Source organism: Triplophysa rosa, linkage group LG18 (assembly GCF_024868665.1).
Source record: "Triplophysa rosa linkage group LG18, Trosa_1v2, whole genome shotgun sequence".
Lineage (NCBI taxonomy): Eukaryota > Metazoa > Chordata > Actinopteri > Cypriniformes > Nemacheilidae > Triplophysa > Triplophysa rosa.
The window spans coordinates 21,238,461-21,382,639 of record NC_079907.1 but is presented as its reverse complement, the minus strand read 5'-3'; the positions used below and the strand labels follow the sequence as shown (position 1 = coordinate 21,382,639).

Below are 144,179 nucleotides of genomic sequence, written 5' to 3'. Positions count from 1 at the left end.
TAAGGGGCGGTCATATTATAAGAAGATCCTGTTTTTACGTCACAACAGGAGCGAAATCTGAACAGCTCGATTTCTCAGATGCTTGCAGGGAAAGGCTCATCAAAACAAACTTACTGGGATCTTGTTTTTCACGTTTTTATGAAAAAAAGACCCGATTATAGCACTTAAACACAGAAAATTTGGATTTTCATCCGATGAGTTTCTTTGGCAGCTGAGAAAAAGGACAAAACATGAAAAAGTGAGAAGAAATGTGTTGCATTGCATGACAATTTCCATATTTCTTTTAAGGTTTATCCTTTTTTTTGTGTGTTTAACTTTTGTTTATCTTTGTTTGGTTTTCTTGTACAGCTGCTTTGATGCAATGCAAATTGTACAAGCGCTATAAAATAAAATTACATTGAATTGAATGACAGTGAGTTAATAAGACAACACATTAGATTGTGCAGGGTTCATGTTTGTACCCGATCCTATTAGAGACACGCTAACATCTCCAAGACAGCGCAGAAATGCCATAGCGCCAAAAATGGAAGAAATCACTATATTAACATATTTAGCAACTGGAGAAATGCAGCAGAGATGATTTGGTTCTGTCACAACCTTCTATGGTGATCACACAAACAATTACAGCACTTACAGAAACTTATTGACTGTTAATTTTCTATCAAATACGTTGACATTAACAGCATGGTAAATAAAATAATAAATAAAGAATATATACATATACATACAGTATATAGTGCGTGTGTGTGTGCGTGAGTACGGTAAAACAGGAAAAAATAGGTGTGCAATTTCAAACTAATGACCAATTGATACTTAAAAGCGGTCTTTTTTCCTTCTTGGCCAACCAACCAATCACAGTCTTTAAAAGACTGTGTCATACGGGCTCAGCCCCACCTCCTCACTAAGATGCAAGTTTTTGTCTTTTCCTTGCTCAAATTTGCTCTCAGATTGGTCCTGAATCATTTTAAGATAAGACTCATTAGCTAATTTTAAAATAAACCTAAATTAGGCCCTGAACACCATGCAAGGATTAAAATAAAATAAAGATTATTACTTTGGACAACCTACCAAACATTCTACTGTTTGTCACTTTGTAAAAATATATGCAAGAACTGGATTTGTTGATCAAGGTATTCTTTTATTAATTTTCATTCAAGAGCCACAATACTTTAGAACACATGCAAAAGAAAATAGCTCTACTACATTTTCTCTTGAAAGACAATGACAAAAGCAGAAAAAGAAAATCAGAGCCTAAATACTCTTGTTTGTTGTGTATGATACAACTATGAAAAGGTCAAAATATACATTATCCAAAGCCATTTCTATCTGGATTTTTATTCAAGAATACTGTGAAATACTTTGGTATGGAATAATGCAATAATGGCTCAGTGTTCATCAAGTAAACGTAAAAATGTTAAGCTGGTCTTGAGCAGCAATGATTGGTTTAATTTCTACTGCATTATAAAGTGTAATAAGCATCTTTCAAGGAAATCAAATTAATTATTACTTATGGCACAAAAAATGTATAACAAGACTATTAGGATTTTAGAATATTAGCATGACTGGAAAGAAATGACTGATAAAGTAGAAAGAAATGAAAGACATTTCAATATAGAAATTTGCTTTCTGCAGAGTGGAGCTAAGTTACTGTCAAATGTGTGCAATATTTTAATCAAATTGAGGAATGTACATTTGCAGTTCACTTGTTTTTACACGGCTATGGAATGGTTCAAATTTTCACTGGCCCCACCACAAATAAAGCCGTAAATAAATAATATTGTCTAGTTATTCGTTTATGTATTTTTACCTATGCAATCTTAATAAATAAGGTTAAGATACCATAAAGCTAGTAACCCGACTCATAGAAATGTCAACTATTGTCAAAGACAACTAATCAGTCAGTAATAAAATAAGAACAAACAATCTCATTACAAACAATTGCACAGATATATGTAATAAAGCAAACATACAAATTAAATAATGTGTTTCAGGTTGGTCTAGCAGGTAGTTATCAGGTACAAAAACTTAAGAAAGTAATCAAATGTACAGTAAAATAACATTTCATACTAGTCTTCACTGTATAAATTAAATTGATATTAAACCTTATTAAAGTTATAAAAGTTAATCAGGCATGGCCAGTGAGTGTTTTCGTCTTCATCCTTTGTTGTTTCAGAAACATTAAAAACATGTTCATAATGCTTCTGTCCCTTTAAGACTTTATATCGTTACACATTTGTTTTGTTTCCCAACTGTTTATGTTTACTTAGGGTAACATAATGGACTACTTTTACAAGGATACTTGCTAGTATGGGCATTCCGACATCATTTTGTGTGGATATGTCTGTTCAAGAGCAAGGTGACGCAAAAGCGAACTTAATTCAATATTCTGAGGTGCGACTCGCAAACAGCCCGGGAGAACAGAGTTCTCTTTTGCGTCGCCTTGCAGTATCTCGCAAGGCTTAAAAACGTGCATATTCTAAACGTTCATTATGATACAGCACTGGCCCGATTACGCAAGTGACAATTTTGTCACTTCAGTTCTGTCTCACATGCTTGCCCCAGGACATTATTGTCGAGCCCTGTTTTACATCAAGTTAAAGACACACATAAAATGTACAGAAAGACATTATACTTAGTTTATGAATATAGAATGTCCAAAGTATCTTTGTAACAGCAAATACATTGCTTTTTCAATGTCCGAAAAACACATACAATCATAAAAGCAATTCAAATGACTATAGTGGATTATAAATATCTCATGAAAACAACAGAGGTGTCTAAGATAACATTTAAGATTTTAAGGCCCGGTTTCATAGACAAGGCTTAGCCTAATCCAGTTTAATTTAGGCTATTTAAGTCGCTTTTATAAAAAAAAATTTGGTGTGCATCTTGAGACAAAACAATGGCACTGCCATATTTTAAGATATGACAGGGCAAGTTATTTTCAGTTAAGACAGCTCAAAACTCATTTTAGTCTGGGACTAGTCTTAAGCCTTGTCTGTGAAACCGGGGCTAAATGTATTTGGAAAAACTAAATAAATCATTGCCACTCAAATCAAATATGGCAGGATTTTAATGTAACAAAGAGGTAAACAAAACGGATGGCCTAAGGGTGAGTATATCATTACAACTTTAAAAGGAGAACTATTCCTTTATAATTTGAATTGGTAATTATGTATGACACGACTTAGTAATTCCATGAGCTTTCAAAGAAGACAATAGAAAAGAAAATTAGAACAGTAAGATCTAGATTAGGTGCATGTATTTATGAGAAATGACACAAAGAAATACAAATGACTACAACCATATTGCATTCCTGGTACAATAAATAAATAATAATAATATTTAATAATAAAAATTAATGGAGCACAATTTGAGTCCAATAACTTAAAGGAAAGGTTAAGAAAATAAGCAAGAGGTTTAACTGTGCTGATTTACAAGTGCTAATTTGTTGCTTTGTTTAAAGGTATAGTTCACCCGAAAATGAAAATTCTGGTCATCAGATACTCGCCCTCAACTTTCTTTTCTTGTTCTGTTAAACACTAAAGGTGATATTTGGAAGAATGTGGGAAACCAAACAGTTCTGGGGCACCAAGTTTGGAACAACTTGAGGGCTAGTAAATTATGATCGATAAGAGTCAATTCATTTTGGGGTGAACTATCCCTTAAATGGTGATTGCCCGCCACTCTAACAAAAAATAATAAAATACAACACAAAATCAGCCAACACAACAGTTATCAAACTGAATGATGACTAAATTACTGCTGTTCAGCAGCTGCAGCATATTATTGTCAAGGCAAATTCATGCAAGGTCATAAAACAACATTTTAAGTGTAAATGTAAAATGTAAGATTTCCTCTAATTATACGATTCCATTAAACAAACATTAAAATATTCTCTTTACCATCTTTAACAATTTTATACATCTTTGTCTGTTTCCCAACAGACAAATGAAACAAAACACTCAAATGAAACAAGAACAGGATCAAGGGAATGCTTTTGACACAATGTTCTCTGAATTTCAGCAGCAGTTTGTCTATTGCTCCTCCCTAGTGGGGCTTTAATGATATTCAGCATTCAATTTGTGATTGCAGCTGTCTCCGTAGAGTTAATGTGCGTCGATGTAACTGCTGCATTTGTTGCATGCGGTCCCGCTGCCGTGCCAAGTTCTGAGGCATTGGGTAGCGCTGGCAGCCATAAAGAAAGCGGTAGGGGATGCGCACATGGCATGCTGTTGCACGACAGCGCGGCTGGGGCATGGGTGGCAGAAGCATCCAGCGCTTGCGCTCAGCACAATAACGATATGCCTCTTTGCGATACTGTTTGTCCACATCATCACTGTTCCTCCAGCCACCAATCACAAACACATCATCGCCAAGAAAACAGATAGCAGCACCCTCGACACTGGTAACCTCTGGGGGAAGACTCTCAAGAATATCATCTGAGATCCTTGCGCTAATCTTCTGCCGTGCAACCTCGTCACGTATGTTGGTGTAGCTCTTGGGACAGCAGGAAGCAGTGTGGTAAAAGTTGGTGGATGCTACAGCCATTTGAAACAAGCAGTAGTTATCAATTAGTGGAAGAGAGTCAACCTCTTGCCATTGCCGACTGACAGTGTCGTAACGAGTAGTAACTGTTTTCAACCCATCATCGCTGTCAGTATCTACAGGTGTTCGTGCTGTAACATAAACATATCGATCTTCAACACTTATGGCCTTGACATCTCTCAAAATCTTGGGGGCCGACTCAAGGTTGTGCCACTTATCCTGGTCGGGCTCATAAACACTCACATCTTTGAAGCCAGGGCTGAAGTTGCCATGACCGCCAATGCTATATAGAATATTTTTGATGCAGGTGAGGCCAAAGGAATGCTTACGTGTGGTGAGGTTGCTCACCTGTTCCCAGGTGTTGCGATTTGGATTGTAGCGTTCCATGGTCTTTGCAAATCCTGGTTCCATGGACCCTGCCACATATACATGTGTATCAGTGGTAGCAATAGCATGACCATCTAGGTGGTTGTGAATGTGTGGTAAATTAATCCACCGATCCTCATACACAAAATACCCTACGCACTCACTCAGGTAGTCACCTCCCTCAGACACACCACCAACCACCATTATAACATCCATGTTCTGGCCAAACCTTGGTTGGAAGGTGGCCATGTATGAAGCCCAGAACTCCGTATCAGCAGATTTAAGGTTCTCAAAGCGAATTGCATGACCTTCCACAGCCTCTGAAACAAGCTGGAGACAGGCTGCATTTTGCACCACCAACGGCTCGTTTTTTACAACTCTTGTTAGATAGGTTGGCTTTATCTGTGGTAAGCGGAGAAGACGAAAGAGCTCCTCAAAATACTCCTCACGCTCTTCTGAGTTCTTCTGAACCCACTTGATGACAGCATCAAACAGAACCTCTTCAGAGTCCACTGTAATTTCAGCATCAGAGAGCCAGTCCCTGACCAGATGGAATGGTAAAGTGTAAAACTCCTCATCTTGGATTACTTTGTGGAAGTTGCGGCGTATCATATCAGCAGCACGCAAGGCCAGCTGATCCAAAGTATACATGTGTGCCAAGCTATGGACGGCCACACAGTTACCAAGGCTAAGTTTCCTCTTGAGAAACTCTCCACAAAAGTCTTTTAACTGCACCAGCAAAAACCTAAAGGAATGGAAAACAATTTCTCTTAGCATGGAGTTGCAAAAACAGACATTAACAGGTACAGTACATAACTCTCTGCATGGCATTGTAAAGATTATGGGCAAAACTTCTTAGGAAAACGATCATCCTGTTTTCAAGTTCACAAATCTATTAATGTCAGTTCACAAATCTATTAATGTCAGTACAATCTGCATTTAAATGTTTTAATAGATCTATGTCATTAAGCAGGCCTGGGATCAATTACAATAATTAACATCAGACTTTTTGTCATCATGTCAGTTGCTTTTGATTAATATGTGTGTGGGAGAGACAGTTCAGAAACGGCATGTTCGACTTCATTCTGCGGCATCTGATATCAAACTTCCACGAGTGTTTTGAAAGTTAAGTTGGGGTGACAAAAGTGCGCATGCGCAGTAACGTTTGTTTATGTTGTTATGATGAAACCCTCGATAGTTATAATATATGAAAAACACAGCAACATTTAGTTTAGTTAAAAGTCTTTATTTAAACATTCGTTAGATTTTAATGTCATTTCTTTCTTGTTTCAATGCACCCATTGTGCTTTCACAGCGACAGTGCGCATCCTACTGCTGCCCGTTTACAATCAATACAAATATGCGAGTTTGTATGTTTTTTTAATACATTTATGAGCGTTTGACAGCGCAGATTATATCATTTCTTTTTGAACCCGCAATAAATCGAAGAACATATCGCAATGTAGTTTTAAGGCTATATCGCCCATCCCTAATGTATGTAGAGATGAAGTTTGGTAGCATATGCAACCTTTGCGCTTTTCTGAGAGACATTTTATTTTCCAACTACTCCACGTTTGCAACCTACAATTTTGGATTTTCCATTGTTAATCATGCTAGAGTGCCTGTAAATGCAGCGCAACACATTCACATCCACTATTTAACAACAAATATCTCTTTAGCAGACTGTGTAGTTTTCGTCATAACGAAAGTTTCAAATTTTCATGCATTTTAAAGTCGTGCCCGTTTAAAGGGGTCATATGGCAGAAGTACGTGTTTTTCTGTGTTTTTGGTGTGTTATAAGTTGCCCATGCATGTATTAGACATGTAAAATTGCAGAAATGAAAGTGTGGGAACAAAAGATGCATTCTATCTAAAAGCGAATGCTCAACCAGACTTGCCTGAAACGCCTCGTGTAACCACACCCCGGCGAATCTACGTAACTTCGTAACATGATTTGACTGACTAAGACCGCCCAAATCTACACGTAGTTAAGTTGGGCGTAATTGTAAATCTCATTGTATCGCCTTGTCAGTACAATTGCTTTGGAACCTCATGTTCCAAATATGGTAAGAGGCGTTACATTTCCGTGAAATGCTTGCAGTATTCGACCAATCACTACGCACTGGTGAACTGGCCAATCATAGCACACCTCGCTTTTCAGAGCGATGAGCTTTGTAAAAAATCAGAGCGTTTCAGAGAGGCGGGGCAAAGAGCAGATACAAACATGCACGGTATGTGGAAAAAACAATGTTTTTTAAAGTTTAAATGGTGTATACACATTGCATTACATCTAAAACAAACAATAATATTCGTTTTAGCCGTGTCACATGACTCCTTTAAACAGTCAAGCGAGTAGACTCACAGATGTTTCTTCTGACATGAGCATATCTTGCACATCCGAAGATTATGTGAAAAACACTCAAGGTTCACTTGAATAAAAAGTGGATGTGTATAGGGTTGGGTATCGTTAAGATTTTAACGTTATTACTACTCTTATCGATCCTTTACTTTAATGGTATTCTTATTGGTACTTTTTGAAAGAAACAAACTGGGACCAAAATCAACACTGCTTTATTTGAATTAACATAATTAACATTTCTTAATCCTAGATAAATAAAATAAACAAAAATAAACAATATACAACAACAGAAACAGAAATATTTTTAATAATAATTTTATGTATATTTCTCGAAAAAATATATACATCAAAGAACAGAATTAACATTGCTTGATCTGCATTAACATAATTATGACTTCTTTATGCATAATAAATAAAAGAAACATTATTAACAAAAAGAAAGAGCAATGTTTTTAACAAATGACTACTAGAAACAGCAACACAGGTCTTCTGCAGAAATATTAACATGTCGGCCTTCTCTGGCAGAAGCCTGGGCCTCTCCTGGCTTATCTTGCACCTCCCTCTCCTCCTCCTCTGAGAACAGCTCTTCCTAAGCATTTCATTGGCCTCAACAACTGCCTTCCCTCAGCCTATCCAGGTGAAGTTACTCACTGGCCTCCCTTTAAATCTGGGGACCATTATTGTGGTCTCATGCAGAAAGGCTTGAATGTTCTCATCCCGGTAGCGCTCAGAGAGGCTCTCCCACACCTTCTCTTTGATGGCTGACACAAACATGGTATCTTCATCCTTCACTGTAAAATGCTCTTCTAGTTCATGGAGGATAGGAATTATCTGTCCGCTGATGGGATTACTTTCACATGACACACACAGTGTCGATGTATAAAGGATTTTCATAAGGATAAATTCCGCTCCAGGTTGACTTTTGTCATCACTTTTCGCAGCCGTGGGTCCAAGGCTGCTGCTTGGATTGCTGGATACTGCTCCAAGAATCTCTCTACCATTAGATATAAATTCCATCTGGTTTTCACATCAAGGATGAGTGAATGTTGTGGGAGTCCTGAAACAACAACAAAAACATATTGAATTAAATTGTTAAATGTAGTAATTGCAAACTAATAATTTAATAGGTTGAAATGGCTTCTTACCAAGGAGCTGCTGCTTTTCAGTCAACACTGTTCTTATCCTGGCTGTCCATTTATCAATGGAACTTTTGTTTCAATCTGCCTTGGCGTGTGTAGTGCACCGTCACGGTTAAAGAGTGGTCCTGACAGAGGCTGGTCCACCCATCTGATGTATGGTGATCTGATGATCTGGCTTTTTGTATCCCATATACCAGGTAAGAATGAATGTGTCAATGAGATAAACCCCTGGAGGGTGGGGTATATTTGGGGTTGTGTACCTCGCACATCTCCCTACAGCAAAAAATATATATATTTGTGTGATTTGTTTAGAATCATTGTCTTTTCTCAGTATATGACACACTGTTATGGTTACCTAAAGCTCTAGGACTCCACTGTTGAGAATGGGTGTAGGCTTTTCACTACAAACTTGGTCACAGCTAGGTGGCACTCATGCACACTTTCCTCATTCATTTTCCCACTGGCTGCCAGAGTAAAGGGGTTGTCTTGCGGATGGACCAGCACTATCAGGAGTGGTTTGGTTACTTACGCCCCTTTCAGACCACCAGCGACAGTGACTGTTGGCAACAGGAAGTGGGCATGTCTAGCGACTCGACAAAGTTGAGATTTGCTCAACTTTATGCAAATGATGAGCGACTTTCAGGAGCGACTACCTCACATCATCCATCTCCTGTCAGTTTCTGCAGGGTTTGTTTATAAATGTTTCTAGGACACACCTTCTAGCCAGGAACACCTTCTAACAACCTGCAATACTGCACTGAATTATTTCAGTTTTCAGTGCAATAAATGATTACAAATAAAGGCTGATTTTTTTTCAGGTAATTAAGTAGTAGAAAATGGATTAAATGTGTAACTTCATTTCACCCATGCCACGTGGAATTAGCATAGTTTTACCGTAAGGGTATGGAAACTAGTTAGATCGAATTTACAGTTGTTTAAAATAGGGTGAATGGCCAGTGGCAGCTGGTGCACAATTTTTTGGAGGGGGCGCAACAAGCGATTTGACATGTGATGTAAACATATCATCACTGCTTAGTTCAACAAAACATTTAACTATCAAAGCATAAAATGGTGTGTATTAACAGTAATAAAGTGCCAGTCCAATATCCAGTCAGTATACTTGATTACTTATTATAGTAAGCTGTAGTAAAATTCCTAGATGCTACAGTGTTATTGAACTGTACCATAGTAAATATTAAGGTATAATCCAGGGTCATTCCGTGTCATCTCAACCAGAGGTCCCCGGCTCAATGTAGCATCTAGTACCAGATTTTTGAAAAATGACCCACATTTGGTTCTTGATGACTAAAAATGTGTACATTTGAAAAGTTCTCATGATGCCACAGTTAGATCCCTTTATCTCTCAGACTGAACCATATAGGGCCTTAAAAATGTAGTTCCCAAAAGAAAGGTTGGTCAAGTACAAGAATCTAAAAGGCCATTAATGTATCTCTAACGTTTCTGGAGTTACAGGCATGCAAATTTTGAAAAAAGAACACAAAAAATGCCCTTTCTTCATTTTTGAGCGGTCACCACTGGCATAAAATGCATCAAGGATTGCTAAAATTGACAGATTTTACTAACAGATATACCAATATCTGTGTAAAAATACTGACAGGTAGTAATTGCACAAAAAATATGCTTTGTTTTCTTAACAGGCGTCACTTTTAGTAAAGAGCTGTAGTTGATTTCTCTATATGCATTTGCATAGTGCTCGTGGGAGATCCGCCGATCCACGTGGGAGGGTGCGCAGCTCAGCATGCAGTCAAACACATCCATTGTCCATGCAACATCCCACTCAGCCGCCACGTCTGCATCAATTTGCTGGCACAAATTGAGAACTACGGCTTAAAATAAGTTGTTCATATTGGCAGTATTAGGGTTTAAAACTAAATGGAAATGCTGAACCATCGTTAATCTGCTTTGGAAGGAAAGTAAAAGTTAAAGACGCACCACTCTGCAGCCGTGACAATCCTAAAATACACTGCTCAAAAAAATTAAAGGAACACTTTTTAATCAGATTATAGCATCAAGTCAATTAAACTCCTGGGATATTAATCTGGTCTGTTAAGTAGCAGGGGGGGTTGTTAATCAGTTTCAGCTGCTTTGGTGTTAATGACATTAACAACAGGTGCACTAGATGGGCAACACTGAGATGACCCCAAAACAAGAATGGTTTTACAGGTGGAGGCCATTGACATTTCTTTCCCTACTCATCTTTTCAGACTGTTTTTCACAAGTTTTGCATTTGGCTAGGGTCAGTGTCACTACTAATAGCATGAGGCGATACCTGGACCCTACAGACGTTGCATAGGCAGTCCAACTCCTCCAGGATGGCACATCAATACGTGCCATTGCCAGAAGGTTTGCAGTGTCTCCCAGCACAGTCCCAAGGGCATGGAGGAGATTCCAGGAGACAGGCAGTTACTCTAAGAGAGCTGGACAGGGCCGTAGAAGGTCCTTAACCCATCAGCAGAACCGGTATCTGCTCCTTTGTGCAAGGAGGAACAGGATGAGCACTGCCAGAGCCCTACAAAATAACCTCCTGCAGGCCACTGGTGTGGATGTCTCTGACCAAACAATCCGAAACAGACTTCATGAGGGTGGCCTGAGGGCCCGACGTCCTCTAGTGGGCCCTGTGCTCACTGCCCGGCACGGTGGGGCTCGATTGGCAATTGCCATAGAACACCAAAATTTGCAGGTCCGCCACTGGCGCCGTGCTTTTCACATATGAGAGCAGGTTCACCCTGAGCACATGTGATAGACGTGAAAGGGTCTGCAGACACCGTAAAAGAAAGCTATGCTGCTTGTTACATTGTTCAGCATTACCGATTTTGGTGGTGGTCAGTGATGGTCTGGGAGGCATATCCATGGAGGGACGCACAGACCTTTACAGGCTATACAATGGCACTCTGACTGCCATTAGGTATCGGGATGAAATCATTAGACCCATTGTCAGACCCTACGCTGGTGCAGTGGGTCCTGGTGCACGACAATGCCCGGCCTCATGTGGTGAGAGTATGCAGGCAGTTCCTGGAGGACGGAGGAATTGACACGATTGAATGGCCCCCAAGCTTGCCAGACCTAAAGCCAATAGAACACCTCTAGGACATTATGTTTCGGTCCATTTGAACCTGCCAGGTTGCACCTCTGCCCAGGAGCTCAGTGCCGCCTTGGTCCAGATCTGGGAGGAAAAAGCCCAGGACACCAGCCATCGTCTCATAAGTAGCATGCCCCGACGTTGTCAGGCATGCATACAAGCCCGTGGGGGCCATACATACTACTGAGTACCATTTTGATTTGCTGCAATGAAATTTCAGCAAAATGGACTGCTGCATCATTTTTTTACTTTCATTTTTCGGGGTGTCTTTCAATTCAGCCCGCTGTAGGTTGATCATTTTCATTTCCATTAAACGATGTGGCATCCTTTCGTTCCTAACACATTACCCAGTCCATATCAGTATATGCAGGTGCTGGTCATATAATTAGAATATCATCAAAAAGTTGATTTATTTCACTAATTCCATTCAAAAAGTGAAACCTGTATATTATATGCATTCATTACACACAGACTGATATATTTCAAATGTTTATTTCTTTTAATTTGATGATTATAACTGACAACTAATGAAAATCCCAAATTCAGTATCTCAGAAAATTAGAATATTACTTAAGACCAATACAAAGAAAGGATTTTTAGAAATCTTGGCCAACTGAAAAGTATGAACATGAAAAGTATGAGCATGTACAGCACTCAATACTTAGTTGGGGCTCCTTTTGCCTGAATTACTGCAGCAATGCGGCGTGGCATGGAGTCGATCAGTCTGTGGCACTGCTCAGGTGTTATGAGAGCCCAGGTTGCTCTGATAGTGGCCTTCAGCTCTTCTGCATTGTTGGGTCTGGCATATCGCATCTTCCTCTTCACAATACCCCATAGATTTTCTATGGGGTTAAGGTCAGGCGAGTTTGCTGGCCAATTAAGAACAGGGATACCATGGTCCTTAAACCAGGTACTGGTAGCTTTGGCACTGTGTGCAGGTGCCAAGTCCTGTTGGAAAATGAAATCTGCATCTCCATAAAGTTGGTCAGCAGCAGGAAGCATCAGAAGCGTCTCGCCTGGGCTAAAGACAAAAAGGACTGGACTGCTGCTGAGTGGTCCAAAGTTATGTTCTCTGATGAAAGTAAATTTTGCATTTCCTTTGGAAATCAGGGTCCCAGAGTCTGGAGGAAGAGAGGAGAGGCACAGAATCCACGTTGCTTGAGGTCCAGTGTAAAGTTTCCACAGTCAGTGATGGTTTGGGGTGCCATGTCATCTGCTGGTGTTGGTCCACTGTGTTTTCTGAGGTCCAAGGTCAACGCAGCCGTATACCAGGAAGTTTTAGAGCACTTCATGCTTCCTGCTGCTGACCAACTTTATGGAGATGCAGATTTCATTTTCCAACAGGACTTGGCACCTGCACACAGTGCCAAAGCTACCAGTACCTGGTTTAAGGACCATGGTATCCCTGTTCTTAATTGGCCAGCAAACTCGCCTGACCTTAACCCCATAGAAAATCTATGGGGTATTGTGAAGAGGAAGATGCGATATGCCAGACCCAACAATGCAGAAGAGCTGAAGGCCACTATCAGAGCAACCTGGGCTCTCATAACACCTGAGCAGTGCCACAGACTGATCCACTCCATGCCACGCCGCATTGCTGCAGTAATTCAGGCAAAAGGAGCCCCAACTAAGTATTGAGTGCTGTACATGCTCATACTTTTCATGTTCATACTTTTCAGCTGGCCAAGATTTCTAAAAATCCTTTCTTTGTATTGGTCTTAAGTAATATTCTAATTTTCTGAGATACTGAATTTGGGATTTTCATTAGTTGTCAGTTATAATCATCAAATTAAAAGAAATAAACATTTGAAATATATCAGTCTGTGTGTAATGAATGAATATAATATACAAGTTTCACTTTTTGAATGGAATTAGTGAAATAAATCAACTTTTTGATGATATTCTAATTATATGACCAGCACCTGTACATCCAGCATGATATTTTCCCCATTGAGATTATGAAGTGTTTTCAAAGTGTTTTATTTTTATTTTTTTTGAGCAGTGTATATCAGTGCGATTGTTTTGTCTCGAGATCCACACTAGTAATGTTTTTATAGGGTATGTTCTTTTAAAACGACTTAAATATCCTAATTTAACTAAGGCCTAGTCCTGGTTTAAACTAATCTAATCTAATCATACTGTATTGGGTTCTTATTGCCGCGACGTGGAAAACGAGTACGGAAGCACGGAATGCAGGCATAAAACGAAAAAGTAGATAATGAAATAATCTAAAGCTACATAGTTATGTTAACAATTACTTAATAATAAATATTAATATTTAAAATGCATGAAAGCCGGATTGACGTTATTTGATGGCAGAATGAGCTGTACATGCAACTTGAGCACACTCAATAAAACTGAGATGAGAATGTCTCAGCTTCTAGATTCACAGAACTTTTAGATTTCTTTGATTATAATGTTTATCACAAAAAAGCGCTTGAATAAACGTGATCGCTTAGCACTGTTATCTGTGTGTCCTTGCAGAGTTTGCGCAGATTCCTCAGATGAAGTTATTGTTCCCAAACATTGAGCCGACTTTCATCAGAGCATACTGCTTGCTTTTCCTCAACAAGAACATGTAAAATAATATTAACATCATAATCACATGCAGACTCAAGTGTTCTTTTTTTGTTTACACACATTGCTTTCATTTTTAAAAATAAAAACATGATATGATGTAGATATTTATTTGTTGATAGGCTATAGGCCCACCCCATGTTTTTTCATTCAACATCATTTAAACAAACAAATAATAAAACATTCGTTTTAAGCTTTTAATTATTTGTTGTTAAATATTTTAAGTTTCATGATTTCAGTGTAATAGACACTTTTACTAAAATTTCATATAATTTGATCACTAAAATTTGATTCGCACTGTCCAACACATTGCACACTTGCACATAGCATCTGGAAACTGTACATTGTGAGAAACAATAGGTTAAACCTGTAAATAACACATCTGTACACTCTCTTAAAAAATTATATATTGTTTTTTGTCTATATAGTTTCACTTTTTGTATATAGTGCATTATTGTTTTTATTTAATTCTCATTTTTCTATCTTAATGTATATTTGCACTAGGGCTGCACGATATTGTGAAAATATGCGATTTTGTTGTTGAATATTGCGATAACGATATTTCTTGCGATATAACATTTCCTAGAGAAATGCTATTTTTTTATTATTTATATATATGTAATTATCATACTGAAATAAACAGGTAATATATATTCTTCTGATGTAATTAAATCTAATTCAGGCTAAAAAAAAATATTGAGGAAGAGGAAAACATTTAGACTTAACACTACAGTGTGTGTTCAATTCAACAGGACTTTTATTTTGATGGGTTTTCTGGGAAGGCTCAAGTTTTTGTGTGTTTGCCAATAGCTTCACTCAAACAGTAAAACGCTCATAAAATAAACTCTCAGAACAACTCTGGAGATGAAGTTCATGTGTTCATATCCTCATACAGTGCAGAGTAGACGCAGATAAATCCTCGACCATCACTCGTGTTGAATGTTAAACTGTGCACATAATTCACTCAGACAAGCAGAACAGCCAGATGACATTGAAATAACAGGATTCCGCGTTCGTATCTAGTTAACGTACGTTACATGGACTCAGTGCACTGCACTATTGATTATTGTTACACACAAACAAGCTCAACCACGACAAACGCACTTCACACATACACGCAGCTCTGTCTAATGCACATATTCGTATTATTCTACTGTACATATATGTCGCACTGTTATTAATTTTTTTTCAAGATACTTGTCCGGTCGGGCAAGTAAAATTCTCTCTCACTTGCCAATACAAAACATTCACTTCTCCCGGACAAGCGTTAATGTCGAGCCCTGCAAAATATTGCCATATTTCAGACGTAACGTACCGTTCTTTTTCGGCACAAGTTCGTCACTGTCATTTTCCTCGCTCGTCTCTTTTCCTGCCATATTTATTTTCTGCTCTCTGCTTTGAGCCGCTAGGTTCACCTTTGGGCCCGCAATCTAGCCAATAGTATAATAGCACCTACTTGGCGGGTATAAAGATAGTAATGCCCCTTCTGATTGGTCCAATTTGGACAATCTAAGCATGCAACACACAAATGATTGACACATGAAACAAATTAAATTTATCGCATCTTTCTGCGATATGGATATCGCATATACTATTATCGAGATAGCGATATTTTTTCGATATATCGTGCAGCCCTAATTTGCACTATGTTTGCACCATATGTACACTTTCTTCTGCACTAAACTCCTGTCGTCAAGTCAAATTCCTTGTGTGTGTAAACTAGGGATGGGAATCGCAGGGTACCTCCCGATACGATTCGATACACGATACAGGGCTCACGATACCGATAATATCACAATGCGCCGATTCTGTGATAATCGATATATCGCTTGGCAATTCTATAAAAATACATCACGACATCTGTAAATGAAGGGAAAAAGGATCTATTAGATGAGCATTTTTAGTGTGTTGCGACTCTCTGTCTTTAGGTTTATTTATTCTTGCGCTTGTCTTTGGACTGCGAGTCTCTGGTGACTCCACACGCGTCTCCTAAAACAGGGGTTTGCGGCGCGTCACATCAAAGCGCTCACGCTATGAGGATCATCGTGCATTTCAACACAAGTTTCGCCTCGGCTCGCCTAAAGTTGAACTTTATAGAAACTATTAAAGCTTTACAAAACAATCTGACTTCTGAAATACGTGAGAATGGGCTTTTTTAATATGCACGCGCAGATACCTGCACCCCTGCACGAGCACTGCGGGTGAGAGATAAAGCGCCGGACTGGAGTGAATCACAAAACTACAGACTGAAAGAAGGTCAAAAGAGTATTCCCAACTTGCAGAGTGCCGAGTTAACCACGTCTACTTATTTACATTCACTACGAAATCCAAAGTGCGCCCAAACTTTTGATTTAGAAGACGCTGGCGCATCTCTAATTTGTTGTTGGTCCGCCATTATGCTCGTATTTCTTCTCCGCTGTGAATTACAATTTCCGTTCATCTGACCATCCGTAATCTGGGAGCGTCACCACAAGAAATATGTGGGTACTGCTGTTCTGGTAAGCACAGTGTAGGTATGAATTTAGATCTTTTGTGTTTGAAAAAAAAATCGATACTTTGTGCCAGAGTATCGATAACGTCTCGCGGGCTGAAATGTCGAGATAAATCGCCGTATCGATTTTTTTCCCACCCCTAGTGTAAACATACTTGGTAATAAAGCTCCTTCTGATTCAGACTTGAGCGGGCGGTCCGAAGCCCCGCCAGTCCCGACATCGCACAATGGTAGCGTGCACACTGTACTAGTTCCCTGTACTAAACAACTTGGAATGTCAAGCTATGTCTGTGCATCCCTAGTACAACATCTGAGAGAACAGTCCGTTTTTGTGGGCGGAGTTTCGAGAGACGTGAACTGAAATGGTTGTCCGTCAGCCTCAGAATCCATTGCTTGAATGGATGTTTTTTCTTTAAATCATTTAATTAATCCAAAAGATTTTGTTTAAATGCATTTTTAGCTTATGTTGAATGAGATTTTTTAATGAACTATTTTGTTCTAGGCATACAGAGTACAATACATTCTTTCAGCAGTCAGCATTCTTTAATGTTAGGCCATTGAATAAGGGAGAGGGCAATTTTTTTTATTTTATTTACTTGTTTTGCTCAATTTTATTTTAAGCTGCATTGTAAAACATTGAAATGCAAGACAAAATATAAAAAAACACATTTTGACCATACAGTTTATGAAATAAAAAATTGGCTAAATAAATAGAAGAAATGCAAAAAATCATGTTCGGTATTCGATATTTGGCCTTCGGCCAAGTGTTTCTTTCTTATTTGGCTTCGGCCAAGAATTTTCATATTGGTGCATCCCTACAGATCACACTTTGGTCTAGGGCTGTGCGATTTGGGGAAAATATCTAATTGTGATTTTTTTGACAGACATTGCGATTGCGATTTGATTTGCGATTTTAACTTTTCTAATTCAAGCTTCAGCTCAATATTGTTGTGTGGAGTACAGTATGGGTATAATTACCCTGCTGAAAGAAAACAACAAAAAAACATTACAGAAATTCTAATTGTTTCCATTAAAACCATTACAAAATTCATTTTTGTAGTGTGTTTTGGGCATTATTCAAATCGGGCTTACTGTTGTTCAATTGGTTCCCAGCTTCAAGATTACATCACACCAATAGAATCCAAATACCAGTGTACACTATTATAGTTTCCATTAAAACAAATACAACTCCCATTGTAACCCTTAAATCCATAACATTTTCTATTGTGTTAGTGAATTATTAAAATAGTTCATAGGTTACATAGGCTGATTTATTATTTTTTAAGTATGTGGGATTTTTTAAAACAAGTAGAAAATGTGCTGAATGTTTAATTTCATCCAAGTGAAATTAGCAAAACAGTTAGATAGAATTTACATTTGTTTGAAACGCGGAGCTAGGCGTGAGTTTACACAGGGTGCGCGCGTGCGTCAAGGCAACAGGCTGTGTGTGCGCATCAAGTTTAAACGGCTCGTCCGCGAGACGCGCAACGCGGGGAAGAGTCGCGCGAGTATGAAACAGGCTATGTGTGCGCATCAAGTTTAAACGGCTCGTCCGCTAGACGCGCAACACGGGGAAGAGTCGCGCAAGTATGAAACAGGCTATGTGTGTGCATCAAGTTTAAACGGCTCGTCCGCGAGACGAGCGAGTATGAAACGGGCTATGTGTGCGTGTCAAGTTTAAATGGCTCGTCCGCGAGACGCGGGGAAGAGAGCGAGTATAACACAGGCTGTGTGTGCGGTCTTCTGAATTGGATGGTTCTTTAGTATTTATTTGCCTAATATGATCGATCTGACTCTGCAGATGCCATAATAACACACTCTCTCTCTCTCTCCCGCTTTCTGTTTTTTTTCTTTTTTTTTTTTGATTAGGCATAACGGAGGTGCGCTCACTCTGTTGGTTAGCAAGAATGCCACTCAAAGCGGGCTTGGAACAGACGCGTTTCCTATATTTCACATTGTTTCCACATCGCAGCCTCTTGCGATTAGCAAATTGCAACGTCTCACATCACGATTGCGATTCGATTTCGATTAATCGTTCAGCCCTACTTTGGTCTGTCCCATTTGGGGCCCGATGTGGGCTGGCCGCTGCCCAAATGACCGGGCCCAAAGGGGCATGTTTGCTGGGGTATAGATATTTGTGGGTTTTGCACTTTCGAGACGCTCCCTAACTTGGCTAGCACTTTGAGACTGCAGCTTTTAGTTTTTCCACTTCGACGCGTATAATTACATTATCCAACCATTTATTTTAAAATGATGCTTTACGTGCACGTTCTGAAAAAAGATACAGTGTGACTCTCCACTATTTTGTGAATACAATTCCATTGATGTTGAAGAAAATATCGAATCTCTAACAATATCCAATATAAAACAGCTGCATCATAAAAGCGTCAAAACGTCAATTTTGATCGAACTGGACCTTCTAGAATAGGCTGCAAAGTTGCAATTATTTTACGTTTTGCATATTAACGTTGCAACGTCCCCATATGACAGAACAAAAGTAACTCATGACAGGCCAATGATTCTGCAATGTCTGAAACCGCTACTAATGTGTATTTTATACGACACACACAAATGTACTGACGTCAGTTAACACCAATAATGCCCAACAACGCCGCCAACATATAACGCGCTTATGACGCTGAAAAAGTGGATTAGCCTCCCGCAAATCACATAGACCGTAATTACCAAAATTGTACCTACGCTCTCTATAACATCCTCTCACCTGTCCGCTAGCTCCAAAACCTCGTGCACATTCGCGGTGCTCACTCGGATTTCGCCAGTGTACATGAACTGGATGACGCTCTCCACCGTTTCTTGGTCGAGGCCTGCCTGGTTGCTCCATTCCTTCATTTCCACCCGCCGCGACACTGACTCCGAAAACTGACCCCCGAGTAGCGGTGTAAAGTAATCCGTTGCCGCGGCCAGGACGGAGCGGTGCGCGGTGTACTCGAAGCTACTGGATGCGCTACTAAACGCCAGTGTCACGTCGCAGAAGAGCCCGAGCTTCCGCTGCTCGTTTTGCCGGCGGGAGAGCTCCGAGCAGTGCGTTGCGGACGCGAAGTCCTCAGCTTCTTCAGATTCCCCGTCCCCCGCTAGAGCGCTGGCCGTGCTCGGACTGCCGCTATTTCGGCCTGCGTCCTCTGGGTTTGGGACGGCTGCCGCCATCTCGACATCCGCAACGTCGATTCGCAAAGTGCGCAATATATTTAGACGGTAGAGTACACACCAACACGCACACTCCAACATACACACTAGATAACGTAAACAGTGCTGCGCGCACGCGCACCCTCGTCACACAACACAGGAGTGACGTTATGAGAAAAAGAAAATGGTGTATCTGTTTGATAGTTGTGGATAGAAGGGATACAGCGACGGCCGGAAGTGATGCAAAATCTTGCCATAAAATTACAAAAAATAACATAATGCCTACCCCAAACCTAAACCTAACCTTACAATAATAAAAAAAAAATGTAATTAACTGTTGTCAGCGTGAGCAAAAATTATGCGGTATTGAAGTGCGCATGCCCATTGGATGTAGCTGTATCCCTTCTAGCCAAAACCCTGTTGGATCCAAGTGGTACTCGCTGCAGAGCCAAGGGGGTGGAGCAAAGCTCAAGCTCCCCCTCGCTGGACCTAGTGGGCGGAGTTTGAGCTATCCACGCGTAGGTACAGTCTGATCTGAACTCATACAGTTTGTTTCGCATGGCAAGAAAAGTGTATATTAAAGATAAACTGAACTTTGAGACATGTATAAAATCTTTCCATAGACTTAAACCGCTGTCTCGACCTAAATGCTAATATTTGTTGTTATTTGTGACTCCCTAACATTTGTCATGATGATTTTTTTCTGTGACAAACGGCATTACGTGAACACCTAATAAAGATATTTAATGCCCAAATAAAACTATGTATGTTTTCTTACAACTGTTGAAACTTTGTATCCATCTCAGAAAATGATATGTCATAATATTTTCTTCTTAATATGATGAATCCTTTCGTTATTTTACTTTTTTTTTTATAAAAGCATACTTTATGATGTAAATTACTACACTTAGTAGGCAATGTGAAAGCTTACTATCTGTGCACTCTTTACTTCTTTTTTCCATCACATTAACATGTGGTTTAGATGTGAATTAAAATAATCGGATTAATTAGTGTAATAAATAGTTTGGCCTAGGTTACCTTATCTGTCCTTTGTTTTTTTATTTGTATATATGAATGCACATACTCCAAAAATCTTGTAAATATAATAATTTAAATTGAATTATATTAGGCCTACTGTAATTGAGGATAGACTCAGCCTTCACGTGGTAGGCTATGCATTATGCTATTTCAATATGTAACCAGTCTAGTGCCCGGTTTCACAGAGGCTTAAGGCTAGTCCCACACTAAAATGAAAGTTTGAGCTGTTTGAACTGAAAATAACGTGCTCTGAAATATCTTAAAATATGCCATTGCCATTGTTTTGTCTCTAGATACACACCAGTAATGTTTTTTACATAAACATTTTTTTAAAAGCTACTTAAATATCATAATTTAACTAAGTGTTAGTCCTGTCTTAAACTAAGCCCTGTCTGTGAAACCGGGCCTATAAGTCTGAAACCAGCCTTGTGATTTACCAGCATGAACATGGTAACACACGTGCTATGAGACTAGTTAGGCATCCAATCCACGGACATTTGGGAGTTGTATAATTTATTAGTCACATATTCCACTGTCCTACAGGTGTTGCTGGATTTATTTGTTTCTATTAACCTTACTTAGCAAATTGTGCATCTAACATAAAATAAATATGTACATAAAATATAATAAATATAATGTAATAAAAAATATATAAAAATATTAATATATTTCAAGAACACAACACTTATTTTCACACAGAATTTTAATGTTATTTTACAAAAACAAAACCCAATAGATATTTACAACATCCCACAATATTCACAAGTCAGGGTTGAAGAAACAAAACACATGGATATTTCTTTTGTCTCGTATTTCCAGCAAAGTCCATGTCCTCTATTCTCTGAAAAGCAAATAAGAAAGGAGCCCGGATTTCTTCTTCGTTCATGTCACCTCCATATGCTGTGTTTATAAATAAGTCACACATTGTGATCGCCAACAAGGCATCATCCTCCTTCATTCTTAAAATCTTTGGCAGTTCAATCTTCCCAGCAAAGTGGCGTTGGTTCTCCTCCACCCACTCACAGGCCAGATGAATATTTCTCATGACCGCTGAGTCCTTTGTGCAATATAAGAAATTCAAATAATAATGTAATTAATCAAGTCCTGCTCATAAACACTTAAACAAAATAGGTATACATAAACAAACAATAGTCAAGTAATACATAAAGATGTCCTCTACATACAGAGATTCTTGGTGTTTGGGTAATCTCAATGACATCTGACTCAGGTGGAATGACTTCTGTTTCATCTGGTTTTGCTAGTTTTCTTTCTTGGGCAACTGCTGTGGGATTTGACTGTGGAAAGTGACAAACATTACAACGTTTTTAGGCGTGCATTATTTTATATACCGCATACATACTGGAAATGCACATTATGGAGGTTTTAACCAAAAGTATAGTTATCAATATCATACCTTGTCAGAGGAAATGCCTGAATTAACTGATAGCACTACCACTTTCTGATTGTATGTCAGACTGATTAAAGATATAGCAACTGAAAATCGGAATATTTTTTTATTCTCTTGATGGTGTTCTCGGTCCTTCTTGCTTAACAAATAACCATAAATGGATGCAAACTTACCAAAGCAAAATCAAATGGCCTTGAGAGCATAACAGAGTGCATATAGAAATACAAAACCAAAACTATATTAAGAAATGTTTGTGGTTAGCACAGAACAATACAACTGTACAGAAATTATAAGACCACTTACCATCAACATGAATACCCACAATCAATTCCTCCCAACTGAAGTGATGCACAAATAAATACAGAATGTAGCTGTCAAGAATCAGAGGCTGAGATATGGCAATGCGCAACAAGGGATGCGGACCAAAACACCACGAGCAAACTCACCACCAAGTTTCGCTTGTTACATGCACTTTCAGCTATGTTACATGCAATTTTGAGAGGTTTACTGTGAAATTACACAAAAATATTCCATTGCCTCTGTATGTGGTTATGGGGTCTGTTTAAAATCGGGTATTCGAAATTCAGGCGGAAATTACGAAAAAAGGACACTTGAGTTGCTTCAGAATAATAATTGAATACCACATGATAGAGAAAAAAATTATTTTTCCTCTATTTGTTGAGACCTGTTGGAATCAAGAACAATTGTCTGCAGGTTCCTGGGCCCCTCAGGCTCAGAGTAATACACTTTCAAAAACAGACTTTAGAAAAAAAACCTTTATTTTTGTGTCTTTTTCATAGGACTGACAACACATACAATAATGTTTAGCACTTTCAGCAGCATTTTATGAAATTTGGGTGGGTTTCCTGGAATATGACACCAAAATTTTGTATTTACACCAATGTATGTGGATATGGTGTGCATTTAAAATTGGGTATGCCAAATTCAGGCTGAAATCCAAAAAATGGCCCAGAGTTCAACAGGTTTCCTTGACCGGATGTGTCTCTGCATGCCCTTTAATATTAATCCAGTAATTCATTGTTAAATTTAATCTACGTATGCTCTCAGGCATTTCTCCTACCTCCTAAATGGGATTAGCAGTCCCTTTTGACCCTGCCATCATTGCCCAGGGTCAAACCCTACCATCTGACCCTGCCATCGTAGCCATGGGGTCACCTGTGTCATCTGACCCTGCCATCGTGACCATGGGGCCACCTGTGTCATCTGACCCTGCCATCGTTGCATGGGTCAAACCGTACCATCAGACCCTGCCATCGTTGCTATGGGTCAAACCGTACCATCGGACCTTGCCATCATTGAAATGGGTCCAACCATACTATCTGACCCTGCCATCGTTGAAATGGGTCAAATCGTACCATCAGACCCTGCCATCGTTGCTATGGGTCAAACCGTACCATCGGACCTTGCCATCATTGAAATGGGTCCAACCATACTATCTGACCCTGCCATCGTTGAAATGGGTCAAATCGTACCATCTGACCCTGCCATCGTCGAAATGGGTCAAACCGGACCATCTGACCTTGCCAACGTTAAAATGGGTCAAACCGGACTATCGGACCCTGCCATCATTGCCGTGGGTCAAACTCTCCTGTCTGATCCTGCCATTGTTGCCATGGAGTCATCGGCTTTTGGTCAGCAGGACAGAATGAAGGTACATTATTATATTACATGCTAATTGCAACATATTAAGTGTAATTATGTATACACCTAAAAAGAAAAAAAATAGTAAATGCTGAAATAATTGTACATTTTATTTTTACAGTTCCCAATTGTGAACATGTGTGGACCAGGAGGAGATGTGAGTGTGGCTACACTAGTGGATAAAGAGCCCTCTTATGTGCCCACCACACCTGAACCAGAGGACCTGCCAGTGTTCCTGACCCAACCTGCAGAGGAGGAACAACAACCCTCAGCCGTGACGGAGGAATCCATCAATGAAGAACAAGACGGGTCATCCGAGAGTCCATCAGAGTCTCCTGCCCATTGTGAAGAGGCAGATTCTGCAGAGAAGCCCTCCATCATTCTGGACAAGGTCAGTCCTGCTCCAACATATCTGAAGGTTTTGTCAAATTTGCCCAGCGTTACATGATTCAGTCTCTTTCCACCAGAGAACGACGATGTGAGTCAGTCACCCAAACGCAAGGTTATTGCCTGTTAGAAAGACAGCTGGAGATTCTGAGGTGCATTTATTCGATTTTCATTGTATATTTACTTTTAATGCATTAGAGCTGCAACCACAGAGACAACTTTATTCCACATTATTGATTTTAGCATTTAGTTATTGCATCCTGAGAACATACTGGCAGGATTCGGGACTATTGTTTCATGTTTTTGCCACTAGATGTCATTGTTTTCACCTGTTGTTTGCCAGTAGTGTAATTGTTGTCACATGTGCCTCGTTTATCCCCATTTTATTTAAGTTGCCATTTGTTCTCTGTACTGTGCTTGGTCTGTAACGTTATGTTAGCCAGTCAGTGTTCTCAAGTCTCGAGTTATTTCGTTTTGTGTACCATGTTTCCGGAGTTGTTTTGGATTACCTTTTGCTGTTCATGTAACATGACGTTCATCGGTGAGCTATTCGAGAAGGAACTGCTGACAGAGAAGGCAATGCTGGAGTTAATGTGTCTTTTACAGGTGAATGAGAAGAGGCTGCAAATGGGTACAGGCAACACCACAAGAACCCTTCCAAATATACCAACAAACAGGGATCACTAGTTTGTCCCTTTTTCTTATTTTACTCATTTTTATCCTTAGTTAAAACTGGCTCTGTCTTCAATATGTTATTTGAATCCTGTATTGAATATATTTTAATGGATACTTTAAACTTTGACTAGGATTATAGTTAATAGCGATTTGTATTTAGAAGCTCTTGTTAAAGTTGCAGTCTGTAAGAATACTGCAAGTGATGTGCGGAAGTATTTTCTTTACGTGAGTTGTGATTCGGCACTGCTCAACTGCGCGGATGAGTCTGATGTTTTGAGTCGTATGTCACGTGTGGCCTGTGACAGTGCACCGGTGAGAATCTTCACTGTACAATATTAGCGCATAATAAACATAACTGGTAACATGGCAGATGATACAACACGAAACAAATAATGACATAAACAGACCCAAATACCGCCAATGGAGGCTGTGTTTGTGTTTTGATATTATTTCGGATGCTGGGTCATATCCATACACTGCCGTTTTGGCTGGGAGTCTCCCGTAACGCGAACCGGACAGAAGCTCCGTGATCGCGGGTCTCAAATGCTGACAGGTACGGTCATATATAGGGATGGGTACCGAGAACCGGTACTTTTTTGGACCGGTACATAATTGGGTCGATACTCTGGTATCGATAAGCTTCATGACAAACGATACTGTTATTGATACTTGCGTTGTTTTATCTCTGTGTATTCGTGTTAAATGGCGAATTAGAGGCTGCTGCCTGTCATTTTCCATCCCTGAATGATGTCCGAATGGCTGAAGTTTGCTCGACGTATGTGTGATATCTAGGGTCATATGATTTCCGCGATGTATGTGTAATCTGCTTGTTTTGCGTGTTTATGAGTGAAAGAGTGGCATGGTTGCGCTTGTGGAGCTTTCAGCGTCCGCGTTTCACAACGAGGAAGCTTCCGTCAAACACCCCTTTGCGGAAACCCGTCAAAATAAAAGTCCTTTATTTGAGAACAAGTTATAACATTGTTTTTAATAATTCGGCCACGGAGTATATTTACTTACTTTAGTAAATTGAAGTAAATGTGCTAGTAAAATTATAAAAAATAGTACATATAATTAAAAAAATATTACTTTATTGTACTAATAGTACTTAAATTTATGTAGACCTAAAACCAGAAAGGAAAAAATAAATACGGTCTACCAGCCAAATAACCATAGTGATGTAAAGTAAATATGTTGAATTACATTACGATGTGCTCCTATGCACATGCTTTTTGTTATGTGGCATTTGCTGTTTGCTCAGAAGTATTTGTAAACTGCCGTTCTAAAGCTCAGCTGTAATAAAGAAACTTAAAATGTTTAACATCTTGTCACATCATGTGTTTTTGCATCAAATTATAGAGCGTAGTATCGATAACAGTATTGATAAGTACCGGTATTGATGAGCAGTATCGATATCGATAAAATCTTAACGATACCCATCCCTAGTCATATATCATTATACACAACACAACTATATACAGTGAGGGAAATAATTATTTGATCCCCTGCTGATTTTGTAAGTTTGCCTGCTTACAAAGAAAGGAAGAGTCTATCATTTTTATGGTAGGTTTATTTAAACTGATAGAAACTGAATATCAACCAAAAAATCTGGGAAAAAAATATATAAAGGTTATAAATTGATTTGCATTTCAGTCAGTGAAATAAGTATTTGATCCCCTACCAACTAGCAAGAATTCTGGCTCCACAGATTGGTAATGTGCCTGTATGGACCACAGATTAGTTCTGTCACTTTAAGAAAGTACTCCTAAATCAGCTCGTTATGTATATAAAAGATGCCTGCCAACAGAATCTGTATCTTCCATTTCAACTTCTCCATCACCATGGTCCAGACCAAATAGGTTTTAAAGGATGTCAGCGACAAGATTGGAGACCTGCACAAACCTTGAATAGGCTACAGACAGAAGCTTGGTGAGAAGGAGACAACTGTTGGTGCGATTATTTGGAAATAGAAGAAATACAAAATAACGATCAAATTTGGTATTGATCTGGAGCTCCCTGCAAGATTTCCCCAATGGAGTAAAGATGATCATGAGAAAGGTTAAAGATCAGCCCAGAACTACACGGAAGAAGCTTGTTAATGATTTCAAGACAGTTGGGACCACAGTTAGCAAGAAAACCATTGGTAACACGCTATACCACAATAGACTGAAATCCTGAAGCACCCACAAGGTCCTCCTGCACAAGAAGGCCCACCTGGCTCGTCTGAAGTTTCACAATGAACAACAAATGATTCATAAAAGGTTGGAGAAAGTGCTGTGAGACCAAAATTGACTCCTGTTTTTGAAGGGAGAGAAATGCTGACTATGACCCCAAGAGCACCATCCCTACAGAGAAGCACAGTGATGGAAACATTCTGCTTTAGGGCTTTTTCTCTGCTACGAGTACAGGATGACTTCACCGCATTGAGGGGCTGAGGGACGGGCCTTTGTACCGTAAAATCTTAAACGAGAACCTCCTCCCCTTAACTAGATCACTGAAGATGGGTCTTGTATGAGCCTTTAACATGACAAAGACCCAAAACATATTGCCAAGACAACCAAAGAGTGGCTTAAGGAGAAGCACATTAAATGTCCAAGCCAGTCTCTAGACCCTAGTCCTATAGAACATCTGTGAAGGAGGCGACAGCCAACAACCCTTAAAGATTGACAGAGGAGTGGACTAATGTATCCGGACACATGTGCAAACCTGTTGACCAACTATCAGAAATGTCTGACCTCTGTGCTTGCCAACAAGGGTTTCTCCACCAAGTACAAAGTTATGTTTTGCTTGGGGATCAAATACTTAGTCTTAGTCAAACTTTATTATCCCCGAAGGGCAATTTATTTCACAGACAGCAGTAAACCATATGAAACAATGACAAGCACCATAACACACAAACAAAAACAAATAAAAACAAGAACAATGACTTCCATTAATAATGTCCATAAGATTATTTGTAATTTAAAAAACCGATGGCAGCTGGTATAAAAGAGTTTTTAAAACTTATTTCACTGACTGAAATGCAAATCAATTTATAACCTTTATATAACATTTTCCCTTCTGATTTTTTTTATATTCTGTCTCTATCAGTAAAAATAAACCTACCATAAAATCTTAGACCCTTAATTTCTTTGTAAGTAGGCAAACTTACAAAATCAGCAGGGGATCAAATATTTATTTCCCTCACTGTATACATAAACTATACCCAAAGCCTTGTCATAATTTCCAGGAAAATATGTCTGTAATTTTGAGTAAAATCACAGGCTTCACCTATCCCGTGTGAGTGCGCCACATGAAATACAGATGTGTGGAGGTAATTTCTAAATCACACGAGGTCCCCAGATAATACTAATCCCATGCAAATAGGGCTTAATTTACATTTATCATAATGAACATAACAAAGAGAGAAAGAACAACCAATGAAACTGTACCCGTCTGTATTAACACAACAAGTGCGCTATGGTTTTTGTGTTATCTTTTGAAATATTGAAATGTCTTACCTGTTCTGTTCAGAAGAAGTAATGCCATGTCTGCATCCGTTTTCAATCCTTTCAGATCACGGAGTTCACGCCACCTTTGAAATGCCTTGCCAATTCTTGTTTTCGCACGAGTCCGATCACATTCCCCTTTTCTTTTCTTACTCGCTTAAATATGCATTTCATCAAGCCCAATTCATTTGTATTCTTTAATGTTCAAATCTATATACTGTGTGATATAATGATCATTATTAATGTGTTGTGCTCTGTGTGATTGACATGTATGTTCACTCTATAGTGTATTTTTAAGTTTAATGACGACATGTAAGACTGTATAGAACATAATAGTAAAATGTAAGAAATCTTTTTTACTATAAAGTGGCAATAGTAACCGATGTATGTTTTATGTAGGAACTTCTCCGAAGCTTCAGGGGCATCCTGAATAAAATGACCCCTGAGAAATTCGACCAGCTGATGCTGAAAGTCGTCCAGATCGACACGGAGGAGCGGCTCAGGGGCATCGTAGAGCTGGTCTACCAGAAGGCCATCTCTGAGCCCAGTTTTGCTGTCACGTACGCGAGTATTCTGTAACAGTGGCTATATATAAAGCGCACGATGCAGGAGTAGAGTTGCAAATAGTAGTTGTTTTAATAAATCCACTGGAGAGAACACAGGAACACAAACCACACGTAATGAAAACAACACCGGACAAAGGAACTCAAGAAAACACAGTGCTTAAATGCATAGGGAAACATAATGAAGGGAAACAGAAACATGTGCGGGACTAATTAACAACCAAGGAAACTAATGAAGGAACAGGCAAAACGGGAACACAGAACTTAACCAAAACTAAATATAACCAACTGTGACAATCTACAGAACAAGCCGGATTTTTTATCTTTATGTACATATAATAATATAATACAATAATAATCTTTTACTCCATATAATAATCCGTTGTCACGACCACTGCTGCGTCACTCAAAAGCAGTGTTGGGTGTAACTAATTACTAAGTAATTAGTTACTGTAATTTAATTACTTTTCCCTTGAAAAAGTAAAGTAAGGGATTACTCTTATTTTTCTGTAATTTAATTACAGTTACTTCTGATGTAATTAAACTAAATACTGTGTGTAATATGTGTGTGCAATAGTGGAATTGACATCAAAATTCAAAGTCTAACTCTAAAATCTGTGCTTTAATGTATAATTCTCACATTTGTAATACTTTTGTCAGTTAATTAGAGTACTTTATGTAGTTTAATATTATTTATTTGAATGAATTAAATAAGCCGTTTCATGTCTATCCTTTAATCACTTAACTCATCAAGGTTGATGTAGGATATAGAAAGTAATAAGTAACTAAATACTTTTTGGAGAGAGTAATTTGTACAGTAATCTAATTACACTATTGAATATGTAATTAGTAACTAGTAATTAATTACTTTTTCAGAGTAACATACCCAACACTGCTCAAAAGCACCATTTTATTTTGTTACATTTGTTACTTTTATTTCATTTTTAAACCAAAATACATTTTGATGCTGTTTATTGACCACAAAACACGAGGGGGCTTGCCTCTCCCGGTAGTAACAGTTTTACATCAATGGCCTTCATTGACAAGCATTCAATTTACTTTATATTATCTATATTTTATAGAGATTTATATGTGAAGGAAAACTTAAGAAGTAGGACACTGAAGCTTGAACTGACGAATTTGCGGGTAAGAGATAAATAAGTCTCACAAACATCTAGAACAGTCGTATGAAAAAGGACTTAAAATTGTAACGTTTTTGACATTTAAACAAGCAAACATGTGATCCTCTCTGAAACAGTGCATACTAATAAATTCAGGAAACATTCATTATTTTTATCCATGTCAAATGATTATTTTACCACCCCCCATGTGAACCTGAGAGGAGATATATTTATAGAAACTTTGGGCCCTGTTTAACGATGTAGGCGCATGGTCTAAAGCGCTTTCCGTTCAACAGAGCAAGATGCAAACGACCCAAAGGAATGGCCAGAGGTGTCGTTTCTCAACATTTTTTGTTACCCGCCTAAGTCCCAGGGTCATCCAACAGTCTATATTTTTATCCCATGTTCATTAAAGCTATGATATAAACGATTATTATATCTTAACATGTTAAATGAACAAATCTTATGCACAGTTTCGACTATTGCAAACGACGTTCCCCCACTTTGAAGGAAACAGTTTAATGTGGCTCAAGGCAGCGATAAACTAAGAACACAGACTTTTCTGTAATTATGTTGATGTTTGATATCAGTGGTAAAAATGTACTTAATGATTTGGTTATACATGCCGTTGTTTCTGTACATTAAGCCACAAAGCTGTGTCCTTATGATGGGAAGGACAAACGTAGGTATACGGGTTATTTAAATAAAAAACAGTTCAGTCTTGCAATAAAGATACATGTAAGACCACTAGGATGCGGTGCAGGGTCATGGGACTCCACCAGTCCGGTGTTTTCACCGTAGGCTATATAATACTTCAGATCAGGGGTTTTTAATTTATTAAGAGATTCAGAACACCACATAGCAACTTTTCGACACTGCACCAAGCAAAAATCAATCGTTATCATTACAAAGAGCTACGATTAAGCACTTATCAAGGTCTACACGTGTTGATTCCAATGGAGTGTTTTCCCCAACGGATATGACGCTTTTGTGGGCGTTCCCAGCTATGCCGAAAAAAAGGCTGTGTCCGAAATCGCCCCCTATACCCTCATTTACTATTCCCTAGATTAGTTCACTAACATAGTCCACTTTAAGGAGCGAGTGAAAACAAATTTATTTATCTGTGAAAACTTAAAAATAGCAAAAAATATATTTACAAGGCAGAAGTAAACATCTCGATGGGTCAACTCCATATTAAATGATATATTAGAAACTAGGTCGCTTGCATCGTGTAGTGTGAATGCTGTTTGGGAGATCAAAATGTTGACTGGATTTGGGGTTTGCTGAAAAGTTTTACCAGTAGTTAAACTTTTTACTTTTAATTGTATCTGATTAGTATTTGAAGAATCATTTTGTTGGATTTTATTTGATTTTGGATCACTGGTAACTTATCTAGTTTCAGTTAATGACCAATAAAGAAAGTGGTTTTCTTTGAAATGAGCCCTTTGTTCAGATTGGTTTGATAACATGTAGGGAGAACATGAAGCAGCAGTCTGTCTGAGATACAATAGGTGCCTGAGGTTAGAAGGACAGGAGCTCTGAGTGCTCCCAGGTGAGCAAAATAACAATATTATTATCTTTAGAGATAGGAAATGGACAGTAAGATGATGGCTGCCCCAAGCCAGCAGAAACAGGCATTCAGTTAGGATGGGCGTGCACAAAAGAAGAAGCCTTTAAGCTCCCTTACACTCTCTGTATAAATACTGTCTTACGTGAATAGAGGATAGAGGACAGGAATAGAGGATCAGAGGGACTAGAATGGCGAAAGAATCGTTAAAGACAGTGGCTGCAATGGAGGGATGTTACCAGGGATTTAATCCTGCAGCATATCTGCAGTATAACTACACTGCACCCCGAGCAGACTTTGATCGAAGTGACAGTATTGTACCATGGAAACTTAGCTGTCTGCACAGAGCTCTTACTGAAGGTGAGATGAAATGCATCTATCAGTGATTTATTCAAAGTATACATTTGAGCATTATGTGTAATTCCTCTGAATCAAACCAATGGGAATCAAATGTATTACCTTGGCTAGGCTCTATTAATGTAATATCTTAAATTTCGCATGATATGCAGTTCATTTGCTTTATACAGCCGAGTTAAGGCTACTCTGAGACAGGTGTGTGCTGGGTCAAAATTCTATCTAACGATGCAATGCTACATAAAAACAGATCTAAAATAGGCCATGAACTAACCCTCCTCAGACCCTAGTATTACAAGGGACTCTGATATTGCTTGGGTTCAGTGTAAATGTACACCAATAAAATGTGTATGTACCAACACATGCAAGCAGGCGGCGGAGCAAGAGCCAAGCAGCAGGAGCTAAAACACACAGGTCCATTTGTTGTAGGCTTAGTTAGTTATTATATTCTTTATAATGCCTCTGCAATTAAGACACAATTCACACAGCTATAGCAAAGCACCACATAACAGCTGTAAGTCGTCACTTGTAATGAATTTGATTTAGCCATTTTTTTATAACTTTGGTTTGATTTCATTTGCCAAGGACATAATGTATCTGAACTCAGACTAAAATTCCTAAACCAGTACATTTCTCTGCAATTGTGCATCCCCTTACCAAAAAGTAGTATACTTCAAGTTCATGTTATTAAAGGTATAGTCCACCCAAAAATGAAATTCTGTCTCAAAACAACTGAGCAACTGAGATTTCTGGGACACCATTGACAACCATATTAGAAACTTTTTTGTTTATTTTTCTTTGTTCTGTTAAACACAAAAGAAGATCTTTTGAAGAATTTAGGAAAACAATAAAATTCTTCTAAATGGCTTTCTTTGTGTTCAACAGAACAGAGAGATGCATGTTTGGAACTACTTGAGATTGAGTAATTCATGACAGAATTTTCTTTTTTGGGTGGACTATCCCTTTAAGAATACTTAAGGTAAATTCATGTAACTAAGTGTAACAGTTTTTCATTTGTATTACAACTATACTGCAAGCAAACTTGTTGGTGTACTGAAGTTTACTAGTTCAGGGGTTTACAATGGGGTCCGGGGACCCCCAGCAGGCCCCCAGAAGATTCTAGGGGGTCTCCAGAAAAAGACAAAGCAAAAACTTTAAAAGTCTACTGAACATTATTACCGTTTCATTTAGAAATGTTCCTATTTATTTCTAAGTGTTTATCTCTTCTTTCTTGCTGCATGCATACATTCCAAAATTGTTTTCTATCTTTATTAAGAGTTTTTCTCTCTAAAGTTTTCTTTATTTCACGCACTGGGCTTTGTACAGTAGTTATGAAAATATGTCATGAAAATTGCTAACACTCTAAAAAGTTATTTTACCCATTTAGTTGTTCAACAGATTTTTTTAAGTCGACACAACTTGGAGTATCTAAATCTGTTCAGTCAACTTAAATTTTTAAGTATTTTCAACTCAAAAAGTTTAGTTGACACAATTTAAAATAGTGTACCCAACAACTTATTTCAAGTCACCTGGACTTACAAACCTTCTAACAAAAGTCACCATCATAGTGATCAGTGTTTCCTTGAGTTGGGCTCTTCACCCTTGGTTTTAATATATGTGATTTTTTGCGTGCTGTGACTGTGCGCTTTCAAGGTACATTTGTTTTGGCAATGCAAATGACAATCTAATTAAGTGGTGTTGGTTGGTGGTCATTGAAATTGTCATCATCCTGTAGCATGACTGACTGATCTTATCAAGATTGTGTGCTAGGCTGCTGATGCTGGAAGAACATGATAAGATCAGGGAGTTTAATTGCATTTTAATGTCTAGGAAGATTTGCGAAAAAAAGATGAAAACAAAATTTAAACTACAGAGTTTAGACACACACAGACATCAAAAATCAGTGTGTGAATTAATCAATAATGGTGACAATCAACTGACTAATTCAGATAAACTGCAATGCATGCTGGGAATCATGAATGGGTTTTGTACTATGATTTTACCCAGCATGCATTTTAGCACAATTTTTTTTGTTGATTCTCACCATTGTTGAGACTTGTATACTGATTCTTGATGTCTGTGTGTGTGTCTAGGCTCTGCTGTAGTTTAAGTTTTTATTTGCATCCTATTTTCAAATTTTTTTTAGGCATTGAAATATAAATTTCAATTTCCGCTGCTACAAGATCAGCAGATTCTGTAGCCATCTTTAAGAACCGTCTGAAAACACATCTCTTCCGTCAACACCTGACTGATCAGTTCTGACTTGTATCTCTTTTCTACTCTGGCATGCTGTTTTTGTCTCAGTATCAACACAAGGGGATCAAAGCATATTTTGTGGGTGGCCTGTGCCACCCTTTTAGACACGCCCCTGGCCGCCTGCACAGCAGGCAGGGCATGTATCAAACAGCGGTTTGCATGCTTGAAAGTCACTACGGGAAAGGGACACAATACGAAGGTATGGAGAAATATTGAGTTTCTGTATTACTCCGTTCGCTGTGTTTTCTGAAGTCCACAGTCAAGGCAGCCATCTACCAGGAAATTTTAGAGCACTTCATGCTTCCTTCTGCTGCCAAGCTTTATGGAGATGCTGATTTCATTTTCCAGCAGGACTTGGCACCTGCCCACACTGCCAAAGGTACCAAAAGCTGCATCAATGACCATGGTGCTGTGCTTGATTGGCCAGCAAACCCGCCTGACCTGAACCCCACAGATAATCTATGGGGTATTGTCAAAAGGAAGATGAGAGACACCATGACCCAACAATGCAGATGACCTGAAGGCCGCTATCAAAGCAACCTGTGCTTCCATTACACCTGAGCAGTGCCACAGGCTGATTGCCTCCATGCCACGCCACATTGATGCAGTAATTAATGCAAAAGGAGGCCCAGCCAAATATTGAGTGCATAGAAATGAACATACTTTTCAGAAGCCTGACATTTCTGTTGAAAATATCTTTTTTTTATTCTTATGTAAGACATTGAATTTTGGGTTTTCATTATCTGTAAGCCATAATCATCAAAATTTCAAGAAATAAAGGCTTGAAATATTTCACTCTGTGTAATTAATCTATATAATATATGGGTTTCACTTTCTGAAATGAGAGAAAAAAAAATATTGACCTTTTTCACGATGTTCAAATTTTTTGAGATGTACCTGTAGTTCGTTTTAAAAGAACCAAACCCAGTTCACTTAAAGTGAACCAGAAAGGAAACTAGCCGAAAATATGCAGTATGCAGACTCAGTCTCAGATTGTAGGAACAAAGCATTAAACAGACAAGGGAAAAAGTGGAGCATGGTAAAAAAAGAGTCTGTTAACTGAGTATATACAGTAGATATTAGTTAGCGAATATACAGCTGAAAGATTAGGAAACTTGCATGCAGGTGAGCTACAAACAAATGCTACGCGCTGGACCAGCAACAGAATGACGTCATTACAAATTTCAATACTGTGCTGTCTTAATACAAACTTTAAACATGATGCATATCAACCTTTTATTTTACACAGATGATATTAGAGGAGATGTTTTGGTGGATGTGGGATCTGGCCCCACTCTCTATCAGGTCATGAGTGGCTGTGAACGGTTTAATCGTGTCATTCTCTCTGACTTCCTGGAAGTCAATCGAAGAGAGCTGCAGAGCTGGCTACAGAAAGGCAAAAGCAGCCTGGACTGGACCACCTACTTCAAGTATGTGTGTGAACTGGAAGGACGAAGGTGAGATTATTTTCTTAACATTTTGTTGAAAAAAATGTCTCTTGAATAGCCTACAACCCAAAATATACAGTAGCTTGTTTAATATTTAGTGGTCTAAGACTGAACATGGTTTGTTGACATGGCATTGCCACTGTGGCAGCAGTCTCAGGCCCAAACGTCACACCCACAGACCGGTGGCTGAACGTCTGATGCATAAGGCACACTTTTCTGGAAAGACTTGACCATGTTCAAAGTCGTCATCTGATTGGTTTAATTTTACAGGATTTCAGGGAGACATGCGTGCCACGTTGTTTAACGGTCCGCTTGGAAACAACACGAAGCCGTATTATAGAAGAAATAAGCTGTCGTGTTTACAACGGTTGCAATAAGAATTCATAACGATTGACTAGACGCACAATTTTTAAAAGTATGCGAAGACCACGTCATAAACGCATAAACATTGTTGTTGCTGTTAACTTTTGACATGTCTGTGAATCTGTCAAGACACAAAAGTCTTGCAGAGATCAGACACATGACACTTGGGTATGCTCATCTTCAAATTCGTTGACACAAAGAAGCGTTTCATCATTAAAAACCTTTTGATAACTTTTTGTCTCTCTAGATACTATATTTTAGGAGTTCATTTCTATGAGTTTGAAAAAGTATGTTTTCTATATAATTTAATATGGCAGACAGGAAGTATGATGGAATACGACAAATTTGGTGTCACAGTACTTGGCTAGAGCCACCAAATCTAGCAAATGTAGCAAAATTCTCATGACATTTTGGTGATTTTTTTCAATTTTTCATATCTCTTGATTACTAGGGGGCGCTGGCTTAAAACCTTACAGGTCCTCTCAGAATATGGTCATGATTAACCATACCAAGTTTCGTAGTGATACACCATTGCGTTTGTGAAATACACCTGGTCTAGACCTGGATGACATATACTAAGTTTCGTATCAATAAATAAGTTTGGCGAAGATGCAGCATCAAATCCATTTCAATATGCTTACTATCAAATTGGTTGACGCGCTATACAAGAACTGTTTGGCCAATCAAAAATCTTTTAACTCTTTCACACGCAAGTTTAAAAATTTCAGAATGATCCCCCAAGCGTGAGTTTTTCAAGGCGTTAGAACATATCACTTTAATATTTCCATGGCGAAGCAGCACTGCTCATCATGTGACACCAAGGGTGTAACTTCGGTTTGAGAAGTGGGGGGGACACAAAATGGGGGAAATTGTTTTTGATTTGAATCCCATCTCCTGCATTTACATACGTTTAGGCACTATGGTGATACAAAATCTGTGTAATAATGGATTTTCTGCATGAAGTGAGCGAAGTGCGGATGGAGGGCAGCAAGTGATTTTCTCCATAGGAATTCACTATCACAAACTCAAAATACCTGTTTTGCATCATTTTGATTGTTTAAATTGATTAAACCATGACACCACACAGTGTTTTTATTGTGTAGCAAACGTTTATGTTTATGAAAGGGGAAAATGCGAGTATTGACTGAGAAACGGAGGAAAAATGGCTTGTAAACCTGAATCTGCGGCCGGGAGGTGACCAGTTATTTTGGGAGCGTGATTGCATAATCAACCCTGTACAAAAGTGTTCCTGTAGCTAAACTGGAAAAACAGTTTGTTAATGCAAATGTCATTGGTTCAATCCCACAAATGCATGGACATAAATGTTTGTTTGTTTGTTTTTATTAGGAGGACGACCTTTACAAAGACCTCTCATATGTCAAAAGTTCAAGGAAAATTAGCTTCCTTATGACTGATGTATATTTTTATTCTCTACAGTTCATCAGCTTGGACAAAGAAAGCAGAACGTCTTCGCGCAGTTGTATCTGATGTGCTGCCCATTGATGTACACCAGTCCTGCCCACTATCCCAAGGGACATTGCCTCCATGTGGAGCAGACTGCCTGGTGTCGTCATTCTGTCTGGAGAGCGTAAGCCCTGACTTGACATCCTTTAACATTGCCTTAAGCAACATTTCCAGCCTGCTTAGGAAAGGGGGTTATCTTCTGCTCATTGGTGCCCTGGGAGAAAGCTTCTATATGGGCGGACCAGGATTGTGCATCCCTGTGGTCCCACTGGATGAGGCTCAGGTCTGTGTCAGCCTAAGGGCCAGTGGATATGAGCTGCTGCAGCTTTCATTTTACCATCTGCCAACAGATATGAAGGTGGGAGTGGATGATGTCACTGGTGTTTTCTTTGCAAAAGCAAAAAAATGTTAGCATGTTAGTTTGAAAGGTAGATTTGTAAGTACTATAGAGGCTTATATATAAACTATAGATCTTTTCTGTTATACAACAATTTACCCACCGTAACATTACATTACATTTTCTGTTTTAACTGTATTAGAAAACAGGACTTTTTCTGTTTATTCAAATTAACACTATAACTTTGTTACGTATTAGTAAACCAACCATTGTTTGTATATATATTTAGATATTTGTATTGTTATATTGTCACATTGTCACTTCCTGCTGTTGTCATGTCCATGGTCTTTGTAGTTCTCTTACTGTTATTTCTGCCCTAACTGTATCCAAGTGCTAGCTGTTTTCATTCAAATTCTCTGTATACAGTAGGGGTGGTAAAATTGTTTTACCTAACTATTGTGATTCTTTTTAAAACGATTTTAGACTCAATTGTTTAATCCCCAGAATCGATTTATGTAAGGGATAATCCACAGCTAGCCGTGCGTTAAAGGGTTTTAATGCACGACGTGGAGGCCATGAACCACCCGACGCGGAGGCCATGAAGGAAAGGCCATTCTTTTCCTCTGATCCTCTCAAGCTCTGCCAGGTTGGATGGGGACCATCAGTAGACAGACAATTTCAGGTTTCTACAGAGATGTTCAATTGGTATATAGTTGAACTTACATTTCATGTATAGCAGCAGGAGCTAAAACACACAGGTCCATTTGTTGTAGGCTTAGTTAGTTATTATATTCTTTATAATGCCTCTGCAATTAAGACACAATTCACACAGCTATAGCAAAGCACCACATAACAGCTGTAAGTCGTCACTTGTAATGAATTTGATTTAGCCAATTTTTTATAACTTTGGTTTGATTTCATTTGCCAAGGACATAATGTATCTGAACTCAGACTAAAATTCCTAAACCAGTACATTTCTCTGCAATTGTGCATCCCCTTACCAAAAAGTAGTATACTTCAAGTTCATGTTATTAAAGGTATAGTCCACCCAAAAATGAAATTCTGTCTCAAAACAACTGAGCAACTGAGATTTCTGGGACACCATTGACAACCATATTAGAAACGTTTTTGTTTATTTTTCTTTGTTCTGTTAAACACAAAAGAAGATCTTTTGAAGAATTTAGGAAAACAATAAAATTCTTCTAAATGGCTTTCTTTGTGTTCAACAGAACAGAGAGATGCATGTTTGGAACTACTTGAGATTGAGTAATTCATGACAGAATTTTCTTTTTTGGGTGGACTATCCCTTTAAGAATACTTAAGGTAAATTCATGTAACTAAGTGTAACAGTTTTTCATTTGTATTACAACTATACTGCAAGCAAACTTGTTGGTGTACTGAAGTTTACTAGTTCAGGGGTTTACAATGGGGTCCGGGGACCCCCAGCAGGCCCCCAGAAGATACTAGGGGGTCTCCAGAAAAAGACAAAGCAAAAACTTTAAAAGTCTACTGAACATTATTACCGTTTCATTTAGAAATGTTCCTATTTATTTCTAAGTGTTTATCTCTTCTTTCTTGCTGCATGCATACATTCCAAAATTGTTTTCTATCTTTATTAAGAGTTTTTCTCTCTAAAGTTTTCTTTATTTCACGCACTGGGCTTTGTACAGTAGTTATGAAAATATGTCATGAAAATTGCTAACACTCTAAAAAGTTATTTTACCCATTTAGTTGTTCAACAGATTTTTTTAAGTCGACACAACTTGGAGTATCTAAATCTGTTCAGTCAACTTAAATTTTTAAGTATTTTCAACTCAAAAAGTTTAGTTGACACAATTTAAAATAGTGTACCCAACAACTTATTTCAAGTCACCTGGACTTACAAACCTTCTAACAAAAGTCACCATCATAGTGATCAGTGTTTCCTTGAGTTGGGCTCTTCACCCTTGGTTTTAATATATGTGATTTTTTGCGTGCTGTGACTGTGCGCTTTCAAGGTACATTTGTTTTGGCAATGCAAATGACAATCTAATTAAGTGGTGTTGGTTGGTGGTCATTGAAATTGTCATCATCCTGTAGCATGACTGACTGATCTTATCAAGATTGTGTGCTAGGCTGCTGATGCTGGAAGAACATGATAAGATCAGGGAGTTTAATTGCATTTTAATGTCTAGGAAGATTTGCGAAAAAAAGATGAAAACAAAATATAAACTACAGAGTTTAGACACACACAGACATCAAAAATCAGTGTGTGAATTAATCAATAATGGTGACAATCAACTGACTAATTCAGATAAACTGCAATGCATGCTGGGAATCATGAATGGGTTTTGTACTATGATTTTACCCAGCATGCATTTTAGCACAAAATTTTTTGTTGATTCTCACCATTGTTGAGACTTGTATACTGATTCTTGATGTCTGTGTGTGTGTCTAGGCTCTGCTGTAGTTTAAGTTTTTATTTGCATCCTATTTTCAAATTTTTTTTAGGCATTGAAATATAAATTTCAAATTCCGCTGCTACAAGATCAGCAGATTCTGTAGCCATCTTTAAGAACCGTCTGAAAACACATCTCTTCCGTCAACACCTGACTGATCAGTTCTGACTTGTATCTCTTTTCTACTCTGGCATGCTGTTTTTGTCTCAGTATCAACACAAAGGGATCAAAGCATATTTTGTGGGTGGCCAGTGCCACCCTTTTAGACACGCCCCTGGCCACCTGCACAGCAGGCAGAGCATGTATCAAACAGCGGTTTGCATGCTTGAAAGTCACTACGGGAAAGGGACACAATACGAAGGTATGGAGAAATATTGAGTTTCTGTATTACTCCGTTCGCTGTGTTTTCTGAAGTCCACAGTCAAGGCAGCCATCTACCAGGAAATTTTAGAGCACTTCATGCTTCCTTCTGCTGCCAAGCTTTATGGAGATGCTGATTTCATTTTCCAGCAGGACTTGGCACCTGCCCACACTGCCAAAGGTACCAAAAGCTGCATCAATGACCATGGTGCTGTGCTTGATTAGCCAGCAAACCCGCCTGACCTGAACCCCACAGAAAATCTATGGGGTATTGTCAAAAGGAAGATGAGAGACACCATGACCCAACAATGCAGATGACCTGAAGGCCGCTATCAAAGCAACCTGTGCTTCCATTACACCTGAGCAGTGCCACAGGCTGATTGCCTCCATGCCACGCCACATTGATGCAGTAATTAATGCAAAAGGAGGCCCAGCCAAATATTGAGTGCATAGAAATGAACATACTTTTCAGAAGCCTGACATTTCTGTTGAAAATATCTTTTTTTTATTCTTATGTAAGACATTGAATTTTGGGTTTTCATTATCTGTAAGCCATAATCATCAAAATTTCAAGAAATAAAGGCTTGAAATATTTCACTCTGTGTAATTAATCTATATAATATATGGGTTTCACTTTCTGAAATGAGAGAAAAAAAAATATTGACCTTTTTCACGATGTTCAAATTTTTTGAGATGTACCTGTAGTTCGTTTTAAAAGAACCAAACCCAGTTCACTTAAAGTGAACCAGAAAGGAAACTAGCCGAAAATATGCAGTATGCAGACTCAGTCTCAGATTGTAGGAACAAAGCATTAAACAGACAAGGGAAAAAGTGGAGCATGGTAAAAAAAGAGTCTGTTAACTGAGTATATACAGTAGATATTAGTTAGCGAATATACAGCTGAAAGATTAGGAAACTTGCATGCAGGTGAGCTACAAACAAATGCTACGCGCTGGACCAGCAACAGAATGACGTCATTACAAATTTCAATACTGTGCTGTCTTAATACAAACTTTAAACATGATGCATATCAACCTTTTATTTTACACAGATGATATTAGAGGAGATGTTTTGGTGGATGTGGGATCTGGCCCCACTCTCTATCAGGTCATGAGTGGCTGTGAACGGTTTAATCGTGTCATTCTCTCTGACTTCCTGGAAGTCAATCGAAGAGAGCTGCAGAGCTGGCTACAGAAAGGCAAAAGCAGCCTGGACTGGACCACCTACTTCAAGTATGTGTGTGAACTGGAAGGACGAAGGTGAGATTATTTTCTTAACATTTTGTTGAAAAAAATGTCTCTTGAATAGCCTACAACCCAAAATATACAGTAGCTTGTTTAATATTTAGTGGTCTAAGACTGAACATGGTTTGTTGACATGGCATTGCCACTGTGGCAGCAGTCTCAGGCCCAAACGTCACACCCACAGACCGGTGGCTGAACGTCTGATGCATAAGGCACACTTTTCTGGAAAGACTTGACCATGTTCAAAGTCGTCATCTGATTGGTTTAATTTTACAGGATTTCAGGGAGACATGCGTGCCACGTTGTTTAACGGTCCGCTTGGAAACAACACGAAGCCGTATTATAGAAGAAATAAGCTGTCGTGTTTACAACGGTTGCAATAAGAATTCATAACGATTGACTAGACGCACAATTTTTAAAAGTATGCGAAGACCACGTCATAAACGCATAAACATTGTTGTTGCTGTTAACTTTTGACATGTCTGTGAATCTGTCAAGACACAAAAGTCTTGCAGAGATCAGACACATGACACTTGGGTATGCTCATCTTCAAATTCGTTGACACAAAGAAGCGTTTCATCATTAAAAACCTTTTGATAACTTTTTGTCTCTCTAGATACTATATTTTAGGAGTTCATTTCTATGAGTTTGAAAAAGTATGTTTTCTATATAATTTAATATGGCAGACAGGAAGTATGATGGAATACGACAAATTTGGTGTCACAGTACTTGGCTAGAGCCACCAAATCTAGCAAATGTAGCAAAATTCTCATGACATTTTGGTGATTTTTTTCAATTTTTCATATCTCTTGATTACTAGGGGGCGCTGGCTTAAAACCTAACAGGTCCTCTCAGAATATGGTCATGATTAACCATACCAAGTTTCGTAGAGATACACCATTGCGTTTGTGAAATACACCTGGTCTAGACCTGGATGACATATACTAAGTTTCGTATCAATAAATAAGTTTGGCGAAGATGCAGCATCAAATCCATTTCAATATGCTTACTATCAAATTGGTTGACGCGCTATACAAGAACTGTTTGGCCAATCAAAAATCTTTTAACTCTTTCACACGCAAGTTTAAAAATTTCAGAATGATCCCCCAAGCGTGAGTTTTTCAAGGCGTTAGAACATATCACTTTAATATTTCCATGGCGAAGCAGCACTGCTCATCATGTGACACCAAGGGTGTAACTTCGGTTTGAGAAGTGGGGGGGACACAAAATGGGGGAAATTGTTTTTGATTTGAATCCCATCTCCTGCATTTACATACGTTTAGGCACTATGGTGATACAAAATCAGTGTAATAATGGATTTTCTGCATGAAGTGAGCGAAGTGCGGATGGAGGGCAGCAAGTGATTTTCTCCATAGGAATTCACTATCACAAACTCAAAATACCTGTTTTGCATCATTTTGATTGTTTAAATTGATTAAACCATGACACCACACAGTGTTTTTAATGTGTAGCAAACGTTTATGTTTATGAAAGGGGAAAATGCGAGTATTGACTGAGAAACGGAGGAAAAATGGCTTGTAAACCTGAATCTGCGGCCGGGAGGTGACCAGTTATTTTGGGAGCGTGATTGCATAATCAACCCTGTACAAAAGTGTTCCTGTAGCTAAACTGGAAAAACAGTTTGTTAATGCAAATGTCATTGGTTCAATCCCACAAATGCATGGACATAAATGTTTGTTTGTTTGTTTTTATTAGGAGGACGACCTTTACAAAGACCTCTCATATGTCAAAAGTTCAAGGAAAATTAGCTACCTTATGACTGATGTATATTTTTATTCTCTACAGTTCATCAGCTTGGACAAAGAAAGCAGAACGTCTTCGCGCAGTTGTATCTGATGTGCTGCCCATTGATGTACACCAGTCCTGCCCACTATCCCAAGGGACATTGCCTCCATGTGGAGCAGACTGCCTGGTGTCGTCATTCTGTCTGGAGAGCGTAAGCCCTGACTTGACATCCTTTAACATTGCCTTAAGCAACATTTCCAGCCTGCTTAGGAAAGGGGGTTATCTTCTGCTCATTGGTGCCCTGGGAGAAAGCTTCTATATGGGCGGACCAGGATTGTGCATCCCTGTGGTCCCACTGGATGAGGCTCAGGTCTGTGTCAGCCTAAGGGCCAGTGGATATGAGCTGCTGCAGCTTTCAATTTACCATCTGCCAACAGATATGAAGGTGGGAGTGGATGATGTCACTGGTGTTTTCTTTGCAAAAGCAAAAAAATATTAGCATGTTAGTTTGAAAGGTAGATTTGAAAGTACTATAGAGGCTTATATATAAACTATAGATCTTTTCTGTTAAACAACAATTTACCCACCGTAACATTACATTACATTTTCTGTTTTAACTGTATTAGAAAACAGGACTTTTTCTGTTTATTCAAATTAACACTATAACTTTGTTACGTATTAGTAAACCAACCATTGTTTGTATATATATTTAGATATTTGTATTGTTATATTGTCACATTGTCACTTCCTGCTGATGTCATGTCCATGGTCTTTGTAGTTCTCTTACTGTTATTTCTGCCCTAACTGTATCCAAGTGCTAGCTGTTTTCATTAAAATTCTCTGTATACAGTAGGGGTGGAAAAATTGTTTTACCTAACTATTGTGATTCTTTTTAAAACGATTTTAGAATCAATTGTTTAATCCCCAGAATCGATTTATGTAAGGGATAATCCACAGCTAGCCNGTGCGTTAAAGGGTTTTAATGCACGACGTGGAGGCCAAGAACCACCCGACGCGGAGGCCATGAAGGAAAGGCCATTCTTTTCCTCTGATCCTCTCAAGCTCTGCCAGGTTGGATGGGGACCATCAGTAGACAGACAATTTCAGGTTTCTACAGAGATGTTCAATTGGTATATAGTTGAACTTACATTTCATGTATGACCTATTTAAATTGACATGTAGGCCTATTATAACAATAGAATGGAATGTCTCCTGAAGTCTTTTAATTTGAGTTATCTATTCAAATTGGAAGGGCCTACTAGTATTTTCAAAACAAATAAAGCAAATGATTTAAATGACATTTTAGAGAGTACATCATATTGTTATTTAAAATGACTTGTGCTTTAAGGTATACTGTTGTAGCCATTTATTAACACACATTTTATAACAATTCATTTCATGAAAACGTCAAACAATACAAAAGCATTCATCAATACACATTAGTAAACTATTTCATTTTTAACTTATGTGGGTCTGCAAAGCCAAGGGCATATGTAACGCTGTAACCCAAGTATAAAAACCGAAAAATAAATGTATATGGTGTTCTGCCAAATGAAGAAGTTTGAACCATCTGTGTACAATGTGTAAGATACAGGTCTGCGACTGTACCTGACTGCATGTTAAAAGTGACCAATGAAAGGAGCGGAGACATCAGCCATTGTTCCACCCCCAAAGTCTCAAGAGTCAACTCAACAAGCGAGCAAATGTTGAGGGGTTGCGAGAGCTCAGAGAGAATAGCGTGCGCGCTAGTCACAGTAAAAAGTTTGGAAACCCCTAATTTATATTTTAACATGTTGCCATGGTGTCTTCAAATACTCAATAAAAGCACAGCACATGAAACATATAATTACTAGCTACTATAGCAGAGAAAAAAGACAGGAAGAGGAGAGCTGCCAGCAGCTGAATTTTGGGGCTGCTTTATCTCTACAAAGTTGGACCAACAAGATCTAAAAGCTGTTGAATTTGCTTCCTTGGCAGGTTAACTTTTATTAGAATTGCAACATAAATGGTAGACAGGGGCTGTATTTAACTTTAGAACTTAATGTATATATATTGCCATGTAAAGTGCCACTAGCGAAGTGAACTGTCAACAGCGATAAAGTATAGCTAAGAGTGGTCCAGACCAGCCTTATGAGCGTACGACTCACAGAAGGTATATTTAACAAAGAATGTTTCAGAAAACACATATTAATGATAAGGTATAACTTAAGAATGATGTAGCGTTAAGAAGGTTTCGGGTAACGCAGCCCAGGTTGGTTTGCTGGTGGCATTCAGCTTTTATTGTTGGGTCAAGTGTTTCTTCCTTTTGACAATACGTAAGGCGAGTTGGCTAGCCAATCTAGCACTGTAATATAATGGTCAACAAACCAATTAGAAGTAGTTTTGGCAGTGTGAACAGCTGTAAAGTCATGCTATGAATGGTAAATCAGCATCTCCATAAAGCTTGTCAGCAGACAAATGAGTAAAGTATTCTAAGGGGTGGTTTCCCATACAGGGCTTAAGACTAGTCCTAGACCAGGGACAGGCAACGTCGGTCCTGGAGTGCCGGTGTCCTGCAGTTTTTAGTTCCAACCCTAAATCAAACACACCTGCATGTCATTTTTAAGTTAACCTCAAGACTTTGGTTAGGTTTTTGATAGCATTTGGTTAGGTTTTTAAAATCTACAGGACAGCAGCACTCAAGGACCGACATCGCCCCTGTAATTATCCCTGTTACGTGATGGCTGTACAAAAGTGCACGACGAATGAGTAGTATTCCAAAAACCCAGTACAACAGCAGTAACCAACACAAACAATACTGGACAATCAACTGAGGAACAGACAGGGTTTAAATACACAATGAACGTAATCAACTGATAACTGAAACAGGTGTGAGCTAATGAAAAACCACAAAATGAAACAAATGAGGGACACATGAGAACTAAACCAAAACAGAACAAAACACACCGGTGACAGTTCGCCCTCTCCCGGAGAGGCGAGTCAACGGAAAGTCAAACGGAGGAGGGAGGACAGGGGCTCAGGAGGTAGATGGTTGATTATTTGTAAAGGTAAGTAAAATATTTTCATATTCTTGCCCACTTCAAGCACTGGCTTTGCTGATCAGTGGTTTTTCTATCGATATACAGTATGCTGTCTTTCTAAACAGCCTGTGAGCCTGTGCTGATCTCATACAATTTAATCCAGATATACTAATCATACACAACACGTGCATTCGAAGAACCGAATGAGCCAGATCATAATTAGGATGATTGATCTTAGATGCATCATTTGATATTGGATGTACTAAATAGCACCGTACAAAGAACGGGGCCCTGATCTGAGTCTTATATGAAATGGCTCGCAAACATCCATGTTTCAGTAGCCTATTTCACTTGTTTCAGCAAATTGCAGCGATTCATTCACTTTTTTCTACCCTTTAGCCATCTTAAAAAAAACATTTCAGATTTCGTGCTCAATCTGTTTGTACAATCAGTACAGATAAGATAGCAGCAAACACTGCTGCATTCTTTATTCTATTCTTCACTCTGTCAGTTTAAATCTAGACTAAAGACGCATCTTTTTATTCTTGCATATACTACACTTCCATAATATAAATCTTTTGAGGGTTTATGTTGCATTAGTTCGATCAACCGGAACCAAAAACACAACTGATGTACTTGTTGCATCAAAGAGTTCAGAACAGTACTCTACTCTCAGCCAGTCTTGTCTCATTGTTCCAAGGTTACCACAGCGAGCAGGATGCAGTTCATGGCCAGACCTGATGGTAGAGCGGAGAATGGGAAGCGGCGACCTGACAAGAGCTGAGATGATAGAGCTGGATAAAGAAGGACGCGGCGACTTGACACGTCTTCACTACAAATTTTTTTCAAAATTTCAACTGCTACTAGATTATTAATGATAATCTTAAACCTATAATTTAATTTACTACTGAGTTTATTTATTTTTATTTAGCCTTGTTGTGCAAGCTCTGTCGAGCTTGTGCAGAGGCAGCAGCTTTTGCCGAGGGGAACTGGAATCCCCTGGTTGGGCCTGGGTTCTCCTGAGTTTTTTTTTCTCCATTAGAGTTTTGGGTTCCTCGCCAACGTTTGCATAATGTTTTGCAATATTTTCCTGGCCGGGGGGCTGCTTCATTTATTTATTTTAAAGTTTTACTTAATTAATATTACATATAGGAATTTATAGTCTGTTTAATATTTGAACTGTGTTTCTCTCTCCCTTATCTTAAATGTGTGCTTTAAATGTTTTGCTTATAGTCAATATGTTTTATGTACAGCTGCTTTGTAACAATGAAAATTGTCAAAAGCGCTATATAAATAAAGTTGACTTGACTTTATACTAGTGGGCGCGATTCGCTTCAACTTGAAGTGACGTCACGTGTATATCCTAAAAATATAAGGGTTGTTTAGTTTATTTATTAATTATTGATCAAATTGCATAGCATTGCATTGTATGAGGTGACATACGTTGTAGCTTGGAATACTGATGTAATATTTTGATAATCATAATATCTTTATCTTTATTAATACGAAATATAATGAAAACGCTTCATGTGTAAGAGTACAGAATGGGGAGTATTGAATAATCTGGCATGTGAGTGCAGTAAGGGAGTAGAGGGGAGTAAGTGGGAGGTGCGGGTCGGACTCCGGCAGAACGAACGTATCAGTACCAAAACGAATTTCACCCGCAATCTCTGCCCAACGAAACACGAGAAAACCTCACTGTCGCGCAGCGTTTCTAAAATTGTACACATCAGTGTCGTTTTACATCCTACGGATGCGGATTACTGCAAATGTATCCACGTTAACGGCCTCCTTTAGAGTTTAGCATCGTCGAGAAAGGGCTGAAGCGGTAAATGTCGCGTTTTTTCGCTACGGTTAATTCAGCAGGAGTGTGTGATTATGTTGGCAACGCATGGTCTCATCCTGTGGGCTACGGTCACTGCGCGACTCGTCTTGACAGGTGAGTGACAGGTGTCGCGATTGAGGTTCATGATATGTATATGTATCAGTTTGATGTGTTATGATAGGTATCATATGCGCCAACAGGTGCAAAGAATCGTAAAGGATGGCCCCGTGTTCTGTCACTGCATGGCTTTCAATTTCATTGTCGCACCTGACCACATCAAGTATAAACGTGTTGGAATTGTCTTCATTTCGAAAGGCAGTGCTTCAATCAGTAATTATACACACACACATGAATGTGTCATTTAATTTTGTTTGTATTCTAAGGCTTAGGCAACAGCATTAGTTGGGACCGATTAGAGCAGGGACGTGAGCAGAATACGTGTGCGGAGGAGCGCACGCAGCCTCAGCGTCTGTTGCAACGGACTGACGCGGATGAAGAGCTGCCGCACCATCACCTGCGTACACTTGCGAAGACTGATGCTGATGGAGCTCATGTGAGTCACTCTCTATTTAAATTTGAAATCAAAATGTTTACTTTATTACATTGTCCTGCTCTTTTTGTTCATGATTGTTAGTGCATGTTATTCCTATAACATTTAACAAAAACGGTATATACTCTGTTAGCTTTATGGTCATATCTTTACTAGGGTATCCCTAAAAGTGGACCAATGAAACTTTAGTAGATAAACACATTTGAAATGCTCTTTAGAACGAGAATGTCTCATTAACTCTCCAACTAGCATTCATTATATAGGAGTGTGTCTATTGGCCCACCCAGTCTTGCAAAATTCAAATGTCCATTCTTTTTATTAGTTTAACACACAGCATTATGGATTTGAGTGACATATACATGCTCAGAGAATGTATTTGTTACCAACATTGTTGACACCCTTGTTGACATGCTTTGTAGGATTTCTGTGAATTAAAATGCATGAACCAGAAGCAATAATGCCCAACAAATGGAGAAGGGATGACTCAAATAAATTTTCATGTGCTCATTCATCAGGAATATCTACCATTATGGATGTAACAATCCTGAAAATGTAAAATCATTCACAAAAAAACTTTGAGACCTCACATGGGTATTTGAACCACAAAATGTTGACATCTTTGCTATCAGTATAGTAAAAACGTATTTTTTTCATGGTAAGGTTGACATTTGCATTGTACTGGCCCATTTAATTCATAGCGCAGAATGTATTTTCAAAACTACCAATAGTCTTAGCCTCAGATGTCTCCCCACGGACCGTTGCCTGAACATCTTATCACACTTAACTGGAAACACTTCAGCAGATTTAAAGTTATCCTCTGATTGGTTGAATTCTACAGGATGTCCGGGAGACAAGTGTGTTGCGTTCTTAAACTTTCCATCTGGAAGCAATACAAAGCTTTCTGATAGAAGAAGTGAGCTGCCATGTTTACATGGGTTACAATGAGAATTCATCACAATCAACTAAATGCTGGTTTCTTGAAAGTATGCGATTATCACAGCATAAACTCATAAACGTTGTTGTAAACCCATTTCCCATATATTATACATATTACCTATTTCAATTGATTATTGGAAACTATTAATGACTGTTTTTATAGAGTGATAGTTAAATAATTTGGTTAAAACACGTTGTAGTATATCATTAAATCTATTTTGGGGAGCAGTAGTAGCAGTTTACTGGTCCTTCTCTGTGCTAAGTTGAATGATTTGATCCACCATATAAAAATGTACTTACAGCATTGATAAAAACCTAAGTTATTTCGACATTGGAACTCTGTGGACATATACCATGGAAACCTTATCCATAACAGACTATAGAGCAGAGAGAGAGATTTGGCACTAAAAGCTTTTAAGAGAGGCAAAGTGCCCATTAAAGGTTATATTTGTAAGTGTATACTTTAATGCAGCATCAGTTACTTGCTGCAGAAGAAAGTGAAAGGGAAAGCATGCCTTGTGATCAGTTGAAATGAATGGATGTGTCTCAGTTATAGTTAATGTTAGTGTTAATGTTTTTTTATCAAAGCCAAAAGAACTACATATATAACAAGATTATTAATAACAAAAACAACAATACTATAAAGAATGGTCCTGTGTTCTGTTACTGCATGGCTTTGAATTTCATTGTCGCATCTGAACATAAACATGTCGGAATTGCATATTTATATTGTTATATACTGTAGGTCTTCATTTTAAAAGGCAGTGCTTAAACCAATAATTATACATACACACATGAACGTGTCATAAAATGTTATATTCTAAGGCCTGGGAAACAGCATTAATAATAATATATCGACCGTAAACTTAAGAAGCGTAAATGGAAACTCTGCAAGTGCCGATGAAAAATCTAGCAGCAAATAAACCAATTAATTGTTAATAAAAATGCTGTTTATTTGAAAACCATGTTACATTCTTGCAATTTAGTTTCTTGTTTTCATTATCAGAATGTTTTTATTCTTCCTGATTGTATATTTTTGTTCTTTTTCTAAAAGTTTGTGTTCATTTTTATCAAAATCCTGTAGGATTACTGTTAAAAAAATCTTGAGTGTTTTTCCAGCAGTCAAGTTGAATGATATATCTACAGTACAATATTGAGTGTACTGTATGTCCCCACGTTCATAAAGAACGTATTTATTTTTTGTGCCTATCCCAGTGTTGCAAACTGATCACATTTCACACCCACAGTGCTTATCTTTTGTACCCAGCAGCAGGGCCGTCGCTAGTGGGGTGAAAGGTGGTGACAATTATAGGGGCCCCCACTGCCCAGGGCCCTCACTAAATCCAACCGTTTTACTAAAGTCTCCTCTTTTGTATACATGATATTTTAATGAAATACACAAAAGCATGCAATTTGGCAAAAACAATGTTTTTCTAAATAATTGCGATTCCCCCTCGCCAAAAATGGTTAATGGTTTAGTCTGAAAGTCCAATACCTAGCTCCTGAACAAAACCAATCATAGTTGAGACAGCAGTCAGCTCAGCTGAAGTTAGGGGTATTCGATTCCATTTTTCCCCCACTCGACTCCATTTAACGTAATTCAAAACAGGGACAGGAACACGCATATCAAATAACTAGAATGCCCAGGTCGGAAACCTTTCACTGGCAATAATCTCCAAAGGTGCTCGCAAACACACGTGCATATGTGCAATGAACACACCATCACCATGAGAGTTTTTAGTGCAGCATGGGATATTGTAAGCCCTTTCTGGTCCTCACTTGAACCAACGTCAATAGTCAAGCGTGCAGCACAAGATAATTACCTAAACCTTATACAATTTTCCTTTATATGGTAAAGAAAACACATTTAGTTTATTTTGTCGAGACACAGCAGGTCGTGGGATCCTTTTCCCTGTGATTCACATTTTTAAAGGTGAGCACTTTGGAAAGTAGGAGAAAGTGATGCAATACACTTTTTTATGTTAATGGACCCTAGTGATGGCAATTTTGATTCATTTGAGTGATTTTATTTTCAGTTTGTTCACCAAAATTATTCGTTCAGACTCATTCACTGATTCGTTCAGTGACCATTTTTGTCATATATTACATATATACGCCAGTAGGTGGCGAAAATTAGTGTCTTATATGTAGTATAAGTAATTTTAATAATAATGTGTATTACGCTACAATATATCATATTCTGTTGTTGCGAACAAGAGTGACTCGTGTGCTGTATTGAGCGATTAACATGCTTTCTCTAATTCATTCGGTCAGAAGCTCCTCGTTCATGAACGAGATGTCTGATTCTTATGTCAGATGACTGACTTGTTCAGTGAAGGTACATATTCGTTCAGTAGCTCAAACTAGAGGTGCACCGATTGACCGGCCAGAGACCGGAATCGTCCGGTTTTCGCATGATCTCGTCGTCTTGTTGATTCCAAGCTGATCTTCTGTTGCCTGCAACGCAGGCAATAACGCCACAGCTGTCAGTACACTCAAAGCCGCAAGTAAACATGTAAACGTGCGTGAGCACAGCCTGTCTTTCACGGCTCGTTTATACTCGCATGTGGGTCCACCGTACCGTGAGTCTCTGCTGTCTGACGCGCATCTCTCATGTCCGCTGACTGCACGCGCGCACACGCATCATGTACTGTACAGTTAAAAGGTGCACTGTACAGTAGTTCATCTCTTGCTGCTCCGTCTACTTGAGGTGTGTATGCTAACAGTGATGCTAAACTCGGACACATGCTAAACTCATGTTCAAGTCGTTCACTCTGTGTAAAACAAACATAAATTCCATTCAACCTGATTGCTTGTCTTACGTTAAAACTGTGGAAATTTCACTTAGGTAAAATGACATTCAACACGACTTCTGCATGTTTTTTTGTTAAAATCCAAAATATAAAAAAAGAATAAATCAACCTATATATGTGATTATCTGATTCAGTTCTTTACTAGCACAAGAAATGTGATGATATATTTAAATCTTTAGAGTAGAATTCATTTATAAAAAGTTTTTTTTAGTTGCAGCTAAAATGAACCAACCCTAAAATGAACCAACCCACTTCTTTTAATACTACAGACCCAAGATAAAGACTTTATTTTACATTTCAGAAAATAAAGCAATGTTAGTCTCGTGAACAGGAACAGACAAGAATAAAGTTAAAGTACTATTTAATTCATAGGCTTCTAATCTTAGACTTTTGTGAGATAAGTACAAAAGAGAAACGGGTCAATTAAGTGATATTTATTTAAGTTATATTTATTATTTCTACTTCTTTTCAGTCACAGAGTTCTTCAATTTCAGAGTTGTTTAGGTGAGAGAAGATTCTGTAATTTAATGAAGCTTTGAGAACTGTATTTAGGGAAATTTGGGGAAATTGTAATGTTCAAAAATTTCTTTGTCTTATGAAAATATTTTTTATTATGAAAAAATGTGCATTGAAGAAAAGTAAATATGGTTTTGGATAATAGGTTGTGGATAGAAAATCGGAATCGTCGGGTTTCATTTTTAATAAAACCGGAAACTGGAATCGGCCAAGAAAATTGCAATCGGTGCATCTCTAGCTCAAACCAATGATAGTGTTTTTAACATCCCGCATTCAGAGACTATTGGCTCATGCTTTAGTCAGTCTTTCACAGCATGATAGCGATCCCAGAATCAGGTGCAGATTAAAAACTACATGACGTGACTGATTTCTCATATTTAATAAAAGCAAGAAATAAACAGCAGCCGTATTAGCAACAACAACAAACTATTTGCATGGGTTAGCATGTTTAAGTGTCATGAATGTGTCATAATCTTGCTGTGAATATGGTTATATAAATACGTGCCTATCACAAACAGTGCTAAAATTTCATTAGGAAACTTTTTACTACAAACCACAGTTAAATCATTGTGTTTGTAAAATGGTAATTTAGGTTTTTACAATGTAACTATCATTTAAACGTGATATTTACAGTACAACCATTTGTATTACCAAGTACCAAGTAGGTCCTTTCATTTGTGTATGAACGAGATGACTGATCGTTCATGTCATTCACGAGCGAGAAGCAGCAGGTCCTGAATATACATAAGAACCCCTGAATAAACCCTAACCCCAGGTAAACACAAAACACAAAATCAAGATTTTGTAAAAGGTCATAATAGGACCTGTTTAATATTAATTACAAAGTCCCCAAACTTAGTCTCACACATGACCTGGGTATGTAGATAATTTACAGCTAATATGGACCACACACCACTGATGTTTACTGATCAACTCTTTTGTAAGTTATCTGCGTAAAATAAACATTTTTATAAAGCATGTAACCAACTTACCATGTGTCTGTTTGTCTTTCTCAGCCCATTCATCTGGCTCAGGTCTCATTTCTGGTGAAGGCGTTTGGGATGACTTTTGTTTTAGACCTGGAGCTCAATCAGTACGTCCAAAACCAAACATAATTGTCTGTGCTAGAAGAAAAATGTATGCATCATCATTCACTGTACGCAACATATTAATCTATTTTTGTGTGTGTGTGCGCTCAGTGATCTCTTGTCTTCTACTTATGTGGAACGGCACTTTGATGAGGATGGACGACCCTTTCAGAGTATGGTAGGGAGAAATACAAGAGACTTACATGTTTTAGCATTATGTAACATGGTTCTATTATTTGGCATGATTTAATGTGAGTTACTGTCATTAATGTTTCCCCTGTATTGTGTGGTCTTTAAGTTGATTGTTGTTATTCCTGCTTCCTGTTTCATTTTGTAGTTCTTGTAGTCTTTTTGTTCATTGGCCCTTGTTGATTGTTTCCCCAGGTGTTTCTTGTCTTCTCGTTTATCTCTGTGTATTTAAGCCCCAGTTTCCAGTGTGCCGTTGTCAGTCATTGTTTTGTCAAGTTCCCTGTGTTTGGAGAAGCGATTAGTCAGCAGAAGTCTGCAGTAGTGCGTAAGTCTGCTATTTACCCTGTTACCTTGTTTTAACTGTTGACTAGACTGTTGCCTGTTGTTAGTTAAGATTATTTGCGCTTGTTTATTGAATCTACTTGTTGACTGAGTGCTAAGGTGTACTCTACCGAAGACATTGTTCTCACCCAAGACGCAAGGAACAACGCGCTCACTCTCACGTGCGTCCCATTCACACTTCCCCTTCTACACCTCTGTCTCTCTCTGTGGGTCTCTGGAACTGTCAGTCAGTTGTGAACAAGACTGACTTCATCCATGCTTTACTAGCCAGTCTGACATTCACATTCTAGGTCTTACTGAGATATGGATACATCCTGAAGACTCAGCCACACCTGCTGCTCTCTCTACAAACTACTCCTTCTCTCACTCTCCCCGCCAAACTGGAAGAGGAGGAGGCACAGGTTTGCTTATCAACAATATTTTGAAATATTCCCCACTATCTTCTCTATGCAACAACTATTAATTTGAATACCACGCTGTTAATATCACTTCTCCCACTCAGCTCAGTGTTGTTGTAGTTTACCGCCCCCCCCAGGTCCTCTTCACAACTTCATTGAAGAGTTAGATGTGCTGATCTCATGATTCCCGGAGGATGGCGGCCCACTTGTAGTCTTTGGGGACTTCAACATCCACCTGGAGAAACCCTACGCTTCTGACTTCCACACCCTGACCGCCTCGTTCGACCTCACACGTGTCGCCACAGCTGGTACTCACAGATCAGGAAACCAGCTTGATCTCATCTACACCCATAACTTCACCACAGATAACATTAAAGTCACACCTCTTCACATTTCTGACCACTTCTTGATCACTTTCAACATGCTCCTTCCTACATGCAATACACCTACACCACCACCAGTTTATTTTAAACGGAACCTTCGCTCTCTCTCCCCTAGCACCCTCTTTTCTAAAGTGACATCCTCTCTTCCCTCCAACTTTGCATCTCTAGATGTTGACACTGCCACCGACACCTTACGCTCAACACTTACATCCTGTCTAGATAACCCTTGTCCTCTGTCCTTCAGACCAGCTCGCACCACCCCTCCTGCCCGTGGCTGTCTGACATCCTCCGTGAACAACGAAGTACACTCAGGGCTGCTGAAAGACCAAGAATCCTGCTGATCTAAGGGACTACCAGTAACTACTCTCCTATTTTTTTGCTAGTCTTACCACAGCTAAAACATCTTTCTATACCACCAATGTGAGCAATGCACCTAACACTCGGCAGCTTTTCAAGACATTTAACTCTCTTCTTTTCCCCCTCCTCCCCCACCCACTTCATCTTTGACTGCGGAGGACTTCGCTTTATTTTTCACTGAGAAAACATCATCCATCAGCAAAAAATTCTCAGCACCTCAGACCTCGGTACACACTACCCTCTCTTCAAACATTGAACTCTCTTCTTTCGCCCCACTTCTCTCCAGCCACCTGTCCCCTTCACCCAATCCCATCCCATCTCCTTCAGGCCATATCCAGCACACTCACACCTGCACTCACACACATCATCAACACCAACACCTGCTCACCGGCACTTTTCCATCCACATTCAAACAGGCCCAGGTCACGCCCCTACTTAAAAAACCCACATTTTACCCCTCTACTACCTACAGTTACAGACCTGTCTCTTTCCTCCCATTTATTGCAAATAACACTTGAAAGGGCAGTTGTCAACCAGGTGTCTTCCTACCTATCCCAGAATAAACTACTGGATGACAAGCAGTCTGGCTTCAAAACAAACCACTCCACTGAGACTGCACTGCTATCGGTCACAGAAGCACTGCGGCTAGCCAAGGCGGATTCTAAATCCTCGGTCCTGATTCTGCTAGACCTATCTGCAGCGTTTGACACTGTCAATCACCAGATACTGCTAGCAACACTGTCATCTCTAGGAATCTCAGGTGCTGCTCTCCGCTGGTTCAAATCCTACCTCTCCTGCAGATCCTTCAGGGTGTCATGGAGGGCTCGCTGTCCATTGCTCACCACATGATCACTGGGGTCCCTCAGGGATCGGTGCTTGGACTGCTGCTTTTTTCCATCTACACGACATCCTTGGGACCCATCATACGGGCACACGGCTTCTCGTATCACTGTTATGCTGACGACACCCAGATTTACATCTCGTTTCACCCAGACGATACCACTGTAGCAGCTCGCATTACAGCCTGCCTACAAGACATCTCGGCTTGGATGAAAGAGCATCACCTCCAGCTGAACCCTGCCAAGACAGAACTACTCGTGTTTCCGGCACACCCCACGGTGCAACACAATCTCACCATCCAACTTGGCAATACCACAATCACTCCTTCCAAAACAGCCAGGAACCTCAGAGTCATATTTGATGAACAGCTGTCCTTCAATGATCACATTGCAAAGACAACGCAGTCATGCCGATATGCCTTGTTCAACATTAGGAAGTTTAGACCCTATCTCACTGAGCATGCGGCACAACTCCTTGTCCAGGCCCTGGTAATCTCAAGGTTGGACTACTGCAATGCTCTCCTTGCTGGTCTTCCTGCAAAGGCTATCAAACCACTCCAGCTGGTTCAGAACGCAGCAGCATGCCTCATCTTCCAACAGCCCAAAACGGCTCATGTGACTCCACTTTTCATCTCTCTCCACTGGCTACAGGTTGAGGCCCGTATCAGATTCAAGTCACTAATGCTTGCCTACAGGACTATCACTGGATCTGCACCGGCATAATTTCACACCCTCCTACACTCCTACACCCCATCAAGAACCCTGCGTTCAGCAAACGAGCGGCGTCTTGTATTGCCTTCTCAACAGGGCAGTAAATAACTCCGTCTTGGTGGAACATTCTTCCTAACTCAGTCCGGTCAACCACATCTCTCACAACATTCAAAAAACTACTTAAAACCCATCTCTTCTGTGAATACTTGACAGACAAATGAGGAAAAAAAAGAAAAAAAAATCTCTCTCTCTCAACAGTTATTGTTCTGGCTTTTGTTGAAACTAGTAACTTTGTATTAGCACCTATTGTATTATTGCTCCTGTATGACATATCGCTTATTGCTCCCTGAACTCTCTGTAAGTCGCTAAATGTTATGGAGTTCCCCTTCAGTCGGTCTCTCGACGTTGTGTTGAGAGACAGATTGGGGTTTGATCTTGAGAACCTATCATCTCCGAGAGGAATTTAAAACGCAAATGGGCTTGGTGAATGGCACACGCACACCAGTCCCCGCCCCGTGCATACGGGTATAAAAGGGAGGTGGCGGCAGCCATTCACTCATCTTTTGTTCTTCGGAACCTGTATGACGCTATATGTCAAGCGATTCTTCTCTCCGAGAATTCTCCTTCCAGACTGCTGGATCTACTACGCGAAGCAGTGGATTTCTCCCTCGGTAGCGGACTTCCCCTGGGCGTCTCTGCAGCGAGCTGCAGATATTTCTAAAAGAGCAAATTTCCTTTCACAGTCTGTGCTGTCTTCGGGCATGTCTCGCAGCTGTGTTCTTGGGTATGACAGACTCATCCCCGAGTCCGACGGGCACGACACCTGTATTGCATGTTGGGGTTCCAGCATGCAGTGGCAGGGCTCGTCGATTAAGGTGTTGCGGTCACTGTTGGCTACATTCTCCACAATGTAGCCGCATCCCCTTCTGCTTCCCGAGCGAGTTTGACTGCTGCTTCGCCGAGGTCGACTGCTTCGGTGAGCGGTGTGGGGTGATTCCCATGGATGTCACTCCGCCAGTTTCGGCTTGCGGACCATCCGTGCCCCGGCACGCTCACCTGGCTCATCCCCGATGGATGGCAGTGTACCGTCCCATAACGGGCAGACTCGAAAAGGGGAGGGCGAAGTACAGGCATTCCATCAATCACTAAGCATTGGTAATTGTGGTAACAGACCAGGCAGAGTGGTATTTTGGAACCAAGTCCAGTACTGGTAATAGTCACCCCTGCTCAAGTGGACCCCTATATTCGGACTGTTGCCCCATACATAGTGACTCCCCTGCAGGGTCGATTTACCCTGATTTCCTCACTCTTTTACCCTGATTTCCTCACTCTTGGTTCCCCTGTCGGCAAACCTGTGACCTCCCCTCCGGTGGGTTACACCACCTGGGTTCTGTCCCCCCTACTGGGGCTGGCTCATTTTTTCACATGTTGTTCTCCCCACCGGTGAGACCATGTTGGTGTCTTCACATGTAACCTTCCCTTGTGGCAGGATGTGTCCTCCGTAGCATGCTCTTCGATAAGGAGAGCAGAGTTTCCCCAGTGTTCCTCACGGTGCCGGGTGGCTTCTCGCTAATAGAGACGAACTCCACCGTCCGTGCGGCCATCGGTACGAGCCTCTCAGTAGGCTACTAAGTACTGATCCCACTGGAATATTACGTCTCGTGGTAGCGCTCACTTGTGACTCGCTAGTCTAGTCAGTGTCGCTCTTCTTGAGGTCGTGATACGGCTCAACACAACGTCGAGAGATCGACTGAAGGGGAACATCTCGGTTACGACTGTAACCTCCTGATGGAGGGAATGAGATGTTGTGTCTTCATGCCACAACGCTTTGCCGACCCGCTGCAGCTACCGGGAGATGTCTCTCAGGTTCCTCAGCCCAAAAAGATGAGTGAATGGCCGCCGCCACCTCCCATACATGCACCAGCCATTCGTAAGTTATTTCTTAAATGTGAACGTAAAGTCCACACTAGAGGCTTAGTAACTACTAGCTAGTTTGTAACTAGCTACATTATTCGGTTGCATCATTTGGTCTTAAGGCAGAACGTAGCTAGTAGTTCGCAAGCTCTCCGTAAAGTAATGTGTAGTCGCATATGACGTTTACCTTCAAGTCCAATAGCAGCCTTTAAATTCGTGAGGAAAAGCTGTGTTGAAATGTTGTGAATTTCAAAACGTTTTTGATTTAAACTTATTTTACATAACATAATAATGGTAAAAATAAGTTTTTATTAAATAGAATACTACCTAATTATGAATAACATAATAGGTATTAAATATGAAAAATTAAACAAGATTAATAAACAAATGCTAATTATAAACAACACAGCTAGCATAATAAAATCATAATAAATGACGTTATACGTGATTTCAGTTTACTGCCAACCGCCAATGAAAAAAAAGATGATTTTATTTTGACATGCACAACACAGTCAGATGGATGCACACACGGAGGCGGGCTAGTTAAGCGAGTCTGCTATTTTATTCCTACAGTTACTCCTGACGGTAGGCTTCCGTAAATACTGTATTTAGTTCATGCGTAACGTTACGCTTTAACTAGGTTGTAAGTTGTAACTTAGTGCCCGTTTAAGTCAAAACTAGGCTAAGTTGTAACTTACGCACAGATGGTGCAACTGGCCCCTGATGCATAAGGCACTCTTTTCTGGAAACACTTCAGCACATTCGAAGTGGTCATCTGATTGATTGAATTTCACATGATTTCCAGGAGACGTGCGTGTCGCATTCTTTAACGGTCCGCCTGGAAACAACACAAAGCCATCTGATCTAAGAAGTAAGCTGCCGTGTTTACAACAGTTGCTATAAGAATTCATCAAGATCGACTAAACGCTTAAATTCTCAAAAGTATGCGAGGTTCATGGCATAAACTTATAATTTTGTTGCTGTTAACTTTTCACACGTTTGTGAATGTACTCCGGTCTGTTACTGCGGGGACATTTCCACGCCTCTAAACATGGCGCGGCACAATACAAAACATTGGTTGCTTTACCTGTCAGTCATATAGCTTCTTGGGTGGGCTTGGCCAAAGAAAGCGGCGATAAGTTCCATACCTTCAGTATGAATGTCTGGCTACGTGAGACTACACCAACCTTCCAGATTTTTGGTCCTCGGGGGTCCCTTAAACAATGCTTAGACTATGCCTTTTCTTTTGTAGGGGTCCTCCATCACCATGGGCAAAATGGAGGAGGATGCTCCCTATAAAAATTTTTTGGGGGTGAGTAGGCCTCAGGCTCCATTGGCCAAGGAGCCAGGCCCAACACGGCAACTTGCATGCCCCACGTTGATGGTGGCCAGCCCGGTCATCATGGCGACCACCTCCCCAGAGCCCACTGCTAAGATGGCCGCCTCGCCAGAGTCTCCAGCCAAAATTGCCGCCACGCCAGAGTCTCCAGCCAAGATGGCTGCCAATCCAGTGTCTCCAGCCAAGATAGACACATTGCCGGAGCCCGCTGCCAAGATGGCCGCCCAGCCCTGCCTGCTCCTACATGGTGTCCATCCCTGCCTGCTCCCCCCTGCCGTCCAGACCTGCCTGCTCCATGGGCCTAGCCCTCCGTCCTTCCCCGTTCCGACTCCGCTCCACCTCCCTCCTGGACATTTGGTTAGGAGCGTCTGGAAGCAGCTCCTTAAGGGGGGCTCTGTCACAAGCCCTGTTTCCCCTGCACTGTGTGGACTTTTAGTTGATAGTTGTTATTTCCTGTTTCCTGTTCATTAAGTCTTTTTGTTAATTGGCCCTTGTTGATTGTCTCCCCAGGTGTTTCTTGTTTTCTCGTTCATCCCTTGTGTATTTAAACCCCAGTGTTTCAAGTGTGCCTTTGTTAGTGATTGTTTTGTCAAGTTCCCTGTGTTTGTCTCGTTGTTTTATGGATTACCTGAGTTTTGTTCTTTGTTTTGTTTACTTTATGCAATTGTTTGCATGTGGATCTGCTCTCTGCCAAGTTTCTGCTTCATGACAGTTACCTTTATCATCACAATGCTAACATGTTTTGAAATTTAGCATGACACTAGTATGTTTTAGCACAATGCTTTGTACCTTGTGCTATCATATTTTAACATTGCTTAGAATGATGCTCATGGCCGTAGCCAGGGTTTGAAAATCAGTGATGTCCGGGGTGGGGTGTCAGTATTTATACCAAATATTACTTATAAATGCTATAAATCATTCAACTTATATTATTCAATAAATCTAATGAATAATAAAGTTAACAAATTATAAACTTATAATTATAAACAGAGCTTGATACTGTGGCTAGTGGTTTTCCAAAATGACTAGCCACCCAGCATTTCCACTGTCAGGAGCTTCCAGTGCAGAAGAAAGCACACACATAGTGCAAACATACATGATAGTGCAGGCATACATAGAATTAAATTGTAAAGATGAAATATAACACTAAGATAATTAAATAATAATAATAATGCACTAAATACTTAAGTAAAAATTTAGACAAAAAATATATAATGTTTAAATGAATGTACAGATGTGTTATTTACAAGTTTATGTTGTAAATAGTACTATTCACATATTATTAAAAATAGCCCTGGCAATTCCAAACAGTTGTTCTCCAACATAAATCATCCCCATAAACATAAAATTGCTCGTCTCACAGGAAGTACAGAAGAACAATTCAACAATTTTTTTCGAGCTTTTTTAGAACCATAATTGCCAAAATTCGCTCCTCCCTTTCTGTACCTTCCTCATCGTCTGTCCCAACTGTCGACCCGCAGTCTGGTATTTCGAGGCTGCTCTTCTGCTTCCCAGAAGTCACTCAACTTGAGGTTGAGGACTCCATCAGGGGATGAGATCCTCCACCTATGTGCCCTCGGCCCCTTCCCTACAGCTCTGGTGAAAGCAAATATTTCGGCTGTAAGTACCATTATCACCAAGACAATAAATCAATCCCTTAAGTCTGGCCACGTACCGTCTGCCCTTAAAACAGCTATAATCAGACCACTATACTCAAAAAACCCTTGATCCTCAAACTCTTGCTAATTATAGGCCCATATCCAACCTGCCATTTTTTTCTAAGGTTATGGGGAATGTAGTTGCCAGCTACCTTCAGGACCACCTCAAACACAACATTTTTGAAAAGTTCCAGTCTGGCTTCCGCTCTGCCCACAGCACGGAAACTCTTAGTGAGAGTTACAAATGACCTGCTGATGACAGCTGATGCTGGTTCACCATCATTCCTTGTTCTCCTTGACCTTTCTGTAGCGTTCGACACCATTGACCAGAGTATTTTTCTCAACACCACTCCATTGGATTTAATAACACCATCTTGTGCTGTTTTGAGTCATACCTCACAGACAGATCTGAATTTGTGGCCATAACAAGCTCAATATCCCGTTCACATGCTGTTGGTTATGGGGTTCCACAAGGATCAACTCTTTGACCTATCTTATTCATTCTTTACATGCTCCTCCTTGGTAAAGTCATCAGTCGCTTGGGAATTTCTTTCTGTTATGCTGAAGATACACAATCATACATGAAAACTGATACTCACTCATCATCATTGTTATCATCACTATCAACAACTCTACCCACATTCACTGCCTGTCTGAAAGAGATAAGGGTGTGGATGAATCATAACTTTCTCCAGCTGAACAGCTCAAAAACAGAAGCTATCCTCATTGGTTCCCCTCATCAGACCAGAACTTCCACCATAACCTGTATTACATTTTCTGGCCATTACATTCCGCTATCACCATTAGTCACCAATCTCGGCGTAAGGTTAGACCCTTTGAGGCTCAAATCAAACATCTCTGCAAAACACCATTTCACCACCTCAGGAATATTGCCAGACTCCATCCCACACTCACCCTGCATGATGCTGAGAAACTCGTCCATGCCTTCGTCTCCTCCAGACTGGACTACTGCAATGCTCGTCAGGATCCCCAGCAAGAGCATCCAGAAACTCCAGCACATACAGAACAGTGCTGCTAGGATCCTGATGAGAGCGTGTAAATATGAACACATCACATCAATTCTTCAATCTACATTGGCTTCCTATTTCTGCCCGGATCGAGTACAACGTCTCCCTCCTCACACACCAGTACATCCATGGCAAGGCTCCCACTTACCTTAAAGAACTCCTTACTCCACAGATCCCAGTATGTTCTCTCTGCTCCACAAATCTTCTGCGCCACTGCCCCTCGCCTGTGGAATGCCCTCCCTGAACATCTGAGGGTTCCACAAATGACTGATAGTTTTAAAATGTGTCTAAAAACATGCAGCATCTCTACAAACTAGACAGTGCTTGCACAACTAGGCTAAATAAAAAGAAAATAAACATAGAAAAGGTAGATAATAGGTTTAAAATTATCATTAGTTATCTAATAGCAGTTTAAATTTTTGTAGTGAGGACTTGTCGGTTCGCCGCTTCCCTCTTTCAGCTCAACCATCTCAGCTCTTGTCAGGTCTCCGCTTCCCTCTCTCAGCTCTACCACAAAGTCTGGGCATGGACTGCATCCTACTCTCTGTGGTAGCCTCGAAACAATGAGAAAAGACAGCTGAGAGTAGAGTACTGGCTCTGGCTCTGGAGAAATTATGATTCTCTGGAAGATCAATGAAGACTGGGTGATGTTCTGGAAGAACAACGAAGACCGGGTGATGCTCTGGAAGACCAACGAAGATTGGGTGATGCTCTGGAAGATCAACGAAGACTGGGTGTTGCTCTGGAAGATCAACAAAGACTTGCTGATTCTCTCGCAAACCAGGTGAAACATGATGAGGGTCTAACAGATGTGATGAGACTTGGTGTGACATTGGAGGATCAGAAGGGACATGGCGTGGCTCTGGGACAACGGTGGTAATATGAAGGGGTTCATTACTGGGTGCTCTGGCTTGCCTAGGCTCAGGAATGCTGGCATAAACATGTTGGGCTTACTACTAACATTTGTGGCACAATGAGGCTCAGAAACAATAGCGGTGACCTTACAGGGCTTATTATAAGCAGCTGTAACCTGACTGAGCTCAGAGATGATACTAGTGACAATACAGACCTTCGGACGGGACTCAGAAATCGCCGCAGAGATCCTACAGTGCTTTTAATTAGCTTTTGTCACATCACTCAGGGATTACATTAGTGACATTACGGGACTCAGAACTGACAGCAGAGACACTACGGGCTTATGTTTAACTTTTGTCACATCACTGCACTCAGAGATACAGTAACACTAGTGACATTACACGACTCAAAAATGACAACAGGGATATCACGGGGCTTACAATTAACCTTTATTACATGACTGAGCTCAGAAATGAAACTTGTAATATTACAAGGCTCAGAACCAGACTCAGAAATGAGCACACGGGTTTCACTATGCTTACGGCGGCGCTAGTGCTTAGTTTTTGTTTCGTGACTGGGATCAGAAATGGTGGGAGAGATATATCAGAGCTCACAAGAGGCAAAAATTACCTGACTAGACTTGGGAAAAACAAAAATATCATGCTGGGGCTTTGTTGTCCCCTGCATTTTGTGAACGGGAAAAGCTCATTCGCCATTAGAAAAGCAGACGCGGTGTCCTGTTCTTCCGCGACACCCACCGTGCACGCAGACACAAAACGGCAAAATACAAGCAAAAAAACCTTCAGGAAACATGGGCACCCTCACGAAATAGATGTGACTTTAGGGGTTCCCACACTCATTTCACAATTAAATAATATCCATGGTTGGATTTACTGTAGTTTGCCATTTGGTTTATTTTTATCCTATGAGTCCTAATTGATGCAACTTTAACTATTTCTGAAGTGCTTATTTTATCAAGAACGCCGCTACCTCACATAACGCAGTGAAGCAGTCACTGTAGAGTGAATAATAGATTTTTGCACCTGGTAACGTGGGACGTCAGAAAACTCTTGTTTGATGTGTTGTTTCAATGTGTTGCCTCCTGAATTGATCACATTCAGTTTCCCTGTTTCACAGTACATGTGGTTAAGTACTGAAATGGCAAACTCGCGCTTTGCGCCTCCTGGCGTAAATTTCACAAACTAGTTCCACATGTAAATGTTTTTTAACTGCTGCCCTTCCCCGTCGGCGGCACTCAACGTGTTGACTACCTACTGTAATAGTTAAAGATCAGTAAACAAACACAAATTCCTATCAATACGCATCTGATACACAATCACCACTACATAAACATTTATTATGTGTTCATGAACACTTTGGGAAACCACATCTCTGTGTTGGATGTAATGTTTATGTTGAAATGTGTGTGTCAGCATCACTGCTTATACAGTAGATTTGATTAAACTTTCTCATGTTATCTGCCATGTGCAGTTTAAATGATATATTGTGGCCTTAGAATTATAAGGTTCTGTTTGACATTTTGTAAAAATTTAGTTAATCACATATTCTTATTCTGTGACAACTTATTTACATTATGCCATGCTTTTTTATGTGTACATTTTGGGACTTTTTAAGGAAAACAAAAGGCTATATCTACAAAATCGAATTATTATTTGGTTCTATAAGGTTCTATCTGCGAGCCAATCAGCACTTTGAATGCACACAAGAGGACCAATATGGATCAATGGGCTCCTCGGTGACAGTCAGAAATAATGAGGAAACAGTGCAATGGAAAACAATGTTTAAAGTAAACCTTAAGGTTGACTGTTTAATTGATACTCTTGTCAAGGAGAGCAGCTCAAACTACCGTATTTTTTGTTTTGTTTTAGATTTTGTTCAGGAGTTTATATTTATAGACACAACACTAGTAAACAATTCCTGTGTTTACATATACTCTCAAAATGCAATTAATATATTCAATTGTACACTATTAAGCCATAAAGGTCAAATAGTCAACCTTGTCAACAGTCTTGATTACAACAATTAACATTATTATGTTATTTCAGTCGTGCTTATCTCTAGAAAGTCATTTTACCTGTCCCACCTTCTGTGGAATAAAGTTAGACCAGTGTCTCTTCTCCCGTTCATTGCAAAAACACTTGAAAGGGTTGTTTTCAACCAGCTGTCTACCTTCCTAACTCAGCACAAACTACTGGACGCCAACCAGTCAGGCTTCAAATGCAAGCATTCCACCAAGACTGCAATGCTGTCGGTCACAGAAGGACTGTGGCTGGGTAAGGCAGAATGAAAATCCTCCATCCTATTTCTGCTAGACTTATCTGCAGCATTCGATACTGTCAATCATCAGATCCTGCTAGCTACCCTATCATCGATCACTGGTAACCCTCTTCTCTGGTTTAAATGCTACCTCTCCGATAGATCTTTCAGGGTGTCATGGAAAGGCGCATTGTCCACAGCTCACTACGTGGTCACAGGGGTCCCTCAGGGATCAGTGCTTGGACCATTTCTTTTCTCCATCTACACAACATCCTTATGACCTATCATACAGGCACACCGGTTTTCCTACCACTGCTATGCTGATGACACCCATATCTACTTTTCTTTTTACCCAGATGATCCCACCATAGCACGCATTGCAGCCTGTCTGGAAGATATCTCAGCTTGGGTGAACAATCACCATCTCCAGCTGAACCTTGTCAAAACAGAGCTGCTTGTATTCTCGACCCGCCCCATGATACGGCATGCTCTCACCATCTAACTGAGCCATACAAACATCACTTCTTACAAAACAGCCAGGAACCTCAGAGTCATCTTCGATGACCAGCTGTCCTTCTGTGATCACATTGCAAAAACAACATGGTCATGCCGATTTGCATTGTACAACATCAGGAAGATCAGGAGATCACTGAGCATGCAGCGCAACTACTTGTCTAGACCCGTGTAATCTCTAGGCTGGACTACTGCAACGCTTTCCTTGCTGGTCTTCTCCAATCAAACCACTCCAAAACGCAGAACCACGGCTTATCTTCCAGGAGCCTAAAAAGCTCACGTGATGCCCTTCATTATCTCTCTCCACTGGCTACCGATTGAGGCCCGGCATAGGTTTAAGTCACTGACTCTTGCCTACAGAACCATCACTGTCTCTGCACCTTCATACTGTCACACCCTCCTACTCTCTTACACCCCATCCAGAACCTTGCTCTCATTGAATGAACGGCGCCTGCTAATATAAATCAATGTAATTGAAAGAGGAAGAGGGATACAAACCAAAGCCAAAGACCAGAATATAATTGGAAAAGTGATCTGATCTATTTTGATGAGGGACTTTTGACATGGTTACTGTCATATCTGAGGATTGGGTTACACTTCATTTTAAGGTGTAAGGTTAGATTTACAATTATGACTTGGTTAACGTTTAGTAGCATGTAATTATGCATAATTATGTTATTACTTTAGTAAGTACACGTAACTTGTAGCAATGGCACAGTAAAATAAAGTGTTACAGAGGATTGTATAAATATGATATGCAGCTCATTATTATATTAAATGTCAATTGCATAATTATTGTACTTTGTTGTGTATGATGTGTTTTTTAATACTAATAATGTTTTGTATTCAGGGAGGAGAGCACTGTTACTATCATGGCTGTGTAAGAGGAATTCTGAGATCATGGGCAGCTCTTTCCACCTGCTATGGCCTAGAGTGAGCAATGACTTTTTATCTTCATCAATAATGCAGCGCAGTTCACTTATAACATTGCGAATGCTAAGTGTTCTGGGTTCACTTTGTTTTCATCTTATGTATAACAATATATTTGGAGGCAGTATTCTGTTTGTGAAACAGAGGAATTTTTCGTATAGAATGAGTATAAATAAAAGGTATAATTCACACAGAAATAAAAATAATATAATATAACTACACTACAGTAATATGATCAGTATGTAACCACATAATACTGCTTGTTTGCCGGAGTAGATTGTATTTCTCTCCGCTCGTGGTTGTGACCCTCCTCCCGAGGTGCAGCACTCTAATTTTACCATACTGCATCACAGCATTGTTTCTATTATAGTATTACAGTAGGTATAGTCAAACAGAATGCCTATTAACACAGCATTAAGTACATGCAGAAATGCAAAGGTAGCAGATAAAAACATATACATGTAAAACTAGTTTTCAAAAAATACTGAAAGGTGGTGCACATTTAAACCACATGTACAGTGAAATGTACATAAATTCCATATTATAATGTGTCAGGTTGGAAAATTGTGGATAACCTGTGTTATTGAAAGGTGGCAGTGAGTTCACTATTTCAGGCGCAAGCTTCTGTTTTAAAGACTAAAAACAATGTTCTTTCACTTTGCTGCTGCCACAATGAGTGAGTGGCGTGGCAGGCAGAGTAACTACACGTACACAAGAGTTACAAGTTACACAATCCCCGGAGGGTAGAAAGACAGGGGAAATAGCCTCGTCTAGCCACGGGGAAGGTCCTGGGTTCCCAAAGCTCTGGGTTTGAGTGTTCGTTGCGCTGGCTGTTCAGGCTTGCTTGTCGTGGTGGCTGCTTGAGTGGACCTGCCGGTCGTGGTGGCGGCTTGAGTGGACCTGCCGGTCGTTAGACGTCCGAGCCTATTGAGCCAAGAGAAATAAATGAGTTAGGTCATGTCTAGGAGACATAGCTCACCCTCATCTCTGTGGCTGCAGCTTTTATACAGGTCGGGATGAGGTGCAGGTGTTAACGACCAGCAGGTGCGCCGCTCTGATTTCCTCCGACTCCAATGGTGATGCTGATTGCGCAATGGGTGACTGTCACAGTGGATATGCCGTCTTTTCTGTCCACACGCAAAATTGTTAAACTGCTTGATTTATTTCCAAAACAAATACAATTTTATACGTTTTGGAGTTGAGGATAAGAATGGTTATACACGCTTAATAATGTTGGGCACAGAATTAATAGGAACTCCTGATTATAAATATTGCATAAGAAGAATCTCATGGTGAAAGCCCAAAAAGCGGCTTGATAAAATGCCAATTGAACATTTTCATGCAAATGAAATAAGTCAGGTTAATTTGGGTTAGCAGGGCTCGACGCTTGTCCGGAACAAGTGAATGTTTTGTATGGGCAAGTGAGAGAGAATTTTACTTGCCCGACCGGACAAGTAACTTGAAAAAAACAACAACAGTGCGACATATACTGTATGTAGAATAATAAGAACATGTGCATTAGACAGAGCTGCGTGTTTGTGTGAAGTGCGTTTGTCGTGGTTGTGCTTGTTTGTGTGTGACAATAATAAATGGTGCGCCGCACTGAGTCCATAGATGCGGATGCGGAATCCTGTTATTTAAATGTGTCATCTGGCTGTTCTGCGTGTCTGATTAATTATGTGCACAGTTTAACATTCAAACTGTGCACATAATTCATCTCCAGAGTTGCTCTGAGAGTTTATTTTACGAGTGTTTTACTGTTTGAGTGAAGCTGCCTATCGACAAACACACAAAAACTCAAGCGTCTTCCCGGAGACCCGTCAAAATAAAAGTCCTTTAAAATTGAACATTCAGACAAAAAATACTGTAATGTACTATAGAATTGGCTATACACAGCACAGCTGTTATTAATGCCTCTCTCCGAGAATAATGTTGGATTATTTTCCTTCCTTTCCTTTTTTTTAAATAAATCTACTTTGCCTGGTGAACTGTCTAGAGTGTTTCGTTTCAGTCCAACTAAACTGCCCCTGTGGCTTAGTGGTAGATCTCCTAACTACTAAACCGGAGACCCGAGATATAGATTGGCTCTTGACACCTAGTCCACACATACATGGGTATTTTTATAGTTTTTCCTTCTTTGTTTAAAAAAAATGGTGTCCACACGAAAACGCAAAAATACGATATAAAGCGCTGTCAAAAGCATGCCAAACCAACAGGGGGCGATATAACCCTAACCATAAAGCTGTGTTGGACTACACTACCTTAAAAGAATGATCATGTGACTGTTAGGGATGGGCACGAGTACCCGAGTACTCGGACATGACAGCAATGACCAATCATGAAAACTATGATCATTTGGGTTTAAAAATAAATCTTTAATCAAATTATTTTCTTACTTTCTGATTGGTTATGCTGGAATTTCAGGTGGTACCCTGAGATTTAAAGGCAGGGTGACCGAATTCTCTTAGCCTTTGTTGATGTTCATATCACCAAAACAAACACACCCCTACCCCCATCTGTCGCTTTCGTCAGCGCTCTGCTAATGTCCGTCCTGTGCACTGTGCATCTTACTGCTGATTGGCTACAAGTTTGTTTTGGTACTCGGCCCGACTCAGTTGTCTAAAGCGTAATTCGGAAATCTGTTATCCCGCTTTTAATTGGTTGCGTTGCTAAAGTTTGCGGTCAAGACCGGAGCTGTCACGAGCCCAGTCTATCCCTGCGTTCCATTTTGAAGTGCTCATCCCTAAGCCCTTCAAAGGGATTATTCTCCAGAATGATAGCTTCAAAGGGTTGAAGGGTGTAGGGGGCCAAACAACTGTTTCTTGAAGTGCCCTTATGCGTCATCATTCCGTGGCCATAATGAGGTCCCATTGCCACACAAAGAATCTGCGCAAAGTATCACGGGGGCGCGAAGTGTTCATCAGTTGTATCCTTCGAAATCCTTCATTCCGAAGGGCCCTTTGAAGTGGCCAGTTATGAGCACTTCGGTTTGGAACAACCCTTCAATAAGGCAGCCATGATTGTTTTCACTCCGAAGAGCCCTTATTTGGAACACACCGTATGTATCCCTTGTCAGTTTGGACTTTTTAGTTACTTCCTGTTTGTGTCATGTGTTTTGTAGTCGTGTAGTTTTTTGTGTTAAATAGTCTCCCCCAGGTGTCTTGTTACCTTGTTAGTCTCAATGTATTTAAGCCTTTTGTGTTTCAGTTGTCTTTTGTCAGTCATTATTATAGGTTATGTTTGCCATTTGCACTGTGTTTCTGCCCGTTGTGATTCCTTTGTGGATTATATTGAAGTTTTACTGCATTTGGATCTTCTGCCTCAGCCTGCATTCATGAAGGAAGCACATAATAATAAACTTGACGAAAATACAGTCAAGTGCAAATCGTGCAGTGCCAAGCTGCATACAAATGTACAAGTTTGATTCATTATCATCTTATACTCTGTCTACACCGCACGTGAGGGTTACGATGCAACGCGGCAAAAGTAAATAGAAACCGAACAAGGCATTTGTTGCTTCTCATCGCACCGCATCCAGTGGGGACAGAATTTCGGATTTCGAATAGCTTCTAGTCTTATATTCGTGGTGCTCGTGGACCAGGGAGAGCGCTTTCAATCCATTCCCATGGAAGTTGAGCTCGCGTGTACATTGTGAGTGTGCCTCTGTGTTATTGTTTACCCAAATGGCCCATACAAATAGCCTCTTAGTTGAGCATCAGAGATATAAGTACTACAGGGTCTCCATAGGGGAGGTTCAGGTCATAATCAGGTTACATTCTCCACAGGGTGTCATTGTATTGTGTGTGTACCTGTTACGATTCCAGCCTTGTCTTGGGGGGAAAGTTTGTATGAGTTTGTATGAGTTCCTGTTTCCTGTCCTGTGTTGTAGTCCTTTGTATTTCTTTTGTTCATTGGCCCTTTGTTATTTATCTTCCCAGGTGTTTCTTGTTACTTCGTTTCCCCAATGTATTTAAACCGTAGTGTCTCCTTTGTCTAGTGTGAGTCTTTGAATGTTTGGAATTGTACAGTACACGCGTACTATTCTGATGACGAAATTTGCATCATTCGCACTACGCTGTCCCTCGCATACGTGTAAAAAGGGAACTATACTTCAGCTTTAAGTGCTCCCTCGAGGACCACATTCAGCATTTTTTGGACATTGCTCATTTTTCACATCTCCCGGATTTTGCACTTATAGATTTTTAAATCAGCCACTCAAGGATAAACTTACCCATCATGGTCCTTTAGGATCGAGGCGTTATTGGAGTATGCCTTGTTGACGGTCGGGTCCCCATTTACTGTGGGTGAGACTGAGGAGGGAGCTTCCCCCTTTTTTTGGGAGGCAGTAGACCTCAGGCTCCGATGGCTAGTCCAGAGCCCGCTCGCAAGATGGCCGCCAGTCCAGAGCATGCTTGCAATATGGCCACCAGTCCAGAGCCCGTTCACAAGATGGCTGCCAGCCCAGAGCCCATTCACAAGATGGTCGCTAGCCCAGAGACTCCAGCCATCATGGCTGCCTCGCCAGTGGTCCCGGGTCCATCCGTTCCTGAGGTTCTTCCCTTGGAGTCTGCTCTTCTGGTGGTGGTTTCTGCCTTGCTATGTGTCTAGGTTGTGCACTGTTCACCTGCACCAGAGGCTGTTTATGAAACCCACTGAGTCCCCTGCCTCGTACAAGATGGCCAACTCTTAGTTCCCTGACTCAACCAAGATGGCCACTACTGAGTTCCCTGCCTCGTCCAAGATGGTCGCTTCTGAGCTCCCTGCCTCATCCAATATGGCCGCCTCTGAGCTCCCCGACTCGCCCAAGATGTCCGCCACTGGCCTACCAGCCCTGCCTATGCCTCTGCTGCACAACCCAGACCCGCCTCTGCTCCACGGCCTAGCCCTAGCCCGTTCATGGGCCTGGCCCTCCATCCCGCCCCCTGTTCCACCTCCGTACCATCTCCCACCTGGACTTTTTGTGAGGAGCGTTCCTTAGAGGGGTGGCTCTGTTACGATTCTAGTCTGTTTTCCCTTGTCTTGTGGACTTTTAGTTTGTTTGAGTTCCTGTTTCCTGTCCTGTGTTGTAGTCCTTCGTAGTTCTTTTGTTCATTGGCCCTTTGTTAATTATCTTCCCAGGTGTTTCTTGTTACTTTGGTTTCCCCAATGCATTTAAACCCCAGTGTTTCCTTTGTCTAGTGTGAGTCTTTGAATGTTTGGTCTTTTTTTCCTGTGCTTGCTCCGTGTTTCTTGGATTATGTTAGTTCCTTGTTTCTTTGATCTTTTATTACTTTGTTTCTTTGTTTAATAAAATCCTTACTGCACTTGGATCCGCTGCCTCGCCTCCCTAATTTTACAGTTCCTAGTACATAGACAGTACCTTGGGTTAAGACATGGGTTAAGATCTAGAAGAGCCTTTGAGAGTGTCGGAAACAGTGGCATCTGTTTATAAAACATATAGCAGTCACTTCTGGAAGAAGCTCCATCGAACGAAGCAACCATCAGATGATATTCGGATGAATTTCAATTTTATGTGCACAAATAAAGCTTGGAGTACCACATGGGTGTGAATGGTCGATATAATAAATTTACCCATTCAAGTGTGTCAAAAAATTCCAGTACGAGTTAAAATTCATATGATTCTGTACTGTGGGCTGTACAGTTTGATGTTCACACACACATAATCACACACACAAACGTAGGCCATATGTACACTCAATACTATCTATATACTGTAGTATTATGTGGGACTAAAATGGGAATAAGGCAAAGGACTCAAATAAGATTCAAGATTAAGATTCAAGATTCATTATTATAACAACCTGTTACCATTACTAAGGCTCTATGTTTGTTATACTCATCTGCCACTCTTAGTATCTGTTTCACAATAAATTTGCCTGTTTGGTTGAACCTCCTGTGTCTGGTATCCTGTAATATAAATCTGCTCTGGCACCTCTTACTGCTAATTTTCTTACATGTTGAAAATACTGCTATGGTGTGTAACAACAGCAGTTGTCTGACACAATCACAGATAGGTCAAATAATGGTAACCAGACAAAATTTAATAATCTTGGCAGAACTAATACTTAGACACATAGAAGTCCACTTTTTCAATATTTACCTTGGTAATACTGTATAATGAGATATCTAAAGCTTTTTTTAAAATACAAGTTGGAAAGCTAAAAAAACATAAATCTGTGCCTTTGAAATCATTTTTTAACTGTTTTAGTAGTATCTCATATTTATGATGTTATTGTGTTTGCCCACAGAGGGATGTTCTTCGATGGAAATGTTTCATACATCATTGAACCCTCACAGAAAAGCAGTAATCAGGTCAGTACTTGTGAAAGTTAGCATGCAGCTAAAATATTCATCCTTTTTCATGAGCAGATTATCAAGTGTTGTTGAAATAAATCAAGCACATCCAAGTGACAAAAATATTGCAACATGTTGATAACTTTGATCAATGGTTATTTACTCTTTAAACGGTTGTGTTAAAAACAACACAATCTTTATTTTCCCTGACTAGATACATCTCTGTGTTATTTCTGGGACATCACATTATTGTGTTAAATTGTGTTGTCTCTTATTTATTTAAAACAAAATGTACACAAAATGACACAATCTGTAAAATGACACAATGTGTTAAATAGCCTAACACAAACAATGTTTTTATAATAATATATCCTTTTTGAGGATATATTTTCTACATTTTTTTGTGTCGTGTGACAAAACAAACTAGTCAAACTAATAAGTTATTACCATGTTGCCATATTTGAATGTTCTCAGATTTGCTTTGCATTACTTTAAAGGTTTTACGAGGATATATTGACAGAAATGTAATATAATATACATAACTATGTCTTCAGGTGTATAAAGACCTCATGAAGCGTTATGTTTCTCTTACCTTAGAATGAGCTATTTCTATCTACATATACCTTGCATGGAATTCACCATGTTGTTTATACAGTACCCCTAAATGGAGAAACTGCTCTACAAAGCGTGTTTCGTAAATACGTTATCTCCTTCGACAAAGAAGCGAAAGTGCAATCATAGTGCTTTGAAAGGGAGGGGTAGAGTTAGTCGTTGGATGCAATTTCTCAACCTCATGGCTATGCCGCTAAAATATCCACATTGCTCTTTTAATGGTGAATGTATACACATTTTTAATCCCATATAAAATAACATGACACAATTTTATTATAATGTATAATTTAGTGTTCAGTTGAAGAAATAAAATCATATAGATTTGGGATGGCATGAGTAAATCAAGTGAGTAAATTATGAGAGTTTAGATTTTTGGTGAACATCAATTTCCGCTGTTTAGAGGAGTTTAAATGTCTCTCTCTCTCTCTCTCTCTCTCCCTCTCTCTCACACTCTTTCTCTTTGCTTGTCTTGCTTCTCTTAAATGGGTCATTTTCATAAAGTATTTAAAGCTGCAAGTAAAGTGTCTCCCTGAGTAGAATTTGAAATAAATAATGGATGATTGTCTGTTAACCTTACATGCAATTTTAGATGTCTCCCTAGAACACCTGATTCAAATAATCAGCTGGTTAGTGTGTTAATTAATTTGGAGGGGGTCTGACGAGTTGATTCAGGCGTTCTATATAGGGAAACATCTAAAACATTCTGGGAGGGGGGCAGAGGACCTGATGCTGGTTGTATCAGCTGGACGTACACCCGGTCGTAAGACTGGTCTGGGTGTAAAATTGAAGTCCTGCATAGAATTTATACCTACTGCACCACCAAGGCGTAGCATCCGTCTGAAACTGAAGGTGCGGTAACATTGGACTTTGAGCATGCGAATATTTCTGGAGGAGGGTCACGCCATGTCACACCACACCGTGACAAATCCATCTGGTCTTAGGTCTTCACATGATATGAATTCGCAGGTCAGAGTTCAGTAAAGTTGAACTTTGGAACGCAGCGGAATGCGAAACCTTTCAGTTTCCAGTCTGGTGATTTTGCATGCGGATCAATGGAAATCAATGGAGCAAAAAGGCAAATGTGACCGCGCATTAAATCTTACGCTTAGTCAGAGTTCCATGGAAAAAAATTATATGGCAAGGAGGGCACTAACAATCCCAAAGGAAGAATTAAATCCTACTGTATTATAGAAGGTAGCGACTATGCCACCCAGGTTGAATATCTGGGAAATACCAATACAAGACACACAGGTTCAAGTTTCTTTTTTAACACTAAAGGACCATGAGACGTGGATATGGAAAATACAGGTCACACTTCAATATAGGGGGCAATTCTCGCTATTAGCAAGCCATTAACTATGACTTTTTCCTCAATAAACTCTTCATTTGTTGCTTATTAATAATTTTTTAATTTAATTTAATTTAGGTATTGGGTACGATTAGGGATGTAGAGTATGGTCATGCAAAATATGTCCTATTAATTATTTTTTTGTAAAATGTAAATACCAAATTAGGTACTTGAAGCTTGTGCTGTATTGTGAATGATACAGCATAGCCTCTCATACCTTATTGCTTTCATGTTCCATGTTGTATTTGATATTCACAAAGTTTATGAGTGACTGCATGTTATTAGAATAATAGACAGAATAATGCAGAGCACCAGCTACATATATCAGCATAACAAAACTTTTTTTCTCTTTATTTTGTCACACTCAGGATGATAACATTCATGTTGTGTACAGAATGTCAGATGTCCGACTGCCTCCTCAGTTCTCAGGTATGACACACAAAATTATTTCACACAAATTTTTATTAAGTTTGACTTTGGAAAGCAGCTGGACACTGCAATATGTAAAAACTTATCTGTGCAATGTTAGATTTGTCTGCTAAGAAACATAAGGATAACGATTAAGGTAAATCCATACGACTTTCCATAAGCTGTAATAAGAGGACAAAGAATAAAGTATAAACATAAAACCAATAGCACCAGTACTACGTGTCATGGTTCTGCCCTCCTAGTCATGGTTTTTTGAGTCTGGTGGCAGAACCATGACAGACCCACGTGTTTAGTGTGAGAAAGACATGGCATTGTTTACTATTGACATGCCATGTGCTTTCTTGTGTCTCGTCTTTGGCCCCGCCCCTCTCGTTCCCCGTATAGCTTTCCTGCTGTGTCTCATTACCCTCACCTGCCCATTGTTATCTTCCTTTGTCAGTCTCCCTATTTAATGCCCGTGTGTTTGCTGTCTTGTGCTGAATCGTTTTGTAATCTCTCCATGTGATACTCGTGTTTCTCGTGCCTTGTCAAAAAGTTATCTTCGTGCTTACCTGTTTGTAGATTCCTCATGTTATGCTCGTGTTCCTCTTGCCTTGTCTTGTAATTATCCGTGGATTATCTTGTTTTGGACGTTGTGTCGTGTTTAGGATTATTGGTTATTTTGCCCCCTTGCGGGAAGTGTTCTTGTTAAGTGTCCTGTTTTTCCCCATTGTGGGTTTTTGTTTTCTTTTTTGTCGTGTTTATTAAACTCCTTTGTTAACCCCTTCACCACCGCCTGCCTGCACTTGGGTTCTTCCTCCCAAAGCCGTGACACTGCGTTTATTGGATGAAAAATAGTGTTTTTTTTTCTCACATAAAGCATACGACATCAGATATTGTATCGCTTTTTAAAATATACACATGGACTTTGTCATTTTTGTAGTGAAACAATATCTGTAGCATATCTGTATTCAGATGTGAATATAAGGGTAATAAACGTATTTTTGTGTGAACTATCGCTTTTATAAATCAGTAATACTAAGACGTGTATTTTATTTGACTTAATTGCAACTTAATGGCATGAGCAGGATTCAGCTTATTGATTTTATGTCCCTCGTGATCTCTTTTCTTACTGCGTCATGTTCATTTTCTGAAGAAATCATTTTCACATAATACAGATCTCTTGATCTGCTGAAAGACTAAGGGTATATACAGTTAGGTCCATAAATATTTGGACAAAGGCACATTTTTTTGTTACTTTAGCTGATTTTCATGTATTTCATGATTGTTCATGTTACAGTTATATCATTTATATTGGCTTAAAGTGCACACTCCTCATGATGTGGTAAATATGTCATCATCTTTTTCAGGAAACACCGTGATTTACAGTGACTCTTCATTTAATGATGACTCTCCCATTTCTATCGAGACGAAGTTCACAGATGGGCTGAGACGGGCAAAAAGACAGGTGACGGTTTCTTTTCTAATTAATAGAATATTTCTAAATGAAAATGGGTAACTAACTTGAGAAGGAAAGAAAAAATATACAACATTATTATCCTAACTACACTAAACGAAGCAGAATGAACAAATCTCAAATAAATAGGGCAGGTAATCACTACAGTCCTGACTGCTTGGAACAATGGATTTCAAAATAGACACTAAAACAGTATCCCCTCTATGAGGTGATAGAAGAGGCATTTTAACTGATTCCATCAGCATGACAACAGAAGCAGATGCAGGTCTAGAAAATGATTTGTCATGAGAACTATGAGGGGTGGCAACACTGAAGCAGGCGTCCTTCCATAGCTGTTGCGGATTAAGGATTTAGGGCCTGACATATGAACACACTCCAGAAAACGTTCAGTAATGCAGTAGGGCTAACAAGACTTTGCAAATGGTGAGTGAATAGTGCATAGCTATATAGTCCGGAGAATTTGCTTCAGGTGTGACTGCAATCAGAAAAGAAAAAGAACTTGAGAATTGTTTAATGAAATCTGAATACAGGAGCTCCGTCCAGTATATCTGGGTATATAAAGAAACCGGCATGCATCATTCATTCAGATTTGTTCTTAGTAGCCGATCTGAAGTTCTCTAGTCTGAAGCTTCATATTCTTGTTGCTGGTATGACGCCGTTATTCAGCAAACTACTCACCTCTTTGAGTGCTGATTCTCCCCTGGATGCTTCGGCCATCTAAGGGTGTGCTAAAAGAGCTTGTTCATTTGACCGACACTATTTTAAAGATGGCCTTCTGTCAATGCTTTTTCCAAATGATGGCTGTCTGATGGCCATGAGGCTTTCTTGTGTGTTTGGGGCGCCAGCACGCCTAGGCTGCATTTGTGGACCAGTTGTGCTCTCAATGTGGTAAAATGCCAATCCGCAAACTGCATTCTCATCTCTCTTCATTTTTTAAGAACCAGTAAACTCTTTTGGGATCCCCTAATCCAGGGGTCTTCAACGTTTTTCGGGGCAAGAACCCCATAGATGAGAGATGCATGGAGCAGCAAATGTGTAAACGGAGCTATTTAAATAGAAACAACCCTATTGTCACAGCAATATTAGACATTACATTAGCACTATTATGTTATTGTTGCACATAGGCTAAATACTTTTCTGTGTATTATTTTTGTTTTTAATATAGATTGCTTGATTATTTTAAGGGATTTGCATCATCAAACATTTTCATTTTACTGTGAGATGGACAATTAAACGTTTATTTGAATCTTAGTTTTTATTAAGGCTTCAATGAGATGACTGACCCTGGTTAACGGCACAAAGACTATTCTAGTGGAGGTAGGGGTTGTCTCTGGATGCAAAAGAAATTATTGCAGATTTTATGCATTCTGTTGTAAAATCAGGCCGTTTTATTAAGTGTCAATCTTTTATTTCTTCCGCTTCTTTGTGTGTTGCAGAACACACCGCTGTTTTATAATTCTGAGCTCCATTGTATTTCTCGTGGATCAGCATTGTCACGGCTGTTACAGGAAAATGTGTTTTTTACAGCTTTAACAAATTTAAACAGAAGTTCATAAACATATAAGAATGCACTTTATTTGCACGCAACTCATTTCATGTGTACTTTTATCGGAAGGGAGACAGAGAATGCACTGATTCTAACTCTACCGGTTTTTATGATGCAGATGTAACGATTCTTCCATTGCTTGCTTCCGCTGCCTGAATTTGTCTGCACACACGCAGGTTAAAATTGCAATGCGGGAGCTTCAATGCGTCCGCGCTCGTGCGCAAAATAAAGAGAACATTGGTTGTAATATTTCTGTACCCATGCTTTACATTTTTAACAAAAAGTTGCCTGTGAGTAAACAGTAATTAGCGGACCCCTTGCAGTTCCACCGCGGACCCCTGGTTGAAGACCCCTGCCCTAATCCTTTTCCCTGGCAGTGCCCCTCTTTCAAGTCGTACACTTTGGATGAGCCTGATAAGGAGCTAGATCTTTTGTCGCAAGGCGATGGTGAAATCTCTGCAAAATGAAGAAGAGGTCTCTGGATTATTTGCCTAACACACTCCCTGAGTGTGGGGGGGAGAAGGAGGGGTGGGGGAACGTAAAAAACAGACACAGAAATAGCAGCAATGCTTTCCTGGGCAGCTAAGGTGATTAGACTACAGCGGAAACCTCTGCCCGCCCTAAACACTCAAGGCTTGATGCATAATATCACACCCTGCCCCAGTACCATTCTTCTCTGAAGTGATTGATGAGCTAACAAAATCGTGGTTGTTTCAGGAACTCATCCTAATGGTCTAGGAGAGGCAGCTGTGGCACAACCTGGCGGAGATGAAGGATGTGGCAAAGGTCTGCTTTTCTTTCCTGTTGCCTACTGGTTAGGGCATGGTGCTAGCAACAGCAAGGTCATGGTCATGGTCATGGAGGTCACTGCAGATCTAGGGCATCCACATTTTGAATTATCTGGATGACTGGCTGATTCTGGCTCAGTCCACAAACTTCTCTATGCTTACAGGGATTAGGTGCTCTGGCACCAAATAAGAGCTTCAGGTCAACTGGGAAAAGAGCATCCCTTTTCAGACGAGAACTTGATTTGGTCGCCATTATGAATCAGCTTTATCCCGAATGTGCTCAGTCATTGTTGTCGTGTCTGCAACACTTCAAACAGAAGATAGCAGTTCTACAAAGCATTTTCAGAGGCTTCTGGAATATACAGTATATCTCTGCCACTTCGCTTGATGCAGCTCTTGCTACACAACCAAACCCCAAGGTGGGAATGGAGCCAAAACACTCATCGAGAGGTTATTGCTCCGGAGACAGATTTATGATTAGGTGTATGGCTTCTACTTCTCTCACTTTGTGACAAGGGGTGACATACAGAAGGGAAATGTCTGATAGAGGGAATGAGATATTTCGTCCCTTATACCCAGTGTTGGGGAGTAATGGACTACATGCAATGGCGTCACGTAATCAGGATACAAAAAGCTAGTAACTGTAAGGTTTTTTTTACGTAACTGTATGAATTAATCAGATTACAGTTACATTTTGTAAAAAACTGGAATACTATCAGGATTACAATGATTTCATTTAAAACGAAATAAATCAATATTTTGGCATAACAACACTTACTTTTGAGCGCTGCTTGATTATACCATAGACATATACTGTATATAATACCTAGACCCCTCATTGTCCGCTGGATCGTATGTATTGTACACCTGTGCAATAATCATGCTGTCTAATCAGCATCTTGATATGGCACACCTGTGAGGTGGATGGATTATCTCGGCAAAGGAGAAGTGCTCACTAACACAGATTTAGACCGATTTGTGAACAATATTTGAGAGAAATAGGCCTTTTGTGTACATAGAAAAAGTCTTACATATTTGAGTTCAGCTCATGAAAAATGGGGGCAAAAACAAAAGTGTTGCGTTTATAATTTTTAAGAACCAGTAAACTCTTTTGGGATCCCCCTAATCCAGGGGTCTTCAACGTTTTTCGGGGCAAGAACCCCATAGATGAGAGATGCATGGAGCAGCAAATGTGTAAACGGAGCGATTTAAATAGAAACAACCCTATTGTCACAGCAATATTAGACATTACATTAGCACTATTATGTTATTGTTGCACATAGGCTAAATACTTTTCTGTGTATTATTTTTGTTTTTAATATAGATTGCTTGATTATTTTAAGGGATTTGCATCATCAAACATTTTCATTTTACTGTGAGATGGACAATTAAACGTTTATTTGAATCTTAGTTTTTAGTAAGGCTTCAATGAGATGACTGACCCTGGACTACAAACAGTAAAATGCTTGTAAAATAAACTCTCAGAGCAACTCTGGAGATAAAGTTAATTTGTTCATGTCCTCATACAGCACAGACGCAGACAAATCCACAAGCGTCACTCGTGTAGCATGTAAAACTGTGAAGTTCATTCACTCAGACACGCAGAACAGCCAGATGACACTTAAATATAGGATTTTAACGGTATTACTACTCTTATCGATACTGCTTATTGGTCCGGTACTTTAACGGTTTTCTTATCGGTGATTTTGGATATTTTTTTTATAAAAAATAAGACCAAAAATAAAGAATAAATGAATAGAATAACACTGCTTTATTTTCTGCAATGTAAAATAAATTGTATTGATTTTTTATATAAATACAATATTAAAAGAAGTGGGTTGGTTCATCATAGCCCACAACGATTTTCTTTTTGAAATATTTAAATGTGTATTTTAATGGACAGATTTTTATGTTTGTCCTATGTATGTAAGTAAAGCGAAATATTATTAAGCTCTCAATGTTATCAAATAGGCCTATTATTTGGGCTGATTTATTTATTATTATATAAACTAGTAGAAAATGTGTTGTGTCGTCACATCATTTAATCCAATTGAAATTTGATACACACGAATATATATAGGACCTCAGCTACTTTGCTCTGGTAATATTAAGGTATGACCCATTTCAAGAGCTGCCTAAATCACAATTTACAATCAGAATATGAGTAATGCTCGCATACATTCTGTAAAACACTGAAACATTAGCAATGCTAATTCCAAACGGCAGTGATTGAATCTCAAAGCGCAATTTATGTGCTTTTCCCCCCAGGTGAATGGGAAGTTTTGATTGGTTTTGCCCATCGACAATAAGACCTGTCTGTTACTGCCTGAAGTGCAGGGCTCCACAGCACAGCAGTAGTTTTGAAAAGATGGGATCAAACGCCAGCTTGCCGTGTAGCTCCGTTGGCACCTCTTTTTTTACTTTAGGTGAAAATAAATGTACCGAAGTTGAATATTTTATTTTTATTCTACTCAAAGTCAAAGTAAAATTACCACAAATTTTTATACTCAAGAAAGTTGAAAAATGCACTTAAGTACTGTAACAAAAGTCTTTGTAATTGGTTACTTTCCACCTCTGATTTATAGTATATTAAGCCAAAATTAAATTCTTAATTTTTTTGTAAAAGTGTTTTAGTAGAGGTGTCTCTTTTTGAGAAAGTCAAGAATGATGAATAATAAATGTCTCTTTGTCTACCCTTATAGGTTCGGCGGGGTCTGCACGCAGATCAAAGTGAAACAAAGTATGTAGAATTACTAGTGGTCAATGATTACGAACTGGTAAGCTCTAAAAAAATGTTTTTTCCAATCCTATAATAGTTTGTTCAATGCGGTTTGTATGACTTTTCTTGTTTATGTTGTTTCTCTTTCAAGTTTGTTCAGATGAGAAGATCTGCTCCTCAGACAAGGAACTTTGCCAAAGCTGTAGTAAACATGGCTGACGCTGTGCGTCCTAAAATTTTGAAAGATAATGACAGACTCATGATTTAATGCTTTAGCATATGTATAAGAACAATGTGTAATTGTCCATGTAATTTTCAGATCTATAAGGACCAGCTTAACACCCGAATAGTGCTCTTCGCTATGGAGACATGGTCAACTCAGAATATGGTTTCTGTTGGTGATGACCCTCTGGTAACCCTACGTGATTTCATGAAATACAGGAAGGAGAATATCAAAGAGAAAATTGATGTGGCTCACCTACTCTCGTACGTTATACTTCTACTTACATGCAATTAAATGAAACACACTTTAGGCCCAATCAATGTATTTAAAGCAGTAGTGGATGGGGTGACATGCCAAACCCTTAACTCAGTACTTGGTTAAAGCAACTTTACAGCCTCAGGTCTTTTTGGGTATGATGTGACAAGCTTTACAATACTGCATTTGGAAATGTTTCTCCTCAGATCCTCTCAAACTCTGCCATGTTGGATATGGACCATGAGTAGACATTTTCATATGTTCAGTTGGGTTCAAAATATGTGTTTACTCTCACATCTGTAAGGTATAAAGTAAAGAAAGAATATTAATAAACCGCTAAAGGAATATCAGGCAGTGACGAAAAAAGAAATGACCGTTTATGTTTAAATGATGTGAGCTTGCGGCTCTTTGCAGAACAGAAAAGGCACATGCGCGCACATATCAGACACGCGCACTAACTAAATAGAAACACAGTTTTAATTGTGGAATCGAATTAAACTCCTTTTTAATAGCTGTCAGAAATTGGATTTATTGCATTCGTCTTGACATTATAACAGATTTTACTCTGATCATAAATTTTCCACACAATAACATAATAAATAGAAATGACCAGATTCATTAATGAAATGACCAGTGTCCAGGTTATCTGAAGACCAGTACATCCCGTCGCTACAACATTCTCCGTGGGATTAATTCACCACGTTATTTGAGGACGTGGCTAGGACGTTTCTGGAACGTTAGCAACAATGACCAGATACATTAATTAAAGGACCAGTGTCCAGGTTATCTGAAGACCAGTACATCACGTCGCTACAACGTTATCCATGGGATTAATTCACAACGTTATTTGAGGACGTGGCTAGGACGTATCTGGAACATAAGCATAAATTCTAAGAAACGTAACGTTGCAAAGACATCCTCAGAACGTGGTCTCAAAGTAATGTCACGGTGACCAAATGAAGACGAACTGGCGATGTCGTCAGAACGTACTGTGTTAGCTGGGTAATGATTCACGACCTCGGGAGCTTGGGAGCTGGTTGAGACAAGCCTCATTAAGCTCCAATCCCAATCAACCACAACTGAATCAACAAATCAAGTTGTTTAGGGTTACATAAATTACAGGCAGGTGTGTTGGAGCAGGGTTGGAACTAAGGTATGCAGGAAGGTAGCTCTCTAGGAGCAGGGTTGGAGATCCCTATATACTGAAAGAGCGGGCAGCAGTGAGCAAAGTTTTTTGGCGTGATTCCGGCCATTTTTGTTCGCGATTTTGCTGTATCACAGAAGTTTTGATATATTTATGGTAACAAAATTACAAAATATTTTTATGGAACATGATCACTCCTGTCTGTCCCTAGTCATGTTTTTCCCATTTTTACACCAGGATGTCCTTTTCCCACGCTCCCTCACGAGTTCCCTCATTGAATTTCACACCTGCACCCTATCATCCGGACACTACAGTATATGTACTCTCCGTTGCCCATTGTGTTTTGTCAGGTCTTGTTGTAAATTTAGTCTAGTTGTAAAGTTTTGTATTACCTAGTTCCATACCTGTTTTCCCGTGGAAGTTGCCCCGTGTATTCTTGTTCCGTGGATGTTTTTGCTTGTGTTGTTTTGTATCATTCTGTGGATTACCTACCTTTTGGATATTTTTGGTTTTTGCACGTTTTTACCTTGTGGATTATTATTTTGTGGATTACCCTTTTTTGTTCCTGGTTCCTGTTTGTTTGATTAAACTCTTTTTACCTTCACTCTACCACCCGTGGCATCTTCCTTCATCCGTGAACTGTTACAATCTTTACTTAATATCCTAATGATTTTTGGCATAAAAGAAAAAAACGATCATTCTGACCCATACAATGTATTGTTGGCAATTGCTACAAATATACCCATTCTACCTATGACTGATTTTGTCCGGGGTCACATATGGACTATATGCAATACTACTGAAACTGCAGTGCAAAATTTATGATAATCAGCTAAGAAAATAAATTTAATTAAAATAAAACTGCTTTGGTATTTTTACCCACAGGGGGCATACATTTCAGAGCAGTCACAGTGGAACTGCCTACATTGAAGGGATTTGCTCACTGACACGAGGAGGAGGAATCAATGAGGTAAGATTTGAGCACTTTTTGAGATTTTGTTTTAAAAGTGTTGTATTTTTTACGTTATTAAAATGAATACATTGTGAGACTTTGCTACGCTAGGTGGCGGCTTGCAGCTTAAAGTTGAAATTCCACCACACCAGTAAAATAGAGAAAGTGTAAAAGGGGGTAAATTGAAATGTTTTCAAAAATAAAACTGCTGAATCTTCTTACAATGAATACAAATTGAAATGTGTCATTAATTCTGTGACTTCGGTATTATGGGCTTTTCATACTGCACGCGATATGATAATGTGATGCGATTGGCCGATGCACTAAGCTTTCATATTAGGGGGATGCAATTGATCGCTAACAGCTATTTCACTCCTGTAAGATAGGTGGCGCTGATGGACAAGTTAAGTAGTTGCTGATGGATAAATTCGCTGTTGTTTCAGTAATAAAAGACAGTTGCTGCTTCCCAATTTGCATACTATCCATCCTATATAGTAGAATTAGTATGTCCCAAATTGTAGTATGTTGAAAAGAGTATCCCAAAGATTCCCAGATGGTCTACTACTTCTGGTAGAAATTAGCCAAGTGGAAAGCATTTGAGAAAGCTGCAGCGTGAAAGTCAGGGCTGTATATAAAGTGTGGAATGGAGTTTAAGTTATTAGGGCATTCCTCAAGTCGAATGTATTGAACAGTCGGTGCCCTGACTCTGTTTATTGTGCTTTTACGGATGTGCAGCTGGCATGTTAAAAGCATGGATTTTGTGCAATGATGATAATGATAATTGTATTAAATATTTAAACCGAGGAAGCCTTTTGAAACTGCTTATTGATTTGTTTTCAAATTTATCATTGATTTAGCTTTTGTTCCTGATGGTCGTCATGGATGTATGTAAGGTGGACACTATCACATCACAAGGCAAGACAAAAGAGTAATCCAGGTACATGCAAAAGTCTGGGCAGGCAGCTAACAAACAATAGGGTAATCCAGGCAAACAAACGTATGTAGGCAGGCGGCAATCAAACAGATAATACAGAGTCTAGGCAGTGTCAAAAACAGGCAAGCAATCCAAATAAATACACACCCTGTTGAAAAAAGTGCACTTACATAATGTACTTGAAGTGCTCTATTTTTGCGCACTATTTTTGTACTTGATATACTAAAATTATGCTTTAGTAGTTCTTAAAATAATCTTAAAGGGACCTCGGATGCACTGTCAACACACCTTGGAAACTAACACGGAAGTCAGGAATATAGTTGAATATACAGTAGACTTGATTTTCTTTTGTTTGCGCACAAAACACATCATCATCGCTTTATATAATTAAAGCCGAACCACTGGAGTGACATGGACTATATCATCCTAATATACGCTCTGAAGATAAAAGAGTTCCTAGGGTTGACGAACGACTTGAGGGTGAGTTATTCATGACAGAATTTTCATTTATTAAAAATATAATTAGTTTTAGTTAACTTAAAGTATACTTGAACACACTATTGTATGAAAAATGGGTTCAAGTGTACTTCAAGTGGTAACTAAATAAATTTTTAATACAGTATGTTAAAAAGCACATTTTAGTTCATATTCATGGTGTCTCAAAATAGCACTGTTGAGTACACTTGGATGTTCTTAAGATTATTTTAAGCATAATTTATAAATTTATTAAAAAAAGTAAAACATTTTTGCACAAAAATAGAGCACTTTAAGTACATTATGGAAGTGCAATAACGCTCAGTAATGTAGCCGAGGCAAACAAGACTTAGCAAAGACAATTCATTGTACAGAGGGAATTATACTGTACATAAGATAATGCGGTACAGGTGCTACCGCAGTCATTGTGAGTCCAAAGGCCTGTGGGTAATGCAGTTCTAAAACTGGAGAGTGAGACCTCTGGTGGCAGGGAAAGCTCTCTGTGGTGAGAGCTCTCAGCCCCCCCTGCAAGTGGCTCCTGACACGAATTGGTCTCTGGTGTGGGGGCCTGCCATGAAGTCAGGGAGCCAATTTGTCCTGTGTCCTTATCTCTCTGATCTCCCTACTGGACTTTCTACGATGCATAGCAGCGGACTCGTCCTCTCGGTAGCGGACCTAGGTGTCTATTAGAGCAAATTTCCTAAAAGAGCTGAAATTTCCTACAGCGTGCTCATGTTGCCAGGCATGTCTCGCCACTGTAATCTTGGATGCGGCCGCCTCGTCCTCGAACCCGACGGGCACGATACCTGCATCACATGCTGGGCAGCATGCTGAAGTAGCGTTTGTTGATACGGCATGCCCGCACTGGGAGCATATATCGATCAAGGTGTTGCGGTCACGGGTGGCTGTGTTCTCTTTGGATGCAGCCACGACATCGTCTGCTTCCCGTTCCGCGGCGGCTGCCAAGCCGTACGCAGCGGCGATGGTGATCTGGGGACTCCCATGGACCTCAACCTGCCGCAGCTAATGCCGCGGACCGTCCATGCCCCGCCACGCTCACCAAACCCATCTCTGATGGGCGGCAGTCGACCGACCCATAGCGGACTCACACAGGTGCGTGATGAGGATGAGATTTCCATCGCAGCATCGAAGGCGACTTGCTGGCATCGGACGCTGAAGACTCCCTGGAGGTCCCGGCTTCGGTCGGTCGAGCCCAGGATGAGGCTGACGCAGAGATATCAGACATGCTTGCCCGGGCTGCCGCGGCTTGATTCCCAGAAGTACATGAGGAGCTCACAAAGACCTGGAATGCCCCCTTCTCGGCGCATTCAACTTCTATCGACATTGGGGCAGCTAAGTCAACTTACCCCAGGTCGAGCATGCCATCGTAGTACATCTGTGCCAGCAGACCGCCGCCACCTGGAGGGGTCGACCAAGGCTCCCTTCCAAGGCATGTAAGTTCGCTTACACTGCTGCTGGCAAGCTGCCTCCGCTCTTCACGCCATGGCTATCCTGCAAGCCAAGACGGTGAAGCAGTTGGACGAGGGAAGACACGACCCAGCTGTCATGCAGGAACTGCGCCGGGTCGTATGATGCCCACTCTGGTGGTCCAGGAGAGACACCTGTGGCTTAACCTTGCGCAGATGAGAGCCGAGAAGGTATGCTTTCTCGATGCACCCATCGTGCAAGGTGGGCTGTTTGGTGACACCGTTGAGGATTTTTTAACAACAGTTCTCGGCATTGAAGAAGCAGATGGAGACTCGCCATGACCCGGCCGTCTTCAGGTCGTCGAGGTCCCGGCCAGCATCTGCTCCCCAGCAGCTCTGCCCCTACCCCTCTCCCGCCATGGCTCCGGCGCCCCCTCCTCAGGCGGACCCCGTGGACAGAGAACATCGCGGAGGAGAGCATTGACTCCCCGTCAGCAGCGCTCTGACGGGGACAGCCCAGGGAGACCCAGGACATCGGGCACGACTCCAGCCTCAACACCGCTGTTGAGACGCACCGGCACAGTCCCCATCCCATCTCATGTCAGGCCATTTTCAGGGCCTGGCGTCCACTTTGTCTCAAAAGAGCGTCCTTTCTCCCTGGGTGTTTTTTCCAGCAGAGCGCAGCCTCAACTCGACGTTGCGTCATGCCGATCTCAACTCGACAGATCTCAACTCGACGTTGCGTCATAACTATCTCGTCAAAACTCTCCACTTGACGGTGCGTCGTGCAGCAGGCAGGTAAGACAGCAGAACCGCCTGCTTCCCCGGGGCCCCGGCGAGACGGCCATTCTGCAAACCAAAGAACCTCCCCCCATGGGGATGATGATGCATATTGCTCCCCTAGTTCTCTGTCGCAATGTCTGGGGGCGTGGTTACAGCTCCCCAGCCCGTCGCGTTGACTAGTGAGGACGATCCGTCTCAGCTACGCAATCCAGTTCGCCAGGCGCCCGCCCAGGTATTGGAGCATAATGTTTACCTAGGAGAATGCGCCTGTGCTTCGAGCCGAGGTCGCCACCCTTCTGGCGAAAGGTGTGATCAAGCCGTCCCTCAAGCCGAGATGTCTTCGTGGTTTACAGCCCCTACTTCTTCAGTACAAAGTCCTGCCCTTCGGTCTGGCCCTGTCTCCCGTGTCTGTACCAAGGTCGCGGAGGCTACTCTCGCTCCTCTAGGGAGCATGGCATGCGTATTCTCAACTATCTCTATGACTGGCTCATCTTGGCGCACTCGCGAGATCTGTTGTGTATGCACAAGGACCTTGTGCTCCGGCACCTCGACCGACTGGGCCTGCGGGTCAACTGGGACAAGAGCAAGCTCTCCCCTGTACAGAGCATCTCTTATCTCTGTATGGACTCTCTCACCATGTTGGCGCTCCTTACCAACGGGCACGCCCAGTCAATGCTGCACTGCCTGACACTCTTCAGGCGTCAATCAGCGAGGCTCCTGGGGCATATGGCATACTCGACAGCAGTCGTGCCGCTCAGGTTGATGCATATGAGACCGCTTCAGCATTGGCTTCAGAGTCACATTCCCTGGAGAGCGTGGCACACTGGCACGAGGCGTATCTTCATGCCTCACTGCTGTCACACTCTAGCCCCTTGGACAGATGTGTCCTTTCTCCGGGCTGGAGTCCCGATCGGGCAGGTCTCGAGGCACATCGTGCTGACGACAGATACTTCCCTGCTCGGCTGGGGTGCTGTGTGCAATGGGCATGCAGTGTCTGGGTTGTTAGTCGGGCCCTGCAGTGGCATCTCAACTGCCTAGAGTTGCTGGCCGCTTGGCTTGCTCTGAAGAGGTTCCTTCCCCTCATTCAGGGCAAGCACGTGCTGTTCCACTTGGACAGCACGGCTGCCATGGCGTAGTTCATTGGCCTTTTAAAAGTACAATCAGAGATGATAGGTTCTCAAGTTCAAACCCCATTCTGTCTCGACACAACGTCTCGTTCCCTCCATCAGGGAACGGAGGTTACATACCAATTCAGGACTGCCTGTACCATGACAACACCTTTCGGGCTGAATGTATCCAAAGAAGGAGGTTGATGTTTGGTGAAACTAACACTTCTTGGCTTTAACGTATAGTTGGTTTTAGATTAGCCGCTGAAGAACCCTTCTAACATGTTCCCTGTGTGCTTCATTTAACATGTCTCTGAATATGTAATTTATAAAAGCCTGAGGGGCTGTTAGCTAGACCAAATGGCATGACGAAGTATTCATAATGGCCACTACTGGTGGAGAGTGGTCTAGTTTGGTGTAAATTTTTGGCACTTTGAGTAGCAGATGGGTCCCCAGCGTAGAATTTACTTGTCTTCCCATGAAATTTGTGGATTGTGTGTTTGTAGCCAAGGGAATCCTAGTATGACTGGGTTGTTGGGCGAATGGATGATGAAAAGGCTGATGATTGTTTAAAACTCCAACCTGGAGCATGATCTTGTCTGTGACGTATTTAACTTGTCCGATCCCCAGAGGGTGGCCATCTAGCGCTGCCACTGACAAAGGAGAGTTACAAGGAGTTAGAAGTAGCCTATTCTTTCTTTAGAGCAAAAGACTCATCAATAAACTTGCCCGCTGCACCTGAATTTATTAAGGGCATTGCAGGAATACTATTGCCCAATGCCTTATTAATAAACCTTGGCAGCGTGTGAACAAGAGGGCTGTTGTTCCGGTAAATGATGCAGGCGTGTCGTAAGCTCTGGTGACGAACGTGGCATTCTTCGATTTGTTTGGCGGTATCCTCTACGTTTGCCGGAACAACAACCCTCTCATTCAAACGCAGCCGAGGTATAATGGAAGTTAGACATTAGCATTAATAACCTTGTCAATATTGATATTTCTTTAAACACATCGAATCACTTCAGAAGACCTTTATTAACCGCATTGAGCCATGTCGAGCAGTTCATTGACCGATGGATGCACTTTGGAGCATTTTTGAACGTTTTTCAAGTTACGATAGGTAACGGCTTCTAAGCCTTGCCCGTGAGGAGAGAACATACTAAATAGATCCTGTTTTCTTCGGAAGAATACAGCATGGGTTGTTGTGCCAAAAACAGTGAGCATTGCATCAAAAAGCCATTACATTTAGATTGTGAGCGATCAAGTTTTTCGGGGAAGGCGAGACGTGGATTTGGGAAGGGCATACATTGTGACAAGACGGGAGCCATCTGAACGATCTTTGGTGTGGTCGCTGTTGCAGTTTCTTCCATTGCGGGGAGTTGCAGGCTTTGAATCGAGCACACTAGTTCCTCTGTTAGAGACGTGAGGCGAGCCAGCTGCTGTTGATGAGTCGTGAACAAAGAGTGTCTGTTGAAAGGGTACCTTTATCCCTTTCAGGAAAGGAGGAGATTGCAATTTGCTTTTCCATTCCAAGGATGTTGACATCAGAGGGGCTGAGTCACCCTTCCTTCTCTGGAGGTCCTGGGGAGTTTTATGGCTGTCCTGGTCTTAGGGTGTGAGCAAAGGGGATCTGGTGATAAAGCAAAATTCTGTGGATCAATGGAAATGTCCTCACCTTCCCAGTTTGATACTTCAATTCAATTCAATTTTATTTATATAGCGCTTTTCACAATGTGCATTGTTCCAAAGCAGCTTTACAGGAGAAAATAAGAAAAACAGAAAACACAGAAAAAGTAACAGTACAGTGCATGGTGTTTGTAGAACAAGTAAGATAATTCTAATAAAGCAATGTTAACGTAATTTACCGAACCTTTATGATAATCTAATATAGCAGTCTCCCGGTGAGCAAGCCAAAACGGCCCTGTGGCGAGGAACCAAAACTCCAATGATAAATAAATGGAGAAAAAAACCTCGGGAGAAACCAGTCTCAGCCGGGAGGGCCAGGTCCCCTCTGACGTGTCACAGCTGCATTCAGTGACTTTGATTAAAAGTTACTGGGTAAATACCGAGGTCTTCCATCCTGCCATGTAAGAGGTGTCTGGCAGTTGTCCTAGCAGCCTTATCTGATGGCACTTTGGTGTGAGGTCTCGGGTCTGAGCACTTGTTTGTTTTGTTTCATGTCGAACACATGGTTCAGCTTGACTGCTCTCCATGTGCTTTGTGTCTTCGTGACAGCCCCGCCCCCTTGTGTCGACATTAATTACCTCATCATTGTTTCACTCCTTTCACCTGGGTTGGCTCCAGTTTTTCTCTCTCCCCTCCTGGTTTCTCATTCTCTCCCGTGATTCTTTTCCTTTTTAAACCCTCTTGTACCTCCGTCCTGTGTCAGATCGTCAATGTTTATTCCGACGACTTACCAGTCGTTTATCTAGTCTTGGGGATCGTGTTAATCACCTCTTTTTTGTCCAGGCTCCTGAGCTGTGTTTGCCACGTGGTGTCTTCTTGTCTGCCTGCACCGTCGGACTCGCTGCATGGATCCTATTATCTGCCTGATCGGTCGAGCGGCTCTAGAGGGATTTCGCTCTATGGGCTTCCTGTTGGAATAAATCTCTCCGGTCGGATTAAGCGAACTCTCACCCAAGTATCTCTACCCTGTCGGTCTAGTGGTTTCCTGTTGGAATACATCTCTCCTGTCGGATTAAGTGAACTCTCACCCAAGTATCTCTACCCTGTCGGTCTAGTGGATTCCTGTTGGAATGCGTCTCTCCTGTCGGATGAAGTGAATCTTCACCCAAGTATCTCTTCCCCTTCGGTCTAGTGGACTCCCCTGGGAAAGTATTCTCCTGTCAGTCTTGTGGGTCCTCATTGGGAACATTAGTCTCCTGTCGGCCTAGTGGTTTGTTCAGTTACTTGTCTCCTATGGATTATTGAACTACCTTTAAGGATTTACCTCCTGATTCTCTCATTGGACTTTTTGACCAGAGAATTCTCTGGCCCTGTCTCCACACCCCCAAGCCCATGGGTGCAACCTTCAACCTCACACTCAGTTGCGGCCTGGCCGCTGGATACAAGACTCATTGCCTCCTTCCCCTTTTTTGGCCGAGCGCTCGAGCCCTTTTTGCCTTGTGCATCCGAGACTCTATTTGCGACTCGTCTGTCATACATATTCCTGGGTATCTGATTTATTGCCGCTTGACGGTCCTCTGTTGTGTTGATTATCCCTGTTGTATCTGCTGAAGTGAGGCATCAATTAAAGATTCTTACTACCCTGCTTTTGACTCTCGAGTTTCCCTACCAGAACCCTAACACTCTGGTTTATGTTAGCCCACCAAAATCCAGACCTAATTTAACAAACCTAGCTTCACTATGGCAGGTAGAGATGGACTCTGACATAAAGTTGGAGTCCTGGAAATTTTTAACACTACCCAAACGGCCAGATCGAGGATCTGAGTAGTTAAATTTAATATCTTGTAAATATAGTTACAAAAAGAGATGTCGATTATAAAATATTGTAGCTCGGTGGTTAGAGCATGGTGCTAGCAACGCCAAGGTCATGGGTTTTATACCAGGGATTGCATACACTCAGAAACAACTGTGTAGTATAATGCGATGTAACTCGCTTTAGATAAAATCATCTGCCAAATGTGTAAATGTAAATATCTGCAGTTCATTAGGTAACTTGGCATCAGCATACAGACACTTTTGATGGGATAGTCGTGATGTATGACATCCATTGTCCTTCCTACACTGTGGTTAGTGTAGTTTAAGGGGCTTTATACTGATTGACAGTGTGAGTTAAATGTGATAGTGTAATAGGGTTGAACTTCTTTCTGATGCATTTGTTGTGTTTTTGAAATCTAACTACGCATGTATATCTCCCTGAACCCCATGATGTGGGTTCACAGCAACAGCTTCCAAATGCAAACACCACACGTAGATGCAAAAGTGATCACCATCCGCTGTAAATCTTTAAATCCTGCAAATTTCCAGGTGAAACACAAATTTTAATTTACCGTCAGATGAAGTGAAATGTCAGCTACGATTGTGAAAAGGCATTGGCTCTCTTGCATCTTGTGGCAGATTGCTTAATTACGTCAGCTTTGAATGTGAAATGTCATTGGCTGTTTTAAAAAATTGCGTCATGGTTTACGTTTGAACGATATCTGACTGTGTGTGTTGCGTTCACAGAGTTCTTTATATAAAGTTACTTTATGACATAAAGTTGTGTTTTGGTTGAGAACTGGTTAGGTTAGGTTTAGAGTGGGGGCGGGGTTATACTTTCACAAATGCAAAGAATAAAGTGCAAGTGAACAACCTAAAGCAATCGAATAACCTCCGTGTCAATACATGTAACCGAAGGTCGTAATAAGTATCTCATTTACAGTATTGTCCTCAAGTAGCGTGTGGATGCGTGTTTCTAATTCTGTGATATTCTGTGGTATTATCGGACATGATAACAAGAGAAGAAGCCTTGACTTACTGCAGTTATTGGTAACGTGGTTGGAGAGGCGATAATGTGCACAGTGCAGCATGATAGGAAAAATGTATTAAAAGTAGACAATCATAGGAAAAAAAGTGAAGTGAAAAAATAGTTGAACAAACATCTTGTCTTGACACTGTACCGGCTGATCAGCATATCAGCACAGTCTTCAAACTACATAAATAGAGTTCCATTAGCCATAAGCGCCATTCTCGCTATTCTTATTCTTAGTGAGTACAATTTGTCTGTGACATTTGAGATTATAAGGTAAAATTAAGTTTATAAAAATAAGTGCCAAATGTTATTTCCTGTTGAATTTAAAGTGATAGTTCACAGAAAAATGAAAATTCATAATTTACTCACCCTCAGATTGTTCCAAGCCTATATACATTTCTTTGTTCTGCTAAACACAAAGGAAGATATTTGGAAGAATGTAAGTAACTGAGCAGATCCCCCCATTTACTGTCATAGTAGGGAAAATTAATTCTATTGGAGTCAATGGGGACTAGATCTGCTCGATTACTGACATTCTTCCAAATATCTTCCTTTGTGTTTAGCAGAACAAAGAAATATATACAGGTTTGGAACAATCTGAGGGTGAGTAAATGATGACAGAATTTTTAATTTTGGGTGGACTATCCCTTTAAGTTGCTCTATAGTATTCTTGTAATATTAATGGTAATTATGTTAAAGGTTTGTTCTTTTGCGTAGGAGATTAATGACTACTAACTAATCTATCTGTTTGTGTCAGTATGGAAATGTGGGGTCTATGGCCATCACGTTGTGCCAGAGTTTAGGACAGAACCTTGGAATGATGTGGAATAAGGAGCATGCCATGGCAGGTTAACATCTTTTCACTCTGTAAACTTACTGATATGCTATTATACATCTACTAATAAATAAATGTAACCTTTGTGCATCAATTAAAAAAGTTACACAGAGGCTTCTGTCTTAGATTTTTTTGCCAGCATTAGTTCCAAGCACAAATACTAAACTTATTCATTTTCATATTTTTAACCCTTTAAATGCCAGTTTGTTTACAAAGGCATGAATGTGTTTAAATCTATAAAGCTCAATAACCAAGTACAGTTATACACAGAGTGGGATTTGTGACTTGCAGTGTATTAAAATGTCTTTCTTTAAAAGTGTACACAGAACTTCCCTTTCTATCGGTCTCTTGACGTTGTGTCAACAGAATGGGGTTTGACTTGAGAACCTATCATCTCTGATTGTACTTTTAAAAGGCCAATGAACTTGGCGAATAGGATGGCATGCCAGTCTCCGCCCCGTACATACGGGTATAAAAGGAAGATGGCATGCCCATTCATTCACCTTTTGTTCTTTGGAACCTGCGAAGCTAAATGCTGAGCGAATTATCTCTTGATTACTACTGGATTTCTATGACGCAGAGCAGCGGATTCTTCCTGGTGTGTGCAATTTCCCCTGGGGGTTTCGGTAGTGAGCTGAAGGTGTCTATTAGAGCAAATTTCTAAAAGAGCTGAAATTTCCTACAGTGTGCACTTGTCTCCATGTCTCACCGCTGTAATCTTGGATGTGACCGCCTCGTCCTCGAGCCTGACAGGCACGATACCTGCATCACATGTCTGGGTCGCCAGCATGCTGAAGTAGCGTTCGTGCATACGGCATGTCCGCACTGTGAGCACATGTCTATCAAGGTATTGCGGTCACTGTTGGCTGTGTTCTTTTTGCACACAGCCACAACATCCTCTGCCTCCCGTTACGCGGCGGCTTCCAAGCCGTCTGCAGCGATGAGCAGCGATGGGTGATATGGGGGTTCCCATGGACGTTAACCCGTCGCAGTCAATGCCGTGGACCGTCCAGGCTCTGTTGCGCTCACCTAACCATAGCAGATCCACGCATTAGCGTGCAGAGGATGAGGTTTCCATCACAGCATCGGATGGCGACTTCCTGTCATCAGACGCAGATGACTCCCTGGAGCTACCGGCTTCGGTTGGTCGAACCCAGGAAGAGTCTGATGCTGAGATGTCTGCCATACTTGCCCGGGCCGCCGCGAACCTCAGGTTGCAGTGCACCGCACTGCCTTCCCCGCAGCGCACACAGCTGGACTCTTGGTACCTGGATACGGAGCGCGGTGGCAACCGTGTTCCGCCTTGGTACCTTTTTTCCTGGAAGTGCATGAAGAGCTCACGAAGATACGAAATGACCCCTTTTCGGCGCGTTCACAGCAAAAGAGCTCGGTCGCCCTGACTTCCCTCGACCCCGGAGCAGCTAAGGGCTACGTCTATGTACCCCAGGTTGAGCGTGCCATCACGGTACATTTGTGCCGCAGACGGCCACCACCTGGAGGGACCGGCCAAGGCTCCCTTCCAAAGCGTGTAAGTTTTCTTCATCTCTGGTGTCGAAAGCTTACACTACTGCGACCCTGGTTGGGGCCCCCGCACTACTACTCCCATTAGATCTCCTCACTGGTGAGACTGTGTAGGTATTCCACGTATTATTTCCCTACGGCAGATGTGGTCTCTGTAGCGTCCCCCCTCAAGCTAGGGGGTAGCGCTTCCCAGTGTTCCTTACGGTGCCGGGCGGCTATCTCGCCTCTAGAGTACCAAAGGCCACCGCCTGTACGGATGTTAGTAAGAGCCTCTCGTCGTGACTCACTCAACTGATGCCTTACTACACCACTGGAGGGTTACGATTCACGGTTACGCTCACTTGTGACTCGCCCATGCCAATCAAGTGTCGCTCCGCTGGAAGTCGTGACGCGGCTCAGCGCTGTGGCGTTTCATATAAGGACCCCATTCTGTCGACACAACGTTAAGAGACCGACAGAAAGGGAACGTCTTGGTTACGGATGTAAGCTCAGTTCCCTGATGGAGGGAATAAGACGTTGTGTCCTTCATGCCACAACGCTTCGCCGTCCGCTTCAGCGACCGAGAATGCTTCTCAGGTTCCTCAGCCCAAAAGGTGAATGAACGCCATCTTCCTTTTATACTGGTATAGACTGGCATGACATCCCATTCGCCAAGTTCATTGGCCTTTTAAAAGTACAATCAGAGATTATAGGTTCTCAAATCAAACCCCATTCTGTAGACACATCTCGTTCCCTCCATCAGGGAACTGAGGTTACATCCGTAACCAAGACGATTTTCAGTGTGGACAAGTAAACCACAGTCTGACATCCATACCAACACACACATATTTTAAGTTGGTCTGCAGTGCTCTATAGTACAGAAGAAGCAGAAAGATTTTTTTTATCTTTGCCAAAATAATGAAAGTCTTTAATTAAGAATCTATGATTGTATGTTTAAATTGTGCTGAGATTGAATATTGTAGTTATAATAGGTTTTAGTGAGGACATGTTTGTCATTGAGGGCCTGAGTGTAACTTTTGTGTAACTAACTTAAAACAGATTTTAAAAAGCATATGAGGATAAAATATTATTCTATAAATTGTAATAAAATAGAAGTTTTTGAAATGCTATATGCTTTAACACAGTCAAAATTATAAATAAAACAAAAATAAGCAGTAATGATCAATTACAGCATTTTTCAGTAAGAGTAAGATGTTTATATTTAATGTGTGTGTGTGTGTGTGCGTGTGCGTGCGCGTGCGTGTGTGTGTGTGTGTGTGTGTGTGTGTGTGTGTGTGTGTGTGAGACAGGTGCCTGCAAGTGTTCGGATCCATGGCTGGGTTGCATCATGGAAGATACAGGGTGAGTCAAGTGCAAGTTGTGAGTTCTGTTTTCAGAAACACTTAAGATGTTTCTACAATACTACTGTGAGTTGCTTTAAATACAGGCATCAGCTGAATGTATGCTGAAATCTACTGTACATAATGTGCTCTCTCTCACTTGTTTTTGCATGTAGGTTACTGAACTTTGTTAACTGTATTGTGTGTTCTGACAGATACTATCTACCCAGTAAGTTTTCGCGATGCAGTGTAGAAGAGTACATTAAATTCCTCAAGCAGGGAGCAGGGAGCTGCCTCTTCAATAAACCCAACAAGGTTTGTCTAGAGTGGTCTGTAATCTTTTAAAGAGTTTTTAAGGAAACTGTATTTTGCTCATTAAAAGGGTCATAAAATCATTTTTCGACTCATTTTGGACTCGTACATTTACGTGATTCATACCTGACAACATTTAGGTACCAAAATCTGTTAGACCTGCAAGCGTGTTCGGGGGGGATGTTGGGGTTGGGCCTCTCTCATGTTATTACTTTCTTGGGATGCTGTCCTTCTTATTCGGCTGCTATTCTTCTTCTTGTTACAGCTAATGCTCTATATACTGCCAACTGCTTTCCCAGAGGTGAATGTAGCAAACATATCAAATACGCTCTATTTTTAATTGGAAGTTTTTGAAAAGGAAAATATTTAAACGGGATGACAGCGGGATAGAATTATAAAATTTTGCAAGAATCCAGGGAAATTGTAGGGTTGACAGGTATGACGTGATTTAAAGAAAAAATATATATAGCTACAAGCTCTCACTTATGGGTAGGCTGTACAAAGCACACGACAAAGGAGTTGAATCAAAAATGTATATTTAGTAAAGAATCCAGGAAAACAACACATCACATTCAGATGAAACAATAGCAGACAATGAACTGAGGATAACATGGGGTTTAAATACATGAGTAACATAATCAAAGGAAACAGAAACAGGTGTAGAGCAATTGAGGCAGGAGAAAAGAAACACAGAACACCAACTAAAAAAAACATAAACGTGACACAAGTGGTTCAAGCAGGTTTAGAAAAATGGGGAACAGGGCCTCAACTGGACAATTTTACAGAACATATCCTGTGGATAATGTGGATTCAGTTGCTAACATACAAATAAAATTATTTGTGAGATTAATACTCTATACTCTATAGCCAATACCCTTTGAACTGACCATTAATCACAACATCCTCCTGTCGACCCTCAGGGCTATGGATGTCTCTGGAACGGCGCTCCAGTGGTTCAAGTCTTAACTTTCAGGTAGGTCCTTCAGGGTATCCTGGAGGGGTGAGGTCTCTGAGCCTCAACAACTCACTGCTGGGGTACCCCAGGGCTCGGTCCTTGGACCACTGCTCTTTTCTATATATATGGCATCCCTAGGATTGGTCATTCGGAAACATGGCCTCTCCTATCACTGCTATGCAGATGACACAACTCCACTATTCATTTCAGCCAGATGATCCAACATTATATCCTCGCATCTATGCATGCCTGAGTGATATTTCACTTTGGCACTTGCAACAGAACCTTGCAAAGACTGAACTACTTGTGATCTCGGCTGACCCAAAGATTCATCACAACCTCTCCATTCAACTAGGTTCATCAACCATTACATGGACGTTAACCCGCCGCAGTCGATGCCGCAGACCATCCATTCCCCGCCACGCTCACCAAACCCCGTCTCCGATGGGCGGCAGTCGACCGACCCATAGCGGACTCACGCAGGTGCTTGATGAGGATGAGATTTGATGAGACGTCGCAGCATTGGATGGGGACATCAGACGCTGAAGACTACCTGGAGCTCCTGGCTTCTGCCGGTCGAGCCCAGGATGAGGCTGACGCGGAGATGTAAGCCATGCTTGCCTGGGCTGCCGCACCACTTTCCCACAACGCTCGCGGCTTGATTCCCGGAGGTGCATAAGGAGCTCACCAGGACCCCCTTCTCGTTGCGGAGCATCTCTTATCTTGGTATGGAACTAGACTCTGTCACCATAACAGCGCGCCTTACCAACGAGTGCACCCAGTCAGTGCTGAGTTGTCTGACACTCTTCAGACAACAACCAGCAGGTCCCACTGAAACTCTTTCAGAGGCTCCTGGGGCATAGAGCATCTTCGGCGGCGGTTGTTCCCTGGACACTACCCATTGCCCGCTTTGGCACTCCCTGACCGAGGCCCCCCTCGGCGTCGTACTGTCCGTCCTCCAGGAAATGTAGAGAGCAACCTCTCCCCTTCCACCCTCAAGGTGCATGCCGCCATCGCTGAACATCACACGCTTGTTGCCGGTAAGTCTCGGAAAGCATGATCTGGTCATCAGATTCCTGAGGGGCACGAGGAGGCTGAATCCTCCCTGTCTGCGCTCCGTACCCTCTTGGGACCTCAACGAGGTCCTTGAGGGCCTGAGAAGGGCCCCGTAGAGCCCCTGGGAGAAGCCGCTCTACTTCATTGCACAATTAAGACTGCTCTCCTAGTGGCGCTTGCCTGTATCAAGAGGGTAGGGGATCCCACGTGGTTCTGAGACCTCAGCCAGGCTACGTGCCCAAAGTCCCCTCCACTCCCTTCAGGGACCAGATGGTGAGCTTGCAGGGGAGGAAGATCCAACCCTGCCGTGTTGTGTCCAGTACGCGCCCTGCTTCTTTACTTGGACCGCACGCAGAGCTTCAGAAGCTCTGAGCAGCTCTTTTGTTCACCCAATCTTCCGTTTTGTTGCTTGAAAGTGAAACAACTGGAAAGGATTTTCTTGGTGGCTGCATTTGCACGTGTAAATCAATATTTTCTTCTCAACATAGAAAGACTATAGTTTCATCTACTATGAATTGGCTCGCATTGGATCATGTGTCTTTTGACTGGTTGCGTCCATTACATTAGCATATGTTATGCAATGGCATTGTCTGTCCCGCTCCGATTGCGTCACATGTTGACCTTGAGTAAATGAAATACGACTGCGTGCCTTCCTGGAGCACGATCGTCTGTGATTAAAACCTACCGTGCTCACTCAACAATACCGTATGGCTTTTAAGACTCTGAATGCAACACAACCTGTTTGTAATGTTTTTATAGTGTTTTTGGTCAGTGTTTGCAATAACTACCCGTGGCTGACTTGTATTTGCTTGTTGCGTGTTTTATTTGGTTGGAAAGTGGATAGGTTTAGGGTCGGAGTGGGGTTAGGTGCTCTAACTTTTGTACTTTGTGCACGTGTCTGCTTCATAACTTTTAATAAACCAACATCAGATGAGTAAAAAAGCGCCTCTAGTGGACTTTCCACCCAAAAGGTGCAGTGATTTGTACCTGGAGCTACGTATTTCGGGTCATGCAGAAATGTAGATAGAGGAACGTATTTCCAATGAGCCTGGGTTGGTTCAGTCAGTGGAGGAAGGAGGATTGACAGTTTGATATGATCGCTTTCCCCTCACACAATCAATTTAAGCGTGTAACATGCTGGGTGTTTGTGGTTTTATAAATAAAAAATATTTTAGGAATGAAGCCATTGTGACTATGTAAACCATATCAGACATAACATTGTAAACATTGTAGGAAAACAAATACTATACACCTCTGCTAACACAAGCACTTTACAAAAACATTGAGAAAACAAGCTCTTTACTAAAAGCTAAGCCTGTTAAGAAAACAGAAAGCATAATTTTGGTTCAATTACTTGCCTGTCAGTTGAGTTTGTGACAAACTATTTTGCAGTGTTTACATATGGTTTATTACTGCATAATATAATTAATTAAAATAGAAGTTTAATTTGTTTAATAAAGTACAAGTTGATTTTAAAATGCCTACATTTTATATTTTGTTTTTAAGGTGAATAAAATATATTTTTTGAGGATTTTCTTTTATATATATATACAGTATATATATGTATGTACTGTATGTACTGCATGTGTGTGTATTTATGTATGTGTGTGTTGTTTATATATATATATATAAAACAGTATATAAGCAGGTTAATCTCTCTTATAAAATTGTGTGTTGCCTCTGCCCTTATACACTTAAATTTTCTAGATTTCAAAAAGCCCATAATTTGGAGAATTCATACCGATACAAACTGTTAGTTCCTTTCAGATTGATGACTTATCAGTGACAACTATGTGTTACTTTATAAATTCTTAAAAGGTGCATTGAGCCTAGTTATTCTCTAGGCTGTTCTGCGGACCCCATTTCACTCCGTTGTGGCCCTGAGGGGGCCTCGGACGCCAGAGAGATCTGAGAACAAATAGATGGGTAATGATACACTGGTTTCTGTTTTTGCAGTTGTTAGATCCCCCAGAATGTGGAAACGGCTTTGTGGAACAAGGAGAAGAATGTGACTGTGGCTCTCATATGGTGGGTAGCGAAATTATCTCTGAATCACAGATTTCCTTGGAAAAAAATGCAGTTTAGTGTCTTGTCTGCCTTTTTATTTCCTGAAGTATCTTAGTATAAAAAATAGGAAGGTGACTATTGTAATGTTGTAATGACCTAAAACATTATTTATTTACCGTAGGAATGCTTCCGTGCTGGGGGGGCATGCTGTAAGAAATGTACTCTTACCCATGATGCAATGTGTAGCAATGGACTCTGTTGTAGCCAGTGCAAGGTAAGTGTTGTTGCACTTTAGGCACTGTTTTTTCTTAGTTTAATATTTATAAATATTTATTCATGATACAAAAAGGTTTTCTAAAAATACATGGATTTCGCATCTTTTTCAAAGTCATAACTATAGACAAACAGAATCAGACTAAGATAAAAAGCCACAAACAGTTGTATAAACACACAATTGTTTTGTTAAACATTATTCATAGTGCAGACTGGAAACATAGTGAACTTTTTAATTTAGTAAAACAAAATTCAATTCAATTTAATTCAATGTAATTACTCATGAGAATTAAAATAAAAGCAGAAATAATGAAATAATGAAAGCAGAAACAATGACCCAAAGCAAAATATTTTGGACGTCACATGATCAGATTTTGAAAAACAAATTTAACAACAGGGAAAGGCAGTTAGAACACAAAAAAATGCTTATAACTTATAATTGCTTATATTGAACAAATTTTTATAAGGCAGACGAGCTGTGCCACTGAGGATACATACCAGGTTTCGTGTCAATACACAAAAGTGTCGCAAAGATACAGCCACTTTCAGTATGTGTTAGCATTAGAATTCGTTGACGCTTTATACAAGAACCATTTGATCAATAAAAAAGCTTTTAATAACTTTTTGTCAGTAGTGTCTCCAGATGCGACACACCAAATTTCTTGCAAATCTGACACATTTTGTAGGAGGAGTTCAAGAAGTATTTTTTGTATGTACAGTGGATCTAAAAATTCAACACACCCCTGTTAAAATTGCATCTTTTTGTAATGTAAAAAATGAAATCAAGATGAATCATGTTGGAACATGTTCCACCTTAATTGTAAAATATTTATTCAAGTGAAGCAGATTCAGGACCTTATTTTTGAAAAATATAAATCAGGACTGGGTTACAAAAAATTCCAGGACATCGAATATACCATGGAACAATGTAAAGAGAGTAATCAACAAAAAAAAGTGACATTAGTAACACCAGGACATCCCACTAAAATTGATGAGAAGACCAGTAAGAAACTGGTAAAGGCGACTGCCAAGAGGCCTGCAGCAAAATTAAAAGAATTGCAACCATTTTTTTTTGACAAGTACTGGTTGTTGTGACAACAATCTGGTTGTGATAACAATCTTCCCAATTCTTCATATGTCTGGGCTATGGAGGATGGCAACCCTTTATAACCAAAACAAACATCCAAGCCTGGCTAAAATGAGCAAAAAAATACATTAAATCTCCCAAAACCATGTGGAATAATGTAATGATGCCAAATCCAACTTTTTGGCCATTACACCAAAATATGTGTTTGGTGCAAAATACACACAGCACATCACCAAAATTACACCATCCCCACAGCAAAGCATGGAGGTGGTACCATCATGCTTTGGGGTTGCTTTTCTTCAGCTGGACATGAGGCTTTAATCAGGGTGGATGCAATAATGAATAGCTCCAAATACCAGTCAATTTGGGCCCAAAACCTTAAGGCTTCCATCAAAAGACTTAAGATTAAGAAAAATTTCACCATTCAGCATGACCTGAATGAATGATCTCCAAATCAACAAAGAAATGGTTTCACCAAAACAAGATTAAGGTTTTTGAATGGCCCAGCCAGAGTCCATATCTAAATCCCATTGACAATCTATGGGGTGACCTGAAGAGGGCTGTGCACAGGTGACGCTCAAACCAATTTGACAGAGTTAGAATGGTTTTGTAAAGAAGAACAGCAAAGTATCGCGAGTCAAGATGTGCAAAACTGATTGACTCTTACCCACAAAGAATGCATGCTGTGATAAACTTTAGATGTGCTTCAACTAAGTATTAGTTTAGGGGTGTGTACACTTATGCAACCTGGTTATTGTTCATTTTTTCCTGTTCATTTTTACCCCCAAAATGATTATTTTTGTTATTCACTTAAATATATAATTATAAATAAATAAATATATTAAATATAAGGTTTCAATTTCACAATTAAGGTAGAACAGGTTACGACATCATTCATCTTGATTTCATTTTTTACATGACAAATACCTGCAATTTTTACAAGGGTATGTCAACTTTTTAGATCAACTGTAATTTAATACGGTGTACAGGAAGTAAGGGTAAATATGACAAGTTTGATATCAAAGAACTCAGCTTGAGCCAACAAATATACTAATGTCCATCGAATAACATTATGTTGATTTCTTCATATGTTATAAGCATTTTTATGTATTTCATTGTATATCTTGACCACTATAACTTCACAGGTCCTCTCAGAACTTGACCTTGATGAAACATACCAAGCTTCGTAGCAATGTGCCATTGCGCTCATAAAACACTGCATTTTACGACAAAATTTCAAATGGGTGATGCCCACAATTCAGACCTAAGAACGTTGGGTATCCATTGACTCGGCATGACTCAAGGAATCAAATGAGACCACTCTCATAATTTTGGACCAACGTTTTCAAAAGTTATAAGCAAAAATAACAATTTTGTACATCTCTGGACCACTAGGTGGCACTGTGCCAAAACTGTGTATGTAAGTCATGTCTGCGATGGCATGTACCAACTTTTGTGTCAATACCCAAAAGTATGGGTAAGATACAGCATCAAATCCATTTTGGCTTGCTTGCCGTCAGATTCGATGACACTATGAGAACGGGTTAGCCAATCGAAAATCTTTTGATATCTTTTTGTTAGCACTTCGTTGTAAATTTTGTGTAAATCGGTAAAACGGTCCAGGAGGATTTAGAAAAAGTATGTTTTTCGAAAATTCAAAATGGCGGGAAAATTTTCATGATGGAAAATTATGTCATAGGGTGCAATCTAATCATCTTGAGCTGTATGACTTACGGTTCAGAAGTTATCTGCAAAAATGTATGTTGGTGGCGCTTGAGAGTTTGAGCCTCCAAATTTGTCCCTTCGGGTCTTGACCCCTAATAATAGGAAAACTAACGGATACAGTGGGTGTCTGCGGCACTTTGTGGCTTGACCCCTAATTACATATACTTTTTATTATAACAGTCTTGCATATCCTAATTATTAACAAGAACATTCATTTTATTTTAAACTTGGGTCTATATACTGTAGGACAAACATGTCCATGTCACAAACCTATCATCAAATATATGACTTTTTTTCACTTTAGTGACTTGGATTTCTTAGCATGAATCATTCCAGATCATAGCTACTGGAGTTTTAACCCTTTGAATCCTTTGAATCCTTTGAAGTTGATAGCTACACTCAGTTGCATCATGCATTATTATCATTCATCTATTGTCTGATATTGTTCACATAGTTAAACCTCAACAAAATAATACCTAAACAATTTTAAACAAATGTAAATTCAATAAATCACTACTAATAGGCTCTCCTTATTAATCTTAAAAGTGTATTTATTTACTCCCTGTTAATCATAAACATTTACTTAGTAACTATTACTCAAGTCACTGACTGCAGCTGTAATGTGTCAGAGGAGAACTGTCACTCCCGGCTGAGACTGGCTTCTCCTGAGGTTTTGTTCTCCATTCATTCATCATTCGAGTTTTGGTTCCTTGCCACCGCTGCCATGTTGACTTGCTCACCGGGAGACTGCTGATATTAGATTAACCTCTGCAAATTCCATTAACATTGTTTTTTTTAGGAGAGTCCTTTCTCTTTGTACTCTTTATAAAAATGTTCCTCTTTTGTGTTTTCTTTTTCCTGTAAAAAAATGCAACATTGTAAAAAGCGCTATATGGGTCAACTATTTTGTAAACTATTTGACTATGTTGTTAACATAATGTCACACCTACAGTCTCTTTTTATTTTAAAACTATACTGAGGGGCTCTAGAAATTCTACATCAAAATAAATGCAAACAAGGAATGAAAATACACGTGTCAACGAGAATATCTTCAAATCTCAGTAAGCTATGATGCCTCATACACAACGTGGGATTTGTGATTTGCTGTACAATATTTATACACATACAAACCATACTTCGACATCTTAACTAACATACGAAAAACAGAGCTGTATTTTTTGTTCAGTTGAAACACAAGTGTTTGCTCCATAGACTAAACTAGAGAAAATAGCATCATCAAAAGGGAAATACACATACTTTGCATTTTCACTTTTTGCTAATGTTACGATGTTTGCATGAACACAGGAACACAGCCAAAATAATGCAAAAAACAAATGCAAAACAAACATGGGAAAGGGCCAAACAGCTTTTATGAAAACATTCATTTAACAAAGAAGTTTACTTACTTTTTCCAGTCTGCATTGTGATTGCTCATTTCCTTATAATTTTGTGGATTCTACATACGTATACACAGGGGTGGACGCATAGTGCTGGGCTGCTCTTGTCCAAAAAGCCCACTGCCACTTTTTAGTCTAAATCCGCCCCTGCTCATACACACATTTCTCTTGTGGTTCATAAATCTGGTAATGCCTCCCTACTGGAGGGAACAAGACATTATGTTGAATGACAGTATGGGGTTTGAACTTGAGAACATATCACTTTTGATTGTACTTTCAAATGCCAATGAACTATGATTCAATGAACAATAAGGTTGGGTCTTCCTCCCCTGCGGGGAGTGTCTGTAGGTTCACCACTTGGTCCCGAAAAGGAGTGGTGGGAACTTTGGGGACATAGCCAGGCTCGAGGCACTCGTTGGACACAAAGAGTGCTTGGAGGTCCCCTACCCTTTTGATAGAGGCAAGTGCCACCAATACAGCCATCTTAATCATAAAATGAGTAAGACTGGTATCTCCCAGGGGCTCAAACGGAGCCATCTGAAGGCCTTCAAGGACCCCAGTGGGGTCCCAAGAGGCAATGGAGCGTGATGTAAGTGAATTCATCCTTCTCGCATCCCTAAGGAACCTAAGGATCAGGTTGCACTGTCTCAGAGACTTACGCTCAATAAGATAAATAGCGGCTACATGCACTTTAGATCCCAAATGAGCTGTACACCACCACATTTCCCAGAGTGTAACCTGCTGTGAGAGTCAGCTGTCCAAAATGTATGCCACGGCAGCAAGCAAGGCAGCCAGCAGCTCTGGGAAGTTGACGTGCCATTGCAGGTGTGGGCCTGTCCAACGACCCAACACTGCATGCCCATTGCACACTGCACCCCAGTCAAACATCGAGGCGTTGGTCATGACCACAATATGCCTCGAGACCTGCTGCAGTTGTATCCCTGCTCTGAGTTAAGTCAGGTCTGACCAAGGACTGAGAGTGCCAGCATGCCACTGTGCCACACTCTCCAAGGATCTTGACTCTGCAGCCAGTGCTGTAGTGGTCTCATACGCATCATAACTGCCACAGAGTAAGCCACATGGCCCAGGAGCCTCTGGAATTGCTTCAGAGGGACCGCTGGCTTCCACCTGAAATGTTCCCAGCAGGTCAGCACCAACTGATCATGCGCTGTGGTAAGCCACACTGTCATGGAAACTGAGTCCAGTTTCATACCGAGATTTACATTTACATTTATTCATTTGGCAGACGCATTTATCCAAAACAACTTACAAGTAGGAGGGCATAGAACATTTTGTCAACATGCTAAACAGTACTGATTTTACAAGGCCATGTTACTGGGAGGGTTAAAGCTGAAGTAAACAAAGGAGAGAATGAACAACATAAAATACTTTTTATGACATCAAATTAGACATAAAACATAGACAGTTATTGGTTAGTCAGATAAATGCTGAACGTGAATTTAAATCAGGAAGGGTGTTACATAGGTTCTTTTAAGAGATGTTCTGCACCGGGGGAGCATAAGCCCCTTTGCTTGCTCTTGTCCTAGTTGACTTGTCCCAGGTGCCGGAGCATAAGGTCCCTGTCCGCACACAACAGATCTCGCGAATGAACCAGAATAAGCCAGCGGTTGAGATAGTTGACATCGACATTTCAGCTGAAGGGACAGGCTCTGTAGCGTCATTAGCCAGAAGGATGGCGACCTAGGCACAGCAACATTCTCCCCTTGTACTCGACTGCCCATCAGGAACCCAAGAGTCTGGAAGGCTGTGGAGAGAAAAGCCCAGGGAGTGAGGAGACAGCTCTTTCTGTGAAAGTGTGGGTGTCCTGCCCTGAGAGGGTGCTAAGGGCCACGCCTGCTGTCATGATGGTAATCGCTGTGCTTGTTCTGTCAGGGGAGCTTGGTGGTCCTCTTAGCTGGCTGCTGACGGGGAGTAGAGGCCTTCCTCCACGGTACTTGACTTATCTTGATAGGAGTGCCGAACAGAACTTGCATGGCTTGGTCGGCCATGGCAGGTGGCAGCAGTCTTTGGGAAAAGATGTACAGCGATGGCATGTTTTACCTGGCGGGCATTGCCATATCCCATGGCCGCCCTGACTTCCCTCGATGGTGGGGCGGCCATGGGATATGGCAATGCCCGCCAGGGTGGACGAGCCTCTCAGTCAGCTCCTCGTCAGCTCTGGGAAGAATGGCACTGGAGGTTTCCATGGCTTAGCATCACTTTTTGCACCCAAATACCACTCATTCCACTGCAACCCAATGCTTGCAGCTGCCCAGGAAAGCACGCCTGACATCTCCGTGTCCGTTCCATGCTATGCTCTGATGCATCGTCCATGTCAAACAGCAGTAAATTGCCCTCCGATGCTGCGATAGAAATCTCATCATCCTCATGCGCTGATAACGTAATAGAGAGATCGACCTGGTACAATCGTTGCAGAGTCCACATATCACCCGCGGTGCTCATCGCATCAGCGGCTGCGCCGAAGTGCCAGCCGAACATGTTCTCGCAGTGAGAACATGGCAAATCCTGTCCAAGTCAGAGAGAACTATGTCACATCTAAATGCACAGTGACGAGACATTTTAGAGACACCAGGCAAATTGCCGAAACACCCAGGGGAAACACCACTTGAGGTAGGGATGGGGGACGAATCCGTTGTCCATATTGAAGAATCCAGCAGCAGTAGTATTTTAGAGATGAAGGAATCACTCGCCATTCACTAACAAACACTGTGCCAGGTTTCAAAGAACAAAAGCAGAATAAATGGGAACACCATCCTCCTTTATACCCATATGTACGGGGTGGAGATTGGCATACAATCGACATTCGCCAATTTCACTGGCCTTTTGTAAATACGATGAGAGGGGATAGATTTTCAAGTTCAAACTACATACTGTCGGTCGAAATAACGTCAAGAGAGAAACAGAAAGAGAATTAAGGTTAATCTAAATAATAATTATATTAATATGTAATTGCATATTTTACCCAAAGACTTAGAAAGCTTAACAAAAAGACTGTTTGTGTATTGCAGCATGAGCAGAGAGGAGTGATCTGCAGAGATGCAGTAAATGATTGTGATGTACCAGAGACGTGCACTGGTGATTCCAGTGAAGTAATTATAGATTTACATAAATCACCATAATAAATAATAATAATAACAATATATAATCTGTTCAGCTAATGCATCTATGCATTATGAATTTCTCATGCAGTGTCCTTACAATGTTCACAAACTGGATGGTTACATATGTGATGCAGGACAGGTAATCTGTCTAACTGTCTTTTTGTCTGTCTGTGTGTGTGTGTGTCACAATACATGTTTCCTTACAAAATACTCAGCAATGCATATTGTTTGAGCACAGGCAGACGTATCTCTTAAATGACTAAAGGCCAGTTGGCCTATTAAATATTATGGTTCTTGCGGTTATGAAGAAGACAGGGTTGGCAAGGTGAACTTGTAAGCTTTATTCAATAATTTTAACAAAAACAAACACTTGGGCGAGAGAAGTACTTTTTAGGTGTGGTTCAACATGTATAAATATGGCATACACATGTGTTCACCATTGTCCCTCTTTCCCTCAAGCTTCTTGTGGGCTATTATTTTTTAAAAAGCTTTTTCCATGAAAACCATTACAAAATTATTTTTTTTGTATGGGTTTTGGGCAACATTCCAATATGATTTGATGATGTTCTATTGGTTCTGCCACACCCCAACACACAACAGAATTCATCAAATAACAGTAGACACAACTATAGTTTCCACTAAAACCAATACAATTTCCATTATAGCCATTATAGTTTAGAGTAGGGTTCCATTTTTCAGCATGGTACTATGAGCTTATGGTGTACTGTTTATTGGCTTGCTCAGGGTCGCTGCTTTGGGGGCCGCTGTAAGACTCGGGATGCCCAGTGTCAGGCACTCTGGGGTCACAGTGAGTAAAAGAAAATAAGGCATGTCTGATACTGTACATCTGTATAAACATGTTATGAGTGTATTCGCAGGGATGCAATTTGAAAGAAATTTGGGCCGATACAGACAACTGGTAATTGTAATTATAGAGTCCAGGCCGAGATCAGTTATACAAAGAGGCAATCCAATAACAAACAAATCTGAAACACTAAATAAGGTCATGCATCATGCAATCAAATGATAGAGGCAGGTCATTTGCAAAAAAAGCCTGTGTAATATTATGGTGCCTAGATCTCTTTTGCTAATGTAAATTTTTCTGCAAGGTTTGATAATGGACAGCTTGAATCTTTTGTACATACTCGTAAGGTAGCAAAAGTAAATTAAATAAAAAAATGTTCTGAACTTCCAGGGAAAATGTCAATATTTCAGTAGGTACCAGTGTTTCCCCTACCATTATCTGTCATTATCTTGAAGGTCAAGTTAATTTTATTTAAATTTATTTTCTATACAGCGCCAGATCACAAGGGAAGTCTTGTTATTTTATCAAACAAACTAAATAGCCTTATGTTATTTATATTATTTACATTACGGCATGTCATTTACATTACACCCCCACCCCCCAAAGCTGTACACCTAGGGGGAACACTGAGGTACGTTTGGCTTTGACATGGATATTGTTTATAAATAATACTATAAATTAGCTGTATATTGATGATTATTTGATTCCACTCATTTTTCTGGTGGTCTAGTTAAAACATTTATACTGTAATGTGACAGAATGTTTTATTCTGCTGTAGGTTATTTTTATTCAAGGAATAAAACATACAATGGTGGTTGCTAATAAAATTATTAATATAGGAATATGTACTACCATAACATTGTATGTTAATGCATGCTTACCTTGAACAGCTTTTATCAAGAACGTGCACAGGGGGTGGCTCTATTGCTTAAGCCACTGCCCATTTCTCCTCACAGGCTTTATGAGCGAATAGTAGGAAGATTCGCCACTAAAAGCATTCTCATATTAAGCCGCTAAAGATCTGTTTATTCTGCTCCACGTTTTGCATCTTGCTCCTGATGGACAGCCAGTGGTTGATCTGCAGAAGTAGTTTTTAAAGGGATAGTTCACCGAAGAATGAACATTCTGTCATTAATTACTCACCCTCATGTCGTTCCGCAACTGTACGACCTTTGTTAATCTTTGGACCACAAACAAAAAAGTGCAGACGGAATGTCAGGAAATATACTGTGTTCCCCAATATGAAACACTGACAATTTTAATAGGCCCTTTTCACAATGACGTCACTTAACTTCCGCCTTTTCGCAAAGCAGTGTATCATAACATCCGTCTTGCAACAAACAAGAAGAAGAAGAAGAAGAACTTCCGTTTTGCAGTCGCGCTGGAATTTAACAACAGTGGAAAAAAAAACGGACAGAACACGTATTCAAGTACTTATCCTAGCACCTTCGCTAACACAAAAAGAAAACAAAACACTTGCCTTCATAATCAAACAGGTACTGTTCAACGAAGAATTTGTATCCTTTCTCTAGCTTTGATCTTGTCGTTAGCAAAAAAATGTCTGCAAGACGTTGTACATCATCTGGCCGTATTTGTGGCAGATGTGCATGCAAGGTAAACTCTGAACACCTTGGTAAACTCTGAGGCGCTATAGCTGAAGTAGCTGCTTCTTCCTGAGTTTTACTAGCGTTTGGCAAACCAGCTTATATGTGCATTACCGCCACCTTATGAACTGGAGTGCAAGCGGAAGTAACGATACACTGCTTCGCGGCAGAACGGAAGATTCGTGACGTCATGTGAAAAGGGCGTATAGCTTGTTTGCAATCACGTGGTTCTGGTAATGCACAAAGTGCAGCCGGAGGGCAGAAAGAGAGTTTCTACATAGGATATTTTGATCCCTGCTTTAGTTGACAGTTTGCTGACTCCTAGAGGTCATATGGCCATATGTCTGTTATTTGATCTGAGCATGTGCTGAAGCCATATTGCTATGAGTTATCTGGGAGAGCACACAGATGAAATCCATCTTGGAAAAGGCATTGTGTTAAATTTGCGTATTGCACATGTGTATTATTGTGCTTTCTATGCTATTGCTATGTATGCTATGCTGGCTATATTGAGAACGGATGTATGCTATGCTAGTTACATTGAAATGGGATGTATTAATATATGTTCTTGCTCATCTATGTATCCTGCAAGTCAATGTGATTTTTTTGTCAGTTTTTTGTAGTTTTACACCACTTCCATTAAACACACTTGAAGTCAACTTTGTTTCAAGTACTTTTTTGAAAGAGTGTTAAGCTTGCTGCATAGCTATGTATCTGTATGCATAGCGAGGGCAGTAAGGTAAAAAGACATCATACTTCAAGATCCAAAGTGAATTGGAGATAAGTCATCTGCTCTCAGTGAAAATGTCAGATTCCAACTCTGTAAGCATTGATCCTGATGGCCTAGAAGTTAGGTCAGAATGTGCTGCATCATTATCATCATCATCTTTTTCATCTTCACGAAGATCAAGCAAGTCTAGCATAGTAGCAGCACAAGCTGGTGCAAAAGCAGCTTTCGCAAAGCAAGAGATTGAGATGCAAGTCGAGAATTCATGCATCAAAGCTATACTACACGCTCTAAATGAAGAGTGTGAGGCCTCAGCGGAAGTGTAGAGGTGCTTGTCAAATCAATCCACCAAGCAATCGATCGTACAGAAGAATATGTTCAAAAACCCTTTTCCCCTTTGTGCAGATGATAATCATCGTAAACCAACGGGTGTGTGTAGTCCAAGTCTTCGCTCACAGGGTCATCCAGACTCTGCCAGTCAGTCTCCAGCTCCAGTCTCAGAAAAAGATAATTCGACAGATGTTTCAGAACTGGCTCCACATTTGTCTCATAGAAACCTTGTTACATCATCACTCAAAATGTTTGATAACCAACCTGCTAGTTATCTATCATGAAAATCCAGCTTTAACAATGCAGTAGAGCAGGGATCTCCAACCCTGCTCCTCGAGGGCCGCAGACTGAAGCTTCAAACACAGCTGAAGCAGCTAATCAAGGTGTTCAGGGTTGCTGGATAATTACAGGCAGGTGTGCTTAAGCAAGGTTGGAGCTGCAGTCTGCAGGACGGTAGCCCTCCAGGAGCAGGGTTGGAGATCTCACTACATAAAAAGAATTGTGTTCCGTATCCTCTTTTTTAAAATTTTTTGCTGAGTATGTGTGTCAACAGGCAGAGATGAGAAGTGATCCCAGTTTTTTCCTCTCCAGCAGTACTGTTCCGTTCAGAGGTGATGTCATGATCTGTTCTGTGTTTCCCCGGTTTATTGTGGACTTTTATTTCTTCCTGTTTGATTTTGAGGTCCTTTGTAGTTATTTTTGTTCATTGGTTCTGTGTTAATCGTTGCACCTGGTATTTCTTGTTATCTCGTTTTCCCAGTGTATTTAAACCCTTGTGTTTCATTTGCTTGTTTTTCAGTCATTGTTGCATGTAACCTCTTGTCCCTGGTCTCAGATGGTGGATTACCTTGTTTTGTTTTGTTTTATTTTATTAAATCTTTAACTGTCACCTTGTTCGTAATGGTCCTCGAGGGTCGCTTTGTGAATTTTTGGACTTTGCCCAGTCCCTAATGGGCTCTCCCTTCACTGTAGGGGAGGGGGTGGATGACTGCCCTAAAATTTTGGAGGGGAGGCAGTAGACCTCAGGCTCCGCAGACCAAGGAGCTAGGCCAGTCGCTTAGGCCTGCATTCTCCACATTATTGGTGGCCAGCCCGGTCATCATGGTCGCCTCACCGGTCGCCTCAATAACGGCTTACATAGATTACGTCAGGCACCTCAACCAATCATATAACAGCCTCTAGTCTCCTTTCTTGCATTTCACTGAAGGTTGCGGGCTTTCCATCTAGTGTCTTTGGTAACGTGGAGATGACGCCATTGACAGGCGACTCCCGGTACGTGTCCTTTGTTAAAATGCCGATTTTCTAACGATTTACAAATAGTTGGAAACATTTGGGATATTGTAAGTACTCAACTGAACAAAATATATAACACTGGCCTAGTGGTTTTTGGATATTTTACTGCAAAATGTTAAATATTTAGATTTGACTGGTTGAAAACGGTTTAACCCCACAATTCAGTACTACATACTTCAGAATATGTTTCAGCAATACATTTCTAACATGTATAATGTGTTTAGAAACAATTCTCAGAATTCTCTTTACACAGACTTTTCAGAAAGCAATCTAACTCTTCTCCTCCTGACTGCAGATTCAGGTTTACAAGCAACTTTTATCTCAGTTTTTCAGTCAATACTCGCATTTATCCCTTCATGAACAACGGCTTTTTCTACACAATAAAACCTTGTGGCTTTATGGTTTGAACGATTTGAACAACCGTAAATGACGCAAAACATGTTGAGTTTGTAATAGTAAATTCCTATGTAGAAAATTACTGCTTGCCCTCAGGCTGCACTTCGCGCAGTGACATGACGTCACGTGAAAACAAGCTGTTGCATAATGAATTGTGTACTAATTTCCACTGGCTAATGTATAGTGACATGTAAAAAGAAGCCCATTCCATATTATCCTGTCCATGTAATGTTTTGCCCATATGTAGTTATAATGAAATGCCTTAAATTATCTTTTTCTGTTGCTTTTTCATCAAAGTCACACTAATGTGTTTATGATATATTTAAATATTTGTTCTGATAGATGCCGCAGATCGTATGTGTTATGAGAAGCTGAACACTGAAGGCACAGAGCGGGGCAACTGTGGCCAGGACACCAGCAACCAAGGCTGGATTCAGTGCAATAAACAGTGAGAAACAACTAGCACTCTCTAGTAACTGTTTTCTCTTACTGTTTGACCTCATTTTTATAATCTCATTTTAAATCTTAAACCTTATCATCTCTTTTGTGTTGTGTCTCTATTCTTTCACAGGGATGTATTGTGTGGGTTTTTACTGTGCACTAATATTACAGTGAAACCGCAATATGGAGACTTACAAGGGGAAATCACAAGTCTCAGAATCTACAATCAGAACAAGTACCTGGACTGTCGGTTAGTGTCCTAATTTATGTCGGAAAGAAACCCAGATAGAAAAATCTCTCACAGCATCAAAACACTTTGATCTCTGGCGTCGATTCGCCATCATTTGTCTTCAGGGTATTGTTGAATCAACGTCAGACACGCCATCAAAATGTGAAAAAAATCGATGCAACTGGTTTACTTACCTAACTTTGAAACAATGTTGATTTAAGTTTGTTTTAAATTACATAATGTAATTAATATTTAACATAATTAATATTAGAAATGAACATAAAAAATATTAAAATACTTAATACTAATAAGTAAATTAGACCAGTGGTCGGGAACCTATGGCTCGTGAGCTATTTTCAAAAATCATGTGGCTTGTAAGATGTCTTACTCTTTACCAACATTTGTTCGTTTAGAAACATCATAATAATATACATCAATAATATATTTCAGGTTGTCCTGATCAATGCACGTATACAGTGCTATGCGCAAATGTCACGACACTAATCGACGTTTCTACGGTAACCTTTTGTGCCCAGATTCAAGTTACCCAGATCACGAGGACTTCAAAGGAGCGTCATGCTTTTATTGAAAGTTATGGCGCGCTGTGACGTATGATGCCTGTTTCACACATACTCATGGATGTGATTTCACACAGTTTTTCGAATTGTGGGGGGGGCTGGGGAGCTCCCAGACCGGCTCCCATGAGGTCTAAAATAATGAACTTGGGGGTCCCGTTTTTTTTTTATATATTAAAACTAGGCTACTAAAAACCGGGTGTGCCTCACACATACAGAAGAGAGAAGCTGCGGGCTCTTTGATCGCCCCCCTGGTGGCTGGCAACAGTATAGGTGATAAACCCCGCCCTCTCCATGTAAATGAATGAGCATCACACCAAACTAAAAAACTATTGTCAGGGGCCGTAACTCTGACGTTTTGGCTTCATTTTTCTACAATGGAAGTGAATGAGGTCGCTTCATCCATCTTTTGTACAGTCTATGCTAAAAACCTAAAGTTATTTTTTGTCAAATTATCTCACAAAACACGAATGTCTGTTATTTGTCCAGAATTTCAATTTTGACAACCGCAACAGACTCCGAGCAAATGAGACAAACCGGTCTCGTGCATGTCGATGCAGGAAGAATAAATGCAAATCTCTCGACCCATTCATCTCGGAAAACATGGTTTTCGGCGTCAACTTTTCTAACTTTTGAAAAGGACATTGTTTTTCAGTCACTAAGAGTTACATCTGTCTGCGCGCTGTGCAGCGAGTCTCTCTCGACTCTCTTCGCTCATCGACGTCTGAACTAGCGACAGTGCGCATATATTAACTGTCCGTGGCGCCGTAGGACCCAAACTGCTACTGAGCGGACCTTTATGTGCCTGGCATAAATTTGATTGCATTAGAAAATAATGTTAGGCATTCATTTTTTTTTATTATGTCAAAAGTCTTTGAGGTCCGGACGGACGCATCTCGCGGTCCGCATTCGGACCGGAGTCCGCTAGTTAGTGACCCCTGCTATAGAGGGTATGCACGTGACGTCACCGCATACAAAAGTCTAGTGAGTCATTCACACTGAGTGGCAGAAAGACTGAATGCAGAGTTTACTGCTGTCTGTACTCTATTTAGAACAGGATAAAGTTGTTGTGCGATTGATTGTACAAACAGATTGAGCACGAAATCAGATTTCTTCTCACAGACTGCCAAAACACAGAAAAAGTGAATGTATCGCTGCAATTTGCTGAAGCAAATAGAATTCTGAAACGTGGATGTTTGCTAGCCATTTCATATCAGACTCGGGTAAGTTGTTTTTGTTGAACCATACCGTAATTGCATTACCTATCTACTTTCTACACTTTATGTGTTGCATAAATGTAAAGTTTCCCCACCGCTTTATTTATTTTAACAATCTAAGCAGATGTATTTCATACAAACCTAAAGATTAAAGTATTGTTAACACTGTAAACATTTAGAAGAGCAATATAAATCTTTTAAAATCTGATTGTAAAACCACTAAACAAAATAAATATCAGGAAACGCAATTCTGTGCATCATTTTAGTGTCCATGTTCACTTGGTTCCTATGTAAGTTGTAATGATACCTGTTGAGTCCAACTTCTTTTAAGTTCAGCAAGTAACTGCTTTTTACAGTATTCCTGGTTTCTTTTTTCTCCCTTCGAAAGCTGCCATTTTGTTTTGCCACTCAAGGGGGCGTGTCCCTGCACGTTCATGTGGGAAAGTGACTTCAATGCATAACCTCTATACTGGTCTAAATCTTCATTTTACACAGACACACACAGGCACATCACAAAATGATATTTTACTGTATATTCAAGATAAATTTACTATGTTAAGAATTTTTATTAATCATTGAAAACAAGTCAGCAAGTCTGATTAAAAGTGTGCTTTAGGCAGTGTAACAACATCAAAAGCAGAAACGTTTAATCAAGTATGTTAATATCTTTTATAATGCACAGACCCTAGTAATCTTGAACTGCTGTTTATGTGTGTTTAGTGGAGGTCATGCATTGTTAGAGGATGGTACGGATCTCGGGTATGTGGAGGATGGTACACCCTGTGGTCCGAATATGATGTGCCTGGACCATCGCTGTCTGCCCGTCACCACCTTCAACCTGTCGTCCTGTCCTGGGTCTTCTTCCTCTCAAGTGTGCTCTGATCACGGGGTGAAAACTAATATTATATTCACATGCACTCTTAAAAATAAAGGTGTTTAAAAGGTTCTTCACAGCGATGCCATAGAAGCAGGGGCGCAAAAATGGGGTATGCAGTATATGCGGTGCATAGGGGCGCCGCACAAGTGGGGGCGCCATTGTGCCAAAATATTATTTAACGTTTTTTTTAAATAAAACGTTATAAAAAATATAACGAAAAAGTCATTATCTAAAACGTTTTAGTTTCACTTTTGTCTAGCATTTTAAACGAGTTCAATGAATATATAATTTATTTAATCAAGTTATTATGTCAACCAATCACTCTTTCACAGTCAAATGACCAAATGGATTGAGCAAAGAAACTTCCCAAAGCGCAGAACAGAACATGAAAATGAAAAGTAAATTGACAAGTAAAAAACAAGTTATTTAACGTTGCCTGAGAGGTGGTTCATATTATAATACAATATCAGGTCACCGCTAGGCCTACATCTTCGGCACTTATAAAATAAATCTATGTTTGTGAAGGAGCTTTATAATTACATTCGGGAGAGTCTGAGACGGTTGTTAAAGCTGTTAAGTCTCCCACTATCACGCATTATCGGGTTCTTCATTAATCGTCGGACGCGTTTTCCCCATATGACGACGCGAGCTGTGCAGTTTGAACGTCAGGTCCGTGTCCTTCACATAACACGAGCAGTTGCGTCTTCTGCAAACAGCGCGCAGCACAGAGCACCGGAGATATTGCGTGTGGACACTGAAACAGCGCAATGATTGACAGGATGACAGAGACAAGAGCGCAAAAGAACGTTAGTTAATAAAAAATAACTTGAGCTTTCAATCTAAGTGAGTTTGTCTTTGTTTTACTTTAATTATGTTTTCATAAAATGTGAACCACTAACTAAAAATGCTTAAAGCAAGGGGAAAATCCAAAGATTTTTTATTTATTTGCCTTATAATATCTGTTATCCATCTTATTTCGTTTTTTCAATAATATTTGAATTATAAATGCACAGTAAAGGTATGTTTAACATAGGCAAATTTTATTGTTGTGTTTTTATTAAATATTAATGAACCACAAACTAAGCATTCGTTTTAAAGTAGGCCTAAGTGGGAAAAGAACAAAAAAATACAACGCGAGTATATCATGTGATACGTCTTATTCGTCTTATTCTGATAATAATAAATAATGTTAATAATACTTTTTGTTGAAGGAAAGGGAATAATCTATATATAACTTTAAAGATCAAAATAAGTTTATTTCCTCATCAGCACATCTCTAATGGGCTACAACTCGATTGTTACTTATATTTGGGATATTTAAAGAAGTTTTATTATTTAAAACTTGACAAGTTTTTTTGTTAAAGGTTTTAAATGTCAAAATTCTAGACTACATAAGTGAAACTCACTTTTCAAAGAATACAATAAATAGCCTTATTTGAAGTCTTAGAGGCTGTGTCCACCGAGGCGTTTACGCCTGCAGCCGGCGTTTTTTCAATTGTTTCCTATGGAAACGCCGCGCTTTAAAAAAAAAAGCCATCAGCTGACGGTTTTTTTCCGCGCTCTGCGCTGGTGCGATGCGTTTTTTTCACGCTCAGCGCCGGCGTTCGACCGATCGCCCTGAGTTGAAAAATGCTCAACTTTGGGCAGAACGCTGCGCCTGCAGCGGGCGTTTTCAGCCGAGCTCCTGCCGTTTTCAGCCGCGTAAATGCTCGGTGGACACAGCCCCTTATTTGGTTATTATAAGCAAAAGATCAATTTAAAAACTGTTTAGCCCGATTAATCAAAAAAACAATCGTCCAATTATACGGTTATTAAAATAATCGTTAGTTTCTGCCCTAATTTATTGTGTATGTCAAGCTTTATGTACTTTTACTACTTTTTGCTCCTTTGTTTCATTACTTTTCAGATTGTTATTTATCTTTTCAGAATTGTGTATCTGTTACACTGTGAAGCAGTTGGAAAAGTGTTTCTGTAAAAGGAAACCTTTATGCTTCTGTTATAGATGCAAATCTGATTGTCACCTTCACATGATGTAAAATAGAATGACTATAAAGGTAATATACAACTTGTCTGCGGATTTTTTATTTGTTGTGTGTTTTCTAAATTGGGGTGGCCGATGGGGGGCGCCAATACTGATCTCGCATACCCCTCAGAAAATGTGCAGTTGCGCCCCTGCATAGAAGAACCATTTTTGGTTCCACAAAGAACCAGTCAGTCAAAGGTTCTTTGAAGAACCATCACTTTCTTACTTTTTTATAATCTGAAGAACCTTTTTTCGCTTTAAAGAACCTTTTGTTCTTCAGATGTTAAATGTTCTTTATGGAACCATCTATGGCATCGAAAAACCTATTGAAGCACCTTTTTTTAAGAGTGTATTGTCTGTCTGTAAGTGTTTGAAAATTGCATGCTGGGGCTACCTCCTGCTGAAAATGTTGTAAAAGCATCAAGATCTCCGGCCAAACTCAATGACAGATTATACAAAACAAGTTGTAAGATTTCCAAAAGATCAGCGTGATGCACTTCACACCTTGTCTATGAACTTCATCTCCTCCAGATGTATGTCCATCCAATAAATCAGGGTGTACTGAGTGCATGTGTTCCAACATTGATGAGGTGGAGTTGAACTCCACAATCATACTGATCGCAAATCATACACTCATAATTGATTATTTTCGGTTCTCTAAATCTACATAGTAAAAATTGAACAACTATTAGTGAATACCATAGCAGACGCTGGTTCATGAGTTCACTTTGAGATCATCACCCCCTAGTGGTGAAACATGAGAGTTTAGAAACAGCAATAACATAAAGCCTCGTTTGCTAAAATCACATGACTTGTCCTATTTGATACCCGCTGCAAAACACTGATTCGAAACAAACGTTTCGTAAAGGTTTCAGAGCTTCATGAAGCAGTGTTTCAAAAGCGCCCATTACTAATTTCTACTGGATTTCTGGACGACAAAGGGACATCGATTTAAATGTTTACGCCTCTAAACATGACGCTGAACAAAACAAACAGTGATTGCTTGCTTTATATGCTAGTCATACAGACTGTTGTCAGCGTATAAAAGCTGCATGGGGTCCAGACATTCTGCAGTGTAAAGGGCTGGGTATACTTGACTTTCCGCATCCGCACAGCTTCTTGAGCATACTCAATCGTGGATAAGCGCGGATAGACGAGTTCGACACATGCGCAGTACGTCATTGAGTGGACGGCTGATTCAACATTTTTTTGCGTATGCGCGGTTGTACGCGTCCCGTCCACACGGTCTCAAAAAATGGGCTGCACACGAACGGGGTGGAAGTGGACGGACGGACTATACTTGTGGTCTGGCTACGCAGAGCTAAAAGTCACAAGTCTATTTGGGACTGTCCTACTTTGTCTTAATTTTATTAAAGTTACTGTTTGACTTACTTATGCATTCTCTGTTCTCTCTTTTTCAGACGTGCAGTAATGAGGTGAAGTGTATCTGTGACTTAGACTATACAGGAAAGGACTGCAGTGTGTATGACCCTCTCCCAGAGCCCCAACCTCCAGACGGAGAAGAGAAAGACAAAGGTTATTAAGGAAACATAATATGCAATAATGAGTATTCCATGCATGTATTGTACATGTGCATACTTAGCATAGTATACATACTGTATACTGCTGAAATGCTGAAGTATGAGTAGCCTATGGTAGTAGTCATTATTTTAAACATGCATAAATGTCATACCCATTGTAAATTTTAAGGTTTAATTAATTATCTATTTGCTACACAGTGGATTATAAATAAGTCGGATAACTATGAAACATAGCTACGGCTTAATAAATCCGTAGGTCCTCATAATGCATTTGCAATACACTGATTTTAATGTCAATACACTGACTGAAAGGCAAATCAATTTATGTCCTTTATATAACATTTTTCCCCCTGATTCTTTTTTGATATTCTGTCTCTATCAGTTTAAATAAACCTACCATAAAAATTATAGACCAGTGGCGTAGCCACGGGTGTGCCAGGGTGTGCCGGTGCCACCCAAAGTGGCAGATGGCACACCTAAAAATAAATGCAGATTCATATCTGTGCAAAGCACATTCATATACACATATTTGACAATCGGAATATCAGATATTTCATATCATAGTTAACAAGTTTGTGAATATTTTTAATAAAAAAGAAAAATTACGTAAAATCAATACATCAGTCATACAGCTGCTGTCGTTCTGCGGTGTGTCTGTCACATGATAAGCAGTCCCGCGTTGCCATGGAAATATTTAAGTGATAAGCTCTTACGGTTGCCTTGAAAAAAACTCACGCCAGGGAGTCACTCTGAAAATGTTCAACTTACGTGTGAAAGGGTTTTAATAAAAACAATTATACTCGTGCTATTGTTGTTCTTTTACAATATTTATGGATATGTGGCGAGTTTAGTTTTACACATCAGCCCAGTGTATTCTGTAACGTTTTATGCAGAGTTGGGTTTTTTGCACTTTAATCTGTTAATAAATGTGGCACACCCAGTTTTTCAAATGCACACCCAGAGTCTCTTTTCTGTCTACGCTACTGTTATAGACCCTTCATTTCTTTGTAAGCAGGCAAACTTACAAAATCAGCAGGGGATCAAATAATTATTTCCCTTACTGTATATACAGTACAAGTCCATGTGATGAGGGGATCGCTGACAGGTGCGGGGATTGCAGACACGAAACAGGTGAGGGAGCGTAGAGTATCGTGGGAGATTGAGTCCAATGTGATTCAAATGAGTCCAATTGGCCACTTACTACTAAAGAATAACTTCATCTTCATCTCAATGTCACAGCCATTCAGTGATTTTACTTTACTTTGGTTAATTTCAGATTGCTGGGACATTTTAACCCAACAGCTAACAGTGACTTTTGAGCTTGTGCCCTCTGAAACCAACCCCCCATTGCAAACTTTTAAAAGCTTTTAAATGTTATTTTACCAAACTTTAGGTCCTCTCTTACCCTGAAAGTTCCCTAGTTTGATTTCTTATTCATGGCTCCTTTGTTGGAGATATTAGTCCTTTTTCAGAACTCAGACCATCCACAAGAAAGACAGAAGAAATACTTAGACCTAGTTGGTTGCTAGATCATACGTAAACGGCGCTGCCATATAAGGGGTGGCAACATTCCACTACAAACACATCAAGAGAATTTCAGGGCTGAGTTTTCTGGATAAAAACACAATTTCTCAAAACTTTTCAAAACTTTACGATTTACGCGGAGTACAGGGGTCTCATTTATAAACGTTGTAAACATGGCTGTAAATGTGTGTACACCACTTTCCAGGCAAAGGTTGTGATCTATTAAAAACTTGACGGGAGATCGATTCTCCAATCGATCCATTTCCCTCTCCACTTGTTCTTTCATGGCAAAAGGTAGTGGGCGGCTTTTGTAAAATGTAGGTGGAACATCTGGTTTCAATGAAACTTTAATGTCCTGAGCTTTGAAACTTTAAACACTGAGCTTTAATGTCCTTTAAAGTGCCCAACTCATTCTTGAAAACGTCACTATATTTCTCAAGCACTTCGTTCACATATCGAATTGCGTTCCAATTCAACTTAATTTTCAGGAGCCAATTCCCACCACACAAATTTGCCCATTCCCTTCCACTACAATCAGAGGTAACTCATTTACATGATCTTCATATTGCACAGTAGCTGTGAATTGGCCCAATACTGGAATCTTTTCACCTGTGTAAGTCTTCAACTTAACTCGAGCTCCCTGGCAGGTGGGCAAAATATTGTTTGTGCATTTGATGTGAAATAATACTCGCAGCATCTCCTGTATCAACTTCCATCAATAAATCTTGCTGATTCGAAGTTAAATGTACTCTTTACTAAGACCAATTTCAAATGCCCGTGCAAAAGTGAGCGCGTCCTCTGAAAGCAATATTCCCACTAACAAAGAGATCATCCAAACTTGCACCAAAATCACACTTCACAAGCGCACATTGTTTGAGTTCAGCAACATATTGGGACACAGTTTCATGGGGATTTTGTACACAATGCTAAATCGGAAGCGTTCAGCTATTATTAACGGCTTGACTTGAAGGATACTAACAATTACCAAAAAAAAAAAAAACACTAACCCTCACTCTTTCTCTCAACAGGTAGTGGTCTGGCTTTTGTTGAAACTAGTAACTTTGTATTAGCACCTATTGTATTATTGCTCCTGTATGACATATCGCTTATTGCTCCCTGAACTCTCTGTAAGTCGCTTTCGATAAAAGCGTCTGCTAAATGACTATATGTAAATGTAAATGTACCAAGGCAACATACCTGCAAATGCCATAATTGTGAAAAGATTGGCCATATAAAAAAGCACGCAGAGTGAGAGGGAAGTCACATTTTAATAAATCTGCTGAGCACCAGAACAAGTACAAAGATACAAACATACATCCCAATACACCACAGGAACCCTGTGCCAGTGCCCACGAGGAAGCAACACCCTGAGTGGAATGCACTCTCAATGGGAGTGGACAAGGGAGATCTTGGTATTGGTACGCTGTAGTGATAGCATCCATGACCCTGTGTGCCAATCTCTTTTTTGAGACAGCCCTCCCCTTCTGCTGACCTTTAAAGCAGACAAAGAGCTGCTCAGAGCTCCTGAATCTCCAAGTACCAAGTAGAGGTGCAAGACGTGTTCTGAACACAGCAATGATGGAGTTGGGTCTTGCTCCCCAACGGGGAGCGTCTACAGTTCCTCTACCCTCTTGATATAGGCGAGTACCACCAGGATAGTCGCTTCTCCAAGGGGCTCAAACGGTGCCCTACGGAGGCCCGTGATGACCACAGTCCCAAGAGGGACCCCTCACTACATTTTTACGTTTCCTAAGTACATGAACATACAGTATATTACTGTTGTATTGCTTAAAAATGAATATGAACTTGTTTTCTTTGCAGTATTTTAGGTCTGAACAAAATACAGCCAGCAACGGATTCAACTGTATTATGCTTTATTTATTGATAATATGTGATTGATAAAATACTAATTGTATTCCTGTTTTCCATCTCTTTACAGGTCCTAGTGGTACAAACATCATCATTGGCTCTATAGCAGGAGCAATATTGCTGGCAGCTATGGTGCTAGGAGGAACAGGTTGGGGCTTCAAGTAAGAGATCCCCAATTATTGCATTAAACAAGCAGTTCAAGTAGCGTATTTCTCATTCACCTCCAATGCAACCACTTCAACCCACTTTTGTGGCAAAAATGTACAACAGCCCTGTTTAGCACAGTGTTGTTTCTATGGTTAAAGCATAATCTGTTCATATGTTCTTTCTTAAAATTGCTCTCTCTTTCTCTGTTGTGGGAAATGAACAGAATTTGTACTTTGAATTTTGAACTTAACTGTTGTATTGTTTATCATTGGTCTATTTGAAGTTCACAAATACATTTTTCCATTTTTAACATTTTTAATTTTTCTTTCTTTTTTTGTGCCCTGATTACAGAAATGTCAGAAGAGGAAGGTATGAACCTGCCCCACAAGACATGCATTTACAACCATCACATATCACACCAGCTTTATTTTCATATTTTAGTCAGTGCCCATTTATTGCACGATATCAGCACAGTGAGGCGCTGAAGAGTTGCAGTACAAGGGCTATATTAGGAGCTGTGTTAGCTGTATTACACCGCTGTTCTGGTGAATATTGTTTCTTTTGTGTCACGGAGGGCGTGGAAGAACCCAGATGCAGGCAGGCGTGAAGGGGTTAACAAAACAAGACTTTAATAATTCAAACAAAAACCCGCGATGGGGTGCAAAACAAAACAGGAACTAAGAACACGGAAACAAAAAACTAGAACACAACACTTCCCTCGATGGGGCAAGAAAAAAACACTAACAGCAAAACTAAACTAAAAAACACGACCAAACGTCTCACAAACAAAACACGGCAGGGTAAACCAAAAATTCAGTCCACGGACAAGGCACGGGACAGGAACATGGGACCATTACCAACACGGGCATATACAAGCACGACCAGCACCTACAGGTAAGCACAAGGTACACGTACAATCCCCGAGCACAGGACAAATAAACATGAGGGCATTTATAGGAGAGACAAACGAGGGATAATGACACAGGGCATGTGGGAAACATTAGACACGGCAGGGAAGCAATACATGACACGAGAGGGGCGGGGCCAATGACAAGACACGAGAAAGCACATGGAATGTCAAAAAGGTAAACACCCCATTGCTTCTCACACTAAACATAAGACTTTGCCACGACTCTGCCACAAGACCAAGAAATCCATGACAAGATAAAGCAGAGTCGTGACACTTTTGCAGATGAGTTGCCCGCACAACAGCAGTTTAAAGACATTTCGCCTCTGTCTGAGCATTTGGAAACTTTCCGTCATGACCCCATCCTCCTGAGCAAGCAGCCCAATCTAGTGCAATTCCCTCCAGAATTTCATCCAGTCCCATTCAAGCCTCTCTTCTTTGACCTTGCACTTAACCATGTTGCTTTTCCACCTCTTGATGACAAGGTTGAGCAGAAGGGCAAAGGGGGCATCACTGGCTACTTCAAGGGCTTCTTTGGCTTTGGAAACTAATTCCAGTTTAATTTGGGCCTGTTTGGCTGCATCTGTAGTCCATGCAGCATTCTTAGTTTGAAGGGTAAATTCAACCAAATATGTAAATGTAGTCATTATTTATTCACACTTGTGTTGTTCTAAGTATGTTCAGTTGCTTGAAAAAGTGCCTTAAATTAATTTTGTCGTGCATCATTTTAATGTTTTAAGCTGTGCAGTGGGTCATTGGATCAGCCAACCTTATCTATTTCACGAGGTGGCTAATTCGTATAATTTGTACGTTGTGAATCGTACAAAAACGTATGATTACTAGAAAAAAGCATTACTGTAGCCCCCCAATCCTGCCCCTAAAACTAATGTCACTGGCACGAAAGGAAATCCCACTAACTAATGTACAAATGAGATCGTATGAATTTATACAAATTAGCCCAAACTATAAATCTATATACAGTTGCTTGTGTAGTTTTCAACCCCCTTCATCGTATTCACATTTTGTTATGATGCTGCTTTGTTAAACTACTTCAACTTTTTAAATTTTAAAAAGAAAAAGACTGAAATAAATACATTGCATTCTGAAAAATGGCTGTTTTCAATAAGAGAAACTACAAAAGCTGGATTAAAACATGCAATTATTTGCTTAGTTGGTACCAAAGTCAAAATTGGAACTATTTAAACAAAACAATTTAAGATTATAATGCAAAAATGAGTACACCCCAATGTATGTGTTAGGGGACAAAATAAATGAAAATGTAATTAACAGAAATTCACATGCAATCATAATCTAATCAATCATAATACAATTGGCCACATGATTATTGACAATTAAGAGTGGTATTTAGGAGAGACAGTGGAGAGAGGCGTGACAAAATGGTATGAAAGTAAATCAGTAGCTAAACTTGAGCTTGTAGATTTTGAATTGAGACCTGGTAAAGTACAATGTAAAATGTGCATTCACAGCCCCAATGTGGAAACTTGTAAAATAAAAATCTGAACTTGAATGCCGAGAAAATCTGTGTTCTGAAATTGAATAAATGTGTAAACTGGCATTCACAAAAATACGTTGACAGATACAAATGCATAGCACATATTTATATTATTCCTAAATTCAGATTTGAAGTGTAACCACAAATAGACATCTATAACTTCTCAAATCTGCTCTCCGTCGTGCCCCAGTATTCTGAAGTTTAAGTTTGAACAATTTACTTGTGTTCATTTACATTGATAATCACAGAAAAACTAATCTATATGTAACATAGTCACCAAATCATGCTTGTAAAAGCGGCACATTCACACATCTTCCATAAGGAGCAGACTAGTTTGAACTTGAGCTCACGCATGCATAATATATGCGTCCGGTGCGCAATACTTTCGTCCTGTGTGCACTTTTCCCCTTTGACGTTAGATTTAGGGGCAGGGTTAGGGTAGCCATTTATTGTCGCTTTATAAATAAATAAATAAATGTACATACACACACGTTCTGTGTATGGAAAGTCGTGCTGAGTGACATGAAAAAAAAGTTGTGCTGACTGACATGAAAAAATAGTTGTGCTGACTGACACGAAAAAAGGGGGAAACTGATGTCCATGAACACGAATCAATAGATTGCAAATTTCGCGCCTATGCCACTAACTGCCTTGAGACTGGGTTGTTTTGCAACAGGTTTAACGCGAAATTAGTAGCAAAAGTCAAGGCGCAAAGATTTGAAGATGCAAATTAGTTCATGGTGCATGTTCAATGTTTTTAAAATTGTTAGGTAAATACTGAAAATAACAAAGATTAACAAATGCAGAAGTACTGTTAATTGTTTTTTTATGTCATCTAATGCTTAACTAATGTTAACAAAGACTACGTTGTAAAGTGTTACAAATATATTAGTATTCTATTGCAATTACATCAGTGAAGCATTTTATGACAGATCTTCATAATGAGCTTTTGAAATTTTCTTTAAAATTTTGTTCATAATATAATGAGGGATGTCTTATTATGCCTTAAAATAGTTTCGTAATAATAAGATGGGTCCATATTTTGTAAAGTCTCGTTAACTCAGAACATGAATTCAGAACAAGACAATAGCATGCACTTGATTCCTTTGTAAGTCGTAAGGTAGTCGTAAGGATCACCGTCGAGTCCAGCTGCTTGTAATTTCAGCAAATAATTGCGTGTTTTAGTCCTGGTTTATTTGTTTCTCCTATTGAAAGTAGCCATTTTGCTGAGTGTTTTACCACTCAAGGGAGCATATCCCGGGGCGTCCCGGCATGTTCACGTGGGAAAGTGACTTCAATGCATACCCTCTATAATAGACTGAACGAAAAAAAATGTATATCATTTAATAAGACCTTAAACTAAATAAAGAATATTTTCTATAAATATAGAATTTTATTTAAATATTTTTTAGCTAGAATGTTTAATATTAACTACAACATTACATTCTTTGATGGATAGATATTGCCATTAATGGCTATCAAGACGGGATATTTGCACTTAATGTAATGTAAATTCCAAAAATTTAGGGTAACATGTTGCACGTTTAATATTGTGTGTTAGAAAATATACTGTAAACCTAATGTGAAACATAAGATAAACACTACAGTAGTATTTAAACGCACATGACAAGCATGTAAAACTATTAAAAGACGATGCTGACTATGACCCCAAGAACATCATGTCTACAGAGAAGCACAGTGATGGAAACATTCTGCTTTAGGGCTTTATCTCTGCTACGGGTACAGGATGACTTCACCGCATTGAGGGGCTGAGGGACGGGCCAGTGTACCCTAAAATCTTGGACGAGAACCTCCTCCCCTTAACTAGATCACTGAAGATGGGTCGTGGATGAGCCTTTAACATGACAAAGATCCAAAACATATTGCCAAGACAACCAAATAGTGGCTTAAGGAGAAGCACATTAAATGTCCTAGCCAGTCTCTAGACCCTAGTCCTATAGAACCTCTGTGAAGGAGGCTAAAACTCCAATTTGCTGAGCAACAGCCAACAACCCTTAAAGAATGACAGAGGAGTGGACTAAATGTATCCTGACACATGTGCAAACCTGCTGACCAACTATCAGAAATGTCTGACCTCTGTGCTTGCCAACAAGGGTTTCTCCACCAAGTACAAAGTTATGTTTTCATTTCTTTGTAAGCAGGCAAACTTACAAAATCAGCAGGGGATCAAATAATTATTTCCCTCACTGTATATCAAAGTGTTCGCTTGGTTTAGACCGCGGCAAACAAACTTGATCTCTCAACACAGTATGTGTGCATGCCTGGTGCGTCTGAGTACGCAGCATTTCTTTAACGTGAGTGTATGCTTATTTTTTAGAATAAGAAAAGTCAGATATTGTAGATTTGGAACAACTAGAGAGTAATTCATGACAGATTTTTCATTTTTGGGTGAACTATCCCTTTAATATTGTTTTATTTTCTGCTAGATTAAAGCAAAAAATAAATGTATTACATTATATACAATTTTATAATTATTAATAAAACATATTGCCTTAATTTATATTTATTTTATGTAATAAATTACTCTATCCAGCTAAATCTATTGTGATTTGTTTCTTTTCTGGATTTTTAAATAAAACTATATGAAATTTAATTATAGGTAATAAATTATAATTGCTCATCTTGATGTAGAAATGACAACACAATTATGTGTAACAGTATAATATGTTTTAACAAATTGTTTCCTCTGTTCTGTGGCTTTTTTTCAGATCGGGTGGAGGATAAGTCATGTCAACACTTTTATGATTTGGCACTGGCTTCTATGAACTACCGAAAACTACAGTCTTCCACTCTCTCATAAAAGTCCAGTGTCAGACTTTCATGTCCTTCCTACTTTCTCTGTTACTGCCTGTCACCTGTTGCCTAAAAACTCTTCTGTACATCCAGTACATTAATAGCATTTGAAACAGATTTTCAATTTCACTTTCACTGAGTATGTTCTTGTACGTGTACAAGAATCGTCTCGTACGTGTACATAGTATTATATGCAAATATTTATTTAAAAATATGTAAAAAAAAAAAAAGTGACAGCGCACTACACAAATATTGGCACCCTTGGTAAATATAAGCAAAGGAAGACTGTGAATAAATTTGTTTATTTAAGAACATGGTGATTAACAAAATACCATGTTTGTGTTAATTATGATATCATTTTGTATAATTTTCTTGCTTGAGACTCCAACCTCTGTCCATTCAGCCACGCACCCTTACAAAATTACAGTTTTTATGAGGTCATGTTGAACCATTACCTGTTCCTATTCAATTAGTTATAATAAAAGGGGGTTTATAAGGTACGCTGAGCAGACCTGCGTCGCATTTAAATGCGTTCTGTAGAGCATTGTGTCCGTTTAGGGGTACTGTAGAAACATGGAGGAATTCTATGTAAGGGGACCTTTGTTGAATGTAGATAGAAATTGCTCATTTTAAGTTTTATGTAGTCTTTATACACCATATTATATTAAATTTCTATCAACAGATACTCCTTTATATTACACACTGGTCCTTTAAATAATTAATACATGTTGTTCACACAGCCTTCTTTACCAATTGTGTTAATATTAGTAGAGTGCACTGTATATAATTAAATATAATACAATCAGAATGGCACATTAAATGTTTGGTGGATTCTTAAAAGCATTTTTTACCTCTTATTAAAGCAATAGTTCACCAAAAATGTTTAATTCTGTCAGAACATGTCTTCCCCAACATTAAATATTTAAGCATGTCCCAGTGGGAATCCCCCAAATACTGTGTTTGTTTGCCATAGCATGTCTGCCTAGCTTTTACCCTGAAGACTTAACATTGTTATCTTGCTGCTTCTACAATCACCCTAAATTAGTTAATAACATATGCATATTAATATGACTGTATTGCAGGCAAACAAATGCATTGATTAGTTGTGTTATGTGGCTACACTGTTTAAAAAGCACAATGTGACCCTGGGGAGTGAAGTTTGTTGGTGTGTTTCCAGCCATTTTTATTCGTGATTTTTCTGCATTCACTCACAAAAATAAAGCATATGAAAGCTCTAATTTGTCATTTGATGTAAATAAATATCGCAGTCAGACATAAGCACAAGTTTTTAGGGGGGGGGGGGTTGTGGGTCATAAATTCACTTTTTACTCAACAAAAAAACAGCTAAATTAGTAAAATATTTTGCCAATTGTTTTTGCTTTCTCATTCAACAACAATACAATATTCTTCAGGATTCTTTATTTATGCAAAGGCATTTAAAAAAAACAAAGTTCCATGGTTAATTATAACACTGTACTCATATTCCACATCACCCATTACATTTATTATAATAACAAATCAAACATTTTCAAAAATTTGATAACACACTGCCAACCACAAAAGAGTAATGTTTAATCTACCTATAGAAATGATTTTCCATAAAAAACATAAATGTTTGCAGATATAGTTTAAAAAATAAATAGAAGTTCAGTGCAAGGAAGAGTCGGTGGAGTGAGGATCAAACAGTTCGGGGTTGAGACACAACAAATGGCATTAGAGAAGGCAAATCTGAATCATTCACCCCTCACATTGATGATTAAAATAATTTGTGATTTAATTTGTCTATTAAAGATTGAATTATATCCATAAATTAAGAAATTTTCTATTAAAATATGTAAAAAATACAGTAAAACGATTGATAAAACTGTACTGTATATCAGAATCAGACATTGTATTTAGATACTAAAGTAAATGACACAATATCCTTACAAAAATATCCTGTGGTATTCGCCGTGATAAAACATCAAAGGAACCACAAAAAGCTTTGGTAATTGTGTGGTATTGTGTTGTTTTTTGGGAAAAGTGTGGCTTTCTATGTGATTTTACAAGTCATAATCTTAAAATGTGGAGTTCACCAGTGAGGTACATTTGTATATGCATTGGAATATGCAGGAGCTTTAGTAAAAATTGATACACATAGTAAATTGCTAGATCAGTATTCAAAGATGTGTCAAGATGTTAAAACGTCCTGGACGCTCCATCTAGACTGTGCTTTTTCTTCGTTTTTTATCATCTTTTACCTGTTATCATATCACCTGTTCCGCAACGTTTTATGTACCGATCCGACGTGGCCACCTGAAATTCTTCGGCAGGTGGATGAGAACAATGGCTATGAGAGAACTCCGAAGTGAAGGAGAAATAAACGCCGCGGCAAACGCGTTGGGATCCGCAAAAGGCTGTGGGCCAGAGCACACAGTCCCTCTGCCCAGTATCCTGCTCGCTAATGTCCAGTCGCTTGAAAACAAGTTGGATGACCTCAGGGCCAGGTTACGTTTCCAACGGGCCATAAGAGACTGTAATATCCTTTGCCTGTCCGAAACATGGCTGACCCCCTCGGTCCCGGATGAAGCTGCATCGCCATCTAACAACTTCTCTGTTTTTTGTATGGATAGGACAGCAGATGCCAGTAAAACCAAAGGTGAAGGCGTTTGTTTTATGAGGAACAACAAATGGTGTGATCCCGGAACATCAATATACTGTCGCGTTCCTGCTCGCCGCATCTGGAGCATCTAACAATCTTATGCCTTCCGTTCTACCTGCCTCGTGAGTTCAAGTCGGTCATTGTCACTTCCACCTCAAGCGGACATAAGTACGGCTCTGTCTAAGCGACATGATGTGCTAAGTGTCTGTTTAAACAAATATCCCAACGCTGCCATTATGGTGGCTTGGGACTTTAATAAAACTAACCTCAGACATGTTATGCTGAACTTGACAACTGTTATTTACAGTTCAAAAACAGATATAAAGCCCACTTGGCACCAGCTTTTGGCAAATCAGACCATGCCGCCATTTTCCTCACCCCGGAATATAAACAAAGGCTTTGCAGGAGGCCACTGGAGAGGAAGACCCAACCTCTACCGTGTTGTGTCCAGTACGTTCAAGACCTAGTCATGATGCAAAGGATACTAACAAAATGGAAAGAATGGATGAAGCGCAGGGAGAAATGTTTGTCAGGCAGAAGGGAAACTTCAGGAGAGGGAGGAGAATTCACAGAGGCAACCCTGAAAAGTGACCGTTTTCACACTCTGAAAGCGAAAGTGACCTATTTGTCAGGTATGGTGACCCATACCCGAAATGTGACCTCTGCATTTAACCCATCCAGAGAGTAGTGAACACACGCACAGCAAGTGGTGAACACACGTACACCCGGAGCAGTGGGCAGCTATAACTGCCCACTGCTCCCGGGGAGCAAGTAGGGGTAAGGTGCCTTGCTCAAGGGCACCTCAGTCGTTAACCGCCTGAGAATCGAACCGGCAACCTTCTGGTCACGAGTCCGACTCTCTAACCATTAGGTAAATATTTACATGTAGGTGCTGTAAACTGGAAGCTGCTATCATTGCCTTTTCCTTTTGTATTTGAGCAGATCTGTAACCATAAACACATTTTTCTGTTTAGTTGAATAAAAAACTCAAGTTTACGTTTTAAAATGTAATTATAATGTAACAAAGCTTTCCATGCAATAAGAGTAAAGCCTAATGGTCAACGAAAAACAAGGTGTGACTAAATTAAGTGGTGGGATACTCCACATTAAACTTAAACTACTTTAAGATCAGCAAAACCTAAAGGTCATGAGTATCAAGTTATGAAGACATCAAGCTTGACTTGACTAGAGTATGTTTTAATTTAAGATTATATTAACCTCTTTTTTTTTTAATTATTCTGACCAAAATGAATGAACAGAGTGTTAAATCAAATTTAATTCTAAAGTTTTAGCTTCATTTACCCCTGCAAAGAGCAACTGGAATTTGTCCACAAGGTGGCATTACAACCTCATTGTTTACAATTCTTTAACCCAATCTCTAATATAGCATATTACACATTGTGTGATTTGCTTTTGTCTACTTATGTTTTGTTGAATGGTTTATTTGTTTTTGTTTTGTTATATTTTTCACAAACTATTCATTGCAGAGATCTATCATCTTCCCACATTCTTTGCTTGTTGTAATTAAAAAGTGATTGTTTGAAATGCATTGCTTTGTCAAAGCCATCAGGAAATATATTGATCGTTAGTTATGACCTCAACATTGTTTTTATGTTATTTAAGAATTAATTAATATAATTACATTTTTATATTTGCACTTTTAATGACTTTTTTGATAAATCATGTTACTGGAGTTCTTTTTAAGTAAATCAATAATAAAAATAAAAAATGAAATAATTATTATTATTTTACAAATGTGTTCCCCAATTCACTGTACTGTAAGCAGTCCTGTTAAAGTCTGATCTGGGTGTATGAGAACACTCGCACTCTCTTTCTACCTAAAATATACACGTTTAAATATTTTTAAGACATCACCTTATATCTGATCTCACAGCCTGGACACAGCTACAAGAGTTTACTATATTTATCTGAGGACTAGCATGTCAGAATCTACAAGACCAGATAAACAAGCCAATGTAGTGTCATGTACAGTTTTGGGTAAGTTACTCTGAAAAAGTAATTAATTACTAGTTACTAATTACATATTCAATAGTGTAATTAGATTACTGTACAAATTACTCTCCAAAAAGTATTTAGTTACTTATTACTAATTACTTTCTATATCCTACATCAACCTTGATGAGTTATGTGATTTAAGGATAGACATGAAACGGCTTTTTTAATTCATTCAAGTAAATAATATTAAACTACATAAAGTACTCTTATTAACTCACCAAAGTATTACAAATGTGAGAATTATACATTAAAGCATTGATTTTAGAGTTAGACTTTGAATTTTGATGTCAATTCCACTATTGCACACACATATTACACAAAGTATTTAGTTTAATTACATCAAAAGTAACTGTAATTAAATTACAGAAAAATAAGAGTAATCCCTTTCTTTACTTTTTCAAGGGGAAAGTAATTAAATTACATTAACTAATTACTTAGTAACTAGTTACACCCAACACTGGTTATGTATACATATATACCTGTATATATACAGTATATATATACAATTGTTACATGTGAAAGAACTGAGGGAGAATTACAATACATAAAAATGGATACATTGTTATTGTAGCATTGCCTCTGTCTGATCTTCTTGACATATTCTCTCTTTATTCAACTTTGCCTAAATCTTTCTCAATTGTACATCGACATCTGCACAATCTATCAAGGGACCCGAGGGATTACAAGGTATTTTTAGAAAGCACTCCTTACCAGGAGGTGCAGACAAAGTCCTTAAATATGGGCAAGAACAGTAGTCAGCATTCATATATCCCACCAGGATACCCAAGAGACAAACTGGTAAAATAACTACTGAGTCTCATAGCATGAGGGCAAACATAACATGGAAACACAATGCTTCCCTCATTAAATGTGTCATTAAAACTCATTTATAAAAAGATGTATGGCTTGTTAGTGTTTAGGGATGAGTTTTCGTTTAAAAAAATAATCATCATACTGCATATTGCAGAATATACACAACTACTGTACCTACTATTGGAAAGTTGTGGATACTCATATCAGATTTTTCAGCGCCTTGTTGCATACATAATGAAACGACTATTTTAACTGGAATGTTCTATTAGTTTAATGTTTTAAAAGATCCTTTCGGCAGTCCAGTCGAACAATGAATCATTGTTATGATTAGTTCATATGGAGACAAAAAGGATATGTTTGACATGTTATCCACACTAATGCCTTTGACATTCTTGCTAGCCTAACCCTAAAACAAGCATTTCCATTCCCACACTTCCATCACTGTTTTATTATCATTTCATTATATTTATTATCATATTTTATTGTAAATTCTATTTACTGACCTCTTATTGCCCTTAATCACAGAATCACAATTGACTAGTTTTTGTTTTGGGGTGTTTGGGCTCCGCTCTGATTTCTGTTAGTTTAAAGATGCGTGTAACAGTGCTGACCACTGACCACTTTACAAGCCCCCTTTCTCCCACAGCCCATTCATTTTCTCTTGCTCTTAATCTTAACAAGCGACATCTGATTTCAGATTCTGTTACTTTCCAGAAATGCGTGGAGCTACGAAATAAAAAGGGGGATTTTTTTGGGTGGCCTACTAGTGGATGTTCTCTTATATCGTGTGGTGCTTTCATGTAATGTGGAGTTGAAATACACAGTCCTAGCAGGCTAGGGAGGAAGTGAAGCTAATTGGAGTTAGCCTAGGATAAGGTGCTGACCTTACCATCTGGCGTGGTCTGATATCAGCCAGTGACCATAGTCGCACTGCAAACATGATTTGCTATGTGAAGCTGATTTGAGATCAGTTTGTGACTTTAAGGCCTGGTTTCACAGACAAGGCTTAAGGCTAGTCCCAGACTAAAATGAATGTGTGACCTGTCTTAACTGAATATAGCTTGCCCAGAAATATCTTAAAATATATCAGTGCCATTGTTTTGTGCACACCAGTAATGTATTCCTCTAAGGTATTTTTATAAAAGCGACATGAATATCTTAATCTAACTAAGGCATAGTCCTGGCTTAAGTTAAACCGTGTCTGTGAAACTGGGCCATAGAGTTTCAGCACACAGTACACTTTATCTACAGTACTAGTCCAGAAATGTGGAAAATGTCTTTGAACTTTAGGCTTTTATAGCTTAAAATGTTCCCTTTAGATTTCTTTAAGGCATATCGATGATAGAGTAGTCTATATCAAATGGTACCCAATGTTCTTGGTCAGCCATTTTGGAAATCAGTGATGTTGACACACAGTGCGGTAGCTTACAAATGCAATGGCGAATCATTACACAAATTAGAATGCTTTATCGATTTCCTGAGGGTATATGAAAAGTTAGGGGTTGGCCGCACTTAGTGTTTCAAACATATAACTAAATATTTTATTTTCATTAGATTGGCCAATATCATCACTTTGTTTATTTCCTTGGGACGCACAGAGATGATTAAATCTAATTTGCCATACTTCCTGTCAGCCTTTTTCAATTTTATTGACAACGTTTTGCACTGCAAAAAATGACTTTCTTACTTAGTCTTTTTTTCTTGTTTTCCAGTAAAAATGTCTACAAATTCTTGAATCAAGATGCATTTTCTTGATGAGCAAAATGACCTAAGAAAATAAGTCTCGTTTTTAGTTAAAAAATATGAAATTTCAGTGAATTTGTGCTTAAAACAAGCCCAATGGGGTAAGAAAAATAATCTTGATTTAAGGTTTACCTTTCTCTTAGTCACTCAATTCAAGATGATTTTTCTTGATTCAAGAATGTTTAGACATTTTTACTGGAAAACAAGAAAAAAAGACAGCAAAGCGTATTTGTATCTTCTAGTGACAAAAAAGGTTTTAAAAGCTTCTTGATAGATCAGATCTCAAACAAGTGCATCAAAAAACACCAAGACAGAACTAAACTAAGACTAGACTAAGCATTATCTCTAACTAAACTTATGATGTAAGTGCCTTTACTTACAGTATCCTATAACACTTATTAGTGCTTGCAGGAATTTTGTTTACTGTTTACTTTTTTCAGCAGACGTACAAAAGAATTACACCAAGTGCCGTTATCAATACAGTATACTATATACATATAGATATTTTTGGAACGGCTCTCTTTTAATGTTACTAAATACTTGTAATGATTTGTAAAGAGGAACATTCATGTTTTAATATTACCAAATACTTTTAATGTTACTAAATCCAGACACTAATTCTGAGTTTTTGGTGGGAAATATTCCAAATCCGAGGTGTCTTGAACACAGCAGGTGCAGCAAAAGGTGGTAAAGTGTAGCAAACTTTTTTACAAACAAACTTTGTGAAAGGTTTTTCTTCTGAAATAATGCCACTAAATATTTTGTTATTGACACATTAAAAAGGTGTGTACTATGTGTGTGGCCTTGCTCACAAAAATTGATGCTTAATGAATGCAAAGGAGTTTATTATTGATGTAAATTACCGGCAGATGGTGCAAATGGGCCATGATGAGTTGTTTCGAGAACAATAACAGTTGAAGAGTTGACAAGTGGAAATTCAGGGTTTTAAAGGTATAAAATTCTGTCATAAATTACCCCCGCCTAGTTGTTTCAAACCTGTATACATTTTTTTGTTCTTCAAAATATCTCCTTTTGTTTTCAACAGAACAATATATATATATATAGTAATTTTACCTATTATGTTAGAAATATCAGTTGCTAACATTCTTTCAAATATCTTCCTTTGTGTTTTTCAGAACAAATGATTTTTGTACAGGTTTGGAAAAATTTGAGAGTGAGTAAACTATGAAATAATTTATAAAGGATATAAATCATAACTTTTTTTGTAGCAACATGGTTTTTCTTAACCTCTCTCAATAGGCCACTGTTCCAAGAACAACAATAATAAAAGCATGAATGAAGGCTTGCTGGAGAAAGAAAGGAACTCAACAAACCACAGCCACCCTTCTTTTTGAATCTATTCTATATCTGTCTTGTTTGCTCTGGCATAGTTAAAGCCAAGGGACAGTTTATCCAAAACAATTCTGTCATCATTTAATCGCTTTTGTCAGCTGTTCCAAACTTTGACTTTCTCTCTTCTAAAGAACAGAAAAATAAGTTATCTAGCAGAATGTCCAAGCTGCTTTTGCCATATACAGTATTAAAAAAAATGGAACTGTATGTGAGCGCGAAAGTATCTGTCACTCAAATCTGTTATATCGCTTTATAGTTTTCTAATTCTTGGATAAAAGCGTCTGCTAAATGCTTGGATGTACAGTAAATGTAATGTAAATGTAAGTCAGTTAACGTCCCAACGCCAAGTATACCCTGTTTCTACTATGGTTAAGTATTTGAGTGTGTACTGTAGCGAAACAAATAAAAACACACAACACCTGACATATTACGTAATGTTTACTGTATAATTAATATAATTAGTATTTTAATGTTTACACATTTGTAAAATCTCGATTTTTTTTCTGTCCTCACTGCACTGCAACTGTTTTTAACGGATCAATAAATAAGTTAATATTGTGTATATTTTAATATAAAGCCAAAGCAAAACTGTTTGTCTCCAAGCACACATGAATGAATGACTCATTAATGACATTTACCGCCACCTGATGGCACTTTTAGTTTCTTATTTAGAATATAATTCCATTTTTTTTTTAAACATAGGGTAAAGTTTACTCAAAAAAGAAAGTTCAGTCGTCATTTACTCAACATTATGGTCTCGTGGTTATTTTGCGTAATAAATTCTAAATCAAAATATTTCTTTCTGAAGCTACTTTTTGTAATGTCTCTTTGTTTTACATAATGATACCTTTAATTGATCTTTTGGGGATAATTTATCAGCCAGATTTGATGTGTGATTAATTCGATAAAAATTTGAATCACTTAACAGCCCTAATTATATAAAATTTTAAATAAAACTTATATTATAAATTAAAATGGTAATAGGATTTTGTAATTATTATTGATCATTTTAGATATTATTATATTTAATGCTTGTTATAGGAGATATTTGGGAATTAGTAATAGTATATGTATCTCATTTAGAAGAATGAAGTAAAAAACAGCTGTAAAGAGTAACAGTACTACCTCTGAAATCAATGTACAGGTTCTCATACACCGATCACTGAAAGAGGCAGGCAGTGTGGTGGTCCTGCGTTATCAGGGGAACATTTTTGTGGCCTCCATGCACCCAGTATGGGTGGTCAAGAGGACAACCACAGGCCTCCACTCTGGCGAAACTCCCAGCCCACATACACCCTCTCCCGCTGCTCCCCAAAAACCAACATCTCTAAAACACCCTTTGTCCTTCAATTACACACTTTCATTCCACAAAGCTATGCTCTGGTGGCCTAGTAACAAAACATTATATTAATCCTGAAAATTGTAAACACATTGCATCTTTTGTGAGGTGTACTTCCTGTGTATAAAATATGTAATCATCACTGCTATTTCAACAATTACGGTCACTTTGCTCTGCAATTTTGCAGGAGTTAATGGGCAATGCAATTGCTTGTTTTTAAGAATAAACAGCCTGCGGTGACTTCTGGCCTTTTGTTAAAAAAGTCTGTGGCTGTGTATCAACCAAATGGACAGTTTCTAAAAACTCATGCAATGTTTTTCACATGGTAAATGAACTTTCCAGCATTCACTCATTGTAGATGTTATCCATTATACTTCTATGTACAAATAAATAAGTAAAGCTTATTGTTTGTTCCTAACATTCCCATAGATGGTTTGGCATTGGATGTTTTCTAAGCGAGGCTGGAAGCAATTGAAGCTGAATCTTGTTTCACAATACATCACTGCTGGTACAAGCTTTGTGAAATATAACACTACATTAAAAATTTACTTCAAACTTTTTCCAACTCAACTTATTGAAACATTTATACTTCAAATGCTCTCATTCCCAAATCTAATAAACCAAACATTATTTGTGTTCTCCAAGCTCGTTACAACAAGTAAATAACATGAGTTTTTCAGATATGTGATATCTTCAGAAAGATACCACTGATAGGACTATTGAGATTTTATTCATTTCAACCAGTGCACGTCATAATATAAATCTGTTGGATTGATTTGTAGTTATAAAACATCCATTATAAAATGGATGCACTTTTTGGAGCTTCAAAAAGTCGACGCCCATTCACTGCATTCTATCGCTTGGAAGTAAAATGATACGTGGTTTTATAACTTCAACTGCATTATATTTCAAGTTATATTCAGTCAGGATGCCTTGACGTTGAGTAAAACATGGGGAAATTTTGTTTTGCCTGTGAAATATCCTTTTAACGATGTCTAATTAATATCACCAACATATAAAAGAGCATGTCCAAATCCTATACGAGTGGCAAGAATGGCTTATAATTCCAAAAACCTGCAGCACTCGAACAAGCAAAAGTGAGAGTGGGGTAATATGAGCCAGTGGGTAAGTTGATATACCCACTGAATCTCAGCGACTGAACACTTTTGTTGTCATTTGACCATACATTTTGGAATCACCCGTTATTTCTGCCAGAATTTGAAAATGTGAAGCACATGGGAGAATTGGACAGCAGACTTTAAAAGCTGTTTTTGGCTTGTCAGAGTAACATTTTTGCCTATCAGCTGTAATGGCTGGTTCATCAAAGCAAATGTATCCAGGTCTAAGAATATTCATGATGCATGTTTTACCAACATATAAAACCGTGCAAATAATTTGGCTAAATTGTAGCCTGAATTTGTAATCTAGCTAGTTTTTTTCCAAAGTGGCAGCTATGGGGCAAAATGAGCCAAATGCTGTGGGTTAAATTGAGCCAGTGTCGACACTTAAGTTAACTTCAATTTCTTATTTTTAACCTGTATAATTTCAATGAAACTTAAGTCACCAATGGCCTAACATGTTTGGCATTAAAAAGCACTGTATAATGCCAAGAATCCACAAAAACAGACATAGTGAGTGCAGAAATTGAATTTATTTTTAATCAACAAACTCTCTGTTTAGTCTGTTTTTGGAAGTTTACAACTTTGGTGTTTCACAAGACAAGTTATTTCAGAAATGCAAACCGAAAGATATTGCAAATTAAATATATTGAAATGTAAAGTTTATTTGGTTATTTCTTGTTGAAGTTAGCTTAAAAAAAAGCCTATTACACCGGACGCAGCGCGGCAATCCCATTAGAACGAGCCATGTGTCGTGTCGCGTCGCACCGCGCAGCGTCCGGTGTAGACATGGTGTTAGTGTTTGTAAGGGAAAATAATGATTGACTTGACTTAGATAAATCTTTAAAAGTAAAATCTTTAAAACATGGTCTTTATTCAAATTCAGTTGCATGCTTATTATATCTCCATATGGTTCAACTTACCCCCTGACTTGGATCAACAAACTGAGCCACACGAGCACTTTTTTATAAGAAGCCATATTTTTAAAACCTTATGTCAGATGTGTTCTTATAATTTAGATTGATAGGAAACATGAAATGAGATGAAATCCTTTTATTACGCCTCATTTAAAAAAAAAGGCTCATCTTACCCCACTCTCCCTCTATGTCTGCTCAGACCCTGACGTGGCGCTAAGTTTTCTTTCACGTCAAAGACCGTTTTTATACATATGAACGTTGCCGTGGATTTTTGCGTATGCACACTCTACGATCAAATCTGTGCGTACGCACGCATTATAAATAAGGCCCCAGATTCACATTCTCAGTCTGCTCGGTAGAACAACAGCAAAGTGTGTCTGTAAACTATAACTTTGATAAGAACAATCTCTACCTTTCAGCAGACAAGAAAATAGAGGACAGAGAAACTGTGTTGTGTTCATGACCGATCAAGCAGAACAGTCTGGACAGAAGAGCTGGGTTTAATGGATGAGAGAAGAGCGAAAAGAGAAAAGAAGGAACATTTTATGACTTTGATTGTTAGAGAAACAAGACAAAGCAGAGAACGAAAGCAACTTTTATATGTCTGCCGTGCTGCTTTTACGTCCGTGCCAAAATACATGTTAACGCGAAATTCGTTTCGCTGTTTATCTCTTGAGTGCATTGACAAAAGTTACAGTTCAATATATCCAGAAGAA

General features: G+C 39.7%; 4 protein-coding genes and 1 long non-coding RNA gene across 9 annotated transcripts; 3 read left to right on the top strand and 2 right to left on the bottom strand.

Moving 5' to 3' along the window:
* Positions 1–1,117: 1,117 nt before the first annotated feature.
* klhl11 (kelch-like family member 11) lies at positions 1,118–20,019 on the bottom strand. Its single transcript, XM_057358370.1, has 2 exons — positions 19,303–20,019; positions 1,118–5,659 (listed from the first exon to the last, which is right to left on the bottom strand). The coding sequence occupies exons 1-2, from the start codon at positions 19,824–19,826 to the stop codon at positions 4,072–4,074; spliced, it is 2,112 nt and encodes a 703-aa protein (XP_057214353.1). The 5' UTR covers positions 19,827–20,019; the 3' UTR covers positions 1,118–4,071.
* LOC130569033 (uncharacterized) lies at positions 7,554–11,911 on the bottom strand. Its single transcript, XR_008964777.1, has 3 exons — positions 8,768–11,911; positions 8,419–8,685; positions 7,554–8,330 (listed from the first exon to the last, which is right to left on the bottom strand). It is a non-coding gene; the product is annotated as an uncharacterized LOC130569033 (long non-coding RNA).
* Positions 20,020–31,742: 11,723 nt separating the features above from the next.
* Positions 31,743–38,490, top strand: LOC130569553 (phenylethanolamine N-methyltransferase-like). Of its 2 annotated transcripts, XM_057359259.1 has the most exons (4): positions 31,743–31,990; positions 35,490–35,697; positions 37,489–37,873; positions 38,336–38,490. In XM_057359259.1, exons 1-4 carry the CDS (start codon positions 31,822–31,824, stop codon positions 38,369–38,371), a joined length of 798 nt encoding a protein of 265 aa, XP_057215242.1. In that variant the 5' UTR covers positions 31,743–31,821; the 3' UTR covers positions 38,372–38,490. The 2 variants fall into 2 exon arrangements, with proteins under 2 accessions (XP_057215242.1, XP_057215241.1); XM_057359258.1 differs by lacking the exon at positions 38,336–38,490 and having other exon boundaries at positions 37,489–38,263.
* Positions 38,491–41,670: 3,180 nt separating this feature from the next.
* LOC130568790 (phenylethanolamine N-methyltransferase-like) lies at positions 41,671–44,467 on the top strand. Its single transcript, XM_057357835.1, has 2 exons — positions 41,671–41,909; positions 43,701–44,467. Exons 1-2 carry the CDS (start codon positions 41,671–41,673, stop codon positions 44,137–44,139), a joined length of 678 nt encoding a protein of 225 aa, XP_057213818.1. The 3' UTR covers positions 44,140–44,467.
* Positions 44,468–48,235: 3,768 nt separating this feature from the next.
* On the top strand, positions 48,236–132,757 carry adam11 (ADAM metallopeptidase domain 11). 4 transcript variants are annotated; one of them, XM_057359463.1, is made up of 27 exons: positions 48,236–48,599; positions 48,869–49,038; positions 54,317–54,393; positions 54,500–54,566; positions 68,042–68,124; positions 74,370–74,433; positions 76,744–76,804; positions 78,154–78,251; positions 83,297–83,371; positions 83,465–83,536; positions 83,633–83,799; positions 85,821–85,905; positions 95,840–95,930; positions 98,728–98,779; positions 98,973–99,072; positions 103,037–103,108; positions 103,269–103,361; positions 110,599–110,679; positions 110,780–110,830; positions 111,436–111,499; positions 116,189–116,294; positions 116,418–116,537; positions 119,029–119,197; positions 122,630–122,744; positions 126,213–126,303; positions 126,641–126,658; positions 131,439–132,757. In XM_057359463.1, the coding sequence occupies exons 1-27, from the start codon at positions 48,539–48,541 to the stop codon at positions 131,452–131,454; spliced, it is 2,319 nt and encodes a 772-aa protein (XP_057215446.1). In that variant the 5' UTR covers positions 48,236–48,538; the 3' UTR covers positions 131,455–132,757. The 4 variants fall into 4 exon arrangements, with proteins under 4 accessions (XP_057215446.1, XP_057215447.1, XP_057215448.1 ...); XM_057359464.1 differs by lacking the exons at positions 110,599–110,679; positions 110,780–110,830; XM_057359465.1 differs by lacking the exons at positions 95,840–95,930; positions 98,728–98,779; positions 98,973–99,072.
* Positions 132,758–144,179: the final 11,422 nt, after the last annotated feature.

Excerpts from the sequence above, each read along its gene's own strand:
- klhl11 (XM_057358370.1), bottom strand. The coding sequence starts at position 19,826 with ATGTTGGAGTGTGCGTGTTGGTGTGTACTCTACCGTCTAAATATATTG. Across the intron at positions 5,660-19,302 it reads GTTTTGGAGCTAGCGGACAG|GTTTTTGCTGGTGCAGTTAA; the intron begins GTGAGAGGATGT and ends CCATTCCTTTAG.
- LOC130569553 (XM_057359258.1), top strand. The coding sequence starts at position 31,822 with ATGGCGAAAGAATCGTTAAAGACAGTGGCTGCAATGGAGGGATGTTAC. Across the intron at positions 31,991-35,489 it reads GCACAGAGCTCTTACTGAAG|ATGATATTAGAGGAGATGTT; the intron begins GTGAGATGAAAT and ends TATTTTACACAG. Across the intron at positions 35,698-37,488 it reads TGTGAACTGGAAGGACGAAG|TTCATCAGCTTGGACAAAGA; the intron begins GTGAGATTATTT and ends TATTCTCTACAG.
- LOC130568790 (XM_057357835.1), top strand. The coding sequence starts at position 41,671 with ATGATGCATATCAACCTTTTATTTTACACAGATGATATTAGAGGAGAT. Across the intron at positions 41,910-43,700 it reads TGTGAACTGGAAGGACGAAG|TTCATCAGCTTGGACAAAGA; the intron begins GTGAGATTATTT and ends TATTCTCTACAG.
- adam11 (XM_057359463.1), top strand. The coding sequence starts at position 48,539 with ATGTTGGCAACGCATGGTCTCATCCTGTGGGCTACGGTCACTGCGCGA. Across the intron at positions 48,600-48,868 it reads TGCGCGACTCGTCTTGACAG|GCTTAGGCAACAGCATTAGT; the intron begins GTGAGTGACAGG and ends TTGTATTCTAAG. Across the intron at positions 85,906-95,839 it reads GAGGAGGAGGAATCAATGAG|TATGGAAATGTGGGGTCTAT; the intron begins GTAAGATTTGAG and ends TGTTTGTGTCAG.